The 137,445-nt window shown below is 41.2% G+C and overlaps 15 protein-coding genes and 9 non-coding genes across 28 annotated transcripts in view; 11 read left to right on the top strand and 13 right to left on the bottom strand.

Moving 5' to 3' along the window:
* lrrfip2 (leucine rich repeat (in FLII) interacting protein 2) overlaps positions 1–159 on the top strand; it is a 23,500-nt gene extending 23,341 nt beyond the window's left edge. For both annotated transcript variants that reach the window (XM_085368870.1, XM_085368871.1), the window contains one exon: positions 1–159. This exon is cut by the window's left edge and continues 692 nt beyond it. The gene's annotated coding sequence lies outside the window, so the exon portion shown is untranslated.
* Positions 160–1,830: 1,671 nt separating this feature from the next.
* On the bottom strand, positions 1,831–10,547 carry mlh1 (mutL homolog 1, colon cancer, nonpolyposis type 2 (E. coli)). Its single transcript, XM_085369497.1, has 20 exons — positions 10,323–10,547; positions 9,991–10,081; positions 9,157–9,255; positions 9,004–9,077; positions 8,834–8,906; positions 8,662–8,753; positions 8,546–8,588; positions 8,348–8,436; positions 8,138–8,250; positions 7,944–8,037; positions 5,974–6,127; positions 5,337–5,674; positions 3,616–3,758; positions 3,169–3,277; positions 3,019–3,082; positions 2,782–2,946; positions 2,586–2,678; positions 2,393–2,503; positions 2,156–2,304; positions 1,831–1,991 (listed from the first exon to the last, which is right to left on the bottom strand). Exons 1-20 carry the CDS (start codon positions 10,427–10,429, stop codon positions 1,916–1,918), a joined length of 2,277 nt encoding a protein of 758 aa, XP_085225623.1. The 5' UTR covers positions 10,430–10,547; the 3' UTR covers positions 1,831–1,915.
* A 9,451-nt stretch (positions 10,548–19,998) lies between these two features.
* On the top strand, positions 19,999–29,111 carry sack1ha (scaffolding CK1 anchoring protein Ha). The gene is made up of 6 exons (XM_085368872.1): positions 19,999–20,296; positions 21,163–21,614; positions 21,725–21,889; positions 22,661–22,785; positions 22,922–27,911; positions 28,014–29,111. Exons 2-6 carry the CDS (start codon positions 21,171–21,173, stop codon positions 28,023–28,025), a joined length of 5,736 nt encoding a protein of 1,911 aa, XP_085224998.1. The 5' UTR covers positions 19,999–20,296; positions 21,163–21,170; the 3' UTR covers positions 28,026–29,111.
* Positions 29,112–30,795: 1,684 nt separating this feature from the next.
* On the top strand, positions 30,796–32,335 carry LOC146620248 (androgen-dependent TFPI-regulating protein). The gene is made up of 6 exons (XM_085369653.1): positions 30,796–30,942; positions 31,049–31,174; positions 31,282–31,383; positions 31,512–31,627; positions 32,031–32,182; positions 32,298–32,335. Exons 1-6 carry the CDS (start codon positions 30,796–30,798, stop codon positions 32,333–32,335), a joined length of 681 nt encoding a protein of 226 aa, XP_085225779.1.
* A 3,493-nt stretch (positions 32,336–35,828) lies between these two features.
* herc4 (HECT and RLD domain containing E3 ubiquitin protein ligase 4) lies at positions 35,829–48,875 on the top strand. Of its 3 annotated transcripts, XM_085368873.1 has the most exons (23): positions 35,829–37,399; positions 37,520–37,679; positions 37,817–37,893; positions 37,989–38,210; positions 38,290–38,385; positions 40,929–41,055; positions 41,163–41,317; positions 41,616–41,692; positions 42,458–42,582; positions 42,738–42,797; positions 43,460–43,571; positions 44,061–44,250; positions 44,487–44,659; positions 44,753–44,872; positions 44,963–45,061; positions 45,148–45,315; positions 46,039–46,182; positions 46,274–46,440; positions 46,580–46,646; positions 46,738–46,820; positions 46,960–47,143; positions 47,591–47,693; positions 47,805–48,875. In XM_085368873.1, exons 1-23 carry the CDS (start codon positions 37,066–37,068, stop codon positions 48,011–48,013), a joined length of 3,252 nt encoding a protein of 1,083 aa, XP_085224999.1. In that variant the 5' UTR covers positions 35,829–37,065; the 3' UTR covers positions 48,014–48,875. The 3 variants fall into 3 exon arrangements, with proteins under 3 accessions (XP_085224999.1, XP_085225000.1, XP_085225001.1); XM_085368874.1 differs by lacking the exons at positions 46,960–47,143; positions 47,591–47,693; positions 47,805–48,875 and having other exon boundaries at positions 46,545–46,646; positions 46,738–46,794; XM_085368875.1 differs by lacking the exons at positions 46,738–46,820; positions 46,960–47,143; positions 47,591–47,693; positions 47,805–48,875 and having other exon boundaries at positions 46,274–46,466; positions 46,580–46,598.
* An 802-nt stretch (positions 48,876–49,677) lies between these two features.
* On the bottom strand, positions 49,678–51,232 carry cox5b2 (cytochrome c oxidase subunit 5B2). Its single transcript, XM_085368876.1, has 4 exons — positions 51,040–51,232; positions 50,148–50,218; positions 49,969–50,068; positions 49,678–49,864 (listed from the first exon to the last, which is right to left on the bottom strand). The coding sequence occupies exons 1-4, from the start codon at positions 51,134–51,136 to the stop codon at positions 49,752–49,754; spliced, it is 381 nt and encodes a 126-aa protein (XP_085225002.1). The 5' UTR covers positions 51,137–51,232; the 3' UTR covers positions 49,678–49,751.
* Positions 51,233–52,396: 1,164 nt separating this feature from the next.
* LOC146620251 (signal recognition particle RNA) lies at positions 52,397–52,695 on the bottom strand. Its single transcript, XR_014906759.1, has one exon.
* Positions 52,696–53,662: 967 nt separating this feature from the next.
* Positions 53,663–53,961, bottom strand: LOC146620252 (signal recognition particle RNA). The gene has a single exon (XR_014906760.1).
* A 958-nt stretch (positions 53,962–54,919) lies between these two features.
* Positions 54,920–55,218, bottom strand: LOC146620253 (signal recognition particle RNA). Its single transcript, XR_014906678.1, has one exon.
* Positions 55,219–56,185: 967 nt separating this feature from the next.
* On the bottom strand, positions 56,186–56,484 carry LOC146620254 (signal recognition particle RNA). Its single transcript, XR_014906761.1, has one exon.
* A 958-nt stretch (positions 56,485–57,442) lies between these two features.
* Positions 57,443–57,741, bottom strand: LOC146620255 (signal recognition particle RNA). The gene has a single exon (XR_014906765.1).
* Positions 57,742–58,708: 967 nt separating this feature from the next.
* LOC146620256 (signal recognition particle RNA) lies at positions 58,709–59,007 on the bottom strand. The gene has a single exon (XR_014906767.1).
* Positions 59,008–59,965: 958 nt separating this feature from the next.
* On the bottom strand, positions 59,966–60,264 carry LOC146620257 (signal recognition particle RNA). The gene has a single exon (XR_014906766.1).
* A 967-nt stretch (positions 60,265–61,231) lies between these two features.
* LOC146620258 (signal recognition particle RNA) lies at positions 61,232–61,530 on the bottom strand. Its single transcript, XR_014906677.1, has one exon.
* A 966-nt stretch (positions 61,531–62,496) lies between these two features.
* On the bottom strand, positions 62,497–62,795 carry LOC146620259 (signal recognition particle RNA). The gene has a single exon (XR_014906763.1).
* A 2,137-nt stretch (positions 62,796–64,932) lies between these two features.
* dnajc12 (DnaJ (Hsp40) homolog, subfamily C, member 12) lies at positions 64,933–67,489 on the bottom strand. The gene is made up of 5 exons (XM_085369498.1): positions 67,233–67,489; positions 66,651–66,729; positions 66,244–66,383; positions 66,019–66,163; positions 64,933–65,112 (listed from the first exon to the last, which is right to left on the bottom strand). Exons 1-5 carry the CDS (start codon positions 67,308–67,310, stop codon positions 65,030–65,032), a joined length of 525 nt encoding a protein of 174 aa, XP_085225624.1. The 5' UTR covers positions 67,311–67,489; the 3' UTR covers positions 64,933–65,029.
* Positions 67,490–67,993: 504 nt separating this feature from the next.
* On the top strand, positions 67,994–74,545 carry sirt1 (sirtuin 1). The gene is made up of 9 exons (XM_085369499.1): positions 67,994–68,399; positions 68,828–68,950; positions 69,128–69,363; positions 69,466–69,618; positions 72,451–72,598; positions 72,693–72,772; positions 73,174–73,357; positions 73,480–74,004; positions 74,217–74,545. The coding sequence occupies exons 1-9, from the start codon at positions 67,994–67,996 to the stop codon at positions 74,507–74,509; spliced, it is 2,148 nt and encodes a 715-aa protein (XP_085225625.1). The 3' UTR covers positions 74,510–74,545.
* A 1,922-nt stretch (positions 74,546–76,467) lies between these two features.
* On the top strand, positions 76,468–78,441 carry cacul1 (CDK2 associated cullin domain 1). The gene is made up of 8 exons (XM_085369500.1): positions 76,468–76,886; positions 77,036–77,162; positions 77,334–77,436; positions 77,518–77,613; positions 77,743–77,845; positions 77,994–78,083; positions 78,183–78,321; positions 78,402–78,441. The coding sequence occupies exons 1-8, from the start codon at positions 76,565–76,567 to the stop codon at positions 78,439–78,441; spliced, it is 1,020 nt and encodes a 339-aa protein (XP_085225626.1). The 5' UTR covers positions 76,468–76,564.
* A 2,424-nt stretch (positions 78,442–80,865) lies between these two features.
* On the top strand, positions 80,866–100,158 carry mypn (myopalladin). 2 transcript variants are annotated; one of them, XM_085368878.1, is made up of 21 exons: positions 80,866–81,089; positions 83,121–84,194; positions 87,357–87,532; positions 87,621–87,672; positions 87,768–88,227; positions 88,336–88,410; positions 88,494–88,635; positions 90,043–90,066; positions 90,447–90,563; positions 90,654–91,419; positions 92,089–93,162; positions 93,253–93,385; positions 94,064–94,141; positions 95,332–95,553; positions 95,638–95,787; positions 95,881–95,960; positions 96,219–96,345; positions 96,426–96,633; positions 96,713–96,878; positions 97,124–97,257; positions 97,359–100,158. In XM_085368878.1, the coding sequence occupies exons 2-21, from the start codon at positions 83,125–83,127 to the stop codon at positions 97,535–97,537; spliced, it is 5,433 nt and encodes a 1,810-aa protein (XP_085225004.1). In that variant the 5' UTR covers positions 80,866–81,089; positions 83,121–83,124; the 3' UTR covers positions 97,538–100,158. The 2 variants fall into 2 exon arrangements, with proteins under 2 accessions (XP_085225004.1, XP_085225005.1); XM_085368879.1 differs by lacking the exon at positions 94,064–94,141.
* Positions 100,159–101,785: 1,627 nt separating this feature from the next.
* atoh7 (atonal bHLH transcription factor 7) lies at positions 101,786–102,217 on the top strand. The gene has a single exon (XM_085369543.1). It carries the CDS (start codon positions 101,786–101,788, stop codon positions 102,215–102,217), a length of 432 nt encoding a protein of 143 aa, XP_085225669.1.
* Positions 102,218–105,558: 3,341 nt separating this feature from the next.
* pkd2l1 (polycystic kidney disease 2-like 1) lies at positions 105,559–110,539 on the top strand. The gene is made up of 14 exons (XM_085369871.1): positions 105,559–105,832; positions 106,023–106,136; positions 106,917–107,044; positions 107,862–108,115; positions 108,204–108,428; positions 108,514–108,742; positions 108,819–108,989; positions 109,085–109,266; positions 109,363–109,483; positions 109,562–109,657; positions 109,739–109,860; positions 109,941–110,058; positions 110,181–110,314; positions 110,413–110,539. The coding sequence occupies exons 1-14, from the start codon at positions 105,559–105,561 to the stop codon at positions 110,537–110,539; spliced, it is 2,295 nt and encodes a 764-aa protein (XP_085225997.1).
* Positions 110,540–112,157: 1,618 nt separating this feature from the next.
* tial1 (TIA1 cytotoxic granule-associated RNA binding protein-like 1) lies at positions 112,158–121,264 on the bottom strand. The gene is made up of 12 exons (XM_085368881.1): positions 121,037–121,264; positions 120,547–120,643; positions 120,258–120,356; positions 120,056–120,110; positions 119,839–119,926; positions 118,285–118,360; positions 117,924–118,032; positions 116,614–116,709; positions 116,402–116,486; positions 115,819–115,942; positions 115,317–115,477; positions 112,158–115,156 (listed from the first exon to the last, which is right to left on the bottom strand). The coding sequence occupies exons 1-12, from the start codon at positions 121,063–121,065 to the stop codon at positions 115,033–115,035; spliced, it is 1,143 nt and encodes a 380-aa protein (XP_085225007.1). The 5' UTR covers positions 121,066–121,264; the 3' UTR covers positions 112,158–115,032.
* Positions 121,265–122,874: 1,610 nt separating this feature from the next.
* Positions 122,875–127,804, top strand: bag3 (BCL2 associated athanogene 3). The gene is made up of 4 exons (XM_085368880.1): positions 122,875–123,104; positions 124,881–125,216; positions 125,338–125,682; positions 125,825–127,804. The coding sequence occupies exons 1-4, from the start codon at positions 122,907–122,909 to the stop codon at positions 126,548–126,550; spliced, it is 1,605 nt and encodes a 534-aa protein (XP_085225006.1). The 5' UTR covers positions 122,875–122,906; the 3' UTR covers positions 126,551–127,804.
* A 736-nt stretch (positions 127,805–128,540) lies between these two features.
* Positions 128,541–137,445, top strand: part of inpp5f (inositol polyphosphate-5-phosphatase F) — a 10,442-nt gene continuing 1,537 nt past the window's right edge. The window contains exons 1-20 of the mRNA XM_085369502.1: positions 128,541–128,960; positions 130,711–130,791; positions 131,216–131,352; positions 132,048–132,173; positions 132,342–132,509; positions 132,600–132,656; positions 133,012–133,210; positions 133,366–133,545; positions 133,854–133,921; positions 134,321–134,445; positions 134,554–134,631; positions 134,733–134,853; positions 134,984–135,112; positions 135,506–135,623; positions 135,727–135,925; positions 136,057–136,128; positions 136,209–136,282; positions 136,468–136,596; positions 136,703–136,790; positions 136,933–137,445. The exon at positions 136,933–137,445 is cut by the window's right edge and continues 1,537 nt beyond it. Coding sequence (XP_085225628.1) covers positions 128,864–128,960; positions 130,711–130,791; positions 131,216–131,352; positions 132,048–132,173; positions 132,342–132,509; positions 132,600–132,656; positions 133,012–133,210; positions 133,366–133,545; positions 133,854–133,921; positions 134,321–134,445; positions 134,554–134,631; positions 134,733–134,853; positions 134,984–135,112; positions 135,506–135,623; positions 135,727–135,925; positions 136,057–136,128; positions 136,209–136,282; positions 136,468–136,596; positions 136,703–136,790; positions 136,933–137,445 — 2,759 coding nt within the window. The 5' untranslated portion in view covers positions 128,541–128,863. The remainder of the gene's footprint in view (positions 128,961–130,710; positions 130,792–131,215; positions 131,353–132,047; positions 132,174–132,341; positions 132,510–132,599; positions 132,657–133,011; positions 133,211–133,365; positions 133,546–133,853; positions 133,922–134,320; positions 134,446–134,553; positions 134,632–134,732; positions 134,854–134,983; positions 135,113–135,505; positions 135,624–135,726; positions 135,926–136,056; positions 136,129–136,208; positions 136,283–136,467; positions 136,597–136,702; positions 136,791–136,932) is intronic.

The raw sequence follows: 137,445 nt of genomic DNA on the forward strand, positions 1-137,445 counted from the left end.
TTTTAACAGGTACATGTATTTAAAAAGGAATAAAAATAAATAAATAAAGGTGCAGTTATTATTTGAATATATATATATATATAAAACCAACTGTGTCTGTTGCGGTTTCTTTGAAATTTTTCAAATATTTAAAAGATTTCTTGAAAATAAATGTGTCATTTACAGAAGTGTGGATTCCATTTTATTTTATTTTTTTATGTAGGACAATCGACCTACATTATTTCTGCATAGATCTTAAGGCACTTTAAATGTTAGGTACAATAGTTCTACTGGGAACTGTTGTACTACTGGGGATCTACTGGGATCTTCCCACACAACCATCATAGGGTTTACAGAGGGGGGTCCAAATCTCTGGGTGAAAATCCCTTGCTGATGCCAGTGGTCAGAGAACTGTCAGACTGCTTAAAGCTGCTAGGACAATAACAATAACCCAACCACTCCTCACAACCAAGTTGTGCAGAAGAGCATTTTCTTCTGCAACAATATGTTGAACCTTAAAGCAGATGGGTTACAGCAGCAGAAGACCACACTGGATGCCACTCATTTCACCTAAGAACAGGAAACTGAGACTAAAAAGAAAAATGCCCCCTGGGCTGATTTCTGCTGCAGGATCATTGTGTGATGCTGTCACATCAGCATGTATCGAAAACTCTGCTGAATGTTTCCAGCACTTTTGAATCTGTGCCATGGAGAATTAATACAGTGCTGAAGGCAAAGGGGTGTCTAGCAAGGTGCACCTACTTAAGTTCTGTCTCTTGAACCTAAACTAAAAGCTGGTTTGACAGGAGAGGGGTCTGATGGCTGATGATGTGCCACTTTTGGATACTCTTAGAACAAGAAGTAAGCTGTCACTCTGAGACTGAGGCTCCGTTGAGATCATTTCTCATTCATGTGAGAAGAAATGAAATTAATTTAACAGGGAGCCAGTGACGAGAAACTAAGCTGTTCTTATTAACCAAGAGGTCTTCATTTGATTCTAATACTGAAGAGAAGCCCAAAATGTTATCAGGGGCCAAACGAGGACAAGGCTGGTTTAACCACATACACCGGATACTCTGTCAATGTTCAACCCAACCATTATAGCGCCATCTTATGGTCAAATTGCTGGCATCCTGAAAGATGATTTCAAACCAGGAGGATTTTAAAAACCTCAAATGAAGCCCATCATTATGGCCCTTTAGTGATTCTTTTATGAGCTAAAAATACTTCAATGGCCAAGCTGAAGATTCATGCTAACATCTGGTGTCCTGTCATTCCCACTGCCCTGAAAGTGAAGGCTACAAAAAAGCCACAGAACAAAACTGCAAATTTTGTGGACCATTTTTATTAAATATTATCTGCTTTTCTTGTGTTGTTTCCAGTCAAACTTTCTTTCCCATGTATGTCTTTTAACACGTTAATCCCACTGCTAAGCAATACTTGAAAGGGGCTGTCAGAGTTCTTCACTTCAGGTTGTATTACTGTGATGTGCGAGTAAAGAATTGAAGCTGATTTTGGAATCTTAAAAAGTGGAGCACATCTTTTAGATTTCTGCTTCTCTATGCATAGAGCGAGGGAAGCCTACACCAATTTCCACTTTTGAAACTCTGAAATCAAAAGATGTATGAATTTAATTTGTCCCCGTTTGGAATCACTAGAATAACTCGGGTTCGCTTTCTTCTTTAAAAACGAAACAGAGTAAATCAGGTAAGTACAGTTCACTCACTTTTCTGGTCTTCTGCAGGTGTTAAACTAGTTACTGTCCCTCAGGTGTTGATGGAAACACTGGCAGAGCTGCTTTAACCTCCTTCACACAGAGTGCTGACACAGCTTCGACTGACAGGTGGAATGGAGAAGTAATAAAAGTCGAGCTCATTTGCTGGCACGTTTTCGGGTTTCGTTATGGGACTTGTGACCCACTTCTATTTTCCTGGCTTCATGCCTGAAGTCTTAGTGTTAGGAAACCATGTGGAGCCTTGGCACTTTTCAGTAAGCCGTTCAGAAAGGGTTTCCTGCAACAGAGACCCTTTTATAACAGAATTTTTACTCATAAAGACAGAAATGTGAAGTCTTGTTTTCTATAAAGTATTTATTTACAGTATGTGTTATTTAAGAAAAAAAAGAAAAAGAGCTTATATAGTTGATTTTTTTCAGCCATGATGAGCAGTTTCAGCACCTCTCAAACACTTTGTAGAGATCGGGTAAGTTGGCAATCTGCAGCACAGTGCCATCCTCGCTGAAGCTCTTCGGGGGACTGAAGAGGGTTCGGAAAGCTTTAAAGATGAGGTGTTCGACTTTCCACCGCCAAGACTTCACCTCAGTGCCCTGAAACGTCACGAGCGTTACACCTCACACGAGACAAAACAAGGTCCATAACTGGCTGGACAATTTCTGCAAAGTTCAGTATTCACACCTGCTCCTCTCCTGGCTCGGCCTCCAGGATGTACTGCTTCCTGATGGAGTAGAACATGCTGCACTCTTTGCTGAAGTCTCTGAAACAGTCCTTTTCACCGTCCCAGTTCACCTGCACGACATCGCCGCACAAAGGTCTTCAGTTTGTGTTTCCAGAATTGTAGCTTAAATGGAGAGGCTATGATCTAGGTTACCTCAGTTGCCAGGCGCAGGATGAACATAGGGAGACCCTCCATGACTGGGGTGTAGTTGTCGAGGAGCAGCGGGAGTCCTAGTAGGTTTCCTTCCTGTTGTGGGTGTGTTTTGGGTTTGGTTTCTTTTTTGGTTATAACATGAGTTCGAACAATGTTGAAATGCAAGCAGAAATTATCTAAAGAGAATATTTCTGACCTGGTCTATCTCCATGGAGAAGTAGTCCTCTAGCATCTCCGCTTTCTTTTTCAGGAAGTCCACTATGTACTGAGCCAGGCCTTCTTTGGGACCGTCCTCTTCAGTCCAGCCGCTCTCCTCTGACTCCAAAGCCAACATGGCCAAGTCATAAAGAGGTGCTGGGGTCTGAAAACACATTATCCATCATTAGGATCCACACAGTGTTTTCTAATCACTGACGTTGTACACTTTACTTACAGACAGTCTGAGTACACCGAAATTTCCAAAGTCATAAATGAGTATTTGGTAGAAAAGCTCCTGGCTGTAAGAGAAACACATTATCTGACATAAAGCAGCAGCACCAGCTTGAAAGAGCAGAGCTGAACAGAGTTTTTTCACGGTTCTCACCTGAGTTTGTTGGTGTTGAGCAGGTAGAGCTTAGTATGATGTTGCACCAGAGACCACTGGGGATTGACGCAGCCCACAAACGAGTGGTTCTGCATCATTTCTTGAAGGCCTGGAGAGAACGTGCATGAATAAAACATGTTTGGCTTTGTTTTGTTATGTAAATCACAAAAACCGCTCTTAAAGTTCATCAAGAAAGGGTTTATTTGAGACATGCTGAGAGGTCGAATGAATCATTACGAGAGCATGATGTAGCAGCAGAAGAAGTTGCGTAAAGCTGGTTATGAAAAACGACCTGGGCCCCGGAGCAGGAAGTCAAATCAGTGGAACATTTTAGAGAGTCAAAGAGGTTCTTATGTTAGACTGCTCAGTTTAGCCGGGATGGAGATTCCCCAGATCTGATTTGGCGCTAGTGCTCAGAGGTACAGGGCAGGTTTTGTGACGCCACACCTTTATGTGTGTTCTCTGTGATCTCAGCTCTCAGCTCTTTGATGCTGTTCAGTTTGATGAGTCGTCTCTTGGGCGTGGCTGCAGCCGTCAAGTCCTCGCCTTCTTCCTGCTGCTGCTCTTTCTGCTCTGTCCTCGGTCGCTTCCTGTCTCACAATAACGCACACAGACCCAATCACACCCGGTTACATTAAAAATGCTGTGGGACTTAACAGGATGTGCCAATGATCATACATGTTAACACACATTTAGTTGCAGATATTTGTTGTCTTAAAAATATAAAGTCTACATGTACTCCAAGATTGGACTGGATGACTTTCTTTGTTGGCCACTTGGGGGCAGAAGAAACCAACAGTATTCATCTGGAGTCATGTTTCTGCTAAGCTAACTCCAATATTTATCCTTTCTTTATCTACTTCTACAACAAGGAGGAATATGTGGCTCTGAAGCTGCCAGATGTTTGACTTTTCTTGTCTGATTTGTCACAGCTGTTTTGTGCTGCGTAGTTGGCTCACTTTAAATTTTGCCTGAAACTCTTTAATCACCCTTTACAGCTCAGGAATCTATCTATGAAGGATCTTCAGTGTTCATGTTTTAACAACTGTCTCGCCAAAACTCTTAACAATCTGTTATTCAGTCTCACCCCTAGATGTCAGTACGTTACAGTCAGCTGAATTCTGTTTTCTTACTCCTCCATATTCAAGTGAATAATGCAATAATGCCAGCTACAGTTGCTGCTGTAGGACAAACATCTCTGGCCGTTCATCTGTAGTGAGTGTGACTGTCACTCCACCGTTTACCGTCAATATGTGTCCACGTCTATTTACTCTGGCGGAGGCTGTAAAACTTTGTGAAAGGAGTCTGATACCACTTGGTGAGTCAGTGAAAATCACTCCTGTGTAATCACAGCGATAATGAGCTGAGTTTTTGAGGATATCCTGAACCTTTCTGTTGATAAGCGCTGCTCTTTTTTCAGCTGTTAGCTGTTGTTAGCTGGCGCTGAAAGTGAAACTTTCTTTAAAGTGGATCTAAAATCACTCTCACAGGTAGTGAATAAACTCTTTTACAATCTGAGTTTAATCAAATAGTTTATCAGAGGGAAAGTGTGATTCTTAGGATACTCGAGCCTGGTGGTATACTATTACCTCATGTATGTGTGGCCAATCTTTAGCCACATACATAAACACATGTCCATCTCAGCCACTGTATTCAATATGACTGGGCAACATGGCAGCTTTCACAAACCATCGCCTGCTCCTATGTATTTTATTCTATTTCTATATTAATTCTAATTTAATGAGAAAGCAACACTTTGTTGGAAGACATATTGATACACTCCTCAATGCATATTTAAGAGCACAGCGTTCTTTTTTTCAGTTAAATAACCTTAAAAAATGACATGCTGTAACTTTAAATGCCAGTGTTAGTTAAACACAACACTGCTTTTGTTACTGATTGGCCCTAAGGGTGATGTCTCATCAGTGAGGGCTGATCCATGTTTACTTTTACATTCTTCTTTCTGCTCTCTTACACAACTCATTTGCTGCGGGTCAATGTTCAGATTTGCTCACAGTGCAGGATCAATCGTACATTAGACTTGTCCTGATCTAACTTGCAGAAATTCTGACAGGATTACACTTAAAGTTACTCCCTGACTGAGTCTTTAATCCCTGCTGACTCACACAATCTAATGCTGCTACTGCTACTGCACATATGTCATTCACCTCTGATTATCAAGAGCACCGACGCTGCCTTGTTCCTCGCCCTTTGGCACCTCTGCTTCCTGTTCAGCCAGCGCCTCCAGCATGTCTGAGTCATCTACATCGTCTATCTCTATGCTGTCCGCCTGGATGGCTTTGATCGCAGTCTGCCCACTGCTGGAACCAGCAGGCTCGGGATCAGGGAGCGGCTTTTCTTTTGGTTGGAGGAAGGCATCTAGCTTCTGTGTGCGACAGTCGGTCCTCACCATCTGATGTGCGTAGACTCGCTCGCTAGACTCCGATGTGGTGCTGGAGGCCTTAACCTCAGTGTTACCTGAGACTGACAGTCCCGGCAACAACGTCTACACAAAGACAGAGATGGGCACAGACTGTAAATGACCTGGTGGTAACTTCCACTTCTGAAAGATGAAGCCAGGGCAAAAGCCTTTCATACAAATGTTGTCACTTGTGGTTGCAAAAAAACAAAGATGGAGACAGGAACGCTAAATTTGAGCTTTAAAATAAATGCAGGAAATTAAAGCGACTGTATCCATCTTTTATCTACAGTCTGCAGTAAACACGTGGCGGTGCACAATACGTCAGATAATGTGGACGTGAAACAGTAGGGGCACAGTAAGAAAGAGACCTTGTCACTTCATACCTGAGTGAAATATGTACGTGAGGAGTTGGAGCCCAGGAGTTTGCTCTCGATGTGCTTCTGAACGCTCTCGATGACACTGTCCTCATGCAGGAAGTGCACTTCATGTTTAGTGGGATGAACATTAACATCCACATTCTGAGGAGCGATTTCTAAGCTGTGAAAGTTAGAAAGCAACAGTGATTCAAGGTTGTAACTCAAGAAACAGTGTTAGAAGAGTCCTAACTGTGATTCAGATATGTCAATAACAAGCAACAGATGGTCTTTCTTGATGCAGAGAAGCCCTTTGACCAAGCTGAACAATTTGGTTTAGGTCATAATTTCATTAACTCCTTTAAGGTTCTTTTTAATGGCCCTATGGCAACTGTTACAGCTAATGTGGTTAGGTCTAAAAACTCTTAAAAGAGGAAGCCAACAGGGCTGTCGCCACTATTATTCAGTCTGGCTATAAAGTCGTTAACTGATACAAAAAGATGTGACCCTGCAGTCTGCAGGATTGTAATCGGTCAGGATCTTCATAAGATTACTTTATATGCTGATGATGTTTTATTATTCTTGTCTAACCCTACAAAAAAATCAGTAAATTGTCTAATAGAAGTGAAACATTTATTTAGCACCTTATCTGGTATAAAAATGTATTTCTCCAAATCTGAGGCTATGTCAGCAACAGACACCCAAATCTTTTACTTCCTCCCCTTTAGAAATGGTCTCTGATGGGTTTCGTCTACTTGGGTATATTTCCAACATCCCAGTTCGATCAGATGTTTAAAGCTTATTTATTCAATAAGATTAAGCAAGATCTTGAACTTTACAACTCACTCCCTATGTCCTGGTTACACGGGGTCTCACTCTATCAAGCGAGGATGATTCAAATAGAAAAAAAAATTTAAAAATATAAATGAAAGTTTCATCTGGTCCAAAAGATGGGCACTCATAAAGAAGTCAACTTTGCAGCTTCATAGAATTTAGAAAATATCAATTGAGATGTCTTCTTCAATTTAGCTTTATATTGAATCTTCAGCGTCTAAGCATCCTCTTTCAAACCTAATTGTTATGAAGAATATGAAAACTGTAAAAGATTGGTGTAGGAACCCAATCACAATAAAAACACTCAAGGACTGGAGGGAATGGATTGCAGTGAGAACTGAAATAACATCCATCTTCCCCAACTGTTACCAATCCGGATTTCTTACCAGGTCATTTAAACAATGGACTGTGAGGTTTTCTTTTAGAGACCAACTGGAGAATGTGGTCCTACTGACCTTTAATCAAATAGAGCAAGAATGTAAGATAGGAACAACCTCTTGCATTACTTTCAGATAAGAGACTATGTCAATAACAAAACCGGTCCACTAAACAAGGTCAAGGACTCTGACACTGAAATTTTCTACAAGGAGTAATGTTTCAGTTAGCGTGTTGTACAAAATTCAGAGGGTGTACTCTGGGACCAGGACAGCTGAGACAGACCGTTGGCAGACTTTTCTTTCACACAGCCCCTTTCAAACTTCAAGTCTGCCACTTCACTTTAATGTTGTAAGTGTAAAATAAACTGTCTTACACACATTTGAGTTCTCTATGAATTGCAGAAAACTGAATTGAAACTGAGCTCAACCTGCTGTCTCTTCTCCTTGATCTCCCAAATATTTACATCTGTCTTTTCTGTGGCAGGAAAAAAATGTACTACTTAAGAGGATTTCTCATTAAACTCACTCAATCACCAGGCAGCACTGGATGATACTGGAACACACGCGTCATTATGTGCCTGGTCCAGTTTTAACAAGTTTTTAACAAGAACCTTTGCATAAAACTTCAAGCGATGGTCAAGCTGTGATAACTGAGTTACAAGGATAGATGAATGTCAAAAAGATGTGTGTCTTCCCCCTGCTAAGCCTAACTATTATTGTTGTTATTAACAGATGTACGACTTAAAAAAGCAAACACACACACAAAGCCACACAGGTAAAGTACATTACCTCAAGTAAAGGAACGGGTGTGTGTTCTTGGGGAGATATGCAGCATAAACTGTCTCAATCGCTTTCTTCAAAGCGCTCGACTCCACCAGACGATCTGAGACATCGCAGAAGACAGCTTCATTTCACAGAAACACAGCAGCTAACAAGATTAAATGCTAACTGCTGCGTTTCCAGTAAGTTTCTGTGGTACGTACGGTTTATGAACAGGATCAAAATGCATTTCTTGACTGAATAGTTTGCGTTTGAGATGTAGCCTTTCATCTTATAAGCGAGCTTCTGATCTTCACAGGCAACCTCGATCAGCTCCCTGGGAACATACCACAGAGCCGGTCATGCAATCAGCTCAGAGGTGAGAAGAGGTTGCATAAAAAGCAGCGCTCATCAAAGGAGATTTGCCGGAATACCTGCTGACTGCGTTGCCAAAAATCCCTCGAATATTATCCACTACAGACGCATTGGGAAGAGTCCTTACGTCTGCCACGGTCTCTCCTTGCTGGAAAGAGGAGTCACAAAAACAGACAGCAAATAGTTTATTTGAAGAAAACTGCTTCGCGTGCTTGAGGGAGGCATTTAATTTAAATGAAAAATAAAGCACATCTTACCTTTTTGACAGAGAAGCTTTTTCCTGAGTTGTGTATGGCGTACCTGCAGAGTAAGACAATGTTAACAAGTTGAAGCAAATTCACCAAGAATCATGAGAGACGAATAAAACCCACACCTGCCGACCACTTCTACAATCCTGGAGTACTCATCGCTCGGGCTCTTTAGAGCTTTTCTCCTGGTGGAGACGTTATAGAAAAGATCCTCCACCTGCAATCAACAAGAAGAGCAGCTTCTCAGCATCTATAAATTGTATTTTAGAGAACAGCTCATCTGCAAGGAGAACTCACAAGGATCTGCGTTCCCTGGTTTCCAGCACATGGTTTGGGAGGGCCTTTTAGTTTGCCATCGCTGTAGTTGGCTCTGCAAGAGAACACAACCAATTTATGAGAGAGCTGACATCCTAGTTGTTTTGTAGCCTTTAGTAAGGCTTTAGAGCAGATAAGGAATGCAACAGTACCTGTAAGCGCACTTTGCATCAGCAGTCTTTGTGGTTATGGTCACATGGGCAACATGGCTTATACTAGCAAGGGCCTGCAGACAAGAACAAACACAATAAATGTAATGCAGAACAAATTAATACAGTGAAGGCAGACAGAGGTGCACAGCTCACCTCTCCTCTGAATCCATAGGTTGCGATACTCGAAAGGTCCTCAAAAGTTTGAAGTTTGCTCGTGGTGAACCTCTCACAAACGATTTCCATGTCCTCCTTCTGCAGTAGTGAAAAAGAGTTTCACTTGGTACACAGCATATTCTGAACAAACTACCATAACGTCACCAGCAGGGTCATTCTGAGGCAACCCTTCATACTAACCCTTAAAATTTGAAGTGATTTTTAATCAAAGCCAAACAAAGAATTTTGTTTTTCATAGCATAAATATGTCTGACGTAACATAAAACATCATTTGTAAGCTTGTTTGTAAGCTTAGGCACTCATTCAGTTTTAACTTCATGCATTCAGTTGTTATAGTCATATATCATTGTATGCTTGTTCCTCACTGTGGTGGGAAAACTAAAGTCTGTGACAAGTAATTATGAGTAAGTACTATGTAATTCTCCATCTGGTCAAAACTAAGATTTATACAATTTAACAATACATCGCCGTGGGTTGGAACATGAAAATCATGTCATTTTAATTACATTTTCTTGAAAAATCAATCCTTTTTTTAAAAACTTATATTACTTCTCATTTTGTCATATTTAATGTTACCAGAAATTACTGGGGCAAATTGTTAGAAGACATGAAAAAATGGCTGTAGTTACAAGAAAACAGCTCAAGTATAAAATGTTCAAATGTGTTAACAAGTACACTTGAGTTGGTGTCTTCCGTCTTTCAGTTCAGGGAAAGACTTAGCACACTCAGTGACAGAAGAAAACCAAAATAGCTTAACCCTGACTGCGTAATGATGAAGCAGAGGCCACCCAGCTAAAAGGGCGGGTCACCCACCCTGATGCCAGTGCCGTTGTCCTGAATTTGAAGAAGTTTCAGTCCGCCGTCTTTCACCGTCACCTGAATGCTTGTGGACTTTGCATCCAAACTGGAACAATTGTAAAACACAAAAGTGTATTTACCACAGGGTCACACTGCACGCTAAGAGGAGACAGTTACAGGTCTGTTACTATGTTACACGTGATGTAAACAGTCACCCCGGCCATGTATGGCCACCTTTAATAATCCCGCTACTTGGATATTTAAGTCACTAGTCGTACAGTGACTTAAATATCCTAACGTTAGTGCTCACGTTATTGAAACTGCTCTTTATATAGCTGCTAATTTACCAGTTTTCAATCATTTCTTTAACGGCGTTGGCAGGACGCTGAATAACTTCTCCCGCAGCAATGCGGTTGACAACAGTCTCGTCGAGCCTCCGGATAACTCCCGCCATGTTTACAGAGCTGCTGACTTCTAGTTTGGTTAAAGAGCAGGCAGAATGTGCGAGTACGTAAACATATGGAATAAACGGTATTTATTTAAGCTAAAGTGCAGCATTACTGCTGTACACGAAACTGAGCACGCTTGTGACCAGAGAGGAAGCAAACAAACAGACCACTCACTCCGCCTGAAAATGTCAGAGTATGTCAGAAGTTATAATGTCGGTCCCTCAAATACCTCAATGACCGTTATAATAAACGTTTTAATCTCTTTTAAAAAATAAACTATAATTGCGGAGAAAATTTTTAGACATAATTTTCAATTTATTTAGATAAAGGCACGCATCTTCCTAAACACACAATCTTCGACGACAGCGCGGGTAGAAGGCGGGGGCGGTGACTACGTCCGGCTGTAAAGCTACGTAATTCCCGAAAAGTCTTCTTCGTTGGCAAATATTTTTGAAATACTGTAGCCTAGCGACCCGTAACGGTTGTGTAATCATGCTTTTTGAGGAGTAAACAGTTATTTTTGTGAAAAGCTAAAATAATTACGGTTATATAGTTCAATTACAAATATGTTTGCAGAAAATAAATGGCAATTATGTGTTTTACTTTCTCCCCCCCCCCCCCCTTTTGTTTGATCTATTAGTGCTGAGACTGGTAGACAGATAATACTGTGGGTCTTTGCCATGCCCATTTCTGGGTTGTACAATTTTGAAGTGTTTACTTAGGCTTAAGGTAATAAATAGCTTAAGTAATTAGCCATAAATACCATTACATAATGAAGTCCTGAGAACTGCGCCCTGGTAAAGATTGGTCTACAAAAAGGTCAGGGGTCACAACCGCTTACAGAATTGCCCCCAAAAAGCCTGGCTTCACAATCACAGACCTACTGTATAACAACATTACATTCATTTAAGGGAACCTTAGCTTCATCTTTTGCCTTCAGCAATTTTCAGCATAGGCTAAAGCTACTTGGGCTTCTCCCTTATTCCCAAGAGGTAACCCCATATGGGTAGCTCAGCATATTTGATTTGGCAGAGTTTTTTCTTTTCTTTTTTTAATGCCAGATGTCCTTCCTGACAAAATCCCAAAGGGATGTGTGTCGCCTCTAATGATCTAAACAGGGATCTTTCGCTTGTGAGGAAATTGCGTAAACCGCCATGCTGTTGAGTGAATATATAACATAAATGGCCAAAGTAACATTAAAAAGCGATTTATTTTGATGACCTTTTTTAGAAACAGTATTGCCAAAGCATCAAAATAACATACATCCAAATATCTGAATAGTACACAGTAATCGTTAAAATAGCAAAATGTATGGTATAGTACGTACAATGCAGCTCCATAACGTAGTTGTTTATATATTCACCTATGAAGTGAAAGGTCTATGAAAGATTCCAACAGAGGCAGAAATCCACTTGGGATTGCATCAGGAAAGGGCATGCTGTGTAAAAATCTGCCAAATCAAACAAGGAGAGCTGCCTGTTTTTCACATGGGAGCAGCTGACAGTAGCATATACAATATAAACCTGCTATGGCATGTACAGAGGTAAAGACATTTGACCTCTAAATTCCAGAGCCTTGTTCTGTATGAGTACAACATTCCCACCAAATAGTTTGTATGTTAAATACTTCCACTCCACCAGAAGACTTAACCCACAGTGGCATGGTCTGCGTTGTATAATATCAAATGTTCAGACAAGGCAAAACTAAATAATTACTAAATTACGTATTTTAAAAGGTAAAACTATTAGGCATTAGCGCAGTTTTCTCCCCTGTACTCTTGGCTGATTCACCTTTGAGGCCCTTGCCTGTGCACATAGTTGGCCAGACCACAAACTGCCTGCATTCCTCACAAAGCTGCATGCCTTTCGGCCGGTGGGCTACGGCAGAACAGTGGCGGGAGTTCAGAATCTTCCAAAATGCAAATCTTCTCAGATATTTTATGAGGATTTATTTTTTCATGAAAACTAATCTAGGTTACATGAACCCTCTGTGATTATGACACTAGGTGCCAGAGTTATGTTGCTATGCTGCTACGTTATGTTGCTGCTACGTTTTAGCCCCAAGCAGGGTGACCTCAATCGGATAAAATGCTGTGAGAAAAGGCCTTGTGTCACCATTCAGATAGTACCCTGCACTAGAGTTTCTCAGCGCACCCACTGCAATCTGAAATAAATCCAGGCTGGATTTTAAAATTTGTAGTTTCATTTGAAAGTTAAGAATGGGTTTCCAGCAAGAATTAATGAAAATACTCCAAAATCTCAATCCTGAAAAGCAGATTGTCCTCAAACACCTGCAGGAAAGCAAACAGAATGAGGTAGCAGTGAAAAACACATACTGGGTAAGTTTCTGCCACCCTGTACCCAGGAATCTGCATTTTGTTATATCGCCTAGAGTCAAATATGGATTATAATGGAGGTCTCAAACAAAATATATTTCATCTACACTTTTTGCTGAGGTTTAAGTTGCAGTGAGAAACCATGTGAGCTCAGTTCTCACAGAGCCACGTAATATTTTCCACCTGAAATCCTGCTTGGTTTTGTAAATCCCCTCAGAATCTGAACCAGGCTATTTCCGTGTAACCGTTTTTTCATTTTTATGCAAAAGTATATGCCTATGCAAGCAGCCCCGAGAGCTAACTCGGCAGGGTTTAGAAGTTCAGCAGCTCGTTGTGCCGCCTTCTTGAGCCTTTGCCAACTCGACTTCAGTGCCATCAAACAACTAATTGCAGGCGTATGCAAACAAAGGCCACAAAAGAAAATGGAACAACCTAAGAGGTCACTGGAAGTATGAAAGGAAGTCATCTTGGCAGAAATGTGACTCTAATGTTTGTCTTACTTGTGATTTGCTTATTCTGTGCTTTCTAGGCTCTTTCTGCAGCTAAACCTTGAAGGACTGCGGTAACATCGATCACTTTATGCCAAAGGAAAAGCTATAGCTGTGTGCTTGAGTCTGAGATGTACCGTGGGGACTTGATGTCTATTCAGTGTCCCTGACTCAGTGCAGGACATCCCAGTATGCAGTATTTCAGCAGCAGGATGTACCACAGGATGCAATACAATAGTGCTGGAAATAACGCAGGCATGTAAAAAAAAAGAGTAAATGTAAGCAAGATGTAAGGCATTATAGCTGCTCCCTGTTTTTTTTTTTGTTTGTTTGTTTTTTTATCTTTTCCACTGGCAGACAGCATGTATAACATCATTGTGGAGAGCTACCCTCCCTGCAGTAAGTCTGTGTCCTGTCTCAATGTAATCTCAAGTCCTGGATGAGGTCAGAGCTGGTTGTGCATTACTCCAGTCAGTAATTGCTCCTATTTTTCTCAGAACATTTCCTCTAGTGCGACATAGTGTAAAGTGCTGATTACAGCTCTGCCACTCCTGTGGCGACCTGCCACACGTAAAGACAGGCACAAGCAAGCACGCATGTTAGTGTAGTTGCACACGGGACATGCACACACACGCAGCTTTGTAAGCCAAAGCGTGTCCAAAGTGGATTCAAAAGGTAGACTTAAATAAACTTTTCTCTTGTTGCAAGCTGCAGACACACACAGAGAAAATACTCTAAAAACACAAACACTGTCAACAGGTGAAATGACAGGCAAATGAGATGCACACCTGCTGCTGAGCACCCTGGGAAATGAGCTCAGCACTGGCCTAACACGGCCTCCACGTACGCCAAACAACGTGGATCCATTTCACACCTTCAAGTCGCTCTCTAGACATTCTGCACTGACACAAGCCTGCTGTTTTGTTACATCTGTGTGTTTATATCTACACCTTTTGTCACCAGCAAGTTGGTAATCTCTGGCTTAATGGAGATAAAAACTGGTGACAGGGGGTTGAAAGAGTACATTATTGTACTCTTGATGTGGGAATGCAATAATCTGCGGAATTTGCCATCCTCTCAACAAGTGACAAAGATAGAGGAGCTAGTCTTTGCTCAAATGACAAGGTTTGTCCAACATGGCACAGATCCAGAATCCACCCAGATAAGAGTGGCCATCTAATTTTATCATATTCAAGAATTTCATAGGCTGAATCTCATCTGGATATGGATGAATTAAGCAAAGCAACGTTAACACGTTTGGAAATGTGCTCAGCCCATTGTCTGCAGACTTTCATTAACTTTCATCATCTCTTTAGCCAAGCATGATCTCACCTCTTTGAGAACCACTAAGACTTCCTGTGTCCCTCCGTGACAGTATGCGCCCAGAAATGGATTCAGCAGCTGCTGCTCTTCCTTTTCTCTTTGTTTTCTCACACTCCATTTTTTTCTCTAGTGTCAATCTTCCTCTTCCTACATGCTCTCCTTATCAGCACAATAGCCTCAGGACATGTTATAAACAACAGATGAACACATGGCTTCCTACATAGAGGTAAAAGAGAGGAACTTCAGCCAAAAACTCAATCAAATCATTTTGTGTTTAACCATTTCTGTGGTTGAATTTTAAATATAATCAACATTACGTGTCACTACTGGAGTTATCACTAAATACAGAGTAAATAAAAAATAGATGAAATGTGGATGTCTCAGTTTTGCATGTTATTCTTTTTGTCATGTATGGCAGTGCCACAATCAGGTGATTAAATGAATGTGATTAGTATAAACTAAATTTATACCACTCAAGTAAATTAAATTTGACCAGATTCAATTACACTTCATGTTTCACACTGTTCTTATGTAACAAATAATATTGAAAATTTACATGTCTTCACATTTTTTTGAGTGTGGCAATAGAATACAAGGTCAGGATATCAACAAGAGTCATTTCTGTACATGAACGTACATAAAAAAATGTTGTCGAAACCACAGATGTTTAAATATTACAGTGTGAATTGATGTCAAACAAGAATCGGAGCAAAGCACGGCCATTGTTTAGCACCTTCAGGCTGGCTTCCATCCCCACAAACTCGTCATGCTAAAATACAAAGCAAACCATTTTTACAGCCTAGTTAAAAAACAAAAACAAAACAAAGATGTCCATAGCTTATTTCCCTTTTCATGACAACTGTGAATGGAGTGAATTTGTATATAAGTCACTCTTTTTTAAATGTATTATCCTTAAAATTATGCAGGATTAAGGGTGTAGCTTATTTCAGTAACAGATAGATGCCAACAGGAAGGAATAGTTGTTAGCTGTATGCTAGGCCTCACCTCTGCTAACCCATTGTGTCTGTGGTGTTGGAGTCTTCCGGAGAATTTTTTAATACAATTATGGCAAACAATATGGCCAGTGTTAGTCAACTGTACTGGCAGACAATCAAAGAAGTATGCTCAGTTTTTTTGGTAGTGAAATTCTAGCATGATTTGTTTTATATGTTAGCACAGACACAGATCTCTGGGGGTATCTTGCTAATGAAGGTAGCTATCGTTTACATTAAGCCCTCCTTTTTATGATATGATGGCTTAAAAAACCATAATGACACAATCAAAATGTCAGACTCTAGGGTTCAAATAGATAGAATAGATTTATAGATAGATTTATAGATAGAAACTTTCCTTTTATGGTTCAGGCCACATGCAGACCGCTTTGATATTAAGCAAGCCAGACCAGTTAACCTCTTCTTTCTGACCATGTAAAGAAGTTTAAGTGCACATTTAATTCGATAGATCTTAATATAAGAAAAAGTGCAATTTCAATAATACATCTCCATTTTATCAGTTTTACTGGATAAATAAATTATGTTGTAGTAAATTTAAGAAATCAGGATGGATGAAAAGCAATCGGACTCATGAAAATACAGTTCGGATTTTCCAAAACTGTCTAGTTGGTTGGATCGGTGTCTTTGCTCTGCAAATTCTGGCCTCCGGGCCTTATGTTTGACATCCCTGGTCTAGAACAACCAACCATTATTGTCATTTCTGGAGTCATGTTGCAAGCCTAACTAAAAAGCATGGTCGGTTAAGGCTTATATTGTACATACCCACATTAAAAAAGACCTGCAAACAGCACTGCGGCCCCACCCAACAATTGAAGTTAAGCTTTTCCATTTGAAGCATTTATGAGAATATGAAGCCTTTTGAAGTGATACAGAGCTCTCCCCATTTATACGGTGAACACCTTGTGAAGATGTTCAGATGTCATTCAATGTCATTAAAAAGGTATGGCCTACAAACTACGTGCCATGTACTTTCCAGCTCTTCATGGGACCTCCTCGGTTTTGTTTGGTGCTGAATTCTCTAAGGTTGGCAGCTGTTGAATCTGTGCAGGTTGCCAATTAAATCCAAGGTTTATATTCTTCATTACAGAGTGTGTACTGGTGGGGCACAGTCCAAGAGTGTGGGAGTCCGGGAAGGTGGTGCTGTTCACGACTTGCACTCCTCTGTTTGTTTAGCAGTGTTATCAAAGTGTGTGCATCATGCAGAATGAGTGTGAACTGTATCACTCAACACTTTAAACGAACCTTACTTAGTCTACGAGGTCTCTGCAAGGACGCGGTAATCAGATCTGCGGTGCAGGATATTCTTCCTCCAGTGATATGCCTTCTTTGTCCCCTTTTGACAATAACAGTTGTACATTTGAGCTGAAGTTGTGGTATCACATAAATCATAACAGTTCACACTGAGTTTGATTCACACATTCTTGGTGGTGTTTTAGGAAGGGGGAGGACCTCAGCTCTGAGTCACTGTGTGTCCGAGTTCATGTTTCATAATCACTGCTGTCAGTCACAAAACCAAAAGGCAAGACATGGGTTGTGTATTTTTATTGAGAGCTACATGGGTTAAAGGACTGCCACTGTGAATGCTACCCAATGGTATGTAGTGTAGCAACTATCTATGAACCAAGAGAACAATGTCTTTTTATGTCTCTATTCCAACTGCTCCTCTGTGTGCCTTGGGTGGTGCCTGAAGCGAACAATGAAGGATTGTCTTCAAGTCTTTACTTGAGCTGCTATGTTGTCTCACTTCCTTTGGATTGGTTACATCAGCGTTCACGCTGACATGGCTATTTTAGGTATGAGGTTGGAGCTGCCCTTAAAGAAAAATCACTGAATTTTAGCCTCTCTATCTCTCTCCTTTCAAGGTTTAACAAAACACGGGTTGCAAAATCCTGTCTTGGAAACCCAGATGTCCTTCCTCCAACTTTTAGGCTACATTTCCACATGAGAACCCTTAGTAAACAACAAAGAAAGGATAATATCATTTCAGTTTATAGTGAATGCCACAAAAGAAATCGTTAATGAAGCATGAAAAGCAGAAAAAAAGAATGAATGATGGGATCATGTTGAAGGTGTAGCCTTTTTTTTTTGCACACTTGAGGCTACACCTTCAACAAGGGCTGGTAGGGCGGCACTCTTTGTAATGATCATCCTCGCCCAGTGTTTCTATTGTTTGTTAATATGCTCATCATAGTAAGAAGTTTGAGGTTAACCTATTAGGAAGTATTTTCTACACAATCCAGGCTTGAATGGAATTCCAGTGACTGTTTACATTGTTCAGAGAGGATAGGTTTCATTCCTGTATTAATTAGTTTTATTCCTTTGCAGCGTCTCAACCTCTTAACAGCTTTAAAATTACCGGTAGTTGTTTATTTTTATTCAGCGTATATCATCAAAGTAAATATGATTAACTATGATTTTTTTTAATGAAGAGGCCTATAATTAGGTACAGCTGAATCTGAAGTCCCATTAGTTCCCATTTTTAACATATTTATAAGCAGAGATGGCTTTATCAGCTAGTGCACCATGAGAAAAAGTAAGACATGGACCCTTAATGGCCACCCCGATGTTTTGTGAATGAAAGAAAACATTAAAAACTGGTCAATTAAATAAGTAAGCATTAATCCTAAACCTAAACCACAAACATTTCCTTAAATGTTATTCATTTGCCAAAAAAGGACTAAACCAATGTCACTGATGGCATGTTCTTCTCATTTTATTTCTACAGTACTTTGCAAAGTGTCCAATCATTTCTTTATATTTTGATTCCCGAGAGATCCATCTCACCCTTTAGTTGATCTATCTACTATTGACCAAAGCCTCATCAGATAAAGTCTCAGTCGAAGGGTGGCTGTCAAAAAGCCAGGAAAACTAGGAGAAAATGGTAAAGTATGTCAAATTATACAAAACTAAACAGAATATCAGCAGTAACAGATATTATTGACTTATGAATCCAAAGGTCAGGACAGCGGTACAACATGTGAAATCTGAAAATTCAATCAGAAAGAAACAAATGTCAAAGAAAAGCACCCGAAAACTGATTGAAAATTCACTGACTTATAATGATTTCAATGTACACAGACCTTTCTGCCTACATGGCTGCCATGGAACAAGTCAGAGGCTACTCTGAAGCACAAGCTTTAACTGCAAAGTAACATAGTTAACAAAATGCAGTCTGGTTACAATGTTATTTATACATTGTTTGATTGCAGTTTGCAAAGTACAGGACCCATCCTTGAGGCAAATCACAGTGATGTGGCAACCAGATGCCATAGAAGGTGAATGACATTCCGTGACTACAAGCAACTAACTAACTAACTGCTATGCAAAGTGGGCGGGACCTGAAATAAACTTTTATCGCTGGATACTGTTAACTGATATATTGCCTTAGAAGGCCTTAGACCAGAGCCTGGAATGTATGCAAGGAACCAGCCCTCGACTTCAAAGCAAATTGCTTGCAGCGTGGATGGAGCTTTAGGGAATGATAGGCAGTACACCAGTACATCTAGCACATCGTGTTGAAATGGTCACTTCCAGGCTCCAGTTGCTTAGATGGCCCTCTATTTACTACCAGGTCATATCTCAGTCAACTACAGTATGTTCTTCACTCCTCAGGTAGCTACAGTCACTCGCCTGAATGTTGAGTTTATCCCAGATACCACTCGCTTTGCCCAGCCTGCATTTTTTTTCACCTCTATTTGTTTGAAGTCGCTTGAATTGATTCAAATTTTTTTTATTTTTTCACTTGTCGCCATGTCAGTGCGATTTCCTTCTAGAGTGTGCGTGGGTACATGAGTGTACCTACAATTAAAGCTAATAGCTTTTATTACGTGTAATGTTATTAAACATTTTATAGAAGGAATTAAATCTCCTCATCCACCCTTTATGTCATTTTTGCCTTTCTTCCTGTTTGTTTGATTGTTTGGGTTTTTGTTTTGTTTTGTTTTGTTGTTTTGTTTTGTTTTTTTTTGGGGGGGGGGGGGGGGGGGTACCGAGCCATGCCCTTCGCTCCGTCCCTGGTAACAACAGCCGTCTCAAACTACTATGTCTGTATTAATGTGTCCGTATGCCCCTACTCCCTGGTGGAACACCCTGCTATGACCTGTTGATAATTAATTTACAGTGGGTTTATCCTTGGCCTTTATAACCGGGTAACAATATCTGCCAGCACGATCACACAAAACGTATTAACTGATAATAACTAATGATTCAGAACAGTGTTAGGTGGGGGCGGGAGAGAAATATGAGCGATCAACGCAGGGTTTTTATGAACTAGCAACGCATTACCTGATAGGGCTAAAACTAGCCACAAAGTTCGGCTCCAGTTTACAGCAGTAGTAGCGAGTGAGTGTCAGGAGTGGGATGATAACATCTGGGCAGAGTTCAGCTGGCTCAGGACAGCCACGGACACTGAGAGCTGAGCAGAAGTGAACAAACTGCGGAGCTGCTGCAGCCGGTGAGGCGGGGCGAGGTCTGTCGACACTACTTTTTTCCTCCGGTCGATGCGTCTCAGACATTCTCGCCAACATGTCTCAAGCATGACAGCAAACTGGTTTAGCTGGGTGACAGGGGAAAAGGCAGTGTAAGAGTAAACTTTCGGCAGGTCACACCTGGACTTGGAAACTCGGTACAGCTGTGAACAACAACACGGTGAAGAAAGCAAGATGACTGCTGTGAAGTTTAACCGACGGAGAGCTTGACGGGTACACCAATGAGGTAGGCTCAGCAGACGGTAACTGTGGGGGCTGTATGGCTCTGTGCTGTTAGCCCCTGCGGTGTTTGGGCTAGCTGGATCCAACATGAGACTACAGACTGACCCAGCTCCGGTTAACTTTTCTAACTCGGTGGGGGGAAAAGTTTTGTCCGTAAATGACAGACTCACTTGCGTAGCGGCAACACAAAGCTATTTTATCTTTAACTTATTTACTTAGAGCTTGTTGTCCTTTAACGTCTGCTCCAGGGCTTTGAGCTTTACTCTGTACTCCTGGTGTTTCTTTTCTCGTTTATATGAGATTTCTGGCTTTACATGAAAGTTCAAATGGAGTCGAGGGTGTTTGGCCAGAGGGAGGGGCCACACCCTAACCATCTATCCTGTGGTTAGATTCCATTTCCCTCATTGTGCTTTCACCGGTCCAATGAAATTGTAGCAGATGCTGCAATATCTCTGAGAAGTATCCACTGGCGTCTATTTATTTTTATTTTTTGGGTTGTTGAGCTGGGTTTGTCACGGTGTATTGATAGAGTGGTATCTCAACTTGGGTGCAGCTAGTTGATTTTTAAGAAAGTGAACTCCACCACTGTTGTAACTATGGACCCAGACAGTGTAAATATGCCACACAAACAGTAGAATAAATGCTTCTGTTACTTTTGATTTGTTAGAGTCTTTATCATGTCAGGGTGTTTTTTTTTGTCAAATAGTACATGTTGTTATCTTTAGATTTTATTCTATCTCGCATGACAACAAGAAGCAGCGAATTAGACATCTGTGGGTTGTGTGAGTGTATCTGATTACAGCTGAACCCAAATTTGGTTCAAAAACATTTACAAGTTGCGTATCTTTTTGCCCTTTGTCCTCTCCTAAGACCACAGTATGGCGCGTCGCTCTCAGTGTTCCTCTGCTGGGGATAACCCCCTGGACCCCAACTACCTCCCTCCTCACTACCGGGAAGAGTACCGCTTGGCCATTGACGCTCTGGTTGAGGGGGATTTGGAGGGGTACTATGAGTTCCTCAAAAAGGCGGATGTGGTGGACTTTCTGTCCACACCTGAGATTCAGCACATTATGGGCTTCGTTCAGGGTCCTCAGCTGATCGGACACTCTGAACAGCTTTTTCTGGAAAGCGGGGGAGATGGATCCTCAGACACTTACTGGCCGATTCACAGCGACCAGGACGTCCCAGATTTGGACCTCGGGTGGCCCCACTTGCAACTCTTCAGTGTGCCCACAGAGGTTACCACTCTGGTCAACCCCCCTGAGCCAGACATGCCAAGTATCAAGGAGCAGGCCCGGCGACTCATCAAAAACGCTCAACAGGTTGGCCTGGGGTTTCCTTCACATTAATCACCATTGTTCTTTTTTCGACTGTCATGCTCATGGCGCTTTTGTTTTCGCTTTGGTCGCTTTGTTTTCTTTCATTTCCTCAGGTCATTGCCATAGCGATGGATATGTTTACCGATGTTGACATTTTTGTGGATGTCCTTAACGCTGCCACGAGAAACGTTGCTGTCTACATCCTTCTAGACGAGCTGAATGCACATCACTTTGTGAGCATGGTATCCAACTGCAGAGTAAACCTGCAGAGCATTCAGGTGATTGAGTATTCTTTGCAATGCATTTTGTCTTCTTACATGTTTAATTTCCACTCCCATTTATACTTTATGTCTGGCCTTTTACTTCATATACAATATGCACGATCTGTGGCTCAAAGTAGTCCTTAACAAATTTGCTGTTTATGTCTGCTTAAACTGATTAAATGGTTGAAATCTATTTTTATTATGCGTTTTGAAGGCTGTTTTGTCTTCATTTGGAATGAATGGATTTGGCACTACAGGCCACTGAGGAGGGGTGGGGGTGTTTGGAAAGCACTGAGAGATGACCCATAGTTGTTTTGTCTTTTCATGGGATTTGTTGACAGTATTACAAAATTTTGAATATCACCAGCTTTATCTCCCAGTGGTCTTTTCACAGTAAGCTATATTGTCCAACAAAAGCTAAGCAATTGGTAAAAGATGACTCTCTCAAGTCTCCACTGGCACAGGAAAGTTCTTAGAACTGCATTTTATGCTATTGTGTAATATAAATAAAATGCCAGTATTAATACATCTGAGCCTGATATGTTGAGTAAATGGAGACTGACTCATTTAGTGATGTTTAAAAAAAATCACATGACCAGTATAGTACTGCAAAAGTGAACTACGTATACAATCTTTTTCTCCTTTTCTGTGACGTTATCTCAGAAGACGCAGTGCTAATGCAATGCTGCCACCTATCTTGGATTTATGCAATTGAAAACATTGCTAGATGTGCTTCATACATTTTTAGGTTTTATAAATCTTAAGGTGATTCCTTGTGCCTTGCAGTTTTTACGAGTGAGAACAGTGTCTGGCAGCTCGTACAAGTGTCGCTCAGGCAAATCCTTCAAAGGTCAGATGATGGATCGCTTCTTGTTGACTGACTGCAGGGCTGTGCTGAGTGGAAATTACAGGTGAGGCTGTTTAAAACTACTGCAGAATCCTACTACACCAGGATTGTTTCCTAATAAATGTGTTGTGTTTGCAACAGTTTATTGAACGTTTTAACGATTCTTGTATTAAATTGCACTTATCTTATGTCATGTCCAGCTTCATGTGGTCTTTTGAGAAACTACACCGCTGCATGGCGCACCTGTTCTTCGGACAGCTCGTGACTACCTTTGATGAAGAGTTTCGGATCCTGTATGCTCATTCCCAGCCGCTGATTGTTGAAGATTTGGTTCCTCCAGTGGAAGACATGAATCCATTACAAAAGAGGGAATACGCCAGTGACAGGCTATCACTGTACAGGGAGCCTATGAGAACTCTGCCAGCAGCTGATTCTAGTCAACCAGATGAATGGGCCAGACAGTCCTGTGATGAACGAATGGATGACGATTGGAGAAGGGTGCCCTTTAACACTAAGGAACCCCTGCGTGGACCCGCAGATTTGTACAATAGGTTTCCTTCCCAACAACCACACGTGGACCCATCATTTGATCAGGGATGTGCCAGGATTCCACCGATGGAAAATCGACCCTTTAAACATCCTGGCTTTGCTGAAGGTGTTCAAGGAAGATATCCTTATCCATTCCTGCAAACTCAGGGAATGCCAGAACCTGAGTCCCAGGGGAGGCATTTTTACAGGGGCCAGCAGCCTTATCTAGGACCAGCACCAGGACCAGAAGCAAATTACAGCTATGACAAGTTCTGGAGCCAAGGCTATCTTTCAAGAGATCAATACTCTGAATCTGCTTTACCACAAGAGATGCAACCACCTGATTTTGACCCTGTTTTTAACTACTTGTCATCTACCAAAGACTATGATCAGAGCTCAGAGAAAATGCTTCCTGCAGCAGATTTTAGTTCGTCTCAACCTAGAAGACTAAGTTTAGGCCATCCATATACGTGCCAAACCTCTCCCACGCCCTCCAGCCACGCTGATCAGAGGCAGTTTCTTCAGGAGTCTAACAGTGACCGCAAGGATCCCATGGTTAAAAAGGGGCTGAGAAACTGGAGGATTAACTCATACCTTAGTGCATATGATAATTCAGGAGATGAAGGCCTGCCAGTGGAACCACCTCAGGCCCCAGATCCTTTTGAAGAGCCCCGTAACACCATGCAGAAAACAGCACCAGGGGTTGATTTGTCACTTCCTAAAATCCCAAATGTCAGAGAGTTCAAAGTTCCTGTTATATCCAGGGTGAGTCAGATACCAAATTATGCCAAAACAACAGCCAGAGAACAGCCTAAGGTATTGCCCGATGAACCTCCTGCAGTGGCAGAAGAAACCAAAACAACACCATCAGAGTCACAAACCACAAACAAGGAGGAAAAGAGGACAGAGGAGGGAGAACAAAATGAGCCAAAGACTTCTGTGCTTCTGCGGTCCGATTCTTTCCGAAGGAAACTAAATGCTAGTGGAATGAACAGGTGCTCCAGGTTAAGGTCCTCTCTGATATTCAGCTCTCTGGATCAGCCAGCTCCTCAGGATAGTCAAACTACCCCTCCTGAGCAAAAGGACGGAGACACTGAAGACAGTGACAAAACTGAATCTGAAAAGATAAAACTACCCTTTGTTTCTCAAGTTCTGGGACAAAGGAGAACTGCTGCTAGAGAACCTTACGAATGGACTCGGTACCTAAAGACATCCACAGAAACAAAACCAGACAAGGAAAGCACTAAAGGAGATGATAAAAATTCATCAAAGCAAGAAGATTCAAAAGACGTTTCAGAAAAGCGTGAGGAAACAGAGTCAGCAAAAGTACCCCATGTAGAGCAGCCTAATCTTTCGCCATCCATGCCTCGATCCAAGCTTTCTGAAGCTGAGCTACCCAAAACCAATCAGCCGGTACAACCACCTAAACCTTTAGCCACCCTTCTACCATATGCAGATATGAATGATCCTGATGTAAGATTAATGTTTTTCAAAGAGCTGGCAGCAAAACGCAAAGCTGAAGCAGCCACAAAAGCTGCAAAGGGCAAAGGAAAAGACCCGGTGAAACCAGAAACTGAACTAAAAGTCAACAGTGGTGTCAAAAAGGAGGGACCTGAACCAAGAGAATCCTCAGAAGACAGGGCTTCCAAAACTGAGGGGGAAAAGAGTGCTACTGCAGACAGTCAGTTAGCTAGTGTGTCTTTTGAATCCAGTGAAAACATTAACCAGCAGGACAGTCAGATCGAAAATCACTCCAATACCTCCCAGAGCTCTAAAGAACAAAATAAAGTAGCAGAAGATTTAGGCACAACAAAACTGGACAACAGTCAGTCAACAGATCTTCTTCCTGCTTCCTCAGAGTTACCTCTGAACAAATCACCACAAGAACCCATGCTGTCAGATCCTGCTGATGACGAGAGCAGCCCCAGTCATCCACCCACAAATCCTGCTCCCACTAATGTTTCTTCACTTACACAAAGTACTGATAAAAAGGAAACCCCAAGCCCGGATTCTACCTCAAAGGAGTCTAAATCAGTCTGTGCCAATTCTGATGAAGGACTTTCTGCGTTGGCTTCTCACACCCAAAATCCTGAATTGACTCATTTAGTAACCAGCATCTCCCCTCCTGCAGTAACATCAACAGTTGACGCCTCTGACCCATCAATGCTGAGATCCTCCTCTGAGAATAATCTGCTAGATTATGGTTCACAGAAAAGTCCAGTTTCTTTATCGTCCAGTACGCCTTCTCTTTCTACCACTGAAGAGAACAGACTTTCAGAAGATTCCAGTTCACACCCTGCTTCTGGCATATTAGCTTCAAATGATGATAAAACAGAGGCACATGACTCTATGAGCTCCTCGCCAAAAGGGTTAGCAGAAGATTCTAAATCTAAAGATACAAGTAACCAAACTCCTCTAGATTCCTCTTCCAAGTTGCCGTCATCCCAGACTCCTTCAGCAACTGACTCTGTACATATGGAATCTGGTGTTTCTCCTGAGGTGTTTGTTAGTGGTGCTGAGTCAAGCTCATCCTCGTTACAGTCCACCACAAGCGTTTCTGGTGCTACAACTTCCACAGAAAGGTCAGAAAAAGATATTTCTGAATCAGAGAAAGCCAATTGTAAAAGCGAAAAAGATCCTTCTGTAGCTGAGAAGAGCATGACTGAATCAGAAATACAGGTTTCTGAACCAGAAAAAGATGCCTCTGAAACAGAAATAGGCATGCCTGAATTAGACAAACGTGTATCTGAATTAGAGAAAGTCGTGTTTGAAACAGCTATTTCTGAAACAGAAAAGGCCATTTCTGCGACATCAGACCCAGGAAAGGGTACTTTGGAATCAGAGAAAAGTGTTTCTGAATCAGAAAAAGACCTTATTGAAACATCAAAATCAGAAAACGATATCTCTGAATCAGAAAAGAACCTTTCTCAAGGAGAAAAGTGTGTTTCTGAATCAGAAAAATCTGAGGGAGCTCTATCTGAAACAGAAAATGCCATTTCTAAAAAACAAGAATCAGTAAAAGATATTTTTGACTCTGAAAAGAGCATTTCTGAACCAGAAAAACATATCTCTGAATCGGAAATAGGCACGTCTGAATCAGAGACAGCTGTTTTTGAAACAGAAAAGGCCATTTCTGAGACATCAGACCCAGAAAGGGGTACTTTAGAATCAGAGAAAGGTGTTTCTGAATCACAAAAATCTATTTCTGAAACATCAAAATCAGAAAACGATATTTGTGAACCACAAACACGCCTTTCTCAAGTAGAAAGACGTGTTTCTGGGTCAGAAAACATTGTTTCTGAACCAGAAAAGTCAGAGAGAGATGTTTCTGAATCAGAGATAGGTGTATCTGAAACAGAAAAGGCCATTTCTGAAAAACCCGAATCAGAAAAGGATATTTCTGAATCTGAAAAGACTGTTTCTGAATCAGAGGAAGGTGTTACTGAGTCAGAAAAGAGCCTTTCTCAAGTAGAAAACATTGTTTCTGAACGAGAAAAGTCAGAGGGAGCTGTTTTTGAATCAGAGATAGGTGTATCTGAAACAGAAAAGGCAATTTCTGGAAAACCAGAATCAGAAAAGGGTATTTCTGAGACTGCAAAGACTGTTTCTGAATCAGAGGAAGGTGTTACTGAGACAGAAAAAGAAGTTTCTGAATCAGAAATTTGCTCAGTTCAAAAGGCTGTTGCAGAGGATTCTGTGGTTCCTGAATCTTCACATGTCAAAGGTGATATCATACCTAGTAGCCCTTCTCCACCTGAGCCATGTGTACCTGAGCTAAAAGAGCCCACTATTACTGTACCCACACCCACGGACACTCCAGCCAAGCATTTGCCATCAGAAGCAAGCTCCACTGTCATTACAGACTCTACTCTTAATGCTTCGCAGTCAGAAACAACTGCAGCTCCTCAAGACGCACAGATACAAGCAACCCCTCCCTCTGACCTCAACTTTACAGGAGCTGAGGCACCAACCCCTGCTGAAACAGGATCACGTTCCTCTCCTTTGTCTGAGTCAGTTGAATTCGTTTTGCCCCCTGAAGCTAAAAAAGCAGAAACCAACATGTCTGCATTGCACACTCTCGCTGATACAAATTCCCTTTCCAACCAGACTCCATCAGAATCGGATAAAGCCCCCAAAACTCCCTCTAGCACAAATGAGCCTACCTCAGAGCCACCTGTGCCTGCTGAAAATAGTAAAACAGAGCCTGAGCAACCGGACACAGGCGGGAGAAACTCAGATCATACCCAGGGTACAAAGGAAAGCAGTGCCAAAGAGTCTGTCGGCAGTGAGAAAACGAATGACCAAATACAGCAAAGTAACTTTTCTGAATCAGCAGAGATCACATCCAAGCAGCCCAAATCGAGCCAGTCTCGCTACCACTCATCCACAGCCAACGTGCTCTCGAGCAGCAACCTCAGAGACGATACCAAGCTGCTCCTGGAGCAGATTTCCGCTAATAGCCAAAGCAGGAATGAGGCTACCAAAGAGTCTCCCGTTACCGATGACGAGAAAGAAGACAAAGCTGACAAAAATGCTAAAAGGGAGAAAGAACGAGGACTTGATAAACTAAACAAAGGGCAAAAATCACCTCAGGAGCGAGAAAAGCTGCTGGAGAGGATCCAGAATATGAGAAAGGAGAGGAAGGTTTACAGTCGATTTGAGGTATGAATGTATTACCAATATTGTTTGCTATTAGAAGCATTAATATATATTTAATTGCCCTTGTGGTGAATCTATTTATTTTTTTTGTCTCTACTCTCACAGATGACAACTTAAATGGGATCCAAAGAAAGATGAGATATTAAAAGGTGGATACAGGATGTGTAGAAGGAAGTGAAATTAAATAAATAAAAAGCTGGCAAAGATATTTGTTGGAAATGGGATTTCTCTTCTGGGTTGTATGGAAAACAAGGCTTATCATGCACAGAAGAGTCAGGGAACGTGTACTGAAGCGTGAATTTAGACAATATGCAAGTTATTGCAAAGCCGTTGTCCCAATTACGTGCGACGTGTTCAACAACGAGCTTCTTACTGTGGCTGAATCATCAAGTTGCTCCCAGTATGAACTGAGAGCATGAGTGCAGGATCGAACATGTTTTTACTGACTGCAGGGTAACGTGCAATGTGTCAAACCAAGTTTCTGTGAAGAGGCCTTCTTGCCGTAATCTTTTACAACACTGACAGCAGCGTCAGCTAGTTTTATGACGAGATGTTAGAGAACTGATAATCTGCAGTGGTCAGATTTTGTAAAGCTGTAATATACTATAGTTTGTATTATAATGGTTCACCTTCATCTTAAAAAGATGATAATTACATATATTTGGAAGTAAGTGGATCTGTGGATCATGCTGGCATAAATAAAATGTAAAGTTTTTCATCCTAAACATGCAACCGAAAACAAGGAAATGCACACGATGGACTCAGACGTCGACGTGTAACACTGTGTCGTTTTTGTTTTCAGCTGTTGAAAGCAGATGTCATTAAGGTTAATGATGAATATTCAAAGGTGCATCAGGTTTACTTCAAGGTCTTGTTTATATACACCATTCAACGCTTTTTCATTTACACATTTTGGGGAACAAACCCCAAAATCCAGCATATGAAGCTTTTTTAAGTGTTTACTTTGCCCGTGGAAAGCCAAAACTATCCGACAGTATGGGGTTGTATTTTATAATCTGCTGAAACCAACCTTTTATTTGTCTTTTAAACTTTTCTCTACCCTGCAGTTTTTAAATCAGTACTTGTTCTACGTGTCTGTTGAAACTGATCTTGAAGCTGTGAAGAGTTTACATATGTATGTTTGAGTATGTAGAGCTGAGCAGTGACAGTGAGTTCTCACAGATTTACAGTATCATACCTGTCTTCATCACCTTTTGCTGTTTGTAAATAAAACTTCTTAAATATATTGAGGCTTGTTTGTTTTTGTTGTTGTTTTTCTCCCATGTCTGTGGTGCAGTTCATTAAATTCATCTTTGATATAGCACAGAAAGAAACTCAGGTACTGCTTTAAAAGTAAATTTTAGGTACTATGACACTATTTCCACAAAATTAAACATGCCATCTAAAATAAAAATAAAACCAGAATTAAATAATAAATTATTTAAATCCTTAATTGCAAGAGGTTTTTAAATATTTACGTATATAATGTTTCATATGTAACATGTTCGTGTGTAACTTGAAAACTCCATTTGATTTAAAATATCCAAAAAGAACACATACATTATATTTTATATAACAGATTTCTCTTCTAAACCTACACAGATTTAGTAGCTTTAACACAGTGATTGCAACATACTGCATATTGGCTTTGGCGCAGTACAATCAGATCACAGCCTTTACACCAGCACCATCTTCAGGCCATTTATGACATCTATGAAAACTTTAAGGATCACAGGAAAAAGTAATGGGAGAACAAGTTTAGGAGAAAACTTTATTTTATTTTTATTTTTGCCTGTTTTTCCTAACACGTTTATTCTCTAACGTGAAACTTTTGCTCTTTGAAATTTTCTTTCTTATGAATTTATCGGGTTATTTTGTCGTCACACATTTACTATTATTTTAATAAGCTCGCGAGAGATGTGTCGAGCTCCTGAATTTAGATTTCCAGCAATAATAAAGAAGTAACTCTTCTGTGATCCAGTCTTTGTCAGAAGATATTTACCTATCTGAACTTTGCAAGTTTTAGGCAGGTGTGAAAAAATGCTGTAAACAAAGAATGCTTTCAGAAATATAAATGATTGTTTATTGGCCCCAAATGTTTTCTGCAGTAGGACAATGACCCCAAACATACAGCCAGTCATTAAAAATTATTTTCAGCATGAAGAACAAGAAGTACTGGAGTGACGGCATGGCTCCCACAGAGCTCTGATCTCAACATCATCAAGTGTGTCTGGTATTGCATGAAGAGACAGAAGGATGTGAGGAAGCCTACATCCACAGAAGATCTGTGATGTTTGGAGCACCCTACCAGCCGAGTTCCTTCAAAATCTGTGTGCAAGTGTACCTAGAAGAATGGATGCTGCTCTGAGGCAAAGGGTGGTCACACCAAATATTGACTTGATTTAGATTTCTTTTTTGTTCATTCACTACATTTTGTTGATTGGTGGAAAATAAATAGCATTCTTTGTTTACAGCATTTTTTCCTCACCTGCCTAAAACCTTTGCACAGTACTGTATCTGAACTCACGTAACCTTCCTAACTCGTTGGGATTTCTCTTGCAAAACACTATATAACAGATTACACTCTCACTGTGCATAAATTTGCCTCCCAGCCACAAGCGGTTATGAAAGAAGTCGCCATATGTTTCGTAAAAAACTGAACAGTGGTTCTCTTGTGTTTCTTTGTCTCTGCTGCCTGCAAATGTCTTGATAAGCCGGCGCTGAATTACACTAATCTTTAAAGAACCTTCACTGCTTCAAGTGCCTCACATCTGAAGGGAAAACTTTGAAGTTTAGTCTTTTTGTTTTGTTTTGTTGTTGCTTTTTTTGCTTGCATTTTAATTTATTTTCACTATTTATTACAGAAGAATATAAGTTTACACTGAGAATGACTGTTAGGAGAGTGTATCACATTGCAGCATTCAGCTGGTATGCGTTTATTATTAAGAATCTAATTGATATGGATGGAGAGGATTTGCCACCAGGAATCTTTGTTTATGGAGGACCTTGGAAGTACCTCACTTTTTTGAATTTGGTGAGTACCTTGATCGTTTATGGGTAATTGTTGTGAAGGATTAATGACCCTGCGATCCCAACAAGGACAGTGGGAAAAAACAACAATGTTGCTTGTAATGTTTCAGTTATTGCAAATGACGTTCTTTGGACTGGCGGCAGTGAATGATCTTCAACCTGAGAAAAAGGCTGAGAGTACTCTGAGCAAGTTTAAAGACCTTCTCTTCTCTGTCTTTGCCTTTCCAGTGGGCACGGTGAGAACCCCACATTTGCAAATCCTACATTCTTTCAAGTGCAAAAAAAACCCCAAAGCAAAACACTATGCTTCACATTAACTCTGCCTTTGCTGCCTTTTCTTTAGTTTGTTGTTCTACTTTTCTGGGCAATCTTTGCATATGATAGAGAATTAGTCTACCCAGCTACCATCGACACCTTCTTCCCTCCGTGGATGAACCACGCTATGGTCTGTTGACTTGTGTTCTTCGGCATAATAAATAATTACTCAGCATCGTTTGTATTTTTAAAACATTTTTAAGCAATTCTTGGTTGGCCTGCCGGGACTTCTCATGTTGCTGTTGGCTTTTTCTTTAGCACACATTTGTCCTTCCCATCTTACTTGGAGAGGTGCTGATGCAGCCTCACGTCTACCCACAGACTAAACATGCACTGACGGCATTAGGAATCGTGGGCTTGGCTTACTTATCTTGGTAAGTGCTGACTCAGCATTAACAGCATAATCAAGCACTTTAAAAAAAGCATTTCTTCAGTTTTTATCTTTCATTTGACACTGATTGAAGTTCACCTTCATGTGGCTGAAAGCACAACACTGTCTAAATGCATCTATTTTTGCTGCTCCAGTGTGTATACAGCTTGCGGGTAAAAGCTTCTTTTCAACCTCCACAGCTCGGGCTCACATGTTGTAATGCAGCCAATAACTCCTCATGAGTACAGAACAAACCATAAGCATGCTGTTCATTGCATATGAGATGTTTAGTTTTGCTGCTGTTTTGCTGTTACAATAACTGCGTGAACACACTGGGTGAATGTTTGTATGAGCCAAACCTTTTTTTCCTTCCTTTTTTTATTTTATATTCTGAACATGTTCTGCAGGATTATATGGGTGTACATGTCAGTCGGGATTTGGGTGTATCCTCTTCTTGGGCGCTTCAGTGCTGCTGGTCTGGTGGGCTTCTTCTTTTTTAACATGTCTGTGGTGATCTTGCTCTACCTGCTCGGGAACGAGCTCAGCAGACGGGTCTGGGGTAAGAGGAGTTACGTTTGCCATATCATACCAAAAAAGAAAGGTTTAAAAAAATAACAACAACAGAATCTAATCTGTCTCTTTGCTTAACTCTCTCTTTTGTCTCCTCTCTCCAGAAAAGGACATGAACAAAAAGACAAGAGAAACAAATTAATTGAACCTTTCTCCCACATGGCCACATGGTTCTTTTTGAAGTGAAGCTATGCAAACAATCCATTCTTTCTCTTACTAAAAACAGTTTAAACCACAGGACAAAACACACCCTTGCCTAATGCGTTACACATTGTTCTGATTTGATGACTGGGTAATGATTGCGATAAAGACTGTATTCTTCTCCACTTGCACTCCTTGTAGCACCAATTTAGCATTTAGCTAAATATTAAATAGCACTATTGAGACAGATTACTTGCAACAAGCAGTACAGCCGTGGGTTACAAAGGTAACAATAAAGCAATCAGGATCCATATTTAACATAACGCAGTTGTGTGCACCTCTGAGATATTCAGTGCAACATTTAAACTGAACATACTGCATGTTTTATCCTGTGATCATGAAAAATCTGCAGGGTGACGTGAGAATAACTTGTAATCCAAATAAGCATTGATTTGATGACATCACAAATCCTTCAAGATCTCCATGAAAGTCTGTTTTTGTATCCATCCGTCGCTCCAGATGAGCTCCTTGTTTCTTTTTCTTTCTTTTTTCCAAAGGAGATCAGGGACCACGCAAGTCCCTGTAGCCTTTTAGGTGATGGAGGTAGTTTGGATCCGCATCCACCAATCCAACCGAAAGGATCTTTGCCAATAAATGCAAGTCATCGTCGCTCAGATCATTCTGTTGAAGAAATTGAAGTCAGATATTTTATCCAAACTATTCTCAGTAAGCTCAGCATTTAACTTTTGATTGCCACTTACCAACTTGTTGTTTGCAGAGGATTCTGGGAGCTGGGACTTTTGTGACTTGTTTCCCTGAAAATGATAAGAATCATTACACAGAGTTAGTCTTTGCTTCCTTGTTCCACCTCTATGCACTCTCTATAAATGTTTCTGTTTGCTTCTTACTTGATGTGAGCTACATTTAAAAAAGAAAGAAAGAAAGAAAAATAAATAGCTGCTTACCTCTTTGAGTCCCGTTGAAAACCAATATATGACAAAGAGAAGACCAGCAATGATCTTAAGGCAAAACGAACAGCAGTCAGTATCACACAGGTTACAGTCACCACTAGAAAACACAATCTTTGAAAAATGAACTTACTTACAGCTAAAAGACTTAAAATAATATATAAATAGGTCTGCACTTACTCCGATCAAGTACAACATGTTTGCTTCTGTTGTGTCTGCCCTGTTTGTGCTCTGATTCGTAACCTAAGGAGAAATAAAGAGGTTCCTTCTTCTCCGAGACATCAGACCACAATGCGTAAGACAGGAGAGGAAAACTCCCATAGAAGAAACAGCCGTACAGGATAGACTGCATATTCACCAAACAGGTTATCTTATGCCTGAATGATGTCAGTCATGAGATAAATGTGCGGTTACGCAAACAACTGCGTAAAATAGGCGGATTTGTGTGTGATAAGAGCTATCATTAGCTGTAAGTCTTAACGCAGGTTAAGATGATCTCACCAGTGACACCTAAAAACAACAGATGTCAAAGAGTGACAACCTGCCTGTCATCCGCTCTGTCATATATTTACGCATTGGAAACTCTTGGAAAAGTTTAACTAAACTGCCTCCTCCTCCTTCACCGGCAATGCACTGAAATAATATCTACTGTATGTTTATCATACTTTCAAAGTATGCAAAAACCTGTTTTTGACTCAGCCTGTCCCCTGTTTCGTGCAATCAGTAGTCGATTTTAAAATGCAGATCAGATAGCATTGTTTGTTTTCAGTACAAGCTCAGTTTCATTTTAAAGAGATTTGAATGAGAGATGCATACATATGGCTTCTTCTTTGTATGATACAACCTGTATTAATGGTGAACTGTGTTCACAGATAGTATTTTCTGGAAGTGTTCCTGCCCCCATGCACTGATTTCCATGACACAATAATGCCTGTATTTAATGCCTGTGTTTCCTCAGGGCCCAAAGGCCAGAGGCTGTCCAGTATTGTCCCATGAACACAAAGATTTCTCCACATTCTCTGATTCTTTTGATGATACTGTATGATGTAAAATCGTTCCAGCATTTTGTTGTCCCAATCCCAGCTTTTTTGAGACATGTTTTTGCCATCAAATTTAAAATGAGATAATATTTTTTGTGAAATATTAAAATGTCTCTGTTTAAACATGTGATGAGCATAAAATATGGGTTTGACAGCTTTGCAAATCGTTGCGTTCTGTTTGCATTTACATTTTACACAAATGCAAATAAACATTTTCATATTTTATGTGTAGTATATTGCAGTATAAAAGAAATCAGCTAACACAAAAAGAGACAGACAGACTGATAAATGGCATTGTGCACCAGCAGATGGAGTTTGAATGATATGAATCTATCTGACTTTTCATCTCCTTTTAAACCATTCAGTCAAACAAAAGTTTGGTCTGAAACCTAGCTGTGTTCGCCGGATTTTGAATGAACAGATGTGGATCTCTGTTACAGAAGCTTACTGTACATCAAGGAAATGTCCAATCTATTTTTAACTGGTGCAAAAAGCTCTTTTAAAACCAGATGATAAAAAAGAGAATTACATTGATTTGATGTCCTCATTAGCTGCATTGCTGTTTTCATTATTTTAAAATATATGCATATTTGAGTCTCTTAATGCCTACTTTTTTAATATGTTTGTTGAGTTTACCTTGTATTTAAAGTTACATTTTCTCTTCTTCTCGTATTTTATCTTATCTTAATGAAGGTGACACAGTCTATTTGTTTGTTTGTTGAATCGGAGTAAGTGAGTTTGCTCTCCACCAGGGGGAGCCCGGTGGTTGTGAACCAGCTCAAGTTGGCGAACATGGTTTTGGAAAAAGACACGACACCGGTAGAAGTTCGAGATTCTTCTAGTATACTTACAGCCTGATTACATAAGATGAACAAAACTACAGGTAAATAAAATATCTGCGATTAGAATGCAGATATAACACTTTTTTTTATAACGCCTCACATTTAATCACATACATCTGCAACTTATAGTCACATTCAAAATGTGCTTGTATTATATATTTATATGTACTTACATATTAATTAACATTTAATCTTGAATACCGTTATATGTGTTGTTATTTCGAATGTATTCATTTGTGGACTTTTCTTTTGCTAGTTCATACTACGCACTTCAGTAGTAGTCTTTCGCGCTTTCACTTTCCTTCTTTTACTTACTAATTAATAACAAATAAATGCCGTGTGTGCGCTGTATGAACGCGAAACATTCAAGAAAAAGAAAACGGGGAGGTCTGTGTGTGTATGTGTGTGTGTGTGTGTGTGTGCATGTGTGTGTATGAAATGGAGTTCGGGGACTAGGAGAGTAACCTCCGTGTTTTCATACCTAGGTAAAGGTAGTACAGCGCAGCCGGTATACGCATGCGCGGATGCGCTCGCTCTAGAACATTTCGGCAGCTTCGCGACATTTCTTCACGTCCATGAAGGAAAATGCGTGAAAACGCTGTTAATACTTCCGGTATTGTAAGCTGCCTTCAAATTAAGCCTTACAGCGTTTATGTGTAGAGCTTCTCTACGCGTCTTTCAGAGAAGTATTCAAATCTCCTTGACCGTGTTTTGGACATTTCGGGACTCTTATGTATATATTTTAACTATCTTGTACTCTTCTCCGCTCTGCTATTATAAAAACACTTTTATTTCTAAAAGGACATAACGGACATCCAGAGTTTGAGACGACTGCTTTAATGTAACCACTCCGATGCTCTGTCAACAACTGCTGTACGGCCAAGAAACGCGTTAAGTAGGGTTTTACCTGGGAGTTGTCTTTGGACAGCAGCGTACTGTAATGTGTGTTTTTAACAGTCGGACTAACTAACGAACAAGGCACTGGCAGATCATAAACTTGTCGGGTCTGGTGGCTTTGGTAAGATTTGCTCTTGGCTCTAACATAAGAGACACCTGGCTGTAAGTTGTTAAACTTGTGTTTTTAGCGGAACAGTAAAGAATAGCGGGGCTTTAAGTTCAGATACTCAGCTGTGAAGTCACTTCAGGTTTCTGAATGAACTCTTAAGTACGTTATGTTCCAAACACAGACATAAAGTCTTTGGGTCTGACTAACGTTAGCTTGCTATATCAGGACTGTCTGTATAAGTCAGCCATGTACCACGTGTCGAGTGCTTAAACATATATGTTTCTTAAAATATTTTCCAATCGCACTATGATAATTTTAAGTACTGTCATTAAGTTGGTCAAGTGCCATCAGTCTGAAATGATCTACCTCGCCTGTATTCGTCAAGGTGCATGCTAGCGTGTGCTAACATTACGGACAAGAGTTATACTTCCGCTTACAATATTATAAACGCATACATTTGTGACCCAGAAAGAAATGTGTAAGTTTATTAATTATGTTTATGAGAGTGTAAATCGTAGGGGTACATACAGTTATTGGCAATACTCGTATTTAAACACGTTTTGGCATGTGCTTTAATTTGTAAACCCAGCCGCCCGCGACGGAAGTGGTGTTATTTGACGATTTTAGCAACCCTAACGGAACTCACCCAACACCGTTAACTGTAGCTTACTAGGCTAATCTGTTTACATGGTCAGTTTAGACTGCAACGTACTAGTGCTCTCGCTATATATACACACATATATATATATGTAGGTGTACGATCCTGAAGTCATGACTTAATCTGACCGCAGGCTTGCGTCTGTTTCATGTGGCGATGATGTTGTTTTGCCTCTTTCGGCTTTGCTAGGTGATACCAGCTAGATTACACCTTGCAAATGAAACGGGGGATATGTGACTATACTCTGGAAGGTTATATTAGCCCAAGTGTCTTCTTCACAGAGCCTGAGATCCTGCTTTTGCGTGCAGCTAAAGGGAGAACTACAATGCTGTGCTGGGGAAATGCTTCCTATGGACAACTGGGCTTGGGTGGGATTGATGAAGAGATTGTGGTTGAGCCACGAAAATGTGAATTCTTTCACGGGAAGCAAGTGAGTGATGTGGGGTGTGGCCGCAGACACACAGCTTTCCTGCTGGAGGACGGGACGGTGTATACCTGTGGCTGCAATGATCTTGGGCAGCTTGGACATGAGAAAGCCAGAAAGAAACCCGGTTGGTGATGTCTGCTGTTTGTTTGTTTGTTTGTTTGTTTTTCTAATAAAACATTGGGGGGTTTTGTTTTGTTTTTTAAAGTTGCTCACTGTGCAAGCACTTGTTTATGTCATCTATTAGAGCAAGTTGTGGCCTTGGATGCACAGATCATAGTGGCTGTATCATGTGGAGAGGCCCATACACTCGCCCTAAATGACAAAGGACAGGTTTTCTCGTGGGGTCTTGGTTCAGATGGACAGCTGGGATTAAATAACTTTGAAGAATGTGTTCGCGTGCCTAGGTAAATTCATCAACTATCAGGAAACCCCTGTGTGTCCTACTTAACGCACTACTTGCTCATCCTTTGTTTTGTAAAGGCACCATGAAAAGACCTAATATAGCCATTCTTCTCTCTCTCTTTTTCCTCTGTATGAAAAGAAACATCAAGACTTTGTCAGATGTTCAAATTGCTCAGGTAGCCTGTGGGTACTGGCACTCCCATGCACTTTCAAAGGGTGAGGAATGGTTTGCACTTAGCACATATCCAGAGCAGCTTACAGTGTTTATGTCATGTTAAACCGTTTCAATTATATATGCGTTTTTAACACAGGGGGCCACATCTTCTCATGGGGCCAGAATCGATATGGCCAACTTGGGTTAGGAATCAACGGACAGAGCATTTCCACACCCCAGATGATTCAGTCTCTGCAGGGCATTCCTTTTGCTCAAATATCAGCAGGTGGAGCACATAGCTTTGCCCTCACTCCCTCGGGAGCTGTGTTCGGTTGGGGGCGCAACAATTTCGGTCAGCTTGGTCTCAACGACTGCAACGGTGAGTGGTAGAAGGTTAGAAGGTGCCCCTGTACATTCAAACCCGAAACTTTGACTAATTTTCAGGACGTCTTTTTCAGATCGGTATTTCCCGGCCCTCCTGAAGTCCCTCAGATCACAGAGAGTGATTTACATTTGCTGTGGAGAAGATCACACGGCTGCACTGACCAAGTTAAGTTGCATACTTTTTGGTTCTTTGATAGATCTGCAGCGTTGTGTGTACAGAAGACCGAAATTTGAAACTGTGGGATTAATGATTAGATTTAAAAGTGGCTCTTTTAAATCTAATTAATGGTTTTAATTCTTAGGCTTAAAATCATTAAACTGGGCCTTGGACTTTTACTGGGATTTACTCCCATGCTGGGTTATGCTTTCTTTACCTTCTTCCTAATTCATTGCTGTTGTTGTTGTTGTTTTTAATCTGCCAGTGTATATGTGTTACATTTTCTTAACTGATCCCAAACAGCAGCCAAGCAGGATTACAGATGCATCACTTGTCACAGTCAGTGTGTTGTGTCCTCGCTCTCCAGTTTGCATACTGCTCAGAGACAGCTGCTGCCAAGCGACCAGTTATAAAACATCCCAGTATCACTGCAGTACATTAAGTCTGCTATACATTAAGATTTCAGTGTTTTGCTTTGTCACACAGATGTTTAAAAGCTCTCCTTTAGAAAAACATTAAGCTGTTGTCAGATGAACAAACTGTTCAGTACCCACGGGTGCTGTAGGTGCAGTTTCTGGGTTCCTCTACTGCTTAAAACGAGCTTGCTTTCTTTCTTCTTTTTTTATATTCCTTAGCTCCCCTCCCATTTAGCCAAGTCTCTTCTGATTGGCTGCCCCTCATACCGAAGGCTTGACTAACACATCAGTGTGGCTTCACGGCCAAAGCTATACGCCTGAGATGACTATATTAGGGATGTCTGCACTCACTGACATCATGCTGATATAGAATAAACTGCCTGAAACTGCCTGAGCATTTGGCTCACTGGGATTACTTGCGCACATACTGAGCTCATTATTTGATGCTGCAGGCATTTCGTCTGAGCACCCTCCATTGTAACAGTTTATATCAGAGTCAGAATACTTTTATAATGACGGGGGGAAATTGCTTTGTCACAGACTCTCAAGCAAATGATATGAAAGGTAGAAAATGGAAAGAAATCATAAAAAAATGTAAACCATCCTTATAAAACTAAGATGCTCCACCAATGGTGAATTATGTTAAAATAAATACTCCAAAGTTAAACAATAGTATGTACAATATAAAGAAAATATGAGAAGTAAAAATAGTCCAGGTGTCATAAGGGGAAGATATGAAGTTTGATCATCGCAGTTATAAATCATTTCCTGTGGCGTTTTAGTGCAGTGAGGTTTTGCTCCTGTTACTGTCCTGCAAGTCATGGAATGAACGTGAAGGATTGTCGGCTATCATCTGACATCTGCTCTCAGAGTCGAGCTCCACACCTATAATACTGGCCTTGTGGATCGGTTTGAGTCTGCTGGTATCATGCTGCCCCAGCCCACCACAGCATAGAGGATGGCAGTGGCCATTACAGACTCAAAACATCCTGGGTCATCCATTAGATTTTAAAGGAGTCATCCAAGAAAATAGAGATGACTCTTCTTGTAGAGGGCGTGAACACTGAGGTATTTTTATCCTGTCTGCACCCAAACCACACGGATGGAAATAGGGGTGACCAGCATTCTAACCCTTCTCACATCCACAACCCCCATGCTCTTCCTCATCACCTTGTGTGATACATCACTACTGCAGAGTCATTAGAAACCTGTGAAGGTGGCAGGTGTCTGTGCAGTGCTGAAGGCTGTGGTGTACATGGTGAAGGGAAAGGGAGAGAGGACAGTCCCCTGCTGGGCTTCGGTGTTGCTGTCCAACATGGTGCTGCAGGTGGTTTGCAGATCAGTGAGCCAACTATCCAGGTCACTGCCAAGGCATCCACCCAGCAGAGCCGAGCTGGTGGTGGTGAACACACTGGAGAAATCAAAACATGACCCTCACAGCGCTGGGTGGATGTAGGCCCTGTTGAGCAGGTCAAGGACCGGAAGGGATCTGACCATGTGCTGGAAGCTGGTCCAGGATAAGTCTCTTCAGGGTCTTCATGAGGTGTGATGTCAACATGTTTTGGTACAAGTACGAGGTGTGACCTCTTCTACACAGGGAAAAGCATTATACGTTTTCAGTGGGTAATCATGCTCATCATGTAGTCTTCTTTTATGAATAGTCTTCAGTAATTAGGCTCATAAGTAATGCCATTTCTGTGTTTACTTCTAATTTTTAGAAAAGAATAGATGAGTTGGGATCGTTATTTAGAACCTGGAATGTTTTTTGGTTTGTTAAATAGTGAAGTTTTAAATCTTCTCGAGCGGTGGATAAAAATGCCCATTTCCTGTCCAGGTGCCCAGACGCAGTAAGTTTGTTTCAGTAGTGGCCTGACGCTGTAGAGGAGGAGGATCCCTGCTGTAAGACTTGGATGTTAAAATAATCCCCCTCCTGGCATGTGCCATTACTAATCTAGCTGTTTCTGGTTAAGGAAAAACTAGACTGAAATCATTAACACGACAGCTGTCTTTCATGCCTCTCTGTCTCTTCAAGCCTCATGTTCAGTGGTCTTTGCTAACACTTTGGCCTTAGCAAGTTAGCACAGTGCTAACCCTTTTGAAGGTCGGAATAACTGGTTCTGTTGTTTTTAAATGCAGGAAGGGGGCGTGTTCACATTTGGAGCAGGAGGATATGGACAGCTTGGGCATAACTCTACAAATCATGAAATAAACCCCAGAAAAGTGTTTGAGCTCATGGGAAATGTAGTCACACAGATTGCATGTGGAAGGTAAAATCGACTTTGTTTTTGCGCGTTTATCTAAAATACAACGTCAGTGAATTATACTAAAAAGTCACAAGGCTGCTAGTAACGTTTCAAATTGCTGTGCGGTCAAGGCAACACACGCTGGCTTTCACGCCGTCATCGGGGAAGATGGATTCATTTGGGCTCGGAGGGAACGGGCAGCTTGGCACACGGTCCACTTCCAACAGAAAAAGCCCTGCTCTTGTTAAAGGTCCCTGGGTAGTCGCCAGCACTGCAACAGATACAGGTGAGGGGACAGCAAATGTAAAACCAAAACATCCTTCCATTTTTGAGGGGTGTAAAGTTTGAATCATAAGCAGTCAAATGTATTAATCGATAGGGTTCTCCATTTACGTTTTCTCTGACTACGTTTTCTATAATTCTGCTGTGTATCCATCTGAACGTGGAGATTTATTAGCTTTAATCTGAATCTGAAGTTGTAAAAGCACATTACATCATTAGTTTGATGGGTTTATTTCAAACGTAAAACTCGATGGTAAGATGTTTTAATAACACAAAAAACCTATTTTCCCTCACTTTTGCAGATTCAGAGGAGAACTGTTGTGTCAAACGGATTTATGCTGGAGGAGATCAAAGCTTTGCTCACTATTGCAGTACCAGCGTAAGTTTTCCCTCTCCTCTGAAACAGAGATTTCATGGAGATGCTTACAAATGTACAGCACGTTTTAATAATTGCACAGCTGTCCTGAATGCTATCGTTTTTACTCTACAGTAAAAACAATGGTACTGGCAGTACTCGATAATAGTGAGCAGCTGAACAACAGTGATTTGAACTAAAGCATTATTATCACTGCTGGGGAGTGAGAGCAATGTCAGGCAGATGAGCTGAGATTGTAAATATTTCCAGACACAACCTGTAATTATCTGGAATTTAAAAAAAAATCTTAGCACATGGGTTCGCGTGTAATTTTATACCACAGCGTTGTTTGACAACGTCACCATTCACATGAGTTAAAGAAGGCGAAACGTACCAGTAAAACCATAAGAAATTTGAAAAATAAGAAAATGACTTCAAGTTAAAATCTTGTCATTAAAGTTTTCGAATTCCAGGAAACAGAATTGCGTTTGTCAATCTAATTAAAGCAGACTGCTCCAGCTGATCCCCGACAGTCAATGCAAGCTGGTGTTGGTTTTAAAACCCGTTGCCATGTAGCGTATGATGATTTTTCAAGCAGAATTTAATTTGTAATGAGGATGTATGTCACTTTTTTTTCTTTTCTTAGAAGCACCTTCTTCTAAAATGTGCCGCAGATAGCTGTGAATACTGTTTTTACACACATCTGATCTGTTTCTTCACTCAGTTTTATTTACACAGGTTTACATTTTTCAGTTTTTATTTGTCTAACTTTTATACTTTTTGGTGCAGAGCCTTCAGAACGGAGATGACACAAGGATACAAGATCCCCAGAGAAAGATTTACTCCTTGAATGAGGATCTCATACAAAAATGGTTGAACCACTCACAAGGAAGACTCCCGCTCGACATCTCCAAGTAAAGTTTTCTTCTTCTTTTTTTCCCCCTCAGTAGATCCTCGGCATATTGGAGTTTTAGTTTGTTTTAGACATGGTGTGTTTGAGTAGAATCAAATTACCAGATCCTTTTTGGAGATTTACACAGTAATTATTTGCCTTTTCTGGTTTCCTTAGTGAGATCGACCTCGTGTTCTCCTCAGCAAGCTGCCTAAATGGGTCTTTCCTGTCAATGAGGTAAATGCACTCCAGATATTTCAAAAGTCATAATCTAGTCAGAAAAATCATTTTGACTGATTTACATTAAAATCAACACTTTTTTTTTTTTTTGCTGAATTTCTTGTTTATTTACTCTCTAATTAGATAATTAAAGCTTTCTTAAGCTGCTCCCGTCATATGAGCCAGGTGAATGCACGAGTTTGGTAGGCTATATAAAAACATGAAATTGAGATGGCCACAGTTTTAGCCATGAAAGCAGGAAGCTCAACGATAACAACATTCAGTACTGACACTTATCTGCTGTCATGGTAAATCTAGAGCTTGTTCTGTTGTCACCGCTTTGACCAGATAAAAAGCGTGCTCTCCTGGGTTGAGAGCAGATTCTGATTTGGCCACTGAAGCATATCCTGTTTCTTTGCTTTGAGAAACCTTTGGGCTGCTTTTGAAGTGTGCTTCAGCTCATTAACCATCTGCACTCTGAAGCGCTGTCCGATCAGTTTAGAACTTTAGATTAATATATATTATTATTTATAACAATACATAATATAACAATACATTATTTATTTATATATATATATATATATATATATATATATATAGTTGTAGTTATTGCCTAGCGTTTTTGTAATTATCTCATTCTGAGTGCTGATTTTGTTTTTTCCCTTTTTTTATAAACGCAGTCATCCAGATCACTACAGTACCAGCAGTAAATGTTCAGGGGTGGATATGAACATGGCTCGCCTGCTCTTCAACAAAGTAATCCAAGAGGGTCACCCTGAGATTGCTCAGCAGGTCAGTGGCCACATATAATATAGTTCCATCCACCCATCCATCTCCTTTTACTTGTTCAATTCAAGGTCTTGGAGGGGACTAAATTCTGGATTCTTCACTGTAATTCAAAACTGCATTCTGTGTCGTGTCAGTGCCATGCCAAATACTTGGGCACTAATATATTTTCTCTGACTGGTGAAGTTCCTCTGACTTGGAGTTTCTTTTTCATTCCTCATACTCTTCAACAGTGTTTATGACCTTTGCTCATCTGCTGTCTTGTCAACGACGTTCATTTTATTTTGATTTGGTACCTGACCAGAAGATGTTTTTATAGTGTAAATGTCCCCAGTGACGTTTTATTACTGTGTCGGCTCCAGTTATTTCCGGTACTCTGGTCCATTCAGTGTGTTATTGTTGCACTTTACCCCACACCTCATCAGCAGTTTGTATGCATTCAGGATTATCACATTAATCATAACAGACCTGTTTCCCTTCGTCTGTCTGCCTCAGATTGCTGCTAGTCTGGAGAAGAACCTCATTCCCAGGCTAAACAATTCTCCTCCAGACATCGAAGCCCTGAGACTCTACCTCACTCTTCCAGAATGCCCTCTCTTCACTAACCGAAATAACTACGTCACCATCTCTATCCCATTTGCCAAATCAGTCATCAGCCTAAAAGAGGCTCCACTGAAGGTACTAGGTAGGTAGGATGAAGGAGTTTCTTTAAGCTTTCCATACTACATTAGTACTACATACTATACTTAAGACCTTATTGTTCAGGAAAATAAGGTCTTAAAATAGCTTATATTTGTCATAAATCTTATGCAGGAATTAAATTCCAGATGGTATAGTTAGGACTGGGAAAAATGAGCACTTTACACTGTCTTAAAAGGGTTTTGAGGAGCACAAATTTAGTGTTTGCTCATGTATTTGCAGGAAACTGGTGGTCTACGTTTGAGTCCCCAGTCTTCCAGCGGCTAGTTGAACTGTACAAGGAAGTGGTGGTGTATCTGCTGCAGATGCACAAGGTGGGCATTCCCGCAGTAGAGCAGAGAATTTTCACCTGTTTTCTGGACACGTCGCTGCGACTCCTGGAAATCCTACACAAGGTGAGGAAAAAGGTGCAGTGTTAAATTCCTGCTGCACATTATATCCTTCTTTAAAGGACTACAAGTGGCAGTCTCTCCCACTTCTCGCTTCAGGTGAGCGAGAAAGCGGGACACATCATTCAGTATGGCAAGTTCTACATTCATGAGTTGGACAACCTGATAGACATCCGAAATGACTATGTCACTTGGCTTCAGAGGCAGATGTACCCAATGGTGAGTCTGGATGTTGGCTCTGCGATTCAGTAATACATCTTTCTATGTTAAGGTTTTGATGTGAACCTTTTGTTTATGCTCTATCCCCAGGGACATGATGGTGTGGTGACTCTGTGCAAGTATCCCTTTGTATTTGATGCCCAAGCAAAGACTACACTCCTTCAGACAGATGCTGTCTTACAAATGCAGGTACTACTCACTAAACCTCTTAAAGGCAGTTTCTTACCTTTATTCTCACTAATCGCTTCATAATCATGTGTTTTCTGTATTAACAGATGGCAGTGGACCAGGCACAGATGCAAAATTTCAGCTCCATGTTCCTACCGGCTGTGGAATCCGTCAACCCGTGCCTCATCCTCATCGTTCGCAGGGAAAACATTGTTGGAGACACTATGGAAGTGCTCAGGAAGTCTAAGAATGTTGACTATAAGAAGCCACTAAAGGTAGAAACAGCATTTAAGTTTGAAGCTTTAAAAAAAAAAGAAGCAGCATAACCCAAACCTGATTTAAATTTGGCCACCATTTCCATTCCAGTCATATTCTTGTAAACTCTGGATCCCTTCCAGTACTTGTGCTATTATTGGATTGTTTCCAGGAAGTCCCGTTCTGACAACATGCACATGTGCGTGTGTGATTTCAACATGGACCTCCTTGCAGTCTACAACGACACCACTAACTCAGGGAAGAAACATCATACAGCTAAGAGCTAGAGAGTGTAAAAAAGGCACTCTTCAGGTTTATAAGTCCACAACGTCCAAACGTAGCATCAACATTAGGTCACAAGCTTGACTTAAAGCATGCTAGGCCTTTTTTTACAGTGTTGCGAATTGTAAATCCGTTCTTAAGGTTCAAAACTGTAGATTCTGTCTCAACTCCTCACAATTTCGACACAGAAGTGGTGATCCAGTGAGCACACAGAGTGGTGCAAGTGGTTGGAACAGGATTTCCAGGTAGCGATCGCTAAGTATCGCAGGAGCCGTGGCCTTGACAACGAAGACAACTGAACGAGCTAACAGCCAAATTTAAATCAAGTACACTTAGGATGAAGTTCCTAGTTATGAATGAAAATACATATATGAATGTGAAAGATGCTGCTCATGGTAATGAACCCACAGAGTATGCCAGGTTCAAACGGTACTGTGACTTACTTGTGACATTTGTGGCAGGTGATCTTTGTGGGAGAAGAGGCTGTCGATGCAGGCGGCGTGAGAAAGGAGTTCTTCCTTCTGATCATGAAAGAGCTGCTTGATCCCAAATACGGAATGTTTCGTTACTACGAGGAGTCTCGCCTCATCTGGTTTTCAAACAAGGTACTTGCTTTAAACCAGGCGGCATCTCCGCGTGATCTTTGTGAAAACCTTCCTCGATTAAATGCTGACAATCACCGACTGTCCCTTGCAGACATTTGAGGACATTGACTTGTTCAACCTCATCGGGGTCATCTGCGGTCTGGCCATCTACAATCTCACCATCGTTGAGCTCAACTTCCCCTTGGCCCTTTACAAGAAGCTTCTGAAGAAGAAGCCAACGCTAGAAGACCTGAAAGAGCTAATGCCAGATGTGGGAAGGTCAGATCAAGGAACAGTCACCTGAGGTTTCCATTTAATATGTTTATGAATGGTAGTTTACCTTGGCATTGTCTTAACGTCATCTAAACCTTTCAATGCCACAGTAATCACACAGGGAATTGTGTTCCTGTTCATCCAGGAGTCTGCAGCAGCTACTAGACTACACAGAAGATGACCTTGAGGAAACCTTCTGCTTGAATTTCACAGTAAGATGATTGACTATCAACATTTTCTGCTGTGGTTAAAGTAAGTTGTGTCATCCACCTATCATATGATTTTTATTTTTTATTTTTTCAGATCACAGAGGAAAACTACGGTGCCACAGAGGTTTTGGAGCTTGTACCAAATGGGGAAAACATTAACGTCAATATGTCAAACAGGTAAAGATTTTTTTTTTTTTTTTAAAGTTGTCCTGATATTTATCCATTAGCAGTTATCCACTAAGGGATTCATGAATATTTTGGACTGTTGTTGAAACATTCACGTTACTCTCATTTTTCTTACTTTCTTCTCCTCTAGGCAAGATTTCGTCAGTGCCTATGTAGACTATGTTTTCAACACATCGGTAGCTCCACTCTTCGAGTGCTTCTATTCAGGCTTCCACAAAGTGTGCGGTGGGAAAGTTTTAGAACTCTTCCAGCCAAACGAACTGCAAGCCATGGTTATCGGCAATACCAACTATGACTGGATGGAGCTTGAAAAGGTTTCGTATTAAATAGTGATTAGTAAAAATTGCATCTGGCCACGCAATGTGAAGAAAATATCTGCATAGCCTTTAGGACTATGAAATCTGTATTCTTCCGAGTGTCCAGCAGGGGGCGACTCCTCTAGCTGTATTGAAATTTCCTTATGTCTCACTTGATTTATTACCTCGGTAAACATTTTACGAATTTAGTTTATGGTCTTGTATGCTAGTTTAACATTCCATCTAATACAGTATAATCTTCATTTTGTGAATTAAGGAAACATTTGCCGGTATGGTGTGATTGGCAGGTTGCTGATGTAAGAGTGTGCAGTATCCTTGGTTTCTCAGTCAATACATCATTTAAAAGCCCCAGTGGCCACTGTGAATCTCACTTTTTAAAGTGAGCCTTGTACATTATAAGATGGATTATGAAAATCATTTTTGTTTATGCTCTTTTGCTCATAGACTACTGAGTACAAAGGGGAGTACTGGACAGACCACCCTACAATCAGGCTTTTCTGGGAGGTGTTTCACAATCTTCCATTGGAGAAGAAAAAACAGTTTCTCTGTAAGTGTTGCCCTAAACAGCAGAAAAGTTAATTTCATTAATTTTGTGTGAGTTTGCATGTTACATACGGACCTTGAAGAATGAAGAGAAACAAAAATCTTGTCTTTACAGTGTTCCTCACTGGAAGTGACCGCATCCCCATCTTGGGCATGAAAAGCTTGAAACTGGTGATCCAGCCTACTGGTGGAGGGGAGCATTACTTACCTGTCGCCCACACCTGCTTCAACCTGCTGGACCTGCCCAAGTACACGAGTCTAGAAATGCTCCGTGAGAAGCTGCTACAGGCTATAGATCACAATCAAGGCTTCAATCTTGCCTGATAGAACATAAAAATCCATGTTGAGACTGTTGATGGCAACCACATTCCCAGATGGTTTTTTGCAGACTTCTCAGTCTGGATGAGTCAAACACAAGTTGAAAAAAATAAAAATTAAAAAGGAGGCTACATGACACTAAAGGTGACTGAGATGAACGGCTGGACTTTCATGTTAATGTTGATTTTTTTTTTTTTTTTTTCCAGCTGCTTTCTTGCCATCAAAGTATTTGAAGTCCAATCCCACACAATTTGATTCACATTTAATATTGCTCATGTAGATATGCTTTTATTCATGTTTGGATAGGACGAAGCAAACTACTGGTATATACAGCACAGGGGCATAAATAAACTGACAAACTCCTGTAAAATACAGTGAAATTTTTCTAATGCTTAACACCTAATTTATTGTGACAGTGAGATGCTTCTATTATGTTTTTACTGGTTTAAAATGTAGTCAAACACCACAAAATACCACGTAATTCCACCCCCCCAAAAAATATAGAGAAAAATAAGACCTGATTCACATCTGACAAGGTGTCAACAGAAACATATTTTTTAAACTACACTCTAGCAGTATTTTCTGCATGGCTTTGTCATCAAAGTGACACCGTATTTTACAGGAGTTTGGGTTTTTTCATCCCCTGTTGCAAAAATTGTTAGCCAATGTAAATCTACTTTGTTTGACAAAGGTTCTCTTGTGACATTTGCTCGAGAGCAATGCGAAGTGTTTGCTATAGATGCTGAGTGGATTTTCTTGGCTGTCTGCCTTAACAATCCACAAATAAAAACAAAGTACAGCCACTGAAATAAATGGGTTACTTGCTGGTAAGGTTCTAAGTTCTTATGAAAGGTTGGTTATTTTTAATATAGTACCTTGTGTTTGAATATTGCTGTAGAAGGTATTTTTTAACAAAAAATATACCACATTTTGTTTTTAAAAGGGGTTAATTCTGCTTTTTGTTATTTTCTTTCAAATATGTTCTGATGATGGATGTTCTTATGACACCTGACCAGAGTTTCAGAGGAGGTGGTAAGTATAGGTATGTGTAATCCGTGTGCTCAGGCATCAACGTCTTCCTACTCTTGGGTTTGTATGAAGTTACAAAGGGCAGATGTCATCTCGGGCACACAGCCATTTCCTATTCACATCCTGCAAGTGGAGGGGCTCATGAAAGCGGTAAAGACAGCCAAAGTAATTATTTACGCCAAAATCTAGACGGTAAATAATGGCGATTTTTTTAGATTTCACATTTACAATATCACTTCATTCTTCCAAAGAAGGTGATTTTTCCCTATGATTGGCTAATTGTTGACACAATGACACATTTCTTCAAGGGCAACTGTTGAGGTGTCAGAAATGTAGTCGAAAGCGCAATAGAAACCTTTGAGGGGCAGCCAATCAGAAATAAAGTTACCTTAAAGTCAGAGAGATGAAATCTGAGGGCCTGCATTAAGGTAGAGTATAAGAAAAACAAAGCTGCTGTGATGAATTAAAATATGTTGGAAATCAGAATAATAGGTCCCCTTTAAAGTCCAGCTTATATAGTAAATTAACCTTTAATATTTTAACTGTCTGTTCCCTCATGAAAATACCCATCAACACATTCCACTTCAAGTCACAATTTAATCATAAACTGTACAAGTTGAATGATGTGCACACACTGCAGAATATGGCCTTAAAGGAGGCAAATACACTTGTCTGTTGTTGCCCAATTTGGGGGCTTTGTGTGTTAGTTTTGGTATCAGTGGGGCAACTCGTGATGGACAAGCTTATAGTGGGAACCACAGGAAGGACAGCGCTGGGCCTCTCCCTCATGAAGCCAGAACCACACAATAGCAGTGTTGTCTTCCTCACCTGCAAAGATTTTTAAAAAGTTATAATTAAAAAAAAAAAAAAGTTTTTAACACTGGTAAAACAGATTCATAAAGGGGAAATTGTATTCATTATGCATCACTTACAGAGACATCCCACCAGCCTCTTGGTTCCAATGCCTGGCACAATGTGAGGGTCTTCTTTGGTACCAGCATAGTGCTTTGGTTTCAGGATGCTGTAAGGGTCCTGTGATGTAAACGGGAAAAAGAAAAAAATTAGCTTATGTGCAGTTCAGGTTCATTATCATATGTATACAGTAGCCTACCTTTCCCTGTTTGAGGGCCTGGAGGGTACGGCGCTCCAGCCCAGTGGCCTGTTCTTCATCTGTTGGTATGCCTGAAAAATTAAATAGCAAAAAGGTTTCTATTAAAAAAATGAATAAATGATAATAATATATACAAATAATAAACAAAAAAAATCTGTATTTGATTCAGCTGCTTAAAAAAAAATCAGTTTTATATTAAAAGCCTATAATAACTTGCTTAAATCTTACCTCTTGCATATGGCCTCCGCACACTAATAACTAAAAAGACTAAAACTAACACAGAAACCAACACTAAACGTCTTCTAAGAACAAAAACTAAACTAAATTAAAAAGAAAAGCTCAAAACGAAATAAAAATTATAACTAATTAGAAAATACAGAACTATAATAAACTCTGTAATGAGTGCGGGCAAGCCTGCACGTCAGCATTGGACGCCTCCCACAATAACACACTCCTGTCCCCTATCAGGGTGCTGGCACCTGCCCAACGGAGTCTGCCAAAGGAGGTGGGTCTATCAAAGGCCTTTCCACTCGCTAAAGTCCAAATGACCTTCATTTTTTTTAAGGTGTACTTTATAGTCGTATTTAGGTAGGGGTTTTGTGTATCTCAAAGCACTTAGGCCTCCCACAAATATGTTTTACTTCTGTAAATAAATATGTACACAGGTGTTTCTTTTTGCTGTAAATAAAACACTGGCGGTAGCTAGCTAGCACGTACTGCAAACTCCTTGTTACTAACTTGTCAGCTACCAAACTAAACAATAAAGACGCCGCTAAAATTGCCAATATAACCAGCTTTTCGCACTAAGTCGAGTGAGCGGTGACAGCTGTGGCTGTAACGCACTCCGGAGGCCTGTGAAGTCACGTCTCCTGTCGTAAATACGGAGTCCTACCTCTCACTGTGGCCATTGAACGGTGCAGCGGGGCCAGCACGCCGCTCCTCAGCTGCAGTGTTGTTGTACAAGCTCGGAGAAGAAGACGTCCCGCCATTATAGTGCCTTTTTCAAGTACAGTGAATGACCTGACTCTGCTATAAACCGGACTGAAATGACCCCACTACAACCGCCTGAGTGACGGGTGCGCGGGCCAATGAGCAGAAGCGCAGCTGATCCGACCAATCAGATTCAGCAGTGGGAGGCACGCTCTACGGGTGGTAAACACCGCTGTATACTTTATTATAGAAAAACGTAGTTTCATTTTTGTTATGTAAAAAAACAGCAACAAAAAAAAAAAAAACACTTTAAGATAGCACCTGTTATTGTAGTTATTTAGTTTACATTTCCGTGCAATTACAAGGGAAGAAGGAACCATCAAACTCAAAAACCAAATGTACAAACCATACACGGGCATTTGAAATTGCAGTGCTCCCACGGACCTCAGACTTACACTTAAACAAACATAAAAGATAAAAATTAAAATCTTATGTACATAAGGTTTGCTCCCAACACACATAGGTGTTTACATCAGCGCTGTAATTTGCACTAATCAACTGAACAACTACTACTGTTATAACTTGCACATTATTTTTTCTCAGTTTATATATACTGACATATTGGAAGTTACATTTACCTTTTGATGCACAGATACAATGCACAATCTGTACATTTTGTAAATATTCTTAATTATTTAAACATCTTCCAGTACCCTGCTCTGTTTGCGCAATAAAACCTGGGTTTTCCACTTTCATCTGTACTTCGATCTTAATAACTGTACAGTACTCTGTTTTTGTACATTGTCCATGATGTAAATATGTGTTTCTGTAAAAAAAAAATATATATATATATATATATTGTGTGTTTGTTTTTGTAGAGCAGAAGCAGTCAGCTCATTTGAGGGTGAAAACAAACTCAAACAAACTCAACAACCACACGGTGTTTTTTGCTGCTGTTACAATCAAATTTCCCCTTGTGGGACAATTAAAGGATTTTTCTATTCTGTTCTATTTGTAAAAATGTGCTATATTTCCCTATGAGGTGTGGTATTTTAAATCCTTTTACCACTGTGCTCGAATAAATATAGACCAGCAGAAAGAAAGAGAAAAATGCTGACAGAGGTACTCTGCAGTGGAGAAAGAAGAAACTTGTTGAAACGTTGTTTCTTTTATTTTTCTCCTGTGATCCAGATGGAGGCGGTGATGGACCAACAAACATCAATACTCACATGCTGGCTCACATGGTGATGACAAAAAAAAGAAGGTGTTACAAGCTGTAAAAACGTGATGTGTGAGTATATATGAGGAGAAAGAGTATAAAAAGACTGGGTCCCGCTGTATTACTCAGGCTGCACTACAGCGTCTATTCACAGGCGCGATCCCACTACTGAGCGGCACGGGGGCTTTGACCTGCTCCGTTTCCGACCTGGGCCGGTGCACCCCTCCTTAGGCGACCTGGTGGTCCCGAGCTCCCCCAGGAGCACCATATCGATACCGAACTTAGTGCGGACACCCGATCGGCATAGTCCGCTGCAGCTCAGAGCTCCTGAGCTCAAACGATCCGCCAGCCTCAGCCTCCCGGTAGCTTGGATTACAGGCGCGCGCCACCGCACCCGGCAAGAGGCGCCCTCGTTTACGCAGACTTTAAGGTTTACACACCTGACGTCATCAGGAAACTGCTGCAGATAGCAGCCAACAGCAGCCGTAAAGGTGCTGCTCAACACACAGTCAACACACAGTTACTCATTTAAAATGTCTAGGTTTTAATAAATACAACCGAATCTTACAACCAAAGTGGTCATCTCATGTAAAAATATATAAAAATTCATTATTGTATATAGTAAATATTAAGTCTAATATATGCCCTAATAAGCTATAGTACTTTTTCCTTTGGGAAGGTACCATGTGTGCAGTCTGCAATTCTGTTGCGGAAAGATGTTGAATCTATTTATTTACTGTAGAAAAATAATTGGTTTCTGTGCATTTGTTTTACCCTGGCAATAAATTAAAGTCGATTACGTTGATTAAGCATCATTAGGCGGAGGGTGGGGGGCGGTTCCCTATTTTTGCTGGGAGTTGGCAACTCTGCTAGTTAGGTATATGTAATTATTGATTAGGTTGTTTGATATTTCCGGTAAGTACTGTTTAAAATACCAGAATAGGGAGGATGGTGTAGGTTTAAGTTTATTAGATTGACACATATATACCAACAGGACAGCGTACATCACTGTCACAACAGCATTTGTTTTCATTCAGAGGCTTTATGGCTTTTCCTATAATTCCTGGTGGGCTGTTCTCTAGTCAAAATGCCCGGGCTGATTTTTTTTTTGTCCCAGTCCAGTCCTGCGTGTTCATCAAAGTCAATCACTGAAAGAAAAAAAAAGTTCACCGTCTCTTTGAATTTGCAGTGATGGTCATTGCTACTCCCCTCCAGTTGGAGGCGCTGTTGGACCAAGAAACAGCGGTGGTTTTCAATGGAACGAGAGGACGGAGAGACCGTGTTTGACGCTTTTATAAGCTGTAAAAACGTGATGTGTGAGTGTGTGTGCTGTGTGTATATTTCTGTGGAGAGGAGAAAGAGTATAAAAAGACTGGGTCCCGCTGTATTACTCAGGCTGCACTACAGCGTCTATTCACAGGCGCGATCCCACTACTGAGCGGCACGGGGGCTTTGACCTGCTCCGTTTCCGACCTGGGCCGGTGCACCCCTCCTTAGGCGACCTGGTGGTCCCGAGCTCCCCCAGGAGCACCATATCGATACCGAACTTAGTGCGGACACCCGATCGGCATAGTCCGCTGCAGCTCAGAGCTCCTGAGCTCAAACGATCCGCCAGCCTCAGCCTCCCGGTAGCTTGGATTACAGGCGCGCGCCACCGCACCCGGCAAGAGGCGCCCTCGTTTACGCAGACTTTAAGGTTTACACACCTGACGTCATCAGGAAACTGCTGCAGATAGCAGCCAACAGCAGCCGTAAAGGTGCTGCTCAACACACAGTCAACACACAGTTACTCATTTAAAATGTCTAGGTTTTAATAAATACAACCGAATCTTACAACCAAAGTGGTCATCTCATGTAAAAATATATAAAAATTCATTATTGTATATAGTAAATATTAAGTCTAATATATGCCCTAATAAGCTATAGTACTTTTTCCTTTGGGAAGGTACCATGTGTGCAGTCTGCAATTCTGTTGCGGAAAGATGTTGAATCTATTTATTTACTGTAGAAAAATAATTGGTTTCTGTGCATTTGTTTTACCCTGGCAATAAATTAAAGTCGATTACGTTGATTAAGCATCATTAGGCGGAGGGTGGGGGGCGGTTCCCTATTTTTGCTGGGAGTTGGCAACTCTGCTAGTTAGGTATATGTAATTATTGATTAGGTTGTTTGATATTTCCGGTAAGTACTGTTTAAAATACCAGAATAGGGAGGATGGTGTAGGTTTAAGTTTATTAGATTGACACATATATACCAACAGAACAGCGTACATCACTGTCACAACAGCATTTGTTTTCATTCAGAGGCTTTATGGCTTTTCCTGTAATTCCTGGTGGGCTGTTCTCTAGTCAAAATGCCCGGGCTGATTTTTTTTTGTCCCAGTCCAGTCCTGCGTGTTCATCAAAGTCAATCACTGAAAGAAAAAAAAAGTTCACCGTCTCTTTGAATTTGCAGTGATGGTCATTGCTACTCCCCTCCAGTTGGAGGCGCTGTTGGACCAACAAACAGCGGTGGTTTTCAATGGAACGAGAGGACAGAGAGACCGTGTTTGACGCTTTTATAAGCTGTAAAAACGTGATGTGTGTGCTGTGTGTATATTTCTGTGGAGAGGAGAAAGAGTATAAAAAGACTGGGTCCCGCTGTATTACTCAGGCTGCACTACAGCGTCTATTCACAGGCGCGATCCCAATACTGAGCGGCACGGGGGCTTTGACCTGCTCCGTTTCCGACCTGGGCCGGTGCACCCCTCCTTAGGCGACCTGGTGGTCCCGAGCTCCCCCAGGAGCACCATATCGATACCGAACTTAGTGCGGACACCCGATCGGCATAGTCCGCTGCAGCTCAGAGCTCCTGAGCTCAAACGATCCGCCAGCCTCAGCCTCCCGGTAGCTTGGATTACAGGCGCGCGCCACCGCACCCGGCAAGAGGCGCCCTCGTTTACGCAGACTTTAAGGTTTACACACCTGACGTCATCAGGAAACTGCTGCAGATAGCAGCCAACAGCAGCCGTAAAGGTGCTGCTCAACACACAGTCAACACACAGTTACTCATTTAAAATGTCTAGGTTTTAATAAATACAACCGAATCTTACAACCAAAGTGGTCATCTCATGTAAAAATATATAAAAATTCATTATTGTATATAGTAAATATTAAGTCTAATATATGCCCTAATAAGCTATAGTACTTTTTCCTTTGGGAAGGTACCATGTGTGCAGTCTGCAATTCTGTTGCGGAAAGATGTTGAATCTATTTATTTACTGTAGAAAAATAATTGGTTTCTGTGCATTTGTTTTACCCTGGCAATAAATTAAAGTCGATTACGTTGATTAAGCATCATTAGGCGGAGGGTGGGGGGCGGTTCCCTATTTTTGCTGGGAGTTGGCAACTCTGCTAGTTAGGTATATGTAATTATTGATTAGGTTGTTTGATATTTCCGGTAAGTACTGTTTAAAATACCAGAATAGGGAGGATGGTGTAGGTTTAAGTTTATTAGATTGACACATATATACCAACAGGACAGCGTACATCACTGTCACAACAGCATTTGTTTTCATTCAGAGGCTTTATGGCTTTTCCTATAATTCCTGGTGGGCTGTTCTCTAGTCAAAATGCCCGGGCTGATTTTTTTTTTGTCCCAGTCCAGTCCTGCGTGTTCATCAAAGTCAATCACTGAAAGAAAAAAAAAGTTCACCGTCTCTTTGAATTTGCAGTGATGGTCATTGCTACTCCCCTCCAGTTGGAGGCGCTGTTGGACCAAGAAACAGCGGTGGTTTTCAATGGAACGAGAGGACGGAGAGACCGTGTTTGACGCTTTTATAAGCTGTAAAAACGTGATGTGTGAGTGTGTGTGCTGTGTGTATATTTCTGTGGAGAGGAGAAAGAGTATAAAAAGACTGGGTCCCGCTGTATTACTCAGGCTGCACTACAGCGTCTATTCACAGGCGCGATCCCACTACTGAGCGGCACGGGGGCTTTGACCTGCTCCGTTTCCGACCTGGGCCGGTGCACCCCTCCTTAGGCGACCTGGTGGTCCCGAGCTCCCCCAGGAGCACCATATCGATACCGAACTTAGTGCGGACACCCGATCGGCATAGTCCGCTGCAGCTCAGAGCTCCTGAGCTCAAACGATCCGCCAGCCTCAGCCTCCCGGTAGCTTGGATTACAGGCGCGCGCCACCGCACCCGGCAAGAGGCGCCCTCGTTTACGCAGACTTTAAGGTTTACACACCTGACGTCATCAGGAAACTGCTGCAGATAGCAGCCAACAGCAGCCGTAAAGGTGCTGCTCAACACACAGTCAACACACAGTTACTCATTTAAAATGTCTAGGTTTTAATAAATAAAACCGAATCTTACAACCAAAGTGGTCATCTCATGTAAAAATATATAAAAATTCATTATTGTATATAGTAAATATTAAGTCTAATATATGCCCTAATAAGCTATAGTACTTTTTCCTTTGGGAAGGTACCATGTGTGCAGTCTGCAATTCTGTTGCGGAAAGATGTTGAATCTATTTATTTACTGTAGAAAAATAATTGGTTTCTGTGCATTTGTTTTACCCTGGCAATAAATTAAAGTCGATTACGTTGATTAAGCATCATTAGGCGGAGGGTGGGGGGCGGTTCCCTATTTTTGCTGGGAGTTGGCAACTCTGCTAGTTAGGTATATGTAATTATTGATTAGGTTGTTTGATATTTCCGGTAAGTACTGTTTAAAATACCAGAATAGGGAGGATGGTGTAGGTTTAAGTTTATTAGATTGACACATATATACCAACAGAACAGCGTACATCACTGTCACAACAGCATTTGTTTTCATTCAGAGGCTTTATGGCTTTTCCTGTAATTCCTGGTGGGCTGTTCTCTAGTCAAAATGCCCGGGCTGATTTTTTTTTGTCCCAGTCCAGTCCTGCGTGTTCATCAAAGTCAATCACTGAAAGAAAAAAAAAGTTCACCGTCTCTTTGAATTTGCAGTGATGGTCATTGCTACTCCCCTCCAGTTGGAGGCGCTGTTGGACCAAGAAACAGCGGTGGTTTTCAATGGAACGAGAGGACAGAGAGACCGTGTTTGACGCTTTTATAAGCTGTAAAAACGTGATGTGTGTGCTGTGTGTATATTTCTGTGGAGAGGAGAAAGAGTATAAAGAGACTGGGTCCCGCTGTATTACTCAGGCTGCACTACAGCGTCTATTCACAGGCGCGATCCCAATACTGAGCGGCACGGGGGCTTTGACCTGCTCCGTTTCCGACCTGGGCCGGTGCACCCCTCCTTAGGCGACCTGGTGGTCCCGAGCTCCCCCAGGAGCACCATATCGATACCGAACTTAGTGCGGACACCCGATCGGCATAGTCCGCTGCAGCTCAGAGCTCCTGAGCTCAAACGATCCGCCAGCCTCAGCCTCCCGGTAGCTTGGATTACAGGCGCGCGCCACCGCACCCGGCAAGAGGCGCCCTCGTTTACGCAGACTTTAAGGTTTACACACCTGACGTCATCAGGAAACTGCTGCAGATAGCAGCCAACAGCAGCCGTAAAGGTGCTGCTCAACACACAGTCAACACACAGTTACTCATTTAAAATGTCTAGGTTTTAATAAATACAACCGAATCTTACAACCAAAGTGGTCATCTCATGTAAAAATATATAAAAATTCATTATTGTATATAGTAAATATTAAGTCTAATATATGCCCTAATAAGCTATAGTACTTTTTCCTTTGGGAAGGTACCATGTGTGCAGTCTGCAATTCTGTTGCGGAAAGATGTTGAATCTATTTATTTACTGTAGAAAAATAATTGGTTTCTGTGCATTTGTTTTACCCTGGCAATAAATTAAAGTCGATTACGTTGATTAAGCATCATTAGGCGGAGGGTGGGGGGCGGTTCCCTATTTTTGCTGGGAGTTGGCAACTCTGCTAGTTAGGTATATGTAATTATTGATTAGGTTGTTTGATATTTCCAGTAAGTACTGTTTAAAATACCAGAATAGGGAGGATGGTGTAGGTTTAAGTTTATTAGATTGACACATATATACCAACAGGACAGCGTACATCACTGTCACAACAGCATTTGTTTTCATTCAGAGGCTTTATGGCTTTTCCTATAATTCCTGGTGGGCTGTTCTCTAGTCAAAATGCCCGGGCTGATTTTTTTTTTGTCCCAGTCCAGTCCTGCGTGTTCATCAAAGTCAATCACTGAAAGAAAAAAAAAGTTCACCGTCTCTTTGAATTTGCAGTGATGGTCATTGCTACTCCCCTCCAGTTGGAGGCGCTGTTGGACCAAGAAACAGCGGTGGTTTTCAATGGAACGAGAGGACGGAGAGACCGTGTTTGACGCTTTTATAAGCTGTAAAAACGTGATGTGTGAGTGTGTGTGCTGTGTGTATATTTCTGTGGAGAGGAGAAAGAGTATAAAAAGCCTGGGTCCCGCTGTATTACTCAGGCTGCACTACAGCGTCTATTCACAGGCGCGATCCCACTACTGAGCGGCACGGGGGCTTTGACCTGCTCCGTTTCCGACCTGGGCCGGTGCACCCCTCCTTAGGCGACCTGGTGGTCCCGAGCTCCCCCAGGAGCACCATATCGATACCGAACTTAGTGCGGACACCCGATCGGCATAGTCCGCTGCAGCTCAGAGCTCCTGAGCTCAAACGATCCGCCAGCCTCAGCCTCCCGGTAGCTTGGATTACAGGCGCGCGCCACCGCACCCGGCAAGAGGCGCCCTCGTTTACGCAGACTTTAAGGTTTACACACCTGACGTCATCAGGAAACTGCTGCAGATAGCAGCCAACAGCAGCCGTAAAGGTGCTGCTCAACACACAGTCAACACACAGTTACTCATTTAAAATGTCTAGGTTTTAATAAATAAAACCGAATCTTACAACCAAAGTGGTCATCTCATGTAAAAATATATAAAAATTCATTATTGTATATAGTAAATATTAAGTCTAATATATGCCCTAATAAGCTATAGTACTTTTTCCTTTGGGAAGGTACCATGTGTGCAGTCTGCAATTCTGTTGCGGAAAGATGTTGAATCTATTTATTTACTGTAGAAAAATAATTGGTTTCTGTGCATTTGTTTTACCCTGGCAATAAATTAAAGTCGATTACGTTGATTAAGCATCATTAGGCGGAGGGTGGGGGGCGGTTCCCTATTTTTGCTGGGAGTTGGCAACTCTGCTAGTTAGGTATATGTAATTATTGATTAGGTTGTTTGATATTTCCGGTAAGTACTGTTTAAAATACCAGAATAGGGAGGATGGTGTAGGTTTAAGTTTATTAGATTGACACATATATACCAACAGAACAGCGTACATCACTGTCACAACAGCATTTGTTTTCATTCAGAGGCTTTATGGCTTTTCCTGTAATTCCTGGTGGGCTGTTCTCTAGTCAAAATGCCCGGGCTGATTTTTTTTTGTCCCAGTCCAGTCCTGCGTGTTCATCAAAGTCAATCACTGAAAGAAAAAAAAAGTTCACCGTCTCTTTGAATTTGCAGTGATGGTCATTGCTACTCCCCTCCAGTTGGAGGCGCTGTTGGACCAACAAACAGCGGTGGTTTTCAATGGAACGAGAGGACAGAGAGACCGTGTTTGACGCTTTTATAAGCTGTAAAAACGTGATGTGTGTGCTGTGTGTATATTTCTGTGGAGAGGAGAAAGAGTATAAAGAGACTGGGTCCCGCTGTATTACTCAGGCTGCACTACAGCGTCTATTCACAGGCGCGATCCCAATACTGAGCGGCACGGGGGCTTTGACCTGCTCCGTTTCCGACCTGGGCCGGTGCACCCCTCCTTAGGCGACCTGGTGGTCCCGAGCTCCCCCAGGAGCACCATATCGATACCGAACTTAGTGCGGACACCCGATCGGCATAGTCCGCTGCAGCTCAGAGCTCCTGAGCTCAAACGATCCGCCAGCCTCAGCCTCCCGGTAGCTTGGATTACAGGCGCGCGCCACCGCACCCGGCAAGAGGCGCCCTCGTTTACGCAGACTTTAAGGTTTACACACCTGACGTCATCAGGAAACTGCTGCAGATAGCAGCCAACAGCAGCCGTAAAGGTGCTGCTCAACACACAGTCAACACACAGTTACTCATTTAAAATGTCTAGGTTTTAATAAATACAACCGAATCTTACAACCAAAGTGGTCATCTCATGTAAAAATATATAAAAATTCATTATTGTATATAGTAAATATTAAGTCTAATATATGCCCTAATAAGCTATAGTACTTTTTCCTTTGGGAAGGTACCATGTGTGCAGTCTGCAATTCTGTTGCGGAAAGATGTTGAATCTATTTATTTACTGTAGAAAAATAATTGGTTTCTGTGCATTTGTTTTACCCTGGCAATAAATTAAAGTCGATTACGTTGATTAAGCATCATTAGGCGGAGGGTGGGGGGCGGTTCCCTATTTTTGCTGGGAGTTGGCAACTCTGCTAGTTAGGTATATGTAATTATTGATTAGGTTGTTTGATATTTCCAGTAAGTACTGTTTAAAATACCAGAATAGGGAGGATGGTGTAGGTTTAAGTTTATTAGATTGACACATATATACCAACAGGACAGCGTACATCACTGTCACAACAGCATTTGTTTTCATTCAGAGGCTTTATGGCTTTTCCTATAATTCCTGGTGGGCTGTTCTCTAGTCAAAATGCCCGGGCTGATTTTTTTTTTGTCCCAGTCCAGTCCTGCGTGTTCATCAAAGTCAATCACTGAAAGAAAAAAAAAGTTCACCGTCTCTTTGAATTTGCAGTGATGGTCATTGCTACTCCCCTCCAGTTGGAGGCGCTGTTGGACCAAGAAACAGCGGTGGTTTTCAATGGAACGAGAGGACGGAGAGACCGTGTTTGACGCTTTTATAAGCTGTAAAAACGTGATGTGTGAGTGTGTGTGCTGTGTGTATATTTCTGTGGAGAGGAGAAAGAGTATAAAAAGCCTGGGTCCCGCTGTATTACTCAGGCTGCACTACAGCGTCTATTCACAGGCGCGATCCCACTACTGAGCGGCACGGGGGCTTTGACCTGCTCCGTTTCCGACCTGGGCCGGTGCACCCCTCCTTAGGCGACCTGGTGGTCCCGAGCTCCCCCAGGAGCACCATATCGATACCGAACTTAGTGCGGACACCCGATCGGCATAGTCCGCTGCAGCTCAGAGCTCCTGAGCTCAAACGATCCGCCAGCCTCAGCCTCCCGGTAGCTTGGATTACAGGCGCGCGCCACCGCACCCGGCAAGAGGCGCCCTCGTTTACGCAGACTTTAAGGTTTACACACCTGACGTCATCAGGAAACTGCTGCAGATAGCAGCCAACAGCAGCCGTAAAGGTGCTGCTCAACACACAGTCAACACACAGTTACTCATTTAAAATGTCTAGGTTTTAATAAATAAAACCGAATCTTACAACCAAAGTGGTCATCTCATGTAAAAATATATAAAAATTCATTATTGTATATAGTAAATATTAAGTCTAATATATGCCCTAATAAGCTATAGTACTTTTTCCTTTGGGAAGGTACCATGTGTGCAGTCTGCAATTCTGTTGCGGAAAGATGTTGAATCTATTTATTTACTGTAGAAAAATAATTGGTTTCTGTGCATTTGTTTTACCCTGGCAATAAATTAAAGTCGATTACGTTGATTAAGCATCATTAGGCGGAGGGTGGGGGGCGGTTCCCTATTTTTGCTGGGAGTTGGCAACTCTGCTAGTTAGGTATATGTAATTATTGATTAGGTTGTTTGATATTTCCGGTAAGTACTGTTTAAAATACCAGAATAGGGAGGATGGTGTAGGTTTAAGTTTATTAGATTGACACATATATACCAACAGAACAGCGTACATCACTGTCACAACAGCATTTGTTTTCATTCAGAGGCTTTATGGCTTTTCCTGTAATTCCTGGTGGGCTGTTCTCTAGTCAAAATGCCCGGGCTGATTTTTTTTTGTCCCAGTCCAGTCCTGCGTGTTCATCAAAGTCAATCACTGAAAGAAAAAAAAAGTTCACCGTCTCTTTGAATTTGCAGTGATGGTCATTGCTACTCCCCTCCAGTTGGAGGCGCTGTTGGACCAACAAACAGCGGTGGTTTTCAATGGAACGAGAGGACAGAGAGACCGTGTTTGACGCTTTTATAAGCTGTAAAAACGTGATGTGTGAGTGTGTGTGCTGTGTGTATATTTCTGTGGAGAGGAGAAAGAGTATAAAAAGACTGGGTCCCGCTGTATTACTCAGGCTGCACTACAGCGTCTATTCACAGGCGCGATCCCACTACTGAGCGGCACGGGGGCTTTGACCTGCTCCGTTTCCGACCTGGGCCGGTGCACCCCTCCTTAGGCGACCTGGTGGTCCCGAGCTCCCCCAGGAGCACCATATCGATACCGAACTTAGTGCGGACACCCGATCGGCATAGTCCGCTGCAGCTCAGAGCTCCTGAGCTCAAACGATCCGCCAGCCTCAGCCTCCCGGTAGCTTGGATTACAGGCGCGCGCCACCGCACCCGGCGAGAAAGAGAAGTGCTCCTCGGGCTTTTATCTTTCACAAAAGTGACGTCACGAGTAACACAGCGCTATCAAGCGGTGAAAACCGGGTACTGTTATAAAAGGTCTGCACACCGTTTCCTTTGGTTCTTTTAATTCCTCTTTAGAAACGTTAGTAAGTCGTTCCCTGAAAAAACAAAAGGTTCCCCGGATAGCCAATTAGAAGGATTCATTGAATGTGAAAGACTCCAGGAAATATTATTTCTTTTTTCTTTCTAAATTTCCAGCACTAATAAAACCCCATTGTTTATTCCACATATCTATGTACATGAGCAAATGTCTATGTACTCTGTAATAGGCCAATACTCTGTAATAGGCCAATAAATCATAGTAATTTACTTGGTATTGACATAACTTTTTCCATATAATGTAACCTTCTTTATAAAGTAAAATAAGCTCAAGCCTAGCCTGTGAACTGGAAACTGGACTGATTACTTAACACATCTTGATAACTTGGATTAACTCACCAGTAGATAACCACCAGTAAATATGACAGCATTCGGAAACTTTTTTTTTTTATTGTTTAGATTTTAATATATTTCCTCTTCTTTGCTTACAGTCCGCTACATGAATAATAGTCAGTGATACAAATAAAAGAAGGTCACTTGCATTACAAGCATTGGGTTGTCATGCCATCATTTTATTTATGATGAAATGTCTCATAAATACACTCACCAGTCACTCAGTAATGAAAATATCATCACCTAATCACATGGCAGAATCTCAGAGTATTTAGGCATATAAATACTGGATCTGATAGGAAAGCAACACTAACTCAAATAATAACTCATCACAACCAAGGTTTGCAGAAGAACATCCATGAATGCACATTATGTCAAACCTTAAACCAGATAGGCTACAGCAGCAGAAGACCACACCGGGTCCCACTCCTGTCAGCCAAGAACAAGAAACTAAGACACTGCAAAATCTGCCAGATTTGGACAACAAGGGCTTGGAAAAATGTTGCTTGGTCTAATGAGTCGATTTCTGCTAAGACATTTGAATTGTAGGGTTAGAACTTGGTGTAAACAACATGAAAGCATGGGCGGATTGTGGAAGAGACTGTGTCAGCAAGTTCCCTTAAAAGGTTTGTGCTCAAAGCTAAATCTGTGTTACAGAAACTCAGCCTTTGTGTTTTTCATTATAGGAACAAAAAAATTCTGTAGCCTGCTATTTTTAACAACTACTTTTATAGGTAATCTTAATTTTTTGTTATTATTGTTTATTTTATTTGCGATATTTAACTATATTTATATTAGCTATATTAACTTTAAAGATTTGAAACCTCTGTTCACTTCATATGTTTTGCTACTGAACATTTAAAATATATTTCTTCTGACCGTGCAGTTAAAACAAACTAAACAATAAGTGATTTCATATCTTTACAAAATAACATATTATATTTAGCTATAGACCACATGTTGTGACTTCCTTCTGATAAAGGGTGAACATGCTGTACTAAAGCACAATTGTGGAAAACTTAAGGTTTCAATTCAAAGAATTAGTTTGGCCTCAAACAAAGCTGAAGAAGTCAAAGAATAATACTAATACAAACACAATACATTACAGCAAACAATAATATCACGCACAATCATGCCTCCACTGTATGTTACTGATAGAGATACATATATATGTATTCCATCTCACTGCCCAATAGACTGCCTGTAGGCTTCATATAAGTCTATTGGGCGGTGAGATGGAACTCGTCTCACTCAAATGCCGCCAGATCAAAAAGTATACATCTGGTAGACATTGAGGAAGACATTGTTAGAAAAAAGACAAATTTTTATATGATTCAGTGGTAAAATGATGGCTGAAGTAACATTTTTCTGGCTCTCTTTTCCCATTCACCTGAATGAGGAGCTATTAGTGAGGACACATTAAATAATTCAAACATGACAGAAATAAAATGAGGAAGCAATTTGGTGCCAGAATATGTGTCTCTACAACAAACTGTAGGGAAGGTACACACCACGGAAGAAAAATAATATTAATAATAAAGAATTTAGCCAAACGTAACATACACCTGACAGTTAGCTTTGCAACAGTCCCACCAATTATTAGGCAAGAGTAAACACAGTGAGACAGTTACTGATGTCACAGCTGCACAACAACTAAACATACTCTATAAAAGCTGGCATTACAATAAAATGGTCCCAAGTCTAGCAACACTTGGACAACATGAAAGTTTTAATATATTCAGATTTCATAATTTCGGAATTTCCGCAGCAGATTAGATGGAGAGTCACCAGCCCAGCGGAAGCGTCGATGGCAGAAATCACCTGCAGCAATGATAAGAAAAAGTCACTTCACTTCCCTTTATGCAGTTCAGTACTTTTTAAACAGCTACTGTTTACTCTAGAAGAAATTCACATGAGGAACAGTTCAGATCCTTCACTGAGTACTCAAGCCTGTTGTGTACTCGGCTTGAGTATCCGGTAAGCTGTACTGATGCTCGTGGAGGAAAGTCTATAATCATAGCTGTGTTTCAGCTATAGTAATACTGACTTGCAAGTGTTTATCTCAGAGGTTATGACTGACTTCTAACTCTAAAAATTAGTTTCAGAACAAAGTCCTTACAGTGCTCTTTAGCGGCAAATATTTGAAACATTTTGTGGCAGTATTATAAAGGAAAAAGGAATCCACAGCGAGCTTCTGTAGAATCTCAGGAAAACTGCATCAGTCCTCAGGGCTACAGAAAAGTGTCAGCCCTGAACACTGAAGCTAAAAACTAGCTAAGAGGAAACTACTAACATGGTCTCACAGCCAAGTTGTGAATAATTGCTGAACCTGAAATTATAACCAAAATAAAATGAAATCAGTGCTTTAAAGTGGTAGCTTTGAAGTGCAAAGTGCAAAACCTCACAAAACATTGGGTGGGCGTGCAGCCCCTCTTTAATATGAGCACTAAAGAGCTCCTACTTTTATATTCCATCAGCTTAATATAAGAGCAGAGAAGCTCTTGAGCAGCTGTTCTGAATATCCATTGCCTCTCTGCAATGAAATTAGATTGAAAATACACCAAATCATGTCTATCATACTGGTATCAATTAAACTTTTCTCATGTCTGACTTTCAAAAATAAGGATCCTATGGCACTGACCACTTCCTTACTTGTATTTTGTGTGTTGTTATGTATTGCTCTCCAGCAACATCTTGCTTTAAAGAATTGGAATAAATTTCAGTTACCCGAGTATGCCGTGCTTTCACACGAAGATTTCCCCGTTTCCTGCTGCTCACAGTGAAAGCTCTCTGCTTGTGACGTGATGGGGTCTTCTGGTTTGGAGCCCTCCAACATTGGTTCCTTCTTATTTCTCACAGCCCAGTGCATTGACTGTAAACAAATTAGCAGGCTTTTTAAGTGTCAATGGTTGCACAGTGTTTTTAAGAATCTAAAGAGAGGACATTACGTACAGTTTTCACTGAGTCGTTCAAGGCCTGCCAGTCATGGAATGGGATCGTAACTCCGCTTCTTTTCCAAAGATCATAGTTTTTCCTTTTGGTTTCATCGCATAAAACCTCTTTGGCTTCCTGCAGCTTCTGGAAATCTGCCACTTTCACAACAGAAAAAACGGTTTTAATATAAAATTTAGAATTTAATAAAGCAATTTACTGTATACAGCTGTAAGCATCCGCTTTATTAGCATTATTTGCTTTGAAGTTAAGACATCAGAAACAGACATTAACTATGTAAGAAAAGTGTGAATGAAGAGGTAATGAAGGGGTAATAGCACACTTTGTAATACTTTATTGCTTCGGGCTATGAAAAAAAGGTTATATGAAATATGACTCACACACAGTTAGTGGTGTGTGTGCATTACCTGCTCTTGGGCTGTCGAGGTGTTTGTCTGGATGACATGCCAAGGCTCGAATCTTGTATTCATTGAGAATCTGTTCAGTCTGCAAGAGAACAAAACAAAACAAACCTCATAGTCTGATGTGATCTAATCAATAAGATCTATGTTATCTTGACCGTGTTATTGACTATTTGAGACCCTCAGCTCTGCCAGTCTATGAGTGTTGCTGATTGCTGAGTAATATATTGAGTGAAAATTGGCGATCACAAGACCACGGTGGATATGTGTGTTGATGTTGATAATCAAAGATTTGTTTTAGTAAGATACATTAAAAAATCACACTGATTGCATATCTAATCTAGTTATACACAAATGAATTTAAATGCTGGCTGGCAGACACTGGATGACGCACGACTAGTTTCACATCAACAGGTCTCTGTTGGTTCAGCCTAATCTGAGGCACACATACATTTTTATTTTCACATTTTTTGACTCAGCAGCGTATAGGCTATTGACCCAAATAATTACTGACTTATAGATCGAGACTATATCCGTTCAGCAACCCAGGAAATAGTCTGAGCCTTAAACCCACTGACGAGAACTTACCGATGACAGTTCATCACATCCCAGTAACCCGTAGTAATCCTCCAAATCCTCAGGTTTACAGCTCAAAACAGCCTCCATAAAAATCTGTCGGAGAAGCACGTATGGCTTCTTTTAACGGACCACAAATGCTGCTGAACGTGATCACAGCTGATCAGTTAAAGGGTTGCCAAAGGGTCCCCCCTCTCACTCACTTACTATAACCAACTAGCTAACTACTAACTGTTAGCAAAGTATGGTTTTGTCAGCTAGCGTTAGATTTCAGGGATTATTAAACTGTTAAAATTGTCAAGGGAGATCTCTCCTGAGTTGTTGGGAGAGCCCAGCTGCCCCTTTTTACCGTATGACGTACGATGCATTCAAGGGTCTTGATAATGGTCCTGCTTACTAGAAAATTCATTTATTCATCTGGCTAAGAAACAAAGGCAATGGTAGCTTTAGGAAATTAAAAATGTTATATTTTTATGTAGTAAAACTAAATTTCTTTCACATACTTAAGGCTTGTGTGGCAACGAAAAAAGAAAATGACAGATTTGTAACTGGGGCATTAATTAAGCTTTCAACGGCTGCACGTCAGTATAAAATCGTTTATATTTACGCGAAACACATCACCGAAAGGCTTGAAAGATTCGTGAGGGCTAACCTATGATTAGAAATCATCCGACAGCACTTGAAGGCAACAATATTTGTTATGGTATAATGTCAGCGACGTAGAGGGGGGCGTTTCGCTCGTGACTACTGGTGGAGAACGAGTCACGTGTGCTATGCAAATGAGCCAGCTGTCCGAGAGGAAGGCTCCTGCTCAGCGGCTCTGCGGGCTGAAGATGGCGGACGGAGAGAACAGTCTCAAAACGGCCCTTTCGGGCGCCTCCGATACGGGGGAACCTCCGGCTAAGATTTCGAAAATCAGTCCAGGAACTAACTATGGACTAAAAGCCGTCGAAGCGGACCAGTTCTCGTGCGTCTCCGCGGCAACTGAGAGCTGGGAGGCGGCGTTGAATTGTGCGCATCCCGCGGAGAAGGAAGCTAAGCCGGTGATGGCGGTAGAACAGGCCCCGGCAGCGCTAGGCGGAGACAACAATGGACTGGAAGTATTGCTCTCCGACCCTCACAAGCCAGTTGGGAAACTGGACGACACCACTGTCTTTGGCGCAACCGAGGACAGTCCAGGTATAAAAAGAGAAAAACTTTGAGTATTTAAGTGACTTACAGTGAGAAAAATTCTCTTTGCCAACTTAACCGGTGAGCTAACTGGCTCCATGTGAAACAGTTAACTTTGCTAATGTTAAATACAGTAATGCTGTGTGGGTGTCGAGAACTGTGTACTCCTGAAAACGGGAACTTTTCCACTAAATTATATTTCGCTAAACGGAAGTAGAACTCTATCAGTGATCCTGCCAGCACAAATTTGTCCATTTAACTTTTTCATAACCACGCAAAACTTTGAGAGCAACTTAGCGTTTGTTAGCCGGTTGAAAGTTGACTTTGAGAGACTGCGTTCACCGATTTACTTTTGTAACGGGTCGTAGCAGTTATTAAAGAGAGTCGCGACTTATATCTAGTCTTATTTAGTTAATTTTCTCCATGTCTGTACTTAGATTTTCTTGGGCACGATGATCTTCCCTCTAACGGTTTGGCTGTCACTCCGGAGCACATCACTGAAGACGATGACAGGTCCTCACATGCAAGCTCCAGCGACTGGACTCCTCAACCGCAAATAGGTAACTAAGATAATCAGATCATTAATAAACTACAATATCTTAGATTACGCCACTTATAATATGTATTTAGTGTGTATGTATATATTTAAACCACATAATAATTGTTTGCATTGTACAAGTATGTGTGTACAGTTTTTGAAATCCAGCCATACTGAGATGTTATGTTCTTGCTCGCAGGTTCCTACAGTTTCATCCAGCAGCACATTAGAGAGACAGATCCAAGGGCCATCCTGAGGGATTTGCTGCCCGAGACTGTACTCCCACCAGATTTAGATGACATGACATTGTGGCAGATCATCATCAACATCTCAGAGCCTCCAAAAAGAAAGAAGCGGAAAGATATTAATACCTTAGAAGATGTAGTCAGGCTACTACATGAAAGTAAAAGGATACTAGTGCTGACTGGTGCTGGGGTATGCATTTTTTACTTTATCATGTAGCTCTACTGTGTAAATTCGATTTTCAGTACTAGTGTTCATTGCATTTCCTTATTATTTTTATTTTATTTGTTGTAGGTTTCAGTTTCATGTGGAATACCAGACTTCCGCTCCAGAGATGGAATTTATGCACGGCTTGCTGTAGATTTTCCAGATCTTCCAGATCCTCAAGCTATGTTTGACATTGAGTACTTCAGACGGGACCCTAGACCGTTTTTTAAGTTTGCTAAGGTTGGTTTTACATGAACAATAGAATAACAATTTGAATGCTCTCTAACAAAGAATTATTAATCTTAATCCAAACCATAAATCTCTTCATGTAGACCATTGCAAGGTCTACATGACTAGTGGATTGTGCACTTTCATTCTGTGAAAGGGTCATTTTGAAAGGGAAACTACTTAAATGTAAGCCGCTTATGAGTTCCTGTTAAATTTTGTAATGTTGTTTAATACGGTGCCCCACACCCCCATGTTTACACCAACTTTTAAATGGAGAATCAGAACCTGTTTTTTAAGTTAACTTAAAACATAACATAATGTTCAGTTAAATTTGACCCATTTTGACATTTGGCAACAGTTAAGAAAAAAAAAACCATATACAGGGAGTGCAGAATTTTTAGGCAAGTTGTATTTTTGAGGAATAATTTTATTATTGAACAACAACCATGTTCTCAATGAACCCAAAAAACTCATTAATATCAAAGCTGAATGTTTTTGGAAGTAGTTTTTAGTTTGTTTTTAGTTTTAGCTATTTTAGGGGGATATCTGTGTGTGCAGGTGACTATTACTGTGCATAATTATTAGGCAATTTAACAAAAAACAAATATATACCCATTTCAATTATTTATTTTCACCAGTGAAACCAATATAACATCTCCACATTCACAAATATACATTTCTGACATTCAAAAACAAAACAAAAACAAATCAGCGACCAATATAGCCACCTTTCTTTGCAAGGACACTCAAAAGCCTGCCATCCATGGATTCTGTCAGTGTTTTGATCTGTTCACCATCAACATTGCGTGCAGCAGCAACCACAGCCTCCCAGACACTGTTCAGAGAGGTGTACTGTTTTCCCTCCTTGTAAATCTCACATTTGATGATGGTCCACAGGTTCTCAATGGGGTTCAGATCAGGTGAACAAGGAGGCCATGTCATTAGTTTTTCTTCTTTTATACCCTTTCTTGCCAGCCACGCTGTGGAGTACTTGGACGCGTGTGATGGAGCATTGTCCTGCATGAAAATCATGTTTTTCTTGAAGGATGCAGACTTCTTCCTGTACCACTGCTTGAAGGTGTCTTCCAGAAACTGGCAGTAGGACTGGGAGTTGAGCTTGACTCCATCCTCAACCCGAAAAGGCCCCACAAGCTCATCTTTGATGATACCAGCCCAAACCAGTACTCCACCTCCACCTTGCTGGCGTCTGAGTCGGACTGGAGCTCTCTGCCCTTTACCAATCCAGCCACAGGCCCATCCATTTGGCCCATCAAGACTCACTCTCATTTCATCAGTCCATAAAACCTTAGAAAAACCAGTCTTGAGATATTTCTTGGCCCAGTCTTGACGTTTCAGCTTGTGTGTCTTGTTCAGTGGTGGTCGTCTTTCAGCCCTTCTTACCTTGGCCATGTCTCTGAGTATTGCACACCTTGTGCTTTTGGGCACTCCAGTGATGTTGCAGCTCTGAAATATGGCCAAACTGGTGGCAAGTGGCATCTTGGCAGCTGCACGCTTGACTTTTCTCAGTTCATGGGCAGTTATTTTGCGCCTTGGTTTTTCCACACGCTTCTTGCGACTCTGTTGACTATTTTGAATGAAACGCTTGATTGTTCGATGATCACGCTTCAGAAGCTTTGCAATTTTGAGACTGCTGCATCCCTCTGCAAGATATCTCACTATTTTTGACTTTTCTGAGCCTGTCAAGTCCTTCTTTTGACCCATTTTGCCAAAGGAAAGGACGTTGCCTAATAATTATGCACACCTGATATAGGGTGTTGATGTCATTAGACCACACCCCTTCTCATTACAGAGATGCACATCACCTAATATGCTTAATTGGTAGTAGGCTTTCGAGCCTATACAGCTTGGAGTAAGACAACATGCATGAAGAGGATGATGTGGACAAAATACTCATTTGCCTAATAATTCTGCACTCCCTGTATGTCTTTTAGCTTGAAATTGTTTAATTTTCCTAAAGTAACTTAAAATTTTATCACAAGAACTGTTTGTGTTCCCACCAGATTTGATCAGGCCCCTGCAGGGACGGGAAATTTAAAGGATCGTGGGGAATTCTCCAAACAGTGAAATAGTAAAAGAACACAGGAGTGATCAAATAAGATCCACAAAATAACAGAGGCTATACAGAAGTCAGAGGGTCCCTTATCATAGACACAATATCTGTAATAGGGTGGGAAGGTGGTCCATATACAGTAGTATATTGTGGTACAGTGGGTAGCACTGTTGCCTCACAGCAATAGTTTTCCTGGTTGAAAAAATTGCTTAAAGTTCAATAGCTGTGTGGGTGTGTCTTGTAAACTTACACAGCATTTAATGTTTTTATCTTCTCTCTTAAGCACATTGTGTTTACATATTAATAAATGTGCTACATGAATAAAATTGCAATTAAGTACTCCGAATAAAGTACTGTATGTATTTGCTAATAGAGATTAAAACAGATCTCATAAGATGGGTTGGGTCATAACATTACAAAAGGACCTGAGCTGCCATTTCAGTGAGTGTGAGAAACTGATGTGGAAGTCCCACACATGCCAGGTTTCCTAGCACTGCTTTGAATGCACAGACTAGTTTGCATTAAGCATTTTGTATATATATTGTGTTCTAAGTCAGTTAATACTGCACTCTGAAAAAGGTTTAAAAAAAGGTTTTAAAGATTGATCACTGATTTATTATTATCAAATATATTCAAACCATGCTATGAGGCATGAAATATAAACAGTTATTAAGTGTTTAAATATGGTCCAGAAAAGCCATGGTGGGGGCATATGACTATAGCAATGTTTGCATTTTCTTCACAAGTACTGAATGCATAATTTTATATTACAGGAGATCTACCCTGGGCAGTTTGAACCTTCTCCCTGTCATAGATTTATATCTATGCTAGATAAGCAAAGAAAGCTGCTGCGCAATTATACGCAAAACATTGATACACTGGAACAAGTGGCTGGGGTTCAGCGGATTATCCAGTGTCACGGTGAGTGGTGCATGTGATTGATCCCTCTTGCTTATTTCGTTATTTGTTTTTTTTATAGTTCTTCCCCAGTAATTCAATGTCAATTATATTTTAGGGTCATTTGCAACTGCATCCTGTCTCGTCTGTAAGCACAAAGTGGACTGTGAGGCTATAAGGGAAGACATCTTTAACCAGGTATGTGTTCACTGCAATCTAATCCAGGATACCACTTTTTTGCAGACACTGTTGGATGTTGCACCATCACCAAGGCCAATAATGCAGATACAGATTGCATGTAGAAACATCGTGTGAAAAACCTCTTTAATAAGTATAAGGATTTATCTGTATATATTTGCTGTTAGGGGTCTCAAATATCTACGTAATTACTTGTAAACAAGGGAAACCACATGGACATCAAAAGCTGATAATACCCTTTTTAGTTTTACCTCCCAAACAACCCATAACATAGCTGACTGTTTAAAATATTCCAGAAAGATTGCCTTGTTATTGCTGTGAGTGATTGCCCACCCCATAAAATTTGGATGGTGTTTAGTGGCGCTGTAGTAAATAAATAATACATTAAATTCATCCATCAGGTTGTCCCTCATTGTCCACGGTGTCCAGATATCCCTCTGGCAATCATGAAACCAGACATTGTCTTCTTTGGAGAGAACCTTCCAGAAATGTTTCACAGAGCCATGAAACAGGATAAAGATGAGGTGGATCTCTTGATTGTCATTGGCTCTTCGCTTAAAGTCCGACCGGTTGCCCTCATCCCAAGTATGTTTTATCGAAACGGATTCACTTTTAGTGTCTGTAACATTAAACATACTAACCGATATGTTTCTGTATGCTTTGCATGTCATTCAAACACCGAATATTTGTTTTTCCTCTCTATCCAGACTCCATTCCTCATGAAGTGCCTCAGGTCCTGATCAATCGGGAGCAGCTGCCTCATCTGAACTTTGACGTGGAGCTACTCGGGGACTGTGACGTCATTATCAACGAGCTCTGTCATCGATTGGGTGGAGACTTTGAGCAGCTCTGCTACAACACTGTAAGATTAACTGAGATCACAGAGAAACCCCCTCGGTTACCAGAACAGCCACCAAGCGAGGCCTTGTCTGCTTCGAGTGATGCGACTCAGGAGGAGCAGAAGCGGCACACTACAGACTCTGTAAATATGCCTTCGGAGGAGACAGAAAGTCTGAATGTCACAGAGACTGCTGATAATAATGTTACACCTCTAGAGCCTTGTCCAAATGCTCAGTGTCCAACGGAGAGCACTGAATCTCCAGAGAAAGCAGCAGAAGGTGCGCCAAAAGAGGAGGCACCCGAACGAAAGAGTCAAACCTCCAACCTTGAATTTCGTAGACGTTGCTGGATGAGTCGAGTTAACAGAACTCCAATCAGCAAACGCCTTGAGGGTAAGATTTAGACCACGGTAAACAAGCAAAGCTGCTTTAATGTAACAAATAAATTGATTTTGGATGTGTGACAAAATCGTGCAAAGACATGTTGTGTGTCCCTTTGCTCAGCAGTTTGTTTGTTTTTTTCTCCCTCCATACAACTGTCATAAACAATGAACAGATCCCAGATAGGTGTGCAAAGCTCACTGATCCTCTTTTGTTTTCCACAGCAGGCCAATACCTGTTTCAACCACCAAATCACTATATCTTCCACGGGGCAGAGGTTTATTCTGACTCTGAAGATGAGACGTCGAGCTCCTGCGGGAGTGACAGCGAGGACTCTGAATGCTGTGCTGAAGGGGAGGAAGACGACAGCGAGCCGGAGGATGCCGACGTAGTACCAGCAGTGGATGGAGAAACATGCCTCAAAGACATAGTACAGCACACTGTAGCCACTGAGGCCACGTCAAGTGTGCAGACAGACAATAATTCTGAAAAGACTGAGAGTACCACACACCTTTAAATGTAAATTACCCAGTCAACAAAGCACTAATTGTCTTTTTATAGATATATATAAATATATACATATAAGTTTCATATATTTTTGACTCTTCATCCTTAATATTCAGGGTTTCCTCCAGAAATGTTGTTAGACCCAGTGGTCAAAGGAGATTTATTCTGTTTGGTAGCAAATAATCCAGTCTTTCTCGCTTTTCAAACCATAAGTAGGTAGTAAATAATAGGCTGTATGAGTGGAAGAGCATTAAATTAGACGAAAAAGTCTTGGCTGTTAGCTACACAAATCAAAAAAAGAGTATTAGTTTATCACAGTTCACCTGTTCATTTTTTACTTTCAGGATTCCCTGTTATAACTCTTCTGAGTGTGTGTATTTTTGGGCTAACAAACTGAACAGCTGTAGCTGCTCTTTCATAGATTGAAAGTAAATGTAAATACATTCAAACATGTTTAGTGTTCAGCGGGCCTCTGGGCTGTCAGTATTCTGGTGGAAACCCTGCTCTCGTTTTTCATAAAGTTGAAGTTGTGTGGCAACTTTGTGTGAATATGCAGCAGGTTTTTTTTCCCTCTTCTTTCTTTCTCTGCCCTGTTTGGTCACATGCACATGTGTCTGAAACTACATACTGTATACTACTTACTAAATAGAGTACTGTGGGGGTTTTTTTTCTTATGTTTACTTTCCATGTTCTTTTCTGATTTTGCATTCACATTTTCAGAAATTGAATTATTACTTTAATTTAGATTAAGCTTTAATTTCTACATTGCAGTGACTACAGGCAAATGTTCCAAATGTTATTTTCGGTCCATACAACGACATCACCTGTGGTCTAATAATACTTTTTAGAGCTGGTTCATGCTACCATTAGAAACATCAGTTTGTAAGCCAGCAGCTGATAAATGGTGGGTACTATGAGTTTCAGACACATACATAAATCTTCTGATGGTTTACTTGAACGCACTAACTGCAATATAGAAAGTTCAGTTCTGCCTTTTCATAAGGGTCATTGGTGGAAAAGTGACAGTACTCTTTAATTTTAGACCAAAGAACACTTTATCAACACTCTCCTTCATTGTCATAAGCTTTGTATGTTTAATCTGTCATTTAAAATTTGGGAAAAAATATATAACTATCGACAAGGTGTTCCTTCTGACATGTGGCAGCTACTTTTTATGGTCAAGCCTCTTATTTTTATACTCTGATGTGAGACATACTCATCAAAGGGTAGATGATGGTTTTTATCTGTACAAAGGTATACTGAGTTGTAATAATAAGCCTTAGGAATATATTCACATTGAAAATGGCACTTTTTGTCCTCCTTATAAACCTGGTTTTGTTGCCTGTGTCACTTTTCATTGAGCATTAAGGAGTCTGCTGCCTGCAAAGTGTTGGTATATAGACATAATTGAGCCACTGTGTTGGATACATGTCTACACCAACATAATTCACATGCCATTGACAAGGTAATGTTTTGTTTACGTTTTAAGAAGGAACATTTTTACATCATTCTAGTTGTTATTTCTCATGGAGTTCTCAGTAAAAAATATAGGAAAGAAAATTTTTCTGACCTCTCATTTCTATTATTGCAAACGCATCTGATTGGTGTCAATATCAGTATCGTCAGACATTAACACAGCGCCACCTAGTGTTTCATCCGGCTAGTTCCTGAGTCACGTGAGCTCTTGAAGTTTGGTGAGACGGTGGGGTCCAATTTCAACATCAAATTTGGTGGACCGCATCGGGGGCTTGCGCATGCGTATTATGGTACCTAGTTTTAAATGTGTTTTATTAAACATTTTAGTTGTCACTCGGCTTATCACATTGTTTAGCTAGCCGCAAATTCACGTATAGAAAGCCAAGGAACATTATATAGCCCTAAAACCTCGGAACTACATTTCCCAACATCCTTTCAGCTGCCCTGTAATACGGCGTGTCGTAAAACTTAAAAGGAAAACGGTGATGGACTCCGCCGGAGACGCCTGACAGTTTTTGTCTTCATCTTTAATTGTTGTCTGAAATGTTCATCTAGCGACGCAGTGCTTCGGTTCACCGGACCAGTGAAAATGGAGGCTATGGAAGATGACAGTTTGGACGTAAAAGACGACCATAACCACAACTACCGCGCGAGCGGCAGTAATAAAGTCCGCACGTATCTTAGCAGCCAGCTGTCGGAGATATCGACGGTCCCGCAGCCCGTCTGTGCGACGGTGCCGGTTGGAGAAGCGGGTACTCGACAAGGGAAACTGTGGTCCGGTGCAACCGGCGGGTCAAAGTTCATGGACTCGGATACAGGCAGCGAGAGCAGCGAAGTCAGCGAGACTGACAGCACCGCTCCGGGAGCTGCTTCCGAGGGAAAATTCGCCCTCGACTCGACTTCCAAGTTCCGTAAGTTCACTCGAAGCAGGGCCCGAGAGCTCACGGTCTCAACGCAGCTCGGCCTCCGATTATGTTAGTAATGTATGTGGAGAGTGATGCTTTTGGCTTCTGTTCGGTCTGACATGAAGGCTTAATTCAGCTCCCCTCTCTTCACACAGTTCTGAATGCAATGGCAGTGGAGGACTACCGGAAAAACCACTGGCCAAACCTGGAAAAGGCAGTTGACCGTCTGCTGATTCAGAATCCCACAGACCACATCTCGGTTTCTTATGCACAGATATACAGGTGAGACAGCACAAGTAAAGGGATGTTGAATAAACACCCCTCTGAACTAGACACCCCCCCCCCCCCAGATTATGATTTCTGTTGCCATAAGAAGCGCCATATATATATATTACCATGTGATTAACTGAGAATTTTAATATAACCTCAAATGCCTGTCTTTTGTTTTCCTAGTTATGTCTACAAGTGTGTTTGTCAGCAGCACTCTGAGCTGCTCTACAATGATCTGACATCAAAAATAACAGGTCACCTGCAGCAGGTTTCCGCCCATCTACAAGTAAGCAAACCCAAATGCAAGATGTAATCGTACAGCACATGCAGAAACTAAAAAACTAACTCTTTTTGCAATGTTTTGCAGGCTAGCCCACTCGAGAACTTCATTGAAAATTTCAACATTGCACTGACACAATATATAGCTTCTCTTCAGTGTATAGTCCCCGTCTTTATGTACTTGGTAGGTACCACTTATCAGCTTTTTTTCCCCCCCTTTTTAATCAAATATTTGGCAAATCCCATGCAGGGAAGTGTAGTTTTGTGTTAGTTTGTTACTTAAATTTATGTTTGCACACGCTTCTCTTTTCAGAACAAGTTCTACATTGAGTCCAAACTGAACCGAGACCTCAGAGAGGATCTGATGAAGCTGTTCGCTGATCACGTCGCAGAAAAACACGTGAACACACTGATGCGTGAGTGTACCGCTTCATCTCATGCGCTTTGCTCTGATTAATCACGATGTGATGCAAAGTCACAAAAAGGGGAAATTAAATAAATAAAAATCCTCCCTTTGGTCAAGTCAGTTGACACCATCTTGTCCATTGTGCTCGTTCTTTTCAGCTCTGCTCATTAAAGCTCGGTCCATGCCCTTTGAAGTGCAACCCTCAACAATGGCTAGTGTGGTTAAGGGCCTCTACAGCCTCCGACCAGGTGATTTTAGATAAATTATTTATCTCACACTCCTCTTATTCACAGATTTTTTTTTTTTAAATTAATTAATTAATTTTTGATTTTGGTTTCCTCTCTCAGAGTGGGCCCAGCTCGCCCCAGATCTCTTCTCCGGGTTTATCCCCCAGATTAACCCTCCTGCTGTAGAGTCTCTGCTGCAAGACTACGCTGCTCATGACCAGAAACTACAGATGGAGCTCTCCATGAATGGATTCCCACGGTCAGTTTTCCAGAGTCTTTAGCATCAAATGAAGACTGAGTCACATCTGCTTTAACTTGGGTCTTGTGCTTGTTTTCCAGAGGTGACCAGTCTCGCAAACGGGCCAGCGAGGACTCGTGATGGCCGGCGTCACTGGATTTGCTGCAGAACTAATACTGTGCCTCTTAAGTCTTTATCACAAGTTGTCTCCCTGGACTAGGTACAACGCTAACAGTGCGTCATCCCTTTTTAACTCGAGGTCACGAAACACTGTGAATAACAAAGACAGCATGATGGGTTGTTGAGCAGAAGGATTTAAAAAAAGGAAAAAGTGGCTCACAGACTTCCATTTTGGTGCTTTCCTTCTGATTTCTTCATCTTCCGCTCATCTGAAGAGTGCCTTCACGGTGTCCGTCTGACTGAATATCATGATGAAGCTGACGATCCATTCCTAACCTTTAACATGGAAGTGTCTTGTGTTGTCTTTGATATACGGGGCTAATTAAGACTCTATTGCTGCTGCTAATAATATTGTTTGTGTGTTAATATCATAAATCCCTTGGTGTCGCCCACATATTGTGTATCTCAGTGGCTACAGTCAACACAAATGAGTGTGGAAAGAAGTGGGAGCTAGGTCACTCAGCTTAGCTATGACTCTCTTCTTCCTGTTGCTTAAAATGTCTTATCATGCTCAGTCATCCAGGTAAGTAATTCCCAAAAAGTTGATTCTGTTCATCTGGATGTAGCGTTTTCAGTGGGAGAAACATTTTTTCGTCACTTATCCCAAGTGACTTCTTCAGTCTCAGCTGAGTGCAGGTTTCCCCAACCAAAGACCATGGTTTTTGATCAGTTGTTGTTGGTCAGCTGAGACTGAAGAAGTCACCGATTGACGAAAATGTTTCTCCCACTGAAAACGCTACATCCAGATGTAGGGGTTATTGCTGTTGCCTTTACTGTTTGGGTAAGCCAGGTTGTATTTTCCAGTTTTGCCAAAGAGGATAACTGTTCTTTTGTTTTTTCTTTAAACACAATGTGTTGGGTTCCAGTTTATGTTCTCAATGTTGTATGCTGTCTGAGTCACTGAGCCATTTAATTTTATTCTTTACTAATAAGTTAAAGCTTTGGTTCACCCACTGGTTTACCCTCAAGTCATTCTGCCTTTAATGACAACTTGTTTGTTTAAGCCTTGCACGTAGGAGGAGGAGGTTGCCGTATACAGGAAGTAACACTGAGTGCCATACAGTTAAAAGGACCACATAATACCATTTGAGGATTTCCTGATTTTATTTTATTTTTACATTTTTATTTATTTTATGTAACCTCACCTTGCCTAAATTTCCCCCTAAATTGCCACCTCCATGTTTGTATTCTTGGACCCAACCAGAGTGGCTCTGCATGATTTCCCATCCAAAAGAATCCCTGTTTATCTTATACTGAGCCTCAGTGCCGCCTGAAGCAGTATTGTTTTTGGGCTCGCTTTCTTTTGATTGGCTGCCGCCGCATGAACAAAAGATTTGAACAGCAAGTAGGAGGGGCTTCAGTCACAGGCCTGCATAGCTGAATGACCGTATTAAGGATATCTGCTTAGAGTGACATCATAGAGAGCCGGGAAAAAAAAAAATCTGTCTCAAATTAAGTGTTTAAAGCAGTTTGATACCTCAGCCTCGCAGTGGTTACCCGTATGTTCACTGCACTCATGATTTGAAACTCTGATGATGTTTAGTTTGAGCAGTCACCACTGGAACAGGATAATGGGTCCACTTTAACAAAGCAAATGATATGCAAATGTGGTTTTGTGCCAGAGCACATGCTCTTCATGTTGTAAATAGTTTTTGCCTCTCCATACCGGTATGTGTACACTAGCTTTTGTCACAGGTGCGTTTTTTGTTAAACAAGTCACTCGAATAAATGTGTTTGATACAAGTTCCTACACTGTTTTAAGTGTAATTAGATGCTCAGGCTTGCTTTTTGTTTCTATCTCGCGTTACTTCAAATGAACTAATCACAGGACATGATTTCATTATTCTAGCTTTTACAACTGGGTCCTGTCATCAAGCAGGGTTGTTATACAGCTAATGAAGTCAAGAGGAATCTAAATCATTAGGGATGCTGAACACTAGCTGTACTAGATTACATGTCTCACCTTTTAATTTTACATGATGCAAAATTAATTCATGTTTAAACCCACTGTGAATGGCTCAAATACTGTTTCAGCAATCTGTTTTTATCTCAAAATCAATAAAATCCTTGAGTCTTAGTATTTGTAACACTAATGACAGACGCTTACTGTTGTCGTTTCTTTATCTAATGCAAATTCTGTTTGGAAATAGATTTTTATCTGCTCATCTGCAGGGTTCACACGAGTGTGTCAGTGTGTGTTTGTGTGAGTGAGAAAGGTTCGCCAAGGGGCTTCTAATTCTGCAGTACGGAGGTCTGCGATGAACCACAGGAGGAGGAATCCCTACAGCACAGCTCCCCATGACCAATAAGGAGGGACACCACCCAGCCACATGGGCAAGGCCTCCCCCAAAATAACCTGCCACTATTGCACTGACAAATGTTGCTACTTTTACTGGTGACAGGTTACCGTAGCTGCCCGGCTCCACATTTTCCTGTAAACTTCAAGGTTAATTCTCAGCAAGAAAAGAGGGAAGGCCGAGCAGCTGCCGGTGTCTGAGATTTTCCTGGGTGGCAGGAGCCTGAAGACTGGAATCGGCCCCCTTTCAGCACAGGTGCACTCTGAGGATTTACTAGTCCTTCCACAGGGGCCAGCTGGGTTTATTCTGAAGGTAAAAACACACCAGCCCCTAATTTAATTGTTCATGCATCTCGTTGACGTCTGTTGGCATCAGCCTCAGATGCTGTGTATAGCCTCAGAAACACTGACACTGAGCCTCAGACAAGCTTTAATCTGTTTCTGTTTGGACCATACGTTCCTGTTTAATCCAATGAGCTTAACCTGTGTGGACTGTTGTGTTTAGTCAAGGGGTCTGTTCATGTGTGTCATCTCACTCAGCAGTGCCACACTTATGATAATTATAGTAGTGTTTGTGTAACTTGATTAATGATCAAACTTATGATAGCAAGAGCCCACAGGTGCATTGCTGCTGCTTTTCTTTTCTTTTTTTCTTTTTGTTGATTTCCCTTCAGTAAACTGACCCCTCGCTATTATTAGATATGACTTGGTAGGCTTGGAGCCTGTTTGCAAAGGATAAATGTACACAACAGCTGCAGCTTCAGGTCTGTTGGAAGGGCATCGCTGTCTCTCCTAATTGCACTGATTTGAGTGTCAGTGGCATATGTGTACCCTATCTCATGTCTGCATTCAATAACTTGCTCATGCATGGTGTCAGAAAGCGCTGCAAAATCTAAACCTCATAAAAATGTTGATCTGAGGTGGTCAGGGGGGTAAAAAAGCCTGCCTGTGTCTCTCAGATCTGGTGACAGCACATGAACCTGATACCCTGTCGAGGCTGAATTTAGGCTAAAATAAAAAGCTATTTTTATTACATATCTCTGCTTTTAACCCCGGGCTCTGCATTCATGTTCTGACTGCGTGCCAAATATTTCACAAGGCATTGTTCAAACAAAACTGCAGTAGCGAGAGTTAAAGCTCAGATAATTATCACTGTATAGTTTTTACTGACTCCTTAATACACGACGCAGACAAAAAGCATTGAAACAAGACATCAGCTTCTGAACATAAAGATCTGATAAACCTGTCAGAGACCTAAAGAACCATGAATGATTTCTCAGATTTACTGTTTACTCGCTGGGAATCCAGTTAGTTTCTTGATAAACTGTTAACTCAGTGTCATTAATTAGTGGAAATAGAAAATTCAATAGCTATCACTATCTAACAAAAGTCAAAAGAGAAACAGTTAATTTTCATGTTTTGGCATCTTTTGATTGAGATAGAATAGAATAAAATAAAACTGTAAATCAAGGATATACATGTCATATATACTGTTTATTAAACATGGCCAAAGTTACTGAAATAAGTAATCATCATGAGTCCAAACACTCAAGCTTCCAATTGCTTTAAAAGCATTCAGTTTCAGATAGTGGCCAGAGTGCCTGAGATAACCATAAGAATATACTCCTCTCTGACGTCATACTGAGTCACTTGTAGAAAAACAGAGGGTGATGAGGGGCAGCGAATCAGAAAGTTGGATTAAATAAAGAAGGACGGGAGTGAAAATGCCTTGTTTCAAACAGAAGGTGAATTGAGGCGCTATACCGAGGCGCCTTATAAGATCAATGACATGTGAAAAATCCCAAGCTACTCCATTAGTGTCCAAGAATTAAAATATGGAGGAAATGAGCCACTATAATATATGTTTGTCGCAGATTTTAATCAGGACTGGATTTGTTTGTACATAAGGAGTTATTCTGACAACTGAGTGCTGATTGTCAAGCAGCAACTTTTCTAAATGCTTGAAGTCAGCAAATTGATGTTTTGCATTAGTTTGTCCTCAGGAGTTAGATTTCCATCCACAGCTGTTTAAATATTTTCAATCTCAGATCACACAGGATGCGTGATCACACCACTGACTGCATTAGGATAGAAGCTGATCACGTCAAAATGTATTTGTTTGTGACATTTCACTCTGCTGACATTCACTGATTTACATTCATGTGGATCAGCTACACACAAGTGTGCAGGGTGTCTTGTTTCTTTCACGTTTGTTAATGACTTATTTAAGAGGAGGGGGCAGGAAATTATTCTATAAACCTGCAGAGGATCACATTAAGCCCGAAAGCCTACATGAATGTTTTTACTTTCATACTTTTTAAATTAAATCTTGTGTTTATTTTAGCAACATGCAAGAGAACAGCATTGACCAGCCACCGTCGCTGTCTCAGCTCTTAAGGGAGAGTTACCTGGCAGAAGCCACAGCCCAGCAGCGCCACAGCGAGATGAGCCGCTCAGACGCTTCGTCCTCTCGCATTCAGATCTACGGGTCACTCAAAGGCAAGGCGGAGGACACTATTGGCCACAGTGACCCCCAGTTTCCAGACCTTTCAGCCTTCCTCAGCCAGGAGGAACTGGATAAGAGCGTGAACCTGGCCCGCCAGGCCATCGGACACGAGCCTCGTGAGGAGAGGGCAGAGGTCAAAGCCTCTGTCACGCCATCTACCCCGTCCAGAATCTCCTCACCCTCAGTTTCTTCATCCACACCCAGTTCTGTTCCCATCTCTAACCCCTCTAATGCTCCTTCTGCTTCCCCCTCAACTGTGCCCCTCACTCAGCCGGAAAATTTCACATCTGACAGAAAGATGCACAAAGCATCCACACGGCAGGACAATGTGATCAGGAGCAGCAGGGACTTTGGTGAAGGATTCCAAGACTATAACAGGTCAGCAAGAAATGCCCCTTACGGTGTGGAGACCCAGTCCAAGAAGGAGTTCCTCAATAAGGCAGCTGACTTCATTGAGGAGCTGTCCTCTCTGTTCAAGGCCAACAGCTCCAAACGGATACGCCCGAGAGCCTGCAAAGCCCACAGGAGCAGGATCCCAAACAAGAGCCAGAACGATGGGACAACTTATCCCCTCGTCGCTGACAACCGGGAGCGCGCAGTCATGTCCATGGAGGTGGAGAAGGAGACACCCAGCCCTCCCGTTACACACCAACCAGTTGCCCAGCTGGGTTCTGAGACAGGACATGTGGAGTTTCAGGACTGCTCGATTACTGAGGAGCACCAGTGTGACTCTGTGCTCCAGGAGGCGGAGGAAGAGCCTCAAAGCTTTGCCTTAACAGAAACTCCATATCCAGCAGAGCCTGTGTGTGAACCGCCTCGCTTCATCCAGAAACTGAAAAGCAGGGAGGTTTCTGAGGGCACCAAGGTCCGGTTGGACTGCATTGTTAGAGGACTCCCTCTGCCTGAAGTCCGGTAAGATCATAAGTCATCATTAAGTTATTCTTTGTTTTGCAGGACACAATATCTGTTTCAGACTCTACACATTTTTTTCAAATGCAGTGTTTGTAAAAGCTCAATGTGCTGTTGGTTTTCCTCAACAGAAGCATCCCAGTGGACTTTTAGCAGCACACACAAGGGTCTAATTCAGCTGAAAGATTTTGTTTGAGTAGTGAGTACATAGCATGAGAACACAAGTGATACAATGTTACTTTGTACTTCTTCTTCTTCACTACTGTTCAGCAGCAAATATCAAACTTTCTACTCCACTACATTTATTTTGCAGCATTAGGTTAGTGATTTTGCATTTGGTACATAAAAATATATCTTAAGCTTTTACTGCACAATATAATGATTTTTAAAAATGTAACCATGTTTAAGTATTGCAACAGACATTTATTACAAAGGTAAAAGTTTGGGGGGGGGGGGTTCTGCGGGCCTAATCCTCTTCAGCTAGCCTTCATTTATATGGAGAAAAGCTACTTTCGGCTGTTCCTTCTCCACAAGGGGTCATCATGGTGAAGGAAATACACTTTAATATGTTATTTTTTAAATATATATATTTTATTTGGTAGATAAAATAATGAATTAATGGTATGCCCATGCTTTTTAAACACTGCACACAGTTATACATATGCATGCTAGAGTCCAGCACCTGATAATATTAACATTTCATACATGTATTGGCACCTATGTATGTAACAATGAAATGTCCTGATCAGCATGTATAACTCTGTATTCTTTGCTGATCAAATGCAAAAGATGAAAACGGTCTTTTCTGATGTGATTTATATATTTATTTTAAAAGACATATTTTGGTTACCTGTCGTCAGAGCCCGTCTCTAAATTACAAAGTCATTTAGGTTGTAACTCTGGATGAATGGCGCAGAGGTTTATTCGGAGATGCAGACAGAAGTGACATGTGATGACGGCCGACAGCTGATTCTGAACCATACGAGTGAGCGTTTGTGTCGATTTATGTGTCGTCGGGGGAGTAAATGATAACCGCACGAGGCATTCTCCTTTTAAGATGAGCAGTCATACAAATTATAAATCATTAAAAACTACACTGAAAATAAAAAGGCTAGAATTTAAGAACAATTTACACCTTTTACCACATTCAGTTAAAGGCCTCCTGTAACAAAAGTTTAGACATTTTTAAAGAGGCGTCATAATAATAATTGCCACATGGTGTTTTCATGGCTGTTTTGTTTGATCTGTTTTATGTGAATCGTATGTGAGCAGCTTTAACCCGCTGAGGTGTCTGACTATAGGGGGCATGGGCTTGTTAGCCCCGCTGCACATTGTTGAGCCACTACCTTATACTTGTCCAGGGAGAATGTAGCTCTCAGCCATTTTTAGACTGGGCTGGAAATGTGAGCTGCAGTCGTGTCTGATAATGGAACTGAGCTCTTGACAGAAGTGTGAAGACTTTGGTAAGATGATTTACAGTTTCTCCCGAGTGGATAATTTTATATGTTTTGTTGTGTGTGCCCCAGTGTCTCACAGATGTACATTTCTGAAGATCTGAGGTGTGTTTTAACAGTTTCTACTTACAAGTCTACTTTCTGTGTTAACACAGAGCTCATTTAATTAAGTGTGTTTTTGTCTGACGTAGCTGTTACCGTGTCTGAATTAAATGAGTCAAAATGGAGTTGTGAGGCTTATATTTTCCATCTGTTTTCAGTGGTGTGCTCTCTCTGATATGTCAGGTTGTAGCATTGTGTGCATCCTGAGTCTATGTTTAGCTTTGTGCGTATGTGGTTACGTCAGCCAGTCAGAGACCCCGGGGTTCATGAGGGAATCTCCTCTCTTGTTCTGATCTTCAGAGGGAAAATATCCCAGACAGGTGCAGAAAGCAAGGGTCTTTGGCCCACAGACAAGCCACCTCCTCTGCCACTCATGCTTTCAATTTAGACTCTTACTCACTGAGAGTGACAAAGCTCTGCTCAGACAGGACACAGGCAGTACACATTCCAGCCCGTCCTGCATTCGAGAATCAGGAACATCCCTTTAGCGCTGGTTTGTGTTTTCGCCCTCTGGAAATCTTCAGCTACAGCGGCGGGGGACATCAGAGCCTGCATACTGAACAGAAAAAGCGAAGCAGATGATCCATAATCTCAGCGTAATCGCTATGATATGAATTAGGACTATGTGGTGACGCGTTTCCAGAGAGCAACACATCAGCTCCCCATTCCTCTTTGTTTATTGGCTCGATTTTATAAAGCATCAGTGCCTCATCTCCTCAAAATAGATGTACGCTGACACAGAGGCTGCTGCATATGTTGCTGGCCAGCAGGGGAAGAAGTTAGAGGAAGAAGTTATTATAGTTTTACAATGACAAAAAAATAGACTGTTGCCAAGTACAGCTCCTGTCTACTCGTGCTCTAAGAAGGCTGTGCAGTACTAGTTGTGCTGGAAGGGTTTTCTGCCATTTTTTTAAGTTTTACATTTGTTAAAATACATTTTTTTGCTATTAATAACATAACATTTTAAACTGCAGTACTGATGATTGGCTTTAGGACTCAGACCTGCTGTAAGCTCCCTTGCATCTAAACACCTCTCTCATCAAGTCATAAACAAATTTTAAAAAAAAAATCATATTTGGTTGCGTTTCATTATTTTAACTCGTTGATGTTAAAGTAAATGATGCTAACTGTTTTGTGCTCCTTGTCATGACAACATCAGCAGTGAATAGCAACGGCGTTTGAAGTGGCACGGCAAGCTGCTGCTTCTTCTCTTACAGGGAAAAGGATTGGGCATGCTCGTCAAAACATTTCCCTCCAGGCCTGCGCAACTCTGCTGAATGCTACCGAGCCAGAAACACAACTAGGGAAGTGGGAAAGAGGCCAGGCTGGTAGAAACAGTGTCAGCAGGTTAATAAAAAAGAAATCAAACTAAACTGCGTTTAAAACAAAAATGAACATGACTATAATGGAAACAGATGTTTTTACTTCTACTAGAAAAAAAATCAAGTTAAAGAAAAATCTGAATAAACAGAGAAACGCACCAAATTTAAAGCTCGCTGGGATTGTCCTGTAATGATTGGCTTTGTTGGCAAAAAAGAAACAAAAGAAAACTGTCACGGAGATGGAAGAAACTCACCGCTGATCAGTTTACCTTGTTTGTCTTCGATAGGTGGTTCTGTGAGGGAAAGGAGCTGGAGAACAGCCCTGACATTCAAATCATCACCAGTGGTGAGCAGCACTCTCTGATTATTGCAGAGGCATTCGAGGAGGATACCGGGCGCTACTCGTGCTTTGCGTCTAACTGCTACGGTACCGACTCCACGTCAGCTGAGATCTACGTAGAAGGTGATCGCTTCTTTCCTCCTTTTTGACACCTTAATATACCGCACTTCAACTTCTTTATTGATACACACCTTCCTGTTCAATGTCACAGGTGCCTCATCTTCCGATTCTGATGTGGAACCGCACTTTGAACATGTAGCCCAGTGAGTTCCTGCCCCGTTGTCGTTATCGTCACCCACCAACAAGAGTTATCAACACTAAACGAAACAAACACTTCTTTCTTTTGTGATTTTTAAAGGCTGCAGAGAAACCAACCAAAGTCATCCCCATCTTTACCGTCATCTGTAAATGAAACCTTCCCTCCAGAGGAGGAGGAGAGCGTGTCATCCCAGACTGCAGCGGCCCCCGAGGAACAACCAGAGGAGCAGCTCTCGCCTCCAGTGGCTGCTCAAACAGCATCTGAACCTCTTCTACCAATCCGGACATCTGCTGCTATACTTCCAGTCTCAGAGTTATCAGAAGAATCTGTGGCATCAGCAGCACATCCTGCTCAGGAGGAAACATCTGTGCTGTCTGTGCAGGTGTTTCCTGTTTCAACAGGTGATTCAGAACTTAGAGAAGCCCAAGGGGCGTCAGCATCTGTCCCAGTCATATCTACTCCACAGCTGCAACACACGGCTTCAACAACAGCTACGTCACAGCCTTTAAACTCTGTAGTGCCTGTCCTGTCACCTCCAGCACAAACACCCCAGGCTGAGGTAGAATACCTCAAAGGTTTTCCTTTCACTACATATTCTTTATTTTAGTTTAAGTTTATATAATTTGATCCATCCCCCCCCTTTTTTGGACTTTTTTTCCATCTTCAGAGTCCAACTCCCAACCACAGCTCTCCACAAGGATTAAACGGGCAACCCATTATGGCTGCCCCTGTCTTCACGAAGGTAACTTTTCTCTCAGAACGAGGCTGCTCTGTACAATACTGCTTGTTAAGGGATTTAACTTGAAGCTGGTTTTGTTCCATCAGAGCCTACAGGACCTCATTGCATCAGAAGGCCAGCTGGTGGTGCTAGAGTGTCGTGTGAAAGGGGTGCCGTCACCTCGAGTGGACTGGTACAGAGAAGGAAAAATCATGGAGGACTCGCCTGATTTCAGGATCCTGCAGAAAAGTAAGTTCTTTGCAAAAATCTCAAGTTTCTCCATATTTCTTTAGATTTTTCTGGGAAAATGGGAAATAGATACAGTAATTTACTGAAACATGCAAATATATATGGAAACAAACTATGTAAAGAAAAACAGAGGGGTCACTTTTTGTTCTGCTCTGTGTCAAGATGATCCCACAATATTGATTTTGAGGCTCTGGGGAGGCCGATCCATGACTGATTTTTCTAGCCAGGTGTGTTTTTACTACATTGGCAGTGTGTTTAGGATTTTTGTCATGCTGAAAAATGAAGCCCATCAGAGGATTTCCAGAAGATTGCAGGGTGCATCAGGCTCTGTCGGTGCTTTTTAGCATTTGTAGTTTCATCAGTTTTGACAGGCTCTCCAACACCACTGACTGAGATACAGCTGCAAACTATGACAGAGCGTTGGTCGTGTTTTACAGATGGCTGTAGACAATCACTCTTGTACTTCAAGATGTCCTCCACATAATTTGGCAAAGATTTGACTTTCAAATTTGAATCCATCACTCCATAATACCCGTTGTCACAAATTTTCACACCAGTTCTTGTGTAATCTGGCATACCTCAGCCTGTTTCCCTTCCTTGAAAATGGATTCTTGATAATAGATGGATCAAGAGCCAAATGTATTTCTCAGGTCTTATGTCAGGACTTTCTGACTTTCCCATCCCATTCAGGAGCTTTACATAGTTGGGGTTTTTTTTTTCAATTCTTTTATCCTCTACATGTCTAGGTTCCTCAAATTTTCAAGAACGTAATGCATACAATGCCAAGTCATTTCAAGTTTTCGACTTCTAGCTTTTTGGAAATCACTTTGTTGGTTTTAAAATTGATTACTTGCAAAGTTACATGTGGACACAAAACTGGTTCATCCCTCGAGTTAGCTACCTTTTTATGCTTGAATGATTCATAGGTCAGCGTTAAACGACTTTACAAACCTAAAAAACTGTTTTGACTTCTTCTACAAGGACTGAACTGAAAATGAATGAATACGTAGCCAATGTCCAAAGAAAAAATTGAAATACCTTCAGAAAGCCTGGAGAAGTATTGCTTAAGATTACTTACAAGAATATTACAAGAATGTCTGCCTCTTTAGAAACAAAATATAAAGAAATGAGGGGTGAGTCAAGACATTTGCACAGTACTGTATTAAAAAATTGTCCAAGGGTTAATTTCATAAGCTCCAGGTCCTAAATCTTTATATTGCATTAACAGATTTTAAAGCTCAGATTGTGTATACGTGTATACATCTCTGCATGTGGAATTCACCATCATGAGTATTTAAATATTTTGGAAATGATTGCTAATAATGAGTCTCCAAAAAATTCATTAACAATAACATGAGCTTCTCCCCCCTGGTTTCATAATGATTTTGATACTTGCTTCTATTTCAGAGCCCAGATCTCCAGCTGATTCAGGTACATATTTCATTCAGTCTGTCAAAAATACAAGTGTTGACTGCACCATAGCAGCTGCCTGCCTGTATACGATGCTGCAGTGTGTACATATTCCTCTGTTGAAGTGTTTATAGTCCTTGGCTCAAGCTCCTGCTCTTCCCCTCTACATAAGCCAGGGCTGCTTTTCCTTGAATCTGGACCATATAAGGTAGCCTCCCATCCTGTGTCAAATCACCGTTGCAGATCACTTCAAACAGCCTTAGCTGCACGTAGATTCTCACTGCTGAAACAAGAGTCATGTATCTTTCTTTTCTGCACTTAAACACTTTGAGAAATCGCTGGGGTGCAGCTATAGAATATCCGACTTGATTGCATGCCACGTTTTTTCTCTTTACCTCTAGAGGAAATATGCACTTTGGTCATTGCTGAGGTCTTTCCTGAAGATTCGGGGGTGTTCACATGTACAGCAAACAACAAGTATGGAACCGTATCTAGCAGTGCTGCACTCAGGGTCAAAGGTAACACCTCTCTTTGGCTTTAAAAGTCAACAGCTTTCACATTTCTATCCTTATTGAAATTTCTGTATGTGTGTTGCTGGTTCTCCTCAGGCAATGGCAGCAACAGCAACCATGTGAGGTCTTCAAGCAGTTTAATAGTGGAGCCAAGTCAAGTTCAAGAACTTTCCCCATCAGCTCCTGCTGTAAAACCTCAACCAGAGGTTGTTATAACCAGCAGCATTAAGCCGCACTCCAGCACCATTCGTCTTGACCCACTCGTCTCTAGCACCTTACGCCTGGACCCCTTAAACACTAGCAGCCTTCGTCTAGACCCTCACAACTCTAGCATGTTGCGTCCCGACCCCCTCCGCACCAGCCTGCTCAATCTGGAGCCCTCCAGCCTGAGCAGCAGCTCCTGCTTGAACTCTCACAGCACCAGCACCCCAAATTTAGATCCTCTCTCACACAAGGACCTTCTAGGATCCAGTGGAGCACATGGTGCCAGAAAAATTTTCTCATATCCGAAATCCTTTACTTCTCCATCTGCAGCTGAGACTTCAGCACAGCAGGAGTTGTCCAGATCTTCAGCGACATCTCCTGACATCAGTTCCAAAGTTAAGGGGACCCCAGCCCATCAGAACGGGAGCCCTGTTGTGGTTCCCTTACCTGATCCTCCACCCAACTCCTGCCTAAAGACAGGCAACCTTACAAACCACAAAGACTCACGAACCAACTCCAGAGCAGGCCGGCGTGTGCACTTCAAACTGCCTGAGGATGACGAGGGTGAACAAAGTGACACATCTAGTCCCTTTGATGAAGACATCACTGAGGCATCACTCAGCAAAGAACCACCACCAGTGCTGGCTAAGCCTAAACTGTGAGTAGAGCAAAAAGAAAGCAACAACACGTTGCTGAATTTTGAAAAAGTGCGTTGTTGGCAACAGTACAACATGATGAAAAAAAACATGCGCTCAGATGGAGATTTTGTTCATTATTTACCCAAATTCGGTCAAACTTTGAAGTCTGTGTTGAAGTGTGTTTGATGGGCTGTATTATGAAATGAAGAGGTGGGTGGTTCCTCCTCCACTCGCTCAGATAGCAGCTCTAATCCTTTCAGTTCATAAATGAATGCATTCGGACTTCAAATGTGGACCTTCAGACTTTCTAAGACAAAGGATGGCGTTTTCTATTTGTAAGTTTGCTTCTGTGCATTTATGTTGATCGGTTACTTCTAATAATGCTGTAAATCACATCCTGTTCTATGATTTAGCTTTTCTTTTTCTTCACAGGCTAAAACACAGATAAACATGACAAATAATTTATTGTGAGCCAATTTGCAGTCATTTCATGGTTACAAAAGAGGCAAACATTTTGTTTTCACTGAAAGCTCAGTGTATCTAAAGCTCGGTCTGTGTTGTTTATGGGCTGCTTGTTGGTAGTCCATAAAAGGGCAGAGTATTCTGCTGGATGCTGGATGCACTGAGCCTCTCTCGTCTTCACCATGTATAGTTTTGGTTCTTTGATTTTGTGTCTGTTTGATCAACAGGGACCCAGCTCAGCTCCAGATCCTGCACAACCAGGTCCTCATGGAGCAGCAGCAGGAGACTGAACCAGAAACGCAAACCCCCATCCAGCCTCAGTCTCACCCACCGTACCAGACCCAAATCCAGCCCGGAGTCCAGACCTCCCCTGAAGCTCCACTGTGGTCTCCAAGAATACCGCATGTGCCACCTTTACATACTACATCAGCCCTTCAGCAAACCCCCCACTCCGCACCTCCAGTGACCACCACCCCACATGCGCCAGGATCAACGTCTGCTGCAGCACTCAACACCACCTTTTCACCTTTTCTTAACACTTCCCAAGCTTCCCTTTTGAGCTCTCCTCCTTCACTTCCACAGCATATGAAATCCTCACTGGTGACCTCCCCTCCACCTGCCCCACAGCTAAACTCCGCCCCTTCTCTCAGTACAGCACCTGTAACCCAGATGAACACCATCCATGCCTCCCATATTAACCTGTCCCCTGCATCTTTTGCCAAAACTGCACCCACAGCCCAGTTTTACTCTCCGCCTGCACCAAAGCTCAACACGGTTTCTACAGATTCGACCCCGGCCTTGCAGCAGATCACGTCCCCGGCTCCTCTTCTAAGAAGCACCCACGCCTCCCTCATGAATCTCACACCTACCTCACACTCCTTCAACTACATCCGACCTAAAGAGTTTGTAACCGCTCAGACCCTCTCACCGGTCAGGAGTCCTTCCCCAACAGAGTCACCAGTACCACTATTACACGAGCTGGCTGCTGAGCTCAACTCCTCCACGGCTAGCTCCCCTACTCTCCTCCCACCCCTCTCCCCACCACCCAGGATTTTCCCCACAAGGGTGCTCAAGTCTCCCACCAGCCCATCGTCTCTCGTATCCTCGCCTACACCGGGGTCAGTGCATAGCTTGTTCGTCCTAAGAGCCCAGTCACCCCCTCAGGCTTCTTCTCCCACCTCCAGCAGCTCCACCCCGAGTCCCATCCAAAACCCCGTCGCCTTCCTCAGCTCCGTCCTGCCATCCCTGACCCCGAGCCAGCCCACCAACTCAATGGGCCTGCCCAAGGGAGCTCCGTTAGGGTATGCCGTGTCTGACAAACGACTGCTAATGCAAATGTGACTGTCACACGTTCTGCCATGTGTTCTGTTTTTTGCCCTCTGTTTACTCAGGCTTCAAAAGAAGGCACTGAAGATCCGCCCTCCGTCAGCTGAAGCCATCCGCGAGAGCAGAGAAATTATCCTCCTCGACATCGAGAAGAAGCTTCGAGTTAAAGACGACACTCCACATTTTGTACATCAGCAGGTACTAGGTGGTCTCTGTGGCTTGCCTGCCTATTTTGTACTGATGAAGTGGTGAAGAAAATAGAACGGCGCATCAGCAAAAAGATTTTTCTTAGCCCAACAGGTGAATCCGGTGGTTTCTCTCGCCTCCACTGGATCACCCGCTCATCGGTTTAAAATATTAGTATGTGATCAATAATTGCAATAGAGTTTTTAATACTTTTAAAGATCATATTTTATCGAGTATTAACCAGTGACTGTGCTGCATTCTCACATCTTGTTGATGGAGACATTTATACGAAACCTCATTTCCAAAAAAACAACAATTGTGATGCAGCGTAAAATGCAAATGTAGCTAATCCGCTGATCATTAAACCCTTTATTTAAGACGACACATCAAATGTTTAAACTTTCAAATACTGTTATACATCGTCCCTTTTTAAATGAAATAAAGGGTTTACATGATTTTTGAAGGATTACATTGTGTTTTTATTGCACAGCATTCCAGTGTTTTTGGAAATGATGAATACAGAGCAGTGCCTCCCCCAGTCATTAACTGTCATTCATCTTCTGGTGTCAGTGTAGCCTAACAACCTCTGCATGCTAATAATAACAGCTTGTGCGTTATTCCATCACTCTGTGTTTGTATGTAGGGTTTGTGTGTCTTTGGTGTTCTTCATCCATCCCTGTCCTTTCATAGAAGCTGAGTAATGAGGGGAAAACAGCGAGCAGGCCCCTTGGACCAAACACTGCCGCTACTGTCATTAACTATGATGAGGTACACGGACCCGACCCAAGCACTGCTTTGCTCGAGGCTGTATGGGTTATACTTCTGTTTCAGACACAACTTAGGATACTGTCATCTACAGGAGTGCACATAAGTGGTCCGCAGATGTCAAAATAAAAGACGCGCTCCAGATAAGAAGTTGCAACGCGCGTTTGCGTACATAAGATTTTCTGAAGGAGGACAGACATTTGTTTAGAACTCTTAAAGATGTCAAAGAAGCAAGCTCCTTCAAGCAATTTTTTTGGTTTTCCTCCACCTCCAAAGAAATGTCAGGAGTCCGAACCACAAAAGAAGCACGTATTCTCGGACAAGTGGTTGCAGGAGGTGAGCTGGCTTCAAACAAATGATGAACGCACAGAGATTTGATGCAGAATATGCCGTGAAAATCCCACTCTAGCGGACAAAAACAGTGCCTTTTATATGTATGCAAACGCGCGTTGCAACTTCTTATCTGGTGCGAATCTTTTATTTTGACAGCGCATGCGCACCTGCGGCCCACTTATGTGCACCCCTGGTCATCTACTTATCTAGTTTCCTTAATATCTCTAATCCAGCATTCACGCTTATATTAACTAATACAGCGCACAACCTGCACAAATGATGGTGATGAGAATAATAATAATAATCCAATTAAAGGGGTTCAAATTCAAAAAAGATTCAAAATATTGTTTTCCTATTTTGGAAAACTATATTTTGCAGCCTTTTCTTCATGAGTTAAAAAAATTCCTTCCTCTCAGTGTTTCCTCAGTAACACTTCTACTTTTAAAAACATACATATTACCATGAAATTTCACACACCTCATCTTCCTCTGTTCTCTGTTTTACCCTCAGTTTTTGTGATTAGGTTAGATAAGCCTTTTTATTTAGCTTAGGTGTTGTTGTTTTTTTTGTTTTTTTTTAACCTGGTGCTCCCAGATGTTGCTGTGTGGTCTTTCAACAACTGGTTTAAAGTCTGCATCTTTTTTTATTATGAGGTTTGAGTTTTGAGATGCACGTTGTCTCATGTTGCCGATTACTGCAAACCTCTCTTATCTCCCTGAGTTGTGGTTTCTGTGTATCAGGTGTGCATGTTACTGTAGCCATTTATTGTCAGGCCAGTCTGTGTGAGCAAACAGGGGACACGGTCCATGCAGCAGTATGACTGTTGTAACTATATTTATGTCGTGCTTCTCCTCCACTAGGAGTATAAAGTGTCCAGTTTTGAGCAAAGGTTAATGAGCGAGATCGAGTTCCGCCTGGAGAGGACGCCGGTGGAGGAGTCAGACGACGAGGTGCAGCACGATGATGTTCCCACGGGAAAATGCATTGCACCCATATTTGATAAGAAACTAAAGAACTTCAGGGCTATGGAGGGAGTGCCTGTAACTTTCTCATGTAAAGTAGTGGGAATCCCGGCACCAAAGGTGAGAGGTCAACAGCTAGGCTATGCAAAAGCATCTCTGACTTCGACCTCAGATTTTGTCATTCACACCTGTGGCTCTCAACAGGTTTACTGGTTTAAGGATGGCAAGCAGATCCTGAAGAAGAATGTCCATTGCAAGAAGATAAGAGAGGGGGACGGGACCTGTGCTTTACACATAGAATCCACGACCAGTGACGATGATGGAAACTACACCATCATGGTAGCCAATCCACAGGTGAAACTTCTGACTTATATCCTCTTCATGTTATCAGCACCTTGTTCTAGCTGCTCGAGCTGAGCTGTGATGTGATATTTCACTGATCACCAGGGGCGAATCAGCTGCTCAGGTCATTTAATAGTCCAAACGGGACCTCCCCGAAACCGAATGACACCCATTCATGCTCAGAGGTGAGTGTGCAGGGTGAACAGGCAAATATAGACTATCCTCTCTGATAGTAATATTGGTTTGGTAGCGCTTTATAACTGTAGATCTAAGTCATTCTGTTTAGCATTTGAAAGGAACATATAAACCTTTCAGAAATATTCCTATAAAAGTAAACAGTGTTATTGATATTCTGGGATCTATTCTTAGTGGCAATTTACAAAACCAAGTGGATTCATGTGTGTGTTTCCTATAACATGCTGTGATCGCCTCCACGTTTTCAGGGTGCGAAACCGCATACAGGAAGTTGAAGGTGAACAAAGTCAGGGGCGCTTTTTTCAACCTCACTTCCTCCAGGCTCCAGGGGACATGATGGCTCATGAGGGAAGACTGTGCAGACTAGACTGTAAGGTAGGCAGGAGATCCCCGTGTGCCACTGAAGCCAGGAAGAATATTGCCTCCCCACACTGTAACACGTTTCTGTTCTCCAGGTGAGCGGCCTACCCAACCCTGAGCTCATGTGGCTGGTCAACGGGAGGCCCGTTTATCCAGACCTTTACCACAAGATGCTGGTGAGAGAGAACGGCGTCCATTCCCTGGTCATTGACCCTCTCACTCAGAAAGACGCCGGCACATACACCTGCATCGCAAGCAATAAAGCAGGGCAGAGCTCCTTCAGTCTGGAGCTGCAGGTTGTGGGTAAGGACCAAATACAATTGGGACTTTTGCTTTTTGACAATCCCAATGTGGACATTTCAATTATACATATTCGTTTTAGAAAAGGAAAGGAAGCACCCACCCCAGTTTGTGGAGAAGCTGCAGAACATGGGGATTCCTGAGGGAGCTCCAGTAAGGCTGGAATGTCGCGTTGTGGGTATGCCTCCTCCGGTCATCTTCTGGAAAAAAGACAACGAGACTATTCCCAGAACTAAAGACCGAATCAGGTTAGTAAGAACTCTGACTCCCTCAGACACGGTTTCAGAGCCGTGGCTTGATTAGAAATGAATTTAGAAGCCTGAGCGGTTAAATTTGGCAACTTTAATTCCAATGTTATACCCGCTTTCCTCTTCTCCTCCTCTCTTAATTTCCTGTCTGTATGTCCAATAAAAAGACACAGCCAAAATCCATATAACAAATTTTAAACTCTTTTGAAATTGAATCAAATTTCTCTATCATCTCTCTACCTCAGCATGACCCAGGACGCCACAGGATATGTGTGTCTCCTTATCCAGCCGACAACAAAAGACGATGCAGGCTGGTACACAGTGTCAGCAAAAAACGAGGCTGGAGTCATTTCATGCACCTGCAGACTTGATATATATGGTAAATATTCTGTACAGCTGAGTAGCTATCACTTTTATTAAGAAATCCACGGCATTTTTGGGTACGTCACTCTGTGTAGTAATGCTAGCTACCACCTTTAGCACAGTGGCATCAGAGCATCCCCGCACCCATGAAGAAAACTCCACGAACAGGAAGTCGATACGCGGCTCTGACAGGCCAGGGGCTCGACATCAAGTCAGTGTTCCCCACGTCGGACACCAGTCCCATCCTGTTCGCCAGCTCCCCACCGGAGGCCACACTGGAGAGCGAAGAACTGTGAGAGCTGGCGCAGGGGGAGGGACCCTCCAAACAGATACTGCGACCTCTCTGAGGAGAGCGATTACCTGAGCAGATTTTGTGTGATGCATTTGAAGTGACTGATTCAGATTAGGACGGCAGAGATTTATTGTGTTAAAGATGCAGCACTGATAGTGGGGGTTTGTCACCATTCCTATTTACTCAAGTTATACAACGAGTGTTTCACCTACAGAAAAAAATAACAGATTTGCAAAGTCTTAGCTCATGAGCCATCAGTGGAGTTCAGTTTCATGCGTGAAGTTTTTGAATGAATCTGATTTATTGTCAACATCATACTTGGCTATGATGGCGAGGTTGCTGAAGATCTGTTCTTAATATTTTGTCCTCTACTAAAGAGTGGTCCTGGCACCATGTATTTGTACTGCAAATCACATATATACCTGTATTGGTAGCAATAGTTTCTTTAAGACTTTACATAGAAAGTAGCTTGTATGTTTTTATTTATAGTATATATTAGACGTTTGAATGTGCCATTTAGATCGGTGTATTTAAATGGCTCTAGGAGGGTGGGGTGCTTCCTTCAGGTTCATCACATTTTGCATCACGTTTTTCATGTGCATGTTTGCCTACGGCTGATGAAGACTACGAAATAACTAAAGAAACACGCAGGCTCTTCTCATAGTCATTATACAGCCATGTTCAGCGCTCACCGGTGCCTTGATTTCAGGTGAGATAATCAATCTGCTTAAAAGCAAACTAAAGTTCAAGAAGTGTTTCCCAGAGGAATGAGTCTGAAAACGACTGAAAATGCGTCACTGACATATACAACAAAAGCAGCCATTACTACTGAGCATTCAAGTAAAAACAAGACTGCAGGCACACATTCAGCTAATGTAAAATTGCACATTGTAAAATAGTTTTCTCCTTCTCAGAATGAAGTTATATTTATTCAAATGGGTGACGTGTTTGCTTTGCTGGAACAGCTTCAACAGCACCTAAAAAACATCTTCTCCATTTCCTTCTCGGGTCTGTTTGATTACAGTTCATTTAAATATTTTCATCTAAGAGGGCTTTAAAATCCACTTTTATTTTTTTTTGCTTTCACGATTATGAGCCTGTTTTGACTCTGCTCTAATTGGAGTCCTATTAGCTTAAACTGATGCCAAATACAAGGCAAATGGGAAAGCTCAGAAGCCAATTAAGCATTGCTAATCAGTCCAATTATAGAGGATGAGAGTTCAAACAGGCATAAAATTATGTTCACCTTACGTGACCCAATTATACTCGCTGCCTCATCTGACCAGCTGCCAGGCCTACTTGTTAACTGGGTGCTGTGTGTGGGTGGGTGCTGTAAAGCAGTAAACAATCAAGTGTTTTGTGGGTTTTTTGTTTGTTTGTTTTTTTATTCTTAGATTTTTTTTTAAGCTGCATTCGTTACACTTACAGCTCATTTCGTGATGAATATTGCCGTGATGTTTTTTAAAATACGTTAAACCTGATAATTGTTACTGTCTTCATTGCACTGTAACATCAATGTGCCGAACACAGTTTTGTAAGTAACTGTCACAAAATACATTTGATAAGCGCTCACATGTGTTTGAGGAGAAGTTTAGCACACAAAGCATTTCCTCTGAAAGCAAGTGTAATCTTATTTAAGCTGCTTGTTTAAGGTAAGGTGGATCCTGATGATAATGAGATTTATTAACTCAATGTAGATTAAACCTGGTCTTACACTTTCGCTTGCACTAAAGCATACGCTTTCTTCCCTAATCTCTATTTCTCCATGAGGAGATCTGGATTTTTGAGGGTGCATGATTCTCTCAGAGCAAACCAATCACTCCTCAGATGTGACATATGGCTTTTGACAGAGGGGCATGGCTGAGCCATCGGTGCTCCAACAAGCCAATCGTATGAGGGGCTGCAAAAAAAGAAAAGGGTGGAAGGCACGTAAGGGCAGGGCAACGTCGAGACGAGCCCCTCAGACAAGACAAGCAGCAGCTGGCAAACTGCATCAATCTGTAATCAATTAACCAACTGGTAGATGGGATTACATGCCTAACTGCACAGCTAACCAGTCCATCCCAAAATGACCAGACAGCATCAGCTTGTGTGCTTGACCCAATACCAGAGACCGGCATTATGCTCGGGCTCCAACAGTGATTAATCATTCATAACCTGCCTCTACACCCAAGCTTTGAGCCTGTCAATACACAGTGGCAGGAGCTGCATGTCCTTCCTGACAAAGAATGACAACAGGAAAGAAAACTCAACAAAACACAGCAGAAGCAGCAGTTAAAGAAAAAGAGTTATCATGTAAAAGAGCTGAATTGTAAACAAAAGTGAGTCCCTTTTTTTAAGAATACAATCTTATTATGTAAATTAGAGGTGTCAAACATAAGGCCCAGGGGCCAGAAGAAGCCCAGCAATGACTCCAATCAAGCCCTCTGGGCAACTTTGGAAATTGTGAAAGAGGGTGTAGATTTTTAACTTTTAACTGTATTTTCATGTTTTACTGCATTTCCTATTGATAAAGACCTCAACTGGTATTCAATAATGAACTGAAATAGTTAAGTAACAGAAAAGTTCCTGTTTTCTACTATGTACTGTAAAAATTTCTGTTTGTTAGTTGTTGTTTTTTCTCCATGGTAAAAAAAAAAAAAAAAAAGCAAAAAGAAAATAAATACAATACAAATGAGATCTACTGTTGCACTTATTTTTCATATATTCAGACATATGAGTGATTAAATGTTTATTTAAATGTCTTTACACTGACCCACTTAAGATCACAGTGGGCTGTATGTGGCTCACAGTGTATTATACTGATGGATTATTAAAATATGGAAGTTTAATATTTGATTCCATAAGTTTTAGCTGTACTTCATCTCAAAATAGTTACCTAGAAGTACATTAAAACATGTAAGTACAGTGCAAGTGTGTAAAAGTGATGAAAACACTGCTATTTTGAAGTCAAATGACATTAAGGTGTTTCAGCAGAATAAGTCTGAGTGTCACTGGAACCTGCTGAATGACAGCGTGGGCAGATGGGAAGGACAGACAGACAAATTATTCTGTCTGTCTCATTTTCTCGCCCGACTAAACAGATCAATTATTTATATCGCATGCAGACGCAAGTACATAAAGAACATTAATGCATCCCATACACTCTCATTCATTACCACTGATAAAAAGCCTTAAAAGAGAATTATAAAAGTCTCCACATCTGAACATAAACTGCTGCCACCCCCCCCCCCCCCCCCCCCCCAAAAAAAAAAAAAATCCTCCACCGGTGCAGTAATCTTTACACCATCTTGCTCCATATTGTTTGAAAGTCATAATCCCCTGATGTGCTGTTAATGTCCCTCAGGTTACAGGCCTCACTTACACTCGCGTTGCCTCGGGCTAATCTCAGATTATGGTTCTCGTCGCACAGAGGCAATTACATTTTAAGTGAAAGGCTTCCTCTCGATGGCTTATGTGACTTAATAATCGCTTTATAGCCAAGAGTCCATATTTAATTTATATATAAATCGGATATGTTGTAAAGACTGAATCCTGACAGTTAAAGACAACAACGTAAAAGAAACATTAGACCTGAAAAGACTCATTTATGTACAGATTGAAAACTTCCTTTCACGCCTTTAGAGGCTGAGACATAAACTGGATTTTTATAAAATTCCTTTTGTGTTGAAGTTTTAGCTTCTAATACAAGAAATCTATTTTTGCATTTAACTTAATTAGAAGTCCAGCATTTATAGTTTATTAGTAGGTTTTACATTAGAGCTTTAGCCTCTATTAGTTCGTTTGCATCCTCAGCACTGGTGAGTGGAGCTACCAGATGGTAGACTTTTGGTCTTTGTGACACATGGCTCCGAGTGAAGCCATGGCCAGATAGCCCAGCCCAAGATAATTGAAATTTCATTAAGGTTTTGTGTGTGTGTGTGTGTGCCTAGGAGTGGGTGTGGGTGTTTATGAGTCTCCATGGGTGTGTTTTTCTCTATGAGCAATATTGAGGGTGGGGGTGGGGCAGGGGCTCCACCTGCTGCCACCTGTTCGTCTGCTTTGTCTTATAAAAGCTGCCCCGATGTCTCCAGGATCACAGACACCTTGGACTCTTCAGTCTGAGCACTCCTTGGAGTTGCAAATACTTGAGACCCCGCACACAGGGAAAGCCTTGGAAAAACAAATAAATCAAAGCTCAGAGAAGCACTGAATCTTGAAAGTAGGAACCTCTTTGATAAATCTGATTAGTTTGCGTCTTCAATCGAAAACCATGAAGGCCCGTCGACCCAGCTGCACCGACTCTGGATCCGAATCTTCAGAGCTGGACTCCAAGAGCCCGGAGAAGTACGAGACTGCTACGAGGCGCCGGATGGCTGCCAACGCCAGAGAGAGGAAGAGGATGCAGGGCTTGAACACAGCCTTTGATCGCTTACGTAAGGTGGTCCCACAGTGGGGCCAGGACAAGAAGCTGTCCAAGTATGAAACCCTGCAGATGGCCCTCAGCTACATCGTGGCCCTCAACCGGATCCTGACAGATGCCAGGAGGCACACTGGTTCTCACAGGCAGTGGCTGGACCTGCAGTTTGATTGCGTGCAGCCTGAAAACTACTCCTGCCTCATGAGGTACGACTCCGCTACCGGACAGGAGTACATCCACTCATCGCTCTCGTATCAGTTTGACGGGCACGAGGTGCACGCGTAAACTGCTCCATCGAGTAGATAATCAGTCATGTTGTTGGATGTGAATGACAATGTGAATCATTTTTCTCCAGTCTAGGAGACAGTAAATACATTTGTATTGCATTATTTTCATTTTGTATGACAATCAAAGAGTCTTCGGTTTCGGCTTGAAGCCTTTCATTTGTTTTTGCTAGGAAACCCAGCAATGTTGAGCAAGTTTTTGTTCAGAGTATAGCAATGAAACAGCTGTAGTGTCATTGCAGACCGTTAGATTGTACTGAGGATACAGGCAATGTTGTAATTTTTTTAATCGGTTATTTTGATGTGGCCCTAAAAAAGCTGTGCAATGTTTGATGGATTATGCAAAAATCACTGAGGTCTTAGATGCATAGCTGATGTCCAGATAACTAAAGTAACTATTTTCCCAAAGTGTAAATGCATGTTTGTAGATTTGAAAAAAAAAGAAAAAAGTATGTTATTTTTCAACAGACTTTTTTTTATTATAGTTTTTCATCAAAAATAAAATTATTTTGTATGAAACTTTATAAGTGTTGTTTTTATTGGTACAGCTATGAGAGGTTTTCTCCCTTTTCACACAGTTTATTGCTATTCAAGTTTGCAAAATATACATATGAAAAAAAGCTAATTTCTGAGTACTTCATACCAAAACTGTGACGTTTAAAGTATAACAAAGTATGGCATTTAAATGCTTATAATGTCACTTTGCGTGAGGAATTATCACTGGGAAGAAATAATTTACAGCATGGTTTGTGTTGCACATGTCAAACTCCCTGTAAGAGCGAAGCCTCGCTCTGCAGCCTCGGTATTAAATCATCCTTTAGTTTGAAGGTCCTGTGCTTTGAGATAAGACACTTTTACATCACGGGGTGGAAAATAGCCTTTGTGATTAATTTGCATCATTTAGCAAATCAACTATCAAATTTACTTGATACATAAAGACTTTTCTTTTAAAAAAAACAGTACAATCATTTAGTTTAATGTAAGCAGAGATAATCATCAGCGACTCTTACAGCCACAGGGCTACCCATCTAAATAGCCGTCATCATCATGATCATCATCATTATCATAAGCCACTGAAAAGTGATTATTACAGATATGAGTAAGTTTGAACAGTGGCACAAGCCGCAGCAGATTAAGGAAGCCTGCGTGCCAGATTCTACCACCGCTTCAGCAGGGGAGCAGAAATTAAACTCTATTGTGTGGCAGTGGGTGTGCGTAATCGCTCTGTTCAGAGCCAATGAAGCATGAACGCCCATAGCTGGCCCCAAACTCTATCCGCGTTAAGATGAAGACATCTACAGCAGTGCTTTAGCTGTAATGTCCAAACACTAACGCATTAAACTCATCTGATTACCCTGCTGTTCTTTTGTGTAGCTGTGTTTGGATCTAAGTGCTTAAGACTATAATACAAGTGGCTGGTGCTGCGAGAGGCTTGTTATAGCACAAGCAGATGATGCAAAAATTAATAAATGGAAGAGCTAAAAGTGCATAATGGAAACTATTCAGAGGCTGTAAGTGAAACTCCAATTAGACTCATTAATTCAGCCACAAGTGGTGAACAGTTGGTAACAGAGAATATACTTGACATGCAATTAATCGATAGTGACAACAATGTGCTCAGCATGGAAGTAAACTGTCTTTCAACTGCTGAATTATTCAGCCTTATTCAGCTCATGGCTGCGTGTTTATCCTTTAATAGGACATTTCCAGCAAATTAACACGCAGGACTGTGTAGAGATTCCTACAAAAGAATGAAGTTTATCATTTACCAAAGTCCTTTATGTCATTTCGAAGGATGCGAGTGATGGGAAAGCTACTCTTATTTTGTCACCTCCGCCAAGGACATGTTTTGGTAGCGAGCGCGTTGTTGTTTCTGTAAACACGATAGCTCGAAAAGGTTTGAATGAATTCTGATGAAAGTTTGTGGGGGTGTAGAGTGAGGTCATGGTAACAGTCCATTAAAATTTAGCTTACACCCACCAAGGGCTTCAAAGTCATCTTAATGATTTATTGGTCACAAATGGACAAAAAGCCTTATAACTTATAAACTAGGATTCTTACAAGTATGGTGTGTACTGTCAACATGTAGAATTTACTGTATAAAGATTTCAGATTTGACCTCTGACCTCTTGTTCAAGGTCAACAAATTGAAATAGATCAAAGTCATAATAATGCTAGAGATAGTTGAAACTATGTTTCTTATTGCCATTGTTTGTATTGTGCTATATAACGCAACATTAGACCTCTGACCTCTTCCTTAGGGTCAAATACAGTTTCATATAATATCTTTCAAATGTTTCTAAGGTGGCACGGTGGTTAGCACTGTTGCCGCACAGCGAGAAGGTCCTGAGTTCAATTCCAACATCAGGCTGGGGTCTTTCTGTGTGGAGTTTGCATGTTCTCCCCGTGTTTGCGTGGGTTCCCTCCGGGTACTCCGGCTTCCTCCCACTGTCCAAAGACATACAGCTTGTGGGGATAGGTTAATTGGATAACCCAAATTGTCACTAGGTATGAATGTGAGTGCGAATGGTTGTTTGTCCCTGTGTGTTAGCCTTGCGACAGACTGGCGACCTGTCCAGGGTGTACCCCGCCTCTCGCCCTATGACAGCTGGGATAGGCTCTCGCGACCCTGAAAAGGATAAGCGGAAGTGAATGGATGTTTCTAAGGTTCTACTGCCTTTGTTTGTATTGGCAACATTTATGATACCAGTATATATGTATTCTAAATATCACATTATAGTTTGCATTGAACTATCATCTCACATTTGACCTCTGACCTCACTTTTCCATTTCATATCTGCCTTTAGAGAGAGAATGAGCTGCCTAGTTAATCTGAAATATACTGTGGTATAATATTATATAATGATCTTGACTTATTCACAAATCAATACCTGTTGTCCATTAACTACTCCTACATAATGTTTACATAGTCAAACTAAACATCCGTCCACCACCCCAAAGTAAGGAGTGCCCAGAGAGTGAGCTAACTTGGTGGAGGTTTGCGCTCTCTGAGTGCTTCTTGTTTTCTAATTGAATCAAATGGAAAACCAAACAATGTTAGTTATTGTTCTGCATTATATATATATATATCCAAACACTATAGAAACCAGTATGTCAATGCTGTGTGTTAGCAGAACACCTACTGTGCTGTTACGTCAATGTGTTTCAAAGGGTCTCAATCTCAAGACTACAACAGTAGACCAGCAGCTCCTCCCTCAACACAGCTGATGTCATCCACCTCTCCAGCAGGTGTTCAAAAGCTGCCGACACTGCTCAGCTTCACTTTCCTCTTTAATCGAAACACCAGAAGTTCCACACAGAGAAACACACGCGTCTTGCACCATGAAGACCCTGAACAATCGGGCTGAGAGCCACCTGACTGGGCAAGTGGACTTTGAGTTGGACAAAGTAGGTAATGGGGGCTGGGTGAACCAGGGCTACTGTAGCTCCCCTCCACCCTTCCCCCGGGTCACCACTGTCTTCAACCCCAAACCCCACTTCGAGGGGAACATGAATAGCCTGTACAACCTGGATACCCCGATAGCGCTCCCAGAGGACCCACCAACCAAAGACCAAAGTCTGAAGAAACGAAGAGGCTGCTGCTGTTTTATCAAAGGCAAGAACACATTTGAATCTACCTCATGTTGACATTTCTTCTTCGAATCTCAGCTGTATGAGCAGTGTAACAAGTACGAGTAAAACCAGTCGAAGCCTGGTACACTTCTGCTTGACAGACCAGCAAAAAAACAAAAAAAGCTTGTGTCATGTAATTACATATTGATGATTTAAACTTCTATTTTCCGTAGCACTGTGGGGGACAACGCTGACCGAAAACACCTCTGACAACAGAGAGCAGTTCATCCGAACCACGCTGCGGGAGCTGTTGGTCTATGTCTTTTTCCTGGTGGACATATGCCTCCGTGAGTACTCCACATCAACATTTCTGCTCGTCACTGATCTCAAAAGTTTTGACTGAATGTTCAATATGCTTAATGAATGCTTAATGTTCAACACTCTGGTCAATAACTTCCTGTCCACGCTTAATCTTATGATATGAAAAATGTTTTCCTACATTTACAAAAAGAAGTTATTCAGACACATTTTTACTTACCAAAAAATATCCTGTATTTAATTTGCATAATGTTGTCATTGAAATATGGGATACACATCCAAACACATCTAAGTCTACTTTCAAACACTGTATTTGCATTACTGATCACTTTAAAGTGCTCACTGTTTGACAGGCTGTTAGGGCACTCTGGACTGTTGATTTAACATTAAAAGTATCCCCGTTGCTTTAATGGCTTCTACAAAATAGCCTTCCCATTTTTCTTTCCCAAAAGCCATTGTCCAGCTAGGATTGAAAGGGATGTGCCTTTTAGCGATAAGAGCTTTTAGCGTCATCCTTTGTCTGGGTTAGATTTACACTGTTTGATGAGGCCATTTGCGTCAGGACAGCGTGCTCCCTCTTCAAACAAATTACGGCCTCTCATCTGGATCTGTTTGATAGCTAAAGCGATGTAAAAACAAAGCAAAAAAAAAAAAGAAGCCAAACAACAAGTCTTCAATGCAGGTTTGCGTGTCAGCATTCGAGTCTTATCTCAGAAAACTGAATGGAGCAACGTTCAGAGCTGAGCCTGACCAAAGCCAGATAGGAACCAATGACCGGGCATTAACGATGTGATTACGTTGTCTTTCAGTGACATATGGGATGACCAGCTCAAGCGCCTACTATTACACTAACGCCATGACGAACCTGTTTGTGAATACACCCAGTAGCAGTGGGGTTACGTTTCAGTCTATTGGCTCCATGGCTGACTTCTGGACCGTAAGTTTTCCTCATTTTTCCCATGGCAGTGATTTTTCTGCTACTAAATGTTTCTTTCTTTTCATCAACATTTTTTTTTTTCATTTCCTTCAAAGCTGAGATGTTCTCAAAATTTTAAGGAACTATATGATTCATTTAACCGAACATGTATATTAGTGCCTGAACTCAAATGGAAACATCTTAAAAACAATTATAAAAACTGATTATTCCTTAAGTACAATATGTTCTTCCCTGCATTACCACATCACTTAAAATGACCAAACAGTGATGTTTGTGTTACTGCTTCTTTCATATCTTTTTCCACATGCTTAAGATTTTACCAATACTGTTAATTGTTACTGATATGTTTATTAGTACATGCAGGAATATAAAAATATGTCCTTCCAACCCCATAAAGAAATGAGTAGTTGTTTTACTAGGCCTAAAAATAAGAAGCTTGGTTTCCAGTGATCCTGCCTGGTAAGTTTCAAACTTAAACACATCTGCTCTCCTTACTTGTAAATGGTAACAAATAATAAAACTCAAAAATGTAAATCTACGCAACATCTATCACATCATATCCAAACTCTTGTCTTGATTTTTTGTAGATGTGTTTTTTTTAGTCGATGGTATCAATTTGAAAATCCTACGTCGGCTCATTTTTGAGTTATTGGGTTTACAAAGTTGGGTGTCCACACCACCTGACGCTTGCCTACCGGTCTATTTCCCCCGTTGCCTGCAGGGTGACAGCAATACCCCAAACCTTTCAGGCTGAGGGGTAAAATTCACTAAGAACACAAAGAAAGGTACAAATCAAACTCTTTCTTTTTATGAAAAGTTCGCCCAGGGCCCACTGTTGAACGGACTCTACTGGACAACGTGGTACAATAACCAGCCCTTGGAAAGCGGAAACACGTCTTTCATCTACTACGAGAACATGCTGCTGGGTGTCCCCAGGATGAGGCAGATCAAGATCAAGAACAACTCCTGCACTGTCTACAGTGACTTCGAAAATGGGATCAAAGGCTGTTTCGCTGTTTACACTAACCAGAAGGAAGACGAGCAGAGCTTCGGCCTCATCAACGGCTCTGCGTAATTCACTCACTGTTTTCTTACTGACATACAAAGAAGTGCAGAAGCACAATTTAGTGTTCTAAGTATTTGTGTTTTTCCACTGCAGCTGGACCTACCACACAGAGAAAGAGATAAAGGGTTCCTCTTACTGGGGCTTGGTGGCCACCTACAGTGGAGCAGGATACTATCAAGACCTGAGTCGCACACAAGAGGAGAGCACCAACATACTGACAGAGCTACAGAACAACCTTTGGCTGGACAGAGGAACCAGAGCAGTCTTCATCGACTTCTCCACTTACAACGCGAACATCAACTTGTTCTGCGTCATCACGTAAGGAGCATTACTGCCCATTGCACCTTTACCCACCTGCTGATACCCATCCATTGGTTGACCAAAGTGTCATCTGCTTCTTCAGGTTGGTGGTTGAATTCCCAGCGACCGGTGGAGCAATCCCTTCCTACCAGATCCGAACAGTCAAACTGATTCGCTACATAACGACCTGGGACTACTTCATCCTAGGCTGCGAGTTGCTCTTCTGTGTATTCATCCTCTACTACATTGTGGAGGAGATTCTTGAGCTGAAAATACACAAGTTCTCCTATTTCAATAGCATCTGGAACATACTAGACATTGTTGTCATATTGGTAAGAAAAGATGGTTCAAACATGTCATTTTATCAGATTTTTCAGGGCCTTCTAAAGACTAACAACCTTCTTACAGCTTGCCATTGTTGCCATCATATTCAATGTATTTCGGACCATCAAAGTGGACAGCTTGCTTGGGAATCTGCTGAAAAATCCTAACATCTATTCAGATTTTGAATTTCTGGCATTCTGGCAAACCCAGTATAACAACATGAATGCGGTTAACCTGTTTTTCGCATGGATCAAGGTAAAGAACTGACACCTTTCAGTCCAACATATTGCTTGTGCGATTTTGCTTTGTTGTCTCTCCAGAGAATGTGTGCTTTCTTCTCGTCCTTGTAGATTTTTAAGTACATCAGTTTCAGTAAGACCATGAATCAGCTGTCCTCCACGCTGGGCCGATGTGCCAAAGACATCTTCGGATTCGCCATCATGTTCTTCATCGTGTTCTTTGCTTATGCTCAACTCGGATATTTGCTCTTTGGAATGCAGGTTCAAACATTCAGCACCTTTGTAAAGTGCATGTAAGTCGTGTTGAAAACAATGGCAGGATGAAGGGTTTTAATTGTAACGAGCATCAGTTAATTAGTAGTTCTTTACAATTTTTGTCCACCCCACAGCTTCACACAGTTCCGAATTATTCTTGGAGACTTTGATTTTGATGCCATCGACAGCGCTAACAGAGTCCTTGGGCCGATCTACTTTGTCACTTATGTGTTTTTTGTTTTCTTTGTTCTGCTGGTAAGTCATGCACGAGATAACTGATAATAAAAGCATCTGATCCGAGAAGTCACATTATCTTGTGTATTTTTCCCTCAGAACATGTTCCTGGCCATCATAAATGATACATATGCAGAGGTGAAGCAGGAGCTCTCTGAAAAAGATGAACTACAAATTACTGACATTTTTAAACAGGTAAAAGCTAATTCAAGGAAATTGGCATAAAACTAGCCATATTTATGGATGATGTTTTACCAGACTTTTCTTGTAAATCAGAGCTACATGAAGACATTTATGAAGCTGAAGCTTAAAAAAGAGAAAATATCAGATGTTCAGAAGGTTCTACACTCTGGATCTGGAGATCTTGAATTTCAGGACTTCAGAGAAACTCTTAAAGAGTAAGTGACAAAATATCAAAAAGGAACACTTGATTATTTTACTGTTAAACCTGAGCCTCACTTCTGTGATGATTTTGAAGGATGGGACATGGCGATCAAGAAATAAACGCAGCCTTCTCCAAGTTTGACCGTGACGGGAACAAAATTCTAGATAAAGACGAACAGAGGTGGATGAAAGCTGAGCTGGAGCAAAAGAGGGTTTGTGCACATTAAAAAATAAATATGACTATGTTCATATTTATAAAAATTTTCTGATCATTTCTTATTTTGATTGCCAATTAACAAAATAAATGTTTCTTGTGCTTGTGCGTTTTTGTCAGGAGGCTCTCAGTGCCGAAATCAACAATCTCGGAATGAACTATCAGATGGAATTACACGAGAAGCCGCCTGTCAAATCCAACGAGCACAAGAGCAATTCCAGTCAAACCTTTGTGGAGCGGGAACATTTCTTGAGGTGGGACAAATTTTAAACTTAACCTGCGAATGCACTTATCTCATTCTCCTAACCAGAGTAATACATTTAACTCAATTACCTTTCTATTGCCACAAAAGTCTGGCCAAACAGGTTCTTCACCTTGAAAGCTCCGTGGCAGGCATTGCGTCCCAGACTGAGCTGATTATGGAGAAACTGGGATTACAAGGGAAAGCTAAAGACGCTGCAACAGCAAAGAAACCGTGACCAGTAACGATGTGAGCAAACATCACTTGTAAACAGCAAGATTACATGTTAGAAATCTTAAACAGCTCCAGAAGAGTACATTCAAGCTACCAAGTGTGTTGTAGTATCTAGAAAATGAGAGTAGACTTTCTTGGTTGCAGTCTTACAAACACACAACAATTAATTTTAAATTGCCCTTATCCAGAAAGATGAAACTGTCTCAGATAGTCATGACTTTGGTCAGTGAGGACAGCACAACAGACGCCAGAGATGTCATCCCGAAGGCAAGCAGTACACAGCTCCACCAGCAAGTGATGTATGTAATTAACCTCTGAGGAAAACAACTGGATAAAAACTTCCTAATATACATGTTAAATAAAGTACTGACAATACGACATTTCAATATTGAAAGAACAGAAATCATGCAGATATGTAAATTGTATAAATAATATTTTGTCTACTAGCTGACTGCACAGTTTAAGTATATATATATATAAAATGTTATGTTATGTTATGTTATGTTATGCATTAGTGCTGTGTAATATAATATACGGTACTTAAATAGAGAAGTTGTGTAATATAATCCAATTCTGGGCAATACATATATCAACTAAATTCCAAGTGAATACTTTGCTTTAATCTATTGATGAATGTTCACATTCGCTTACATTTGCTCAATATCTATTGGCCAATTTGATAGTTTATATGGTTTAGCGAAATGGCTCAATTTTTCAACACCATTCCAAGGTGTAATAATCATACTCATCACATTGGGATGCACTCACTATGAAATGATACCAGTGTTTGAAATCTTGCAACAATTCTTTTCTCAAGTTTTGTTTCAGTAAATCTTTCAGCTCTCACACCATCTTTAAAGGAAGATCAATTTAAACATACAAAATGAATAAAACTTAATACACAGTGTTTAACAAATTTATTAGACCACCACTAAATGTAAGCTTTATACCACAGCTGTCTTAAAATACCAGGGCAGGTAATAACAAAACGATGTTTACGTTTTTGTGATGGTTAACTCACCAAAATAATATTAAAATATAATTATTATTGTCCGTGAATTTTCCATGAATGTACCATTTTACAAGAAAAGTAGTAAAACACATTGTTTTTGATTAAGTTGCAAAATTAGTTAATTTAGTGGTTCAATGTTATGTTTGATTTTTTCTGATTAGTCCAGCGTGTTGGTTCAAATTTGGGTATAAAAATGTGAATTCAATGATTTTTGGTTCTAAACAAGTTTTGATAGGTTTGTATTTTCTTGTTTTACGAGAGGTTTAACACATGTGTTAAGTATTATAAAAACCATAACACATAACTGAGACATCAAACAATAGCTAATGTCATCATTATCTGCTGATAGGACACTAGCAGTCAAAAGTGAATGCTGGCAGATACCAAACCTATTCCTGTTAAAAATGGAAAAATATGTCTATTATCCAAGTACAGTAAACACTAAAAAGGGCAGAAAGATTTTGAGCAAATGTGTGAAACGTGTTGTCTTCTATATTAATCTAAAGTTTAATAATTGTCATTTATTGTGTCTGGTAGGCAGTGAATATATGGTTTCCTGCAGCAGCATTTATTAGTCCTCAATAAATGTACCGAACACTCAAAGGTTCAAAGGTTTCTTTATTTGACGTGACTTTGTTGAGTTTTTCCATTAAATGTGAAATCGATTCAATCCTTTATTATTATATAAACATCACTTCTGTTGTTCAATTTATGTGTATAATGGTCAAAAAAAAGCAAATCGTCATTACATTCAATAGTTTAAGCAACAAATATATTACATGTCATTAGCGTGCAGTTCAAGTTGATACATCACCTGCTTCCTGCTACATCCTGAAAATGGCACAAAACTTAAAATGAGGAAAAATTAAAAGGAAGATAATTTAGATTTAAAATGGAGCATCTTTAAATAACAAATTCAGAATTTACCAACAAATCAATTAAGGCTCATTCACAAACTATATTGCTTAAATTTAATGATGGAGATTAACTTTGTAACATTCTACCTACAGTATCTACATCAGTTTAAGTTTTGAGGATTTGTGATCAAGGTTTGTATTTACACTCTAGACAAACAAGACCCTGTTTAATTCAATGAAAACCCCAGCGCAAATGAAAACAAACAAAATCTGTATCAGGTTTGTTGGCTAGCACTACAGAACGAGCAGGTAGCAAACAGGGAGTATGATATTCTATACAAATGGCACAAACACAAATAAAATCCAAAATTGCAGGATGTTTGAGAAAAATCCTTCTGTCGTAATTTTTCAGCGGGTTTTATGATTTACCCGAGACGTGTCAATATTCTTTAAACCGAAAACTCAGAATGCGTAAGGGGAAGTTTCTGCCACATTAACAAAACAGTAATACGTGCACTTAGGAGACCCTCCGCTTTCAGAATAAAAGTAAAATAATTCTTTGTGACCCTAAAACATTTGAGCTTTTCTTTATGCTAGTGGGTAATTAAACCATAATATTTGAATTATGCAATAAAACTAGGGCTGGTTATAGTACAAAATTCACTCTACAACTCTATGCAGAAAATTCAAAGCCACTGGAAAGAAGTGGTTTTAAATGATGGCATTAACACAGAGGAAGAATCGGACAAAAACGTTTAAGAGTCAGCATTCCTCTAGGAAACCAGCCCCAGAATCAGCACAGCAGGGTTTGTTACCTTTACAAAGTTTGGGGGGGTTAAGCAGTTTTTACAATACTTTCTATATACAGAGACTGGGTGCTGCAGCCGTTCCTTTGAGACATTATGAATTAGTCCATCTTGGCTGCAGTACGGAGTAAACTAAAATTCACTGAAGTCTGGGAATCGGATTTAAAAAACAAAAACGACAACAACAAAAAACATGAAAATTCTAATAATTTTTTGCTTTTAGACCTGTGTAGGTGAAATCTTCTTGGTACACAATCCCATTTCCCACCCGAATCTCCTTTAAAGCCACAGTTGTTGTACAGAGAGTTTCTTCACATATAATGGAAAGGTAAACTACCATTCCAGGGCCTCTATTCACAAAGCATTTTTGACTTAAAATATTAAAACAGGACTAAAAGTCTGGATATTTTATTCCCTGAAGATCCAGACCAATGTTGAGTGGGTCATTCTTGCGGCTCAGTGGAGTGTAGCACAAATCCATGGAGGATTTACCTGCTCAATCTATCATGAACTCGCATGAAGGCTTGTTTTACGCCCTAAAATGACAAGCATGACCAGAAAATAAACTTTCAACTTAAAAAAAAAATATTGCCATAGTTTGGTTTTTAAATATTAATGTTGGTATGTTTGAGGTTTTCACGGTTTTTAATCCTCATGAGCTGATGGATTAAAAAAAAAATTATAATAGTGGCATTTAAAAAGTGTGCGCTATGTTACACGTACATTTTCTCTAAGGCCCTTTTGTTTTGTAAAATATGAAAGAATTTGTACTAAATTGATGTTTTAACCTCCTAAGACCCGAACTCTTCCACGGCATGCATTTTGATTTCTCTTTGATATTTGGACATATTGGGGCCCGATGAATGTAAAAACAAAGAATTACCAGATTTTTTTTAACCTTATTTTTGTTTTTAAGAAAAATAAGAGCCAAATATGAGGATATTCGTTTAAAATTTTGATAGAACAGTAGCAGTATAATGTCCTTGTAAGTGGATATCAGGCCCTTGTAGAGCAAAATTCAGTATTTTGGTCTAAATAACCCAAAATGTGATGTCCACATATGTGGACGCCAGGTCCTAGGAGGTTAATGGGTTGGCCCACTGGTCAACCTGTTAAATGTGTGATGAAAGGAAAGGCATTGTAAGTTCTGTCTCTGTGCCAAGATCTCTACCCTGTAGGCATGAATCCTCGATGTTTCACATGGTCTAGCACTCATAAGGACGGTGTGTCCTTAAACACGTACTCAGACAAAAACAGTTGGTTTGGCTTTACTTGAGAAGCCCAAGAGCACTTTTCCCCCCTCTTTTAAAACAGAATTAGGAATAATAATGGAACAAACTTTTTTTTTTTTTTTAAGTGTTTTGAGTTTAATTGACTGTGATTAAAATCATACACTCTACACCAAAAGCGAATACACACCTGTACAATATTACCTAGATTTCAAAAGATTCAAAACTGTATCACTAACAGCATTATTGCGTATAGGGTATTTCCTCTGATGAAGAAAAGCAAATATTATATAAACACATTTATTATAAAGGAAATATCTACCATTCATTTTTAACTTTGCATGAGAGCAAATACCATACTGCTGTACTCAGAAGTAACACAATTACTGTTGGACAGTACAGCTCTGATCACCTGACCTTTATGTAATATTGCACAGGGGTGTGCTCCCTTCTGTTGTATACTGTAATTGTGTAGGAGCAACTATTAGCTAGAAAGGCTTTGTGAATATGGCCCCGCCCTTCTTTTACCACAGCAGCTGTCCAAATGTAAGAATGCTGTGTCGCCTTGGTATTACATTGAGGTTAGGGCCTTCTTACTGCGTTTGGTAGCCAGCCATGCCGAAGTTGGCCAGGCTGGACATGACTGTACCAGGCGGGGCTGCGGCCTGGGCTGATGGAGATCCAAAGCCTCCCATCCAGGCTGTTGACTGGGACTGCCTGAAATGATATCAGTTACCGAGTTAGTGCAAATATGGACAAAAATATCAAGTGTGCTGTAAAACAAATCAAAGAGACAGTTCTTCTCTTTATTAAAATATAATAAGTGGTGTTTAAGTGAAACAGTGTAGTTATACAAAATATCAAAAGTCAAACTCACTCTACTCCAAAACTTTGCTGGTTCCATGTCTGGCCATACATGTTGTAAGAGGGCATTTGCCACCCATTGGTCACATACTGCCCATACTGCTGCTGCTGCTGCTGCTGCTGCTGCGGATTCCCGTAGACCTGGTTCCACTGTCCCCACTGACTGTAATCAACCTGAAGGACATCAGATGACAGAAATGTGAGTAAATATACAATCTCTTACCCGTTTATTCAACAGCAAAAATAACACAACAAAAATACGACACTAGAAACCTTTTTGATGAGTAAATTTCCTCTTCCTTTTTTTGTGTCATTTTTTCTATATTCTGGCTTAAAAGCAAGATTATTTTAAGAGTGGACAAAGTCACGAGTTTCAGGGTGTTTTTGTGGTTTGGAAGTTAAGACATCAATAAACTACATTCTGATTCTAGTGTGACTAGTGTGTAGTCATTCCTACCAATTGTGACATATAAAACGCACATTTTAACACCACTTATGTCACACGTTCTCTCTACCTGCTGTGGACTTTTTGCCATGTCGGGTGATTCTTTGCCCCAGAAGCACTTCACTACGTGTCCTTCAATGACTGTGCCATTTACTGAAACAATGGCATGGGCAGCACTGTCATGGGAGGAAAACCTTCAAAGCAAAAGAGTAGATTGAAAGTCAGATTTTCTACCAGACAAATCACAGGGGGAGTTCACTTTCATACTGCTGAGACCATATTTGATATCATATTACAAAAAGAACCAAGTTTCCTGCTAAGCTTGGATGGAGTTTAAAATGAAAATAAATAATTTAAGCCCTATACTTAACATTAAGACAGGGACATGTTTACCAGCATGTTAAATAACTTCCTTTAATAACATCACATGCACATCGAAACTAAAAAACTTTAGAAATGCTTTGGAAAACTGCATAGGGACAACAACGTGGAGATATTTTTCTCTCTTATCCAGAGTTCTACAAGCAGGAACGCTGAATAAACATAACAGCAACTATCGCTGACATTGAATAAGGTATAAATGGTCTCTGACTCATGCAGTGTGCTTGTATTGACACCTAGAGGCCAAATGCTGCAACAGAATCAAGTATTACCTGATGAAAGAATATCCTTTCTCTGGGAAAACCCGGACTTCCATTATCTGACCGAATGGTGAGAAGGTCTGTCGCATTAGATGTTCTGGATAAGATAAACAAGAGTTCAAAAAAGGGTTTACAAGGTTAGTTCATTGGAGGCAACTTAAAAAGTTATTATTACAAAGTGACTAGAGGGTGCAACAATGGCATCTATAGAATGTGACACTTGCCTGATAGCCCTGATTGGATCCCTCCACAGTACACAGTGCAGTTCTGTGGACTGGATTGATTCACTACGTCATCAAACCTCAGCTGCTTTGAACCATCTGAAATAAAAACAGATTATTTTTAAATAGATGATTATAATTTACACATTTAGTTCATGCTGATAATAAAATCCAAATCAAATCTGCAATTTATGCCCATAAAAGCGCTGCTATTTTTAAAAAAAATCAAACTACACCCAAATGTGACTCATGAAAAGGTGAAAGTGAAGATAAAAGTGAAGGAAATTAAGAGAATTTATTCTTAAGAGAGTTTCTTCTATATTTAAATACAATATCAAAATGCGTTGATAACAGACTCTTTGGCTGCTTTATTAGGTACACCTGTTCAACTGCTTGATAATGCAAATATCTAATCAGTCAATCACATGGTAGCTACTCAATGCATTTGAGTAAACCAAGCATCAGAATGGGGAATAAAATATATTTATGTGACTTTGAACATGGCATGTTTGTTTGTCCCAGACAAGCTGGTCTGAGTTTCCATCTACTGGAATTTTCCCAAAGCCATCTCGAGTGTTTACAGAGATAAGTCTAAAAAAACCCTAAAATATCCAATGAGTGTCATTTGTCTGAGCAAAAGTGCAACAGTAACTCATTTAACTACTCATTGTAATAAAGGTTGGCAGAAGAGCGTCTGTGAACGCACCACCTTCAACTAGATGGGCTACATCAGCATCGGATGACATTCCTGTCAGCTACAATTCACACAGCTACAATACACCAAAAACCAGAAAACAGAAGATTGGACCGTTTCCCGATCTGATTAATCTCAATATCTGCAGCAGCATTCAGACGGTACGGTCAGAATTTGGTGTGAAAAACATGAATGCATGAATCTACGGAAGAGGATTGGGGCCAAAAAGAAGTGGGCACGTCTTCTTTTTTTTTCCGAATTCTGACTTTTTTCTCAGAATTCTGGAAAAGAAGGCAGAAAAAAGACGTGCTCACTTCTTTTTTTTTTTCCCCAGTGGCCATAATCCTCTTCTGTATGGAACCCTCCTGCATTAGAACAACAAAGCTTATCATATCTTATGTGGTAGAACGGGAGATTCACATCATGGATTCAAGCTAACAAATCTGCAGCAAACATGTGATGCTATCACATCAGTATGGACTAAAATCCTTCAGGCACTTAGTTGATGCTCGGGCAGAGGGGAAAAGGGGGTCCAATACTAGCAAGGTATACCTATTGAAGTGGCCAGTTAGTTTGTAATCATAGCACCTGCTGAAACTGGATGTGTGACAATACTCACTGTCCTGAGTGCTCTTAGGAGCTGGAGGTTTACGCGTAGCCCAGTTAGTCCTGATTTGGCGCCCTCCGAGCCACTGTCCCGACATGTTAATAATGGCATTCTCTGCATCCTGCAAACCCAAGCCAAACGATTACTCATGGATTTGATAGATTTATAAAACTCATTTGTGGCCATGCATGACTCTTTTTAATTTTAAAATAGTAACTGAAACTGGTGATTAAAATAGGAAACTAGTAATGCTAGATGCTTGTAGTTGTGATAAGACTAACTATTAATAATTGAGTTTTGAATGTATTCAAGTAGGATAAGAAACAGAAAATAGAAATAACCTTCAGTCTGTGTTCTCGCACTGGAGCCTTACCAGTTTGTTGTAGAAGGACACAAATCCATACCCCTTTGATTTGCCTGTCGTCATGTCCTTCACAACTCGGGCATCCCTGGAAGGAGAAATGAGAACAACTTCAGCGCACTTTGAAGTTTAAATCTTCTACACTAAAACAAAAAAAGGAACCACGCAAAACACAATGAACTGTGAATCCTCTACTCTGCCCTACATTAAGCTAAATTAGCTATCATGACCTTGTACTGACTCGTAATATAACTTCAAAGCAACACTTGCAAAACAAGTACAAATACATGCAGCCTACAGTACTGTCATTAAATCATTTCTGATGTATTAATGGATCTTTACCACTAGAGCACCACTGTTTGCTCAGTCCTCACAACAGTAGGCTACAGATTTAAAAAAATCACAAAGCAAATGGCTATGGATTACCATGCATTCTCATAAGCTGCTGTTTGTACTCTTACTACAGACAGAGATAAATAGAAAATATCAAAAAGAGAAAAAAGGAATTAAACGGCATACATGGCCTGTTAACAGATTTCTTTATTTTTCCTGGTCAATTCTTTACCACCAATATGGAGTATGGAGTTTGGGGAGCTGCAAATTTTGAGAAATTGACATTTTCAGAATTTTTGGAAGAGGATCATGGCACTACAAACAACACTATGCAAATCAAAAATAAGACAAAACACAGATTTAGAGGAAGACATTTTGTACTGGAATTTGTTAATCTAAGCTAGGTCATGTTAATACATGGCATCTACAAATAAAGACATATGGAAAGAATGGAATAAATAGAGAAAAAAACTACATCTGAGTCTCCAGAGTGAACAGTTCCTTGCTGTTAGCCTTCAAGCTCCTGTCCAATCCTATGAGCATTTCTGTAAAATAACCAAAGTGCTATTACTTCACTGAGACTCAAAACTAAAAGCTGTTCAGGTACATATACACAGCTTACATTTTGCTAACATACTGTACAGTTTACTTACCACACCCTACATATGCATATAAAACTGACAGTTCAGTCATAAAAATAAAGACATAATAGACCGACCACACTGTCAATGCAAATGTGTCGCCACTCTATATCTAAAAACAACAACGACATGATTTTAAAGGTATAAGTTACTCCATGTTTAAGTATGTTTACATGCATCGATGTGGGGCCTTTTCTACTCAATGTAAGCAATACTCTTTGTGACAATAAAGGGCTATTCTATGCTATTCTATTCTATTCTAGTGTTAATCCTTTCCTGTTACACATTCATTATGTTGTCTGGTTCGTTTTTCTCTCCAAAAGGTGTGCACAAAGCGCCAATTTGCAGTCCTTGACAAAAAAACATAATTGTCTTTCATCCAAAAAGATTGTGTCAGAAATGCAGGCCTCAATGTGTAATGCAACTTTCTGTTTCACCTTTACAACCTATAAAACCTGTTTCTCAACCGACTGGGAGGAAGAAAAAAAAATATCAGTGGTTGCACTGAAACATATTCTATTACACATAAGACAAGTAGAAAAAAATACACACACAAACACTCTCCCACTCACACACACACGTAAAAACTTACGATATTTTCCCAAATGGTGCAAACGCAATCCTGACATCCTCAGTAGTAATCTCTGGATTCAAATCACCCACAAAAACATGGAAGTGATCTAGTACAAAAGAAAACACGGACATAGTAAACAAACTATTTGCCAATCCCCAGTAGACTCTGATTCTAGCAGAGTGTACGTGCGTTTGTGTGCGTGGTGGTGTAGGGGAATCAATAGGTGATCACTCACTGGATGTGTCTTTCTTCTGGCTACTTGGAGTAGTGGCCCAGTTTACTTTAACCTCCTGAAAACAGAATTCACAGAGAGCACTTAAAACTGTGAAGAAGAATCAGGAAAACAATGTTGTATGATATTCAAGGATGAGAAGCATTAACACAACAAATAAACTTAATAACTTTGCATATAATCTTTTAGAGCAGCTATGTCCCACCTTTCCTAATATCTTCCTCCCATTCATGGCTGCAAGGGCTGCAGCAGCATCTCTGTGTTCAAAGAACTCCACAAAGCAATAGGGATCATTGCTCGTGTGCTGTAAGGATAAGATCAGACACAACAGATTAACAGTGTGGCTCAACTAAAACTACAACTCAGTGAAAATGTTTTTATTGTCTTCAGGTTTCTCAACAGTGAAGGCTATCTTTGCCGTTAACTTTTGAGTTAACATTAGGACACGACAACAACGTAGAAAACAAGATAACCCAGCAACCTTCGCTGCTTACCTCTGTGATCATTTTACAGCTTTTGCATGGTCCTATCTGGGTGAAGAGTTGCAGGATCAGAATTTCTGTTACATCCCTGGAGAGGTTTCCCACATACCTAGAGGAGGAAAAATAAAAAGAAGTCCACTTACTCCTGGAAACAAGCTACAGCTATATTTACTTCGAAAAAGTGAACTACGGGTACTTCGTTTCTGGTATTACAGTATCATTGGGGATTATGAGTTTTTGAAGTGAAGTTCCTTACAGTAGTCTGTTTTTAACGATGTTAGTAACATCTAACAGACAGTTGTTAACACGTATATATAACTCACATATACTTATTAATTAACTCTTATGTCAATTAACCTGACAGTAGTGGATCATAAACGCTAAATGTTTATGTCGTCCAGTTGTTTGTGAAAACAACGGGTAGCTAATTTAGCCACCGAATACCGACGATAGCGAAACTAATGACACGCAACGTTACTGCTGGACACGAAAAACTACTTACAGGGTTCTGGGGTGGGTTTCGTCGTCCATAGTCGATGCTGAGAGTAACCAGGGAAGAAAACGCCACTTACTAGCTAGTTCTAGCTGGTATTAACTGGCAATTAGAAACCGCAACTAGCTAACTAGCTTAGAAGCTAGCTAACCGGGCGCCAGGGCATACGTCACACTGTGAGAGTCCAGAGTACGTACGTGCGTGTGCAGGAAGAGACCCGTCACATAAGGTTGAAGTAATAAAAGGGTTTTTTATGTTCTTAATTGTAAAAAAATGAAAATTTCTTAAAGACCGTTACTTCTGAATGATACAGTTTTTTTAATTAACTGTAAAAAGCCAAAAGAGCAAACCTAATGTGTACTTATTTTATTCATTTTGGCAAAGGAAGCTGCATACGAAACTCTTATTTTGAAGTGCAAAGCAAAGGTACGCTTGTTTTTAATGCCGAGATTTGACGGCTCAAGGCAGTGGCGCGAACCACCAGGAGGTTTCTCGAATCTGAGCTCAGATGTCACTGTGAAGAAATTTCCCGTTTGACTTGTACATTCACGCTTTTTTAACAAACTCTTTTAAATATTTAGTCACAACAAGGCAGTGGTTGTGGAGTGGGGGATGGAAGGAAATTATATGTCAACATATATGTTAAAAAAAAGTTGAATAACAAGATTGTTGAGTTCATTGCCTGAACTGTTGTGATAACCCTGGGTGTACAGTACCAAAGAATTGTACTTTTTTATACTAGCCAAAGACATTGTGTTTTTTTTTTTCTTTCCCCCCTCATTTTTATTTTTTCCTTGTGGTTTAAACTTGGCGCATGGTGGGCGCTTTTATTTTGAAGGACTTTTATTAAAGGACAAATGCGTAAAAAATTATCCCCTGTCATTCTTAAGTCTACTAGTAATTTTCCATTTAAAAAGACTTTAGTTACTCTCACTCTTTAATGTTACTGGCTCTAATTTGTGTTGCGCAACCGTGATATTTTTACAGCCATAAGAAACCGTCTGAGGTGGATTAAGAAAAGCGTGGCGATGGGTAATTAACGGTGATATAATTGACAGGCTTGCAACAATTAAATTTGGCTTCCCCTCCTTGCAGGCAGATATCCAATTAAAACGAATTGCTCCCATAAGCTACTTAATACACATATTTTATTACTGTCAATCACGTGTGTATTTTCTGGAGTGTCAAAATGCAAATATTAGATGGCGTTGCCTGCAATGTCCAAAATATCAAACACCTTTAAAAATCCATGTGTCGAACCTTTGTGACACTGTTAATCCCACGAAATCAAAGGTTTGCTGCACTGGTGTTTTCCTTGTAGTACAGGGCACAATTGGAGTAGTCCTTTGATTAAGAAAGATCAGTCATTAGACGTGTCACTGTGCCCACACTTATCACACCACCAGTTACATAATTGTGCACCAAATCAATGCAAACCCAGACTGAGTTCCCTTGGACAGCATTTATCACGTGGGAGTCTGAGTACATCTATTTGGAGAACATCTTTTTAAGCAAACACTTTGGGATTCCCTTGTCTTGGAAAATGGTCCAGGGGCAAGGGAAACTGAGGAAGGTCCACAGTGCCCACTGTACACATAAGGGTGATTTCTTCTCTGCCCAGACAGGACACTGTGATTTAGCTACAGCAAAGATGAAAAAAAAGGTTGCCTGGTGGGGTGGGCAAAAATAAATAAATACCGAGGGTTTACTCTGTGCCTATGTGAGGGGGGTCTGCCTGCGACATAAAAAATCTGGGAACCCATGCCACTGTATCCAGCGCTGTCCGCCCCCAACATTAACCCTGCTATTTCGAGAAACTTCCAGCCCACTTTTCCACGTCACTTGAAGGAATCTTTAAAGCGTCCGTCGCCCGTATAAAATGTCTCAGTACTCGACAGCCAGCAATATGAACGGCATGAAGACACAGTCACCGATGCTGACCATGGCGAGTAATGACAACGACCCTCTCCCCCTCGGTTGGGAAGTAAAAATTGACCCTCAGACTGGATGGCCCTTCTTCGTGGACCACAACAACCGCACCACAACCTGGAATGACCCGAGACACGACACGAAAAAGGTAAAAGAGCGGCGGGATAAAGTTGGTTAGTTAACGGTAACGGCTAACGGCAGTTTCGCCGCTATTTTTTTTCTGTCGACGTGCGTCGGTTGTGGTGCATGTTTTGGTTTGTTGCGTTGTTAAAGCGGCAGAAGCCTTTGCGCTACATCACTGTTATATATTAGTCTTGTTGACCGTAGGCCCTGTTTGGCACCGTTGCCTCCCCCTCACGGACAGCTCATAAGCCCATTATAACGGGTGATCAACTCTGATATGTTCCCGAGTCATGATCTAACACTATTATTACTCGATGACTCACTCTGCAGCATGCAAAAGGCTACCCATGATGAGCTCCCCGGTATTTTAATGTGTTTCTTTCACGGTGGAAAACACTGCTGCGACGTCCTGCTCATATTAAACTTTTTCCCTTACAAGGATCGAGGCTGGTCCACTTGCTTCGGTTGTGTACGGCTGTAGCCGGGCGCTGGCTGCCCCCCGCGTATCGCATTCAGCTGTATTAAAAACCGTGTTGTGAAAGCGCACAGGTCTGCAGAGAAAACCCGTGGGCTGAAGTGAGCTTCACAGCCTGCCAGCTGGTAATCTTTCGTCTCAGAGAGAGAGACGCTGTTGTCCAAAGTTAGCGTCCAGAGGAATCTGCTAGAAAGACACAGCTGTTGGGGGATAAAATTGGTGCAATGGTGCTGGCAGCGTGGAGTGTCCCATAGTGGCAGAGGGCAAAGGGTCGTTCACGGCTATTTCATTACTTTAGTCCTACTGGAAGAATGCCACTGATTTACAGATAAATGCAGTGTTTGCTTTGTAGGTGTTTACTTTGGGTGTGTTTTGGGCAGCTGGTACAACTTTTGTCACTTTTCAGTTATGCCATTAACTGAGTGCTGAACTGGCAGACCTGTTGCTTGTACCCATCCATAGCTGTCACCTGCAGGTGTCTATTCTAAAGTAATACTAATAGAAAACAAGCGCCTTTCTGCAGTAGAAAATGGACATTTAAAGCATCGATTTACTAGTCACACTGTAGTACCCAGCCCCTTCTTTTAATTACATTTTACTTTTGTATGCATACAAATGTATCCTGGGATTGTATATGATTTGATGAATAAATGTTGCTCAAGAAAGAATTTACTGTGCTATGTGGAAAGAACTCGTATATTTACTCTTTTTTTTTTCAATCAAAGCAAACCACATTTCCTCTCTCTGTAAAAATCCTAATGTTTGGCTGATATTATTAGATCCAAGGATGTGCTAACTGTTGTTGTTGGATAAGTCAGGACATTCATCCAGGTTATGTTACTCTGATTGTGAAACAATCAACAATAATATTCATCACGGAAACAGCAAGCTGTCTGACGGGAAACACACCAGAGCCTGTGGGTTCACATATCAAAGATTCAATGAGGTGATACTTTTGGCATCCCTCTGCGAAATTGTGACATTTTAAACTGTAACCTCTGCAGTTACCTCAGGACGGAAAACACTTTCCTTTTTAAAATTCCTTAATAGTTTGAAAAAAACATTTAGTGGGACATCGTAAAATGTCCTGTTGTACGTGGACTTAAATGTAACTCTTTAAGTGGACGAGCTTATAGCTGAATATTTAACATATATAAAAGTAATGTTGCTTCTGTTACACACCCATGAGCAAGAATAAGTTGGGTAAAAATATATTAAAGCACATTTTGTAATCAACCGATGCCTAAAATTTGCAATAAACTACAATAGCAACTGTAATTCATCTGAGTATAAGGTTATATAGATTGCTATATTGCTATGTTTCAGGTTCGAGAAGTGTCAGCAAATGGACCCAACATACAGCCAGAACTAAGTCCTCAGGAGACACAGAAGACCTTTGTGAGGGAGATGAAGCATCCCATTCTTCGCCCAGGTTATGTTCCCATCCCAGTCTTTCATGAAGGCGCAGAACTGAGGCAGCAGCAGCACCCGTGTTATTCCTACATCCAGCCGAGCATTGCACAGAACATCCGGACAGACGGGCGGACACCTTCCCCAACGCCGGTTCTCCACTGCAGGCCTAGATCGCCTTTACATGGCCCGTCAGACAGCTCCTCCTCTGAGCCTGGAAAGACCAGCTCGCCTGTCTCACAGACACCAGAGGTGGGAATTGAGTTTAAATGTGCCACCAGATGGAGTATAATGTTTACAGTAGGCAGAAATGTTCCAATTTTCAAACAACTACTGAATTTTGACTGTTTTAATTTGGTCATTTATTTTTAAGGCTTATACTGTTACGCATCACCAACCTTCACGTCCCAGCAGCACCGGTCTCCAGTCTGGTTATATCCCTATACCAGTGATTCATGAAGGTGGAGGGGGACAGACACAGGTTCAATTAAATCCCTCAGTTTACTCTCAGCGCATCCCTTACCCAGAACATCAGCAGCCCTTCCATCGTCTTCAGACAGATGAATGGCCCGGCTACTCTGCTGCAATGCAGCCCCCCCGGGAACAGGCTTCGCCAACTCTGTTTCCTCAGCACCGCGATACTGCCTCCATTCATCTCCCTCCTCACATCAGAAGCCAGTCACCTGTTATATCACAAGTGATGGGAGAAAGGCCACAGGTAATTTTACTTTTTCTGTGTATTCACTTGGCGTGTTGTTGTTTTTTGTTTTCTTCAGATATATATAAAGCTTTGATTTCCCTGTTAGCATGCTGTGGCCTAGATTTTGACAGATTCCAATAAATTGTTTTTGACTTCTAAGGTTCAGCAGCATATCCTCACGAGAGAGCCGCCACAGAAAATGGAGCAGGAACAACAAAGCATGCAGCAGAAACCCGAGAACACGCAGCTCCCCCAGCCGATGCACACAGAAGCCGACGTCCAAAAGCCTCAGCAACCTCAACACTTCCAGCAGCCTCCACCTCAGCAGCCTCAACACTTCCAGCAGCCTCCACCTCAGCAACCTCAACAGTTCCAGCAGCCACAGCAGTTTCAGCAGGCACCACCTCAAACGTCTCCACAGCCTCAGCAACCTGAACAACCACAACACCACAGTTCAGACATCACAGTTCAAATACCTCCAAAACCAGAGCCCCAGGACACGAAATCTTTTCCTCCAGAGGTCCCACCTGGAAAAGTAGAGGCTGGACAAGCTGCTCAGGGTCCCATCCACCCAGGATTAGCTAAGGTACAGCAGATAGTGGAAAGAGTCGCTAAACTGGAGCAGGAGGTGAAGTGCTTTGATGGGAAGAAGAATGATAAGAAATACTTGTTACTGGAGGAGCTGCTCACCAAAGAGCTCTTAGCGCTGGACTCTGTCGACCCGGAGGGCCGTTCAGACGTACGGCAAGCGAGACGAGACGGAGTCCGTCGCGTCCAGACCATACTGGAAGAACTAGAGCAACTGGAGGAGACTGTGATGGAGGGACAGAAAGGAGAGCCCAGCATGAAGGAGAACATTGAGATGACAAAGGAGACATCGCAATGACTGCACACTTCATAAAAAGAGTCAAGAGGGATTACCTGCTGTATATTTGATAGTGGATAAGTCTGCTCTGACTAACTCTCCTCCTCCTCTACCTACAGCATTTGTGGAAGTTGCATGCATTGATTAACAGTGTTGGTATGTCCAGCCATTCAGCACATAATTGATGGTAGCTCAGTGCAATCATGTTTTTTCAAGCCAATGTTGTTGCCTTCTATGTTGTGCCGATGTCTTTATAATAAGACGGCCGTCATGATTATTGGTTGACAACAAATACCAGGCAAGGGTTAAATAAGAGGCCTTTTTTCAATAAATGGAAGAGAAGCATAAGTATTTTCTTAAGAAATGTCATGTGTAATTGCCTTTTGTCTGATCGAATATCATACGAAGCTTTTCACAATCCAGTTGGTACACGTGTTTGTACACAAGTGCAAACGTCGGGGCTTTAAAGCAGAACTCTGCTAAACTGAGTCAACAAGGAAAGCATTTCTCCCCGTTTATCGCCACATGGCCATGTTGGAGCTGCTTTGTCACAGAACACAGTGAATATGTTTATTAGAAGCTGCTTTTTGGTGCATTACTGATTCTGCTGTCTTTGCACTTTGCCATCATTGAATTGTATCATGCTGAAAATCAGCAGCACTTCGTTTTAAGTATATCAGTTAAAGGAGTTTTGATTGATGTGTTTGAGTGTTTGTATGTGAATTGGTTTTCTCGTTATTTCAAATCATGATATTAGTATTTATATCATTATATGAAGTATTTTGGTACAATTAATGAATGTGTAATAATAAATGGAGGGTGAGATTTGTATCTTACTTGAGATGTGAGACAATCAGCACTTGGTGCTAAATAGGAGATGCAGTTAAGAGATTGTCAGAATGTCCTTGTATAACTACCAAAGCCACAATCTGTAATAACACTAACGCACACACACACACACAAATGGCCCTAAAAGCCTTAAAGATGCCAACAGCGATAAAATACCCCCCAAAACACTATAGTCTGTCAGTTTTATGATCACACTGTTTGTGTAGTAATTTATTACTCTAACAAGACTGTAAGCCATCTGCCTAACACTCTTAACCAGAAATTATAGATCGTGGCTTAATGTTGATCACGGTTTATTAGTAGCTTTGATGAAAGAAATTCACGTTGGTATGGCTGAAAATAAAATGACTTTGACATGAATTTTGACTGATGCTTGGGTTCCCAAAGATTCTCAAAGTGTGAGCCTTTTTATTTTATGTTTTATGTTAATCGTTTACTCAAGGACAAGAAAATTACCAGGTAATTGAATTGTATATATGTATATATGTATACGTATATGTCCACTTGGCCAGCTACCAAATCAAGCCTGATTTTAATAAACACAAGTATGTGTATCCTCCATTTCCAATGCAAACGTGTCCCGTGCCTAGTAGGCAGCTGTCTTAAGTCTGCCTTATTTCCTGCTAAAGACTTTTCCATGGTGAGATTAACAGTTATCACACAGTGTGAGGTCAGCTGCTCCCTCCCTGTTCCCTAAGGCTCACAGTGAATCATGACTGGGAACATTTCTGCCCTCTTTTTCCTGGATGGGTGTGGACAGTTAAAATGAGCCCTTCACTGATGAATGAGCTTAACCTCTAACATGAGTTTAACGATTATATTATATTTCTCTGGTGGTTATTCAAGCAGATAACCGCCTAATTTTGAAAGCATTTATCATTCAGATTTAAGCCCAGTACTGGTTTAGCTGTGGTATTGTGCCCTTATAGGGTGGCTGGTTAAATAATAACACCTGGGAAATGTGTTGGTAACATTTTTATTGCTTCTTAGTCCTTTAAAGTGTAAATATAAGATTAGTTAACAATTACAGTAATCATATGGTAAACAGTATTGGGGGGGGGGGGGGGGGGGGTTATGATCAGTACCTGCACACACCGGTGATGACGGATGTCACGTGTCATTGTTTAGACCAGGAAACAGCCTATTACGTCTTGAACGGCTCACCGCTGCTTCACCTCGGGGCTGTTTCTCACTCACTGATGTGTAGCCGCCTTCACTCTGTCCAGCATGACCGTGGGAAGGGATGCTACTCCGGTACAGAGCGAGTTTGAGTATCAATATGCGCAGAAGTGGAATAAACAAATCCGACACGCATCCAGCTGCTGCACCCGCTAGCTCGCTAGGTAGCTAGCTCTAGTAGCACGCGAGCCAGTGGGAAACGAGCTAACCGAGGCTATCGACGGTTAATCGTCGAGACGTGAAGGACCAGGACCGGGCTGTCGGACCAGCTAGTTGTTTGTTTTTGTGTAACCTGAAGAGACAAAAATGGAGTTGTTTCAAGCTAAAGACGACTACATTCTTCAGAGCGGGGACCGTGCTCTGTGGTGCAGCCGAAAAGACGGGACGATGACCGTCAGACCTGGTACGTAGGTACTGGATGTGGATGTCGCTTTTCACTGCTGCAGCCGGCCATTTAACATTACATTACAGTGCCACTAACATTTGGACTTACCACTAAAGTCAAGACGAAGCGTCGTTTTTGCTGGCTTGTTTTAAGCTGACAGCATCACTGTGCTCATTGGGTTTTGTCCCAGTGCACCTCAAACACATCAGCAACCTTAATCTCTCGTGTCTGACGCGTATTCATCTCTGTGATAAACCCTTTGATGATTATTAGATCGAAGCTAATTTACCTGCCTCCGTTAAACACAACAAATGCTTGCTAAACGGTATTTTTAATGGTTCAAGCATTGATCCCAAGCTTTGAAATGATCGCTTCTTTGCTTTCATTTCGATAGTGCCAACACCCCTAACAGACTTCAAACTTCTGACTTTGCTCTTTATGCTACACACTGGAAGGTGCATCTCACTCTTCAGCTCTTTTTTTTTTTAAAGACAAATCTGATATAAAACAAGACAACGAGAAGGTGAAAAAACCGGAAAAGTGATTGATTAATGAGAGCTAAATTATAATATAATTCCGATATAAAAGTGCATACAGACCAAAATTTAAAGCTAGCATATTGAGTGTTATTGCCAGGTTCTGGCTGTTGAGTCACATAAGCGAGTACTGAAACACTGGCTCAGCTGTGACTAATGATTGGACATGCTTTGATGTTAAATGAATACCAAGGCCTGTGGTATTAACATTTTCCCAGCAGAAGGGAAAGAAAAAGTTTTATGAGAGTCAGCACAAGAGCTGTGCAGGTTGTCCCCTGTGGCAGTTGAAGTAGTATGGTTGTGCAGCCATCCTGAACAGGTTTTTAGTTGCACCACTGTTTCATTATTTAATTGGAAAAAGGGTTTCCGCTCCTCACTGCGTTTCCACTCCACTCTCTCGCACATAGTTAAGTATTTCACTGATTGTACTTTCTATGTGAAGCTGTTGTTGTTACTTTTTTTAACTGGTTTTTTGTTTGCTTGGTTTTTTTACGTTTTTTTTTTTGTTTTTTTTTTTAAATTTTGCCGTTTTCTAGACCTTTCTTGTGGGGACCCTCCCAGCCGGTTCCCCCGCACATTAAATTGTCTGCCTTGTGGAACAGGAAGACTCATTGTTTAGGGCAGCTTACAGTTCATGTTCTCCACCCTTAGCCACGCCCTTCACATTTTTCCAATTTCCTCCACTGTGATGTGTAATCTCTCACCAATGCAGAACATTGCGTTTTATTTGCTGGGCTGACCTTATACTTGACCTGGTGTTCGGAAATAAAAAATAAATAAATAGGCAAAGCTTGTCTTTTCATGCATCATATCACATTTTATTCAATAAAATGAAAGCAGGCAGACTTTCCTGCAAGTGTATAGCTGTCATTTTATATAGATATGCACGAACAAACAGTGAGAGACCTTACAAGTTTGAGACAGAAAATCTACTGCCTGTGAGTTGTCACCACCTTTACACAGCGTTCACATCATCTAGGCTTGAGAGTGTTCTAAGTATTAATTAAAAAAACAAAAAACAAGTTCCTGCATGTAACAGAGCACCAGCCAACTATGACTGTCGTTTTGTCATGACTACTGTACTTTTGTTTGATTAACTCATATGCAAAACTGTGACTAAAAAAAACAGACAAACTGTGTCTGCAGAAAAATGTTACTTATGGCTTCTTATATGCTGCAGAGCATGTATTACAGCATTGTTGTCGTGTTTCATCTCTGTATTTTTCTTTCAGCCACAGACCTGCTGTTAGCTTGGAACCCAGTGTGTTTGGGTTTGGTGGAAGGTGTCATTGGAAAGATACAGCTTCACACAGGTACGTGGAGCACGGAAGACCTTTGAACACTTCGCAGAGCAGGCGCATTCTCGCCAGTGCTTTCCATCTGTGTGTGCTTGGACTTTTGAGCCGCCAAATCATCCGGTGCTCAGGATGTTTCTTGTTCACCAGTAAAGGTGTGAAAAGAAATGTGTGAAAGAGCTTTGAAATCTGTGTAGTAATCAAGAGGAGTGAATCAATACTGATGATTCAATTGATGACAAGCCCCGATTTGTATGATGCAGAGTGCTTTTGTTGTTTTTATACATTCTAGTATAAGCGATATTATTTAAGAGATTTCTTGTGTTGCCGTTAATGACCGATGTGCAGCTGCTTTCTTCACACATTTTCAGAATGTGAGGAATTTTGCACCCGTGATGCAACTCCCCCACCTTTTTTTTTTCTTCTCCCCTCCTCTTGACAGATCTTCCTCTCGGCCTTGTGTTAATCCGTCAGAAAGCGCTGGTCGGCCACTTACCGGGAAACCACAAAGTCTACAAGATCACCAAGATCGCCGTCATCCCCTTGTCTGACGAAGAGCCTCAGGAGCTCGAGCTGGAGGTGTGCACACATGCGCTGTTTATTCTGCTCTTTAACTTCTGTTTTAATCATGCTTTCAGTTCCCTGGGCAGTACTTCTAACAGTTAAAATCCTAAATTGGTATTAATGTATCCAAGAATACACTATGAGTCAGTGTATGATTCAGCTCTGAGAATGGACTGAGGTGTAGAAGTTGTTTAGATAAGTTTTGTTTTTGCCCGCACATATCTAGTTTAAAAAAAAAATACATGCAGACATAAAATAACCGCAGCAGACCGCAAAGAATGTTGATTGCTGAGATTTGAGTTTTTCAGGGGAGCTTCGTGGATGGTGAGACAGAATATTTCCAAGTGAGTAATAATGGCGGTGGATTGTTAGCACAATGGCTTTTAAATCTTGTCCACTTGTCCCTTATAGCGCAGAATGAACACGTGTCTCCCTTTGTGCATAGAAATCCTGGTGTGTGCATCAGTGTAGATGTTGGCTTGTTTACAGCAGCCCTGTAGTAGTATTGCTACTATAGTTTACTCTAGTGTCCTATTTGGCTGTTTTTGTAGAGGTTATCTAATATCTGACATTTGATACCAAATTCACTTTTTTTTCCAACTCTGTCCTCGTCCCATTGAACGTGTTTGATGGTCTAAATATCACTATCATGTTTCGATTTGTAAAGCTGCAGAAATTTGATAGACCATCCTCTTTTCTTTTTTTTCCAGCTTTGCAAGAAGCATCACTTTGGCATCGACAAACCAGAGAAGCTGGCCCAGTCTCCAGATGAGTCCAAGCTGATGAAAACTTTAAGTCAGATCAAATCTAATGTTGCTGTGCCCATCAAGAAAAAGGTATTGTTTTGTTTTACACACAAGCATGGATTATCATATTGAAACTGATCCCCTACCTTTCCTCTCTTTCAAACTAGTGAAGGCTTTGAAGTTCTTCTAGGATTTCCTTCTTTTGTTGACTTACTTTTTCTTTCCACCTGCCCAATCCAGTATTCCCCTGCTTTCCAGGTCAAGGAAAACAAAGAGAAGGAACGCCTGGAGAGGCGGCTGCTGGATGAGCTGTACAAGATATTCATGGACTCAGACTCCTTCTACTACAGCATGACCTACGACCTGACAAACAGTGTCCAGCGTCAAGGAGACTCTGATAAGTCTGACATGCCTCTGTGGAAGCAGGTTTGGAGTTATTGAAGTTATTTTATTCTGCTTATGTCTACTACACAAACTCCTTATTGTGGCTGACTGTGTTTTTACTCTGTGTTAAAGGTGGATGACCGTTTCTTCTGGAATAAACACATGATCCAAGAACTTATTGACCTTCAGGTATTGAACACCCGCCCCACCCATCTACTGGGAAATACAGAGAGCGTCTGCTTAGTGCTGCTTTTCTATTTTCAGGCCTGAGTAATTAGAATTAAATGAAAACACCGTGTTCTCCTGAAAACTGCTTACAGAGTCATTGTATTTTCTGTAAAATAGTCAGCTTAAAAGAGTGTAGTTGGTCATGCTGTTTAAATGTGGCATTTTGTATGTACTGATAAATGCCAGGGCGTTATCAAAAGCAGCATGAAAATACTCAAAGGCGGGATGCAAAGTACTTTCTTATCAACCTGGCCTCAAACTAAATTTTAATCTGTCTGGCTATTTTTCTTTTTTTAATGTCTGTTGAACGTTCCAGGTCCCAGAGGTTGACTTCTGGGTGATACCAATCATCCAGGGCTTTGTGCAGGTGGAGGAACTGGTGGTAAACTACAATGAGACCTCTGATGAAGAGCGGAGCAGCCCTGACACCCCACCAAAGGAGATCACTTGTGTTGATGACATCCATCCTCGTTTCACTGTGGCCCTGATCTCCAGACGTAGCCGCCACCGCGCAGGTAGAGTTTGCCTTAGGGGAGTCATGCTCTGATTCAGTCCAGTTGCATGGGCTGCAACAAGTAATTAAGGCACATTCTGGTAGCTAGCTGATTTATTGTCTGCAAGTGAAGCATGATCCAGGATATAAATACACATGCATTATTCTCCCCCAAAGGGATGCGGTACAAACGCAGAGGAGTGGATACAGACGGCCATGTAGCTAACTATGTGGAGACGGAGCAGTTGATTCACGTGCACAGCCACACTCTGTCCTTTGTGCAGACTCGTGGCTCTGTGCCTGTCTTTTGGAGTCAGGCAGGGTATCGCTACAACCCCCGGCCACGGATAGAAAAAGGTCAGTAGAGCTCTATCTTGTATTTAGACCTAAACTGATGGTTTCTGACACTCTTTGTGTAGAAATCTTTCCAGTAGCAATTTCTCATGAAATTTTTTGGTAGCTTAAAAATTGTAGCCTACCTTCTCTGCCCTTGCTCTGATTATTATTATTTTTTATTTCTTGCATAAATTATAGATTGTAATCAGTAAATTATTTTAACTGTGACTGCCTCCTTGTTTTGCATTGGAAACAACATAAATAACTCTTTCACCAGAATCAATAATAATAAAAAAGTTTTTAATGCATATTTTCACCTGACATTTCAGGAGAGAAGGAGACTATGACCTACTTTGCTGCTCACTTTGAAGAACAACTTAAACTGTACAAGAAGCAGGTGAGTGTTCCTCACCAGAGTGCATACTCGTATATCCGCTTAGGCTATTTATTAAATGCATTTTCTGTTATTTACTTTGGGTTGTGGTGTCTGCAGCTATACATAGTGCTTGCATAACCCGCTTCCTGTTGTAACTAAAACAGAACATCCTGCTAATGATCAGTGACATTGCTTGTCAGTAGCTTGGATTATTTCAGATGGTGTTTACAGTAGTGTAGCAGTACTTTTATTTAAGCTTGTGATGAGCTCAGCTGTTGGCTTTTTTTTTTAAAGACTTAAGCCTGTTTCCCAGTTTGTTTTTTTTCTTCATGTGATAAAGTTAATATTTATTTTTTCACTCTTCACTGAACCCAAAAATCTTAAAAATCCAGTGACAGCACTTTTTGGTGTCTTCTTTAGGTCATCGTTAACTTGGTGGATCAAAGTGGGCGGGAGAAGATAATTGGTGATGCATATCTGAAACAAGTCCTCCTGTACAACAACTCTAACCTCACTTATGTTTCATTCGACTTTCACGAGCACTGGTGAGACAGACCCTTTTTACACGAGCGTCTTTTACACGAATTTCACAATCTATATATGACCACAGTACATTCACTTCCCCTGTATGGTTCTTGTATCCTGTTTCTCAGCCGCGGCATGAAGTTTGAGAATGTGCAGATACTGACAGATGCCATTTCTGACATCATCACTGACATGAAGTGGGCCTGGTAAGTGTCGTGCCACCTGAGCACTATAGCATGATAGGTTTGGTGTCAAAATGCGATTTCTGTGAATGTGTCTTGATTCTGGTTGTGTGTCCCTCTGCCAGGGTGGACCAAGCAGGAGTAATCTGCAAGCAGGAGGGCATCTTCAGAGTAAACTGTATGGACTGTCTTGACAGGACCAATGTGGTCCAAGCTGCTATTGCCCGGGTAGTGATGGAACAACAGGTGTGATTTTCTGGATTTTTTTTGTTTATGATAACTTATATTTTAGAAATCCTGATTATTAAAAAAAAAAAAGGTCATAACCATTATAAATATCAAGGATTGCATTTTATGTGTGCTTTTCTTCCTGCAGCTGAAGAAATTGGGTGTGATGCCTCCAGAGCAGCCTCTGCCTCTCAAGTGTTACAGGATTTATCAGGTCATGTGGGCAAACAACGGTGACACCATCAGCAGACAGTACGCTGGCACAGCAGCTCTCAAGGTATCTTAATTGTATGAGGTCTGGGATAATCCTACTTAGAAGTGCTACCCAAATCTGAGTACAGTGTAATGTTTTCCTACTGTAAACTTACTGAACAGCACCTTTTCAGAACCAAATGACACACAGGGAAGCATCTAGTATTCTAAATGTTCTTTAGAAGACTTGACAGAGAGAAAAAAGTGTTAAAAACAGAAACAGTACTTCTCACATATTGTCATATTGGGCAATAACTGTGAATGTGCAAATACACAAGTGTTAGGTAAGCCATATTTAAACAAAAAGGGATGTCACAAATATGGACATAACCTTTTAGCACTGCACTCAGGTCGTCAAATAATTAAATAAAAAAAGCAGTGCGACGAGTTAAAGGTAACACTTTTTGTCCTATTTTAGGGGGATTTCACCAGGACGGGAGAAAGGAAACTGGCCGGTGTCATGAAGGACGGGGTGAACTCAGCCAATCGCTACTATCTGAACCGTTTTAGGGATGCTTACAGACAAGCAGTGATTGGTATTTGAAAACAAAAAACTACTCATATTGGTTTCTACCTATAGTGTCTTGAAATCAATCCTTAATTTGCATTTGTTAAAACTCCTTTTGCTTCTGTCTGCAGACCTGATGATGGGCCTGCCAGTGACGGAGGACCTTTACTCAATCTTCAGTAAAGAGAAGGAGCATGAAGAAAAAGAAAAGGAGAGCCAAAGAGGGGCCCAGGAGCAGGTCAGCCTCCTCCTGCAGACCTACATGCAGCTGCTGTTACTAGACGATGAGAAGTTTCACGGAGGCTGGGCCCTCATAAACTGTGACATGAGGTGAGCGAAATGCTGTTCTGACTGTGCGTTGATGCTTAATGGCTTTATATAATCAGGATATAGCTGAACTATAGTTCCATCGAGGCTTTTCCGTGCTCTTTTAATCCCACTGTTCTCTTATCGCCCACCAGCCTCATTGATGCAACCAACAAAGATGAAGATGTGCTGCTGCTCCTGTCTGATAAAGCATACTATATTGCCTTGTAAGTTGAACCTTAAATTTGCGAAAGAAAAAACCCCCAACTCTTATATTTGACTTATATGTACATTTATTTCCTTGTAGCTATGATGAAGAAGCAGATAAAGTCAACCAGTACCAACGCCTCATTTTAGAGGGTTTGGAAAAGATCGAAATTGGTAAGAAGTTAAACTCCAAGGAGAAGTGAGAGCTCTTGTAGACTCAGTGAGTCATTCAACACTTCTCGAAAGTGTGCTTAACAGTTTCTTCCGTAACCTTTTAGAAATATCTGCGCTCATTATGATTCATGAAACGGAAGCAAATCACTACAAACGGATATTAGAAGTTGCACTTCGCATTGCAGGTCCTGAGCCTACTCTGTTCGGGAAGCCAAAGTTCTGCTGTATGCGGCTGCACTTCAAGAACGAGGAAACTAGCGGATACTTTCACACGCTGCGAGCTGCAACGCGAAATCCCGAGGATGATGGGAAAGGTAGTGTGTGACTATTTGAATTCTTTAAATAAAATGAGAAAAAGTTAGTTTTACACTTTAAACTGTGCAGATATTGCTTAAGACTTAACACTGTGACATTTCACAGATACATTGCAGTGCATAGCTGAGATGCTTCGCATAACTAAGCAGGCTACAGGGAATGACCTGCTTGTGGTTGAAAAGAAGCTGGAGAGGTAAGTACAAATTATGCTGATTAGCATTCGTCTCGGTCTCTCTTTGATATGATTTCAGTGTAACGAAGTTAAACATTCAGACTGCATTGCCAACTTTTAGACAGCAGCTAGAGCTGTGACTTAAGTTGCGTGTGTTTTCCAGGCGGCAGAGTAAACCTCACGAGGATATCATGGGGATCCAGAACAAACCTGCTGACCAAGTTCAAGGGAGCTCCGGCCTTGCACAAGGCAAAAGTTTTATCCTCAATAAATTCTCCACTCTAAATCAGAAAGTGAAACAGACCAAGACAAATGTGAACATCGGCCCCTTCAAGCCCCTCGGTAAGCTGGGCAGCTTCTCTAAGCCTGATGTAAAAGTCAATTTTCTAAAGCCAACTATGCATGTCAACCTGTGGAAGTCGGACAGCAGCTTGGAGACATCAGATAACGTCGCTGGCACGGGAGCCCTAAAAGACATTGGTAATGAAAACTATGGACACTCTTCAGATTCAGATTCTTATAATTCAGACCCGGAGCACCCGTGCTCTGGGTCCTTAGAAAATGTGGACTATGTGCTGCCCAGCTGCGGCATCGTAGCATCAAATCCCAGACTGGGCAGCCGCTCCCAGTCCATCGGTAGCGCAGAGCTAAATATACCCTCTGTTATCCGGGTCAC

This window comes from Diplotaxodon limnothrissa, linkage group LG13 (assembly GCF_057381915.1).
Source record: "Diplotaxodon limnothrissa isolate DT_005_m linkage group LG13, D_limnothrissa_male_GT1.1, whole genome shotgun sequence".
NCBI lineage: Eukaryota > Metazoa > Chordata > Actinopteri > Cichliformes > Cichlidae > Diplotaxodon > Diplotaxodon limnothrissa.

Bases quoted from the DNA above. Each gene is read 5' to 3' on its own strand.
- mlh1 (XM_085369497.1), bottom strand. From the start codon at position 10,429: ATGGCGGGAGTTATCCGGAGGCTCGACGAGACTGTTGTCAACCGCATT. The intron at 9,256-9,990 runs GTGGGTGACCCG...TCACTACTGCAG, and splicing joins ACAACGGCACTGGCATCAGG to AAGGAGGACATGGAAATCGT. The intron at 8,038-8,137 runs GTACGTACCACA...GCGATGTCTCAG, and splicing joins TTTGATCCTGTTCATAAACC to ATCGTCTGGTGGAGTCGAGC.
- sack1ha (XM_085368872.1), top strand. From the start codon at position 21,171: ATGGCGCGTCGCTCTCAGTGTTCCTCTGCTGGGGATAACCCCCTGGAC. The intron at 21,615-21,724 runs GTTGGCCTGGGG...TCATTTCCTCAG, and splicing joins TCATCAAAAACGCTCAACAG to GTCATTGCCATAGCGATGGA. The intron at 22,786-22,921 runs GTGAGGCTGTTT...TGTCATGTCCAG, and splicing joins GTGCTGAGTGGAAATTACAG to CTTCATGTGGTCTTTTGAGA.
- LOC146620248 (XM_085369653.1), top strand. From the start codon at position 30,796: ATGACTGTTAGGAGAGTGTATCACATTGCAGCATTCAGCTGGTATGCG. The intron at 30,943-31,048 runs GTGAGTACCTTG...GTAATGTTTCAG, and splicing joins ACCTCACTTTTTTGAATTTG to TTATTGCAAATGACGTTCTT. The intron at 31,175-31,281 runs GTGAGAACCCCA...CCTTTTCTTTAG, and splicing joins TTGCCTTTCCAGTGGGCACG to TTTGTTGTTCTACTTTTCTG.
- herc4 (XM_085368873.1), top strand. From the start codon at position 37,066: ATGAAACGGGGGATATGTGACTATACTCTGGAAGGTTATATTAGCCCA. The intron at 37,894-37,988 runs GTGAGGAATGGT...TTTTTAACACAG, and splicing joins CTCCCATGCACTTTCAAAGG to GGGGCCACATCTTCTCATGG. The intron at 46,183-46,273 runs GTACTTGCTTTA...TGTCCCTTGCAG, and splicing joins TCATCTGGTTTTCAAACAAG to ACATTTGAGGACATTGACTT.
- cox5b2 (XM_085368876.1), bottom strand. From the start codon at position 51,136: ATGGCGGGACGTCTTCTTCTCCGAGCTTGTACAACAACACTGCAGCTG. The intron at 50,219-51,039 runs GTAGGACTCCGT...TTAATTTTTCAG, and splicing joins TTCAATGGCCACAGTGAGAG to GCATACCAACAGATGAAGAA. The intron at 49,865-49,968 runs GTAAGTGATGCA...AAATCTTTGCAG, and splicing joins GAGGCTGGTGGGATGTCTCT to GTGAGGAAGACAACACTGCT.
- dnajc12 (XM_085369498.1), bottom strand. From the start codon at position 67,310: ATGGAGGCTGTTTTGAGCTGTAAACCTGAGGATTTGGAGGATTACTAC. The intron at 66,730-67,232 runs GTAAGTTCTCGT...GTTCTCTTGCAG, and splicing joins GATGTGATGAACTGTCATCG to ACTGAACAGATTCTCAATGA. The intron at 66,384-66,650 runs GTAATGCACACA...CTGTTGTGAAAG, and splicing joins CCTCGACAGCCCAAGAGCAG to TGGCAGATTTCCAGAAGCTG.
- sirt1 (XM_085369499.1), top strand. From the start codon at position 67,994: ATGCAAATGAGCCAGCTGTCCGAGAGGAAGGCTCCTGCTCAGCGGCTC. The intron at 72,773-73,173 runs GTATGTGTTCAC...TTCATCCATCAG, and splicing joins GGGAAGACATCTTTAACCAG to GTTGTCCCTCATTGTCCACG. The intron at 74,005-74,216 runs GTAAGATTTAGA...TGTTTTCCACAG, and splicing joins AATCAGCAAACGCCTTGAGG to CAGGCCAATACCTGTTTCAA.
- cacul1 (XM_085369500.1), top strand. From the start codon at position 76,565: ATGGAGGCTATGGAAGATGACAGTTTGGACGTAAAAGACGACCATAAC. The intron at 77,163-77,333 runs GTGAGACAGCAC...TTGTTTTCCTAG, and splicing joins TCTTATGCACAGATATACAG to TTATGTCTACAAGTGTGTTT. The intron at 77,614-77,742 runs GTAGGTACCACT...TTCTCTTTTCAG, and splicing joins TCCCCGTCTTTATGTACTTG to AACAAGTTCTACATTGAGTC.
- mypn (XM_085368878.1), top strand. From the start codon at position 83,125: ATGCAAGAGAACAGCATTGACCAGCCACCGTCGCTGTCTCAGCTCTTA. The intron at 87,533-87,620 runs GTGATCGCTTCT...TCAATGTCACAG, and splicing joins AGCTGAGATCTACGTAGAAG to GTGCCTCATCTTCCGATTCT. The intron at 96,879-97,123 runs GTTAGTAAGAAC...TCTCTACCTCAG, and splicing joins AGAACTAAAGACCGAATCAG to CATGACCCAGGACGCCACAG.
- atoh7 (XM_085369543.1), top strand. From the start codon at position 101,786: ATGAAGGCCCGTCGACCCAGCTGCACCGACTCTGGATCCGAATCTTCA.
- pkd2l1 (XM_085369871.1), top strand. From the start codon at position 105,559: ATGAAGACCCTGAACAATCGGGCTGAGAGCCACCTGACTGGGCAAGTG. The intron at 108,429-108,513 runs GTAAGGAGCATT...CTGCTTCTTCAG, and splicing joins AACTTGTTCTGCGTCATCAC to GTTGGTGGTTGAATTCCCAG. The intron at 109,484-109,561 runs GTAAGTCATGCA...TTTTTCCCTCAG, and splicing joins TTGTTTTCTTTGTTCTGCTG to AACATGTTCCTGGCCATCAT.
- tial1 (XM_085368881.1), bottom strand. From the start codon at position 121,065: ATGGACGACGAAACCCACCCCAGAACCCT. The intron at 116,710-117,923 runs GTGAGTATTGTC...TTTTTATTTCAG, and splicing joins TCCTAAGAGCACTCAGGACA to ATGGTTCAAAGCAGCTGAGG. The intron at 115,157-115,316 runs GTGAGTTTGACT...ATATCATTTCAG, and splicing joins CAGCAAAGTTTTGGAGTAGA to GCAGTCCCAGTCAACAGCCT.
- bag3 (XM_085368880.1), top strand. From the start codon at position 122,907: ATGTCTCAGTACTCGACAGCCAGCAATATGAACGGCATGAAGACACAG. The intron at 123,105-124,880 runs GTAAAAGAGCGG...GCTATGTTTCAG, and splicing joins CGAGACACGACACGAAAAAG to GTTCGAGAAGTGTCAGCAAA. The intron at 125,217-125,337 runs GTGGGAATTGAG...TTTATTTTTAAG, and splicing joins CTGTCTCACAGACACCAGAG to GCTTATACTGTTACGCATCA.